Source organism: Vipera berus (assembly GCF_964194415.1).
Source record: "Vipera berus genome assembly, chromosome: 5".
In the NCBI taxonomy this organism is placed as follows: domain Eukaryota; kingdom Metazoa; phylum Chordata; class Lepidosauria; order Squamata; family Viperidae; genus Vipera; species Vipera berus.
This window is the reverse complement of record NC_138207.1, coordinates 87,056,052-87,179,638: the sequence shown is the minus strand read 5'-3', so window position 1 is coordinate 87,179,638 and position 123,587 is coordinate 87,056,052. Positions and strand designations below refer to the sequence as shown.

General features: G+C 41.8%; 1 protein-coding gene and 1 long non-coding RNA gene across 3 annotated transcripts; one reads left to right on the top strand and one right to left on the bottom strand.

Moving 5' to 3' along the window:
- Nucleotides 1-5,342: 5,342 nt before the first annotated feature.
- LOC308668933 lies at nt 5,343-13,762 on the bottom strand. 2 transcript variants are annotated; one of them, XR_014026619.1, is made up of 4 exons: nt 13,644-13,762; nt 11,709-11,820; nt 9,954-10,033; nt 5,343-6,029 (listed from the first exon to the last, which is right to left on the bottom strand). It is a non-coding gene; the product is annotated as an uncharacterized lncRNA (long non-coding RNA). The 2 variants fall into 2 exon arrangements; XR_014026620.1 differs by having other exon boundaries at nt 11,715-11,820.
- Nucleotides 12,501-109,193, top strand: TET1 (tet methylcytosine dioxygenase 1). The gene is made up of 12 exons (XM_081329241.1): nt 12,501-12,752; nt 19,102-21,108; nt 36,688-36,738; nt 56,906-59,423; nt 63,057-63,147; nt 74,749-74,842; nt 89,576-89,784; nt 95,528-95,678; nt 101,000-101,093; nt 102,708-102,841; nt 107,026-107,347; nt 108,025-109,193. Exons 2-12 carry the CDS (start codon nt 19,216-19,218, stop codon nt 109,143-109,145), a joined length of 6,678 nt encoding a protein of 2,225 aa, XP_081185367.1. The 5' UTR covers nt 12,501-12,752; nt 19,102-19,215; the 3' UTR covers nt 109,146-109,193.
- Nucleotides 109,194-123,587: the final 14,394 nt, after the last annotated feature.

Sequence of the window (123,587 nt, the reverse complement as noted above, 5' to 3'; positions counted from 1 at the left end):
TGACCCAAGTGAGCTAATTTACAGAATGTCCCCAAATCCAAGACCCATGACTCCCAAGGGAAGGGAATAAACTTTTGGAAAGTTGTGATTGGATGAGTGTTGCTGGCTGTTTCTGAGCTGCTGCCCTGGTCACTGCTCCTGATACAGTGTTTCCCAGCCAGTCTCCCAATCTCTTGCTCCCTCCCCCACCACTTACCTGCCTGCTGGGGAGGGGAAGGAAGGAAGAAAGCTTTCTGATTCTCCCTGGTAGATTCCCATGAGGAAACTCACTGCAGAGGCTCTTGGGAAATTGAAAGTTATTCCTGCTCCCACTGCTTTTTCCCCACCCTTGGTCATTCTGTTTGTTTAGGTAAGGAAATATGCTACCTCTGAAATGACCCATTGAGACACAGGTTGTCTAATGCTATATTAAATGTATTAGCGTCTTGATTGTTTCCAGTGAAATGAAAATCCCGCAATAATACCATTTATTTTCTCTCTAGCCTTTGGAGATATGCATTAGTTTCCATCTAATGTTAATGAGAATAATTCCCATTTATACTACTTCTAAGTGTGTATTTTGCTTATGGGTTGTTATGGTTTGAGCAATCTTTACTTCATGTTCCACGTGCATGAGAGGAAGAGCTTGCTTTTTAAAAGGAGCATCTTAACTAACTTTTGTCGCTTCTCATGTCTTCATTTTCTTGGCTCTCATGGCATTTCTGTTGTCAGCTATAGTGGCTAATAACAACCTCTGTAAACCAGGGGTCTTCAGACTTGGCCCTTTTATGACTTGTGGACTTCAGCTCCCAGAATTCCTCAGCAAGGCATGCTGGCTGAGGAATTCTGGGAATTGAAGTCCACAAGTCATAAAAAGGGCCAGGTTTGAAGACCCCTGCTGTAAACTCTGTATTGACAGCTGAGACCAGATGGACTGGGAAATACTAGAGTATCCAGGAGTATCGGAAGTCCAAGGCAGCGGCGGTCGTAGTTGTGGAGCAGAGATACTGCCCAGACATAACCAGCAAAACACCCCTAATTGCTGCCCCCCCACACACAGCTGTCAGCCAGTCTCCTGCAAGTGGGGTGGGATCTATCACATTTTGTGTCTGGAGTCTATCACTTTGTGTCTATCGTACTTTGTGGGGTGCTATAGTTTGATGTTTTATCTGTACTAGCTGTTCCCTGTGTTGTGCTGTCTTTCTACAAAGAGAAGGATTTGTGTGGACCTTGAGTCTAAGCTAGAATCGGGGATGCTGCTGACCCAGCAAATGCTCCATAGAAACAGACTGGAGCAAACCTTAAACTCATTTCCAATTGTCAGAGGCTGGCAACAGTAGGAAACTGTTAATATAAATGGCTTCAGGCATTTCAATTGTATTTGATTGCTGGTAGTTTGGACCAGGGGGAAAAAAAAGCATCTTCAGTGTGCCTCCTTTGGCCACGTGCTAGAGACAATTTACAACCCCTTTCAGTTTATAGAAAAGGCAGATCCACAAAAACTGCAAATAATAGTAGAAAAGTGCAATGCATATTTTGTACCTTTGCAGAACATTCCTTGTAAACGCTGTGTGATTTTTCACTAGCAATCATGGAGTAGACGAGAGTGTTGATTCATAGGTAATAGAATTAAAAAGGCTCTTATTAATATGTAAATTTGGGTAAGTGCAGAGACAGCAGGACTTCAGCCTGGATAAAGCAGTAGAAATAGCCAGACCAGAAGAAACTTTGATGCGAATGTTGGGAGCCTCCAGGAGCAAAATCCATGCTTTGTAAATTGATGAATATTCTCAGTAATCCAGGAAGAGTTGTCTGGAAGGTGTATGTTTTGTAAGTTAATTAGGATTTAGGGCTGACGCCTTACCTACAGCCTTTGGGCTATAGAAATCCACTGATGTTTTGGCTAAGACACCAGCTAGTAAGTTTCCAGCAGGAGTAATAGGTACAGCAGGAAGGTCACATATAAGTGTTTTGAAAAAATTTAGCACTAAGAAATTGCCCAGTACTGGGTGGTGTGTATTATAAAAGGCCTTGCACAAATTAGCTGGCAAAAATGTGTGGAACAAAGAAAGTCTCAGAAGATAAAAAGAAATTAATATGTGGGGATATATATATATATATATATATATATATATATATATATATATATATATATATATATATATATATATATATATATATATATATATATATATATATATATATATATATATATATATATATATATATATATATATATATATATATATATATATATTCAGAATGTCAGTATACCAATAAACTGGAACAATCCATGACATATACCAGTGTTTCTCAACCTTGGCAACTTTAAAGTGTGTGTACCTCAATTCCCAGAATTGCCCAGCATCCTGGCTGGGGAATTCTGGGAGTAGAAGTCCACACACTTTAAAGCTCTCAGGGTTGAGAAACACTGATACAAACTACAGCAGTGTCTGGAATACCAGTGCTATTAATGCAACCTAATGTTCTTCCTCAGCAGATAACAAAATTACAACAAAGTTGGTAGCAGGAGGCACTTCCTGGTGAAAATACTTGTGCTTAGGAGGGCATGTTTTAAACTGGAAAGTGTGTTACAACTCATTGCAAGACAGCCACAGGAGAACCTGATTTGTATTTTTAGGTACAAAGAATAAAAGCTTGCAGTTTCTCCAAGGGATTCAACAGGCACATGTTAGATCTGTGAAATATCGGCTTTATATGATCAAGCAATTCATAGTAAGTTTTTCCAATAGAAGAGAATATAGCTCAAGGTTGAACTCAAATGCAGTCTTTGGTGTTCTCTGAGTTTAGTTGCTTGCCTGTAGATGTTTTATTACCTGACTAAGTAACATCATCATTGCTAGTGGTGTAAGGTTTGTTCCCTGTTTCTATATAGTAGCTTGATTTTCTACTGTTTTCTAGTGTAGTTTTCTCCTTGGAAGTTCCTTGATTAGGCTTTTGTTTTCTGCATGATTGTCTGGTTTTAATTCTCTGTTTCCATGGGTTGGAGAAGATATGTTCTGCTCTTTTTGTTACCTTCTTAGCCTTTTTTGTCTCTTTAATGGTGTCTAAATGTGGTTTATTTCTGTGTGGTTGTTGGTGGCCAATTTGTACGATGGTCAAGCTTCTACGAATTTCTCTCCCCCCCCATTTTTTTATTTAGCTTGGTCTAGGACAGGGGTCTTCAAATTTGGCCCTTTTATGACTTGTGGACTTCAACTCCCAGAATTCCTCAGCCAGCATGTCTGGCTGAGGAATTCTGGGAGTTGAAGTCCACAAGTCATAAAAGGGCCAAGTTTGAAGAGCCCTGGTCTAGGATCCTCACAAGTTCCCAGGTAAACTGGTTGAGTCTGTTCTTGTGTTCTGAGATTAAGGAATTTGCATTTATATCTTCTGACTACTAGCTGGTGCTCTGCTAATCTTCTTTGTCTCCTACATAATAGCTGCTACAGCCCTCACACACATTTTGCAGATGACTCGTGTTTTGTTTTGTTTTTTTTCCCTTCTTGGGCTACTGGATGTTTAGCTATAGCAAGCTCCATCAGCTGCTTCAGCATAGCAATATATGTATATAGCCTAGCCCAGGGGTAGGCAACCTTGGCCCCTTTTATGACTCATGGACTTCAACTCCCAGAATTCCTGAGCCAGAATGGCTCAGCTTGGAAACCTCTCCCTTTCCCCTCAACATGGCTCAGGAATTCTGAGTCCATGAGTCATAAAAGAGCCAAAATTCCCTACCCCTGGCCTAGCCTCTACAGCCTAAAATCTAGGCTTCCTCTTGAGATTACTGGGTTACCTTGGATGAAAGGGCTGCAGATATCTTTGAGATAAAGAGAGTGTTTGCTTCTACTTGTGGTATTCCAAATGCCCAGAAATATCAGACTCTGCTGCAACTGTTGCCAAGATAAAATCTTTATTTGCAAACATAGGACTCCAAGTGAGCTTCTTGATGACCTTTGCAAGTCACTGTGTAAGAATTTGCACATAAGTGGGACATAAAAGTCATCTATTTTAACCCTTGCAAAACAGTCTCCTCCTCGTGTTCATATTGGCATCAGCTTTCAAAAAGTTGCCAAAATGAAGCTGTCCTTGTTGCCCAGTGTTGGATTAGCACTGCTACATGGGTGTTATGACTGTTGTTTTTAAATGTTATTTCTATGTTGGCTGTATAGGAACTATGTTGAGTTTTGCCAGCTTTGTTTTCCTGTTTTCATCACAGTAAACTGTTGTGAGATATCTGAACTGAGCGATAATGCAATGAAAAGATCAGTTGATCAGTTAGTAATCATACAAACCCAACAGTCTGCAATTCAGCAAAGCAGCCTAAGTTTTATCAGGCTTCCACAAGAGCCTAAAAATGATGGCACTGCTGGAAAGAATCAACTCATTAATAATCTCTTAAAGCAACAATCCTTTTTTAAACTTGCACAGAAGAAAGTTGGGCATAAATGTATAGTAGTGAATTGCTGTCATATAGGATCAAAAGCACTTCTGAGGGTTTTTTTTAAATGTAAGCTGTTCTGTTGGGTAGTCTGCATAGATTTGTTGTTAGTTGCGAAGTCGTGTCCGACCCATCGCGGTAGTCTGCATAGATACTTGAAAGCAAATTCCACTAACATCAAGAAGTGGGCATGGGACCGTTACCCTCAAAATGGGTAGACATAGCAATTTTAAAAAGTTGGGGGGAAAAGAATAAGGCAATGAGGTTTAAGCAGAACTCTCAAAAATGTTGACTATATTACTCAAAAATTGTGTACACACACATGCATACATATGTATGTGTGTGTCTACTTTTGGTCTCATATATATACATCGTTATAAAAAGACTAATTCAAGAGTTGACCAAGTGTAACTGCAGTATGGTATAGATTCTATCTTCCACCCATCCTCATAGTTGACAAATATTCAGTTCTTGATATTTGATATTTTTATTTATTTGTATCTGATCTTTATTATTTTTACAAATAATTCCAGGCAGCCAACATATCCAAAATTTCTTCCTCCTCCTATTTTCGCTGTAACAGCAATCCTGTAAGGTGGATTGGGCTGAGAGAGGATGACTGGCCCAAAGCCACCCAGCTGGCTTTCATGACTAATGTGGGACTTGAACTCACAGCCTCCTACTTTCTAGCCTGGTGCTCCAACAATATGTACAGAAATTATTTCTAAATCACATTAATCTTTATTCATTTATTTATTAAACCTACTGGTATATGCTACCCATATCACACAAAGGTGATGCTAGGCCAGGGGTAGGCAACCTCGGCTCTTTTATGACTCATGGACTTCAACTCCCAGAATTCCTGAGTCAGCTGACTCAGGAATTCTGGGAGTTGAAGTCCATGAGTCATAAAAGAGCCGAGGTTGCCTACCCCTGCGCTAGGCAGCCTATAATTGTTAAAACACCAATATTATAATAAAACCTTAAATGTTAAAACAATAGTTACATTACATTTGATTAAAATTGACAAAAATGGGGGAGGAAGGTAGGGAGATGTACATGGGGAGGAGGTTAGGTCTTATTTGTATCCCACCTTTGTTATATTTACAAATAATTCAAAGCTGCGAACATATCAACACACTTTCTTCCTCCTGTTCTCCCTCAACAATATCCCTATGAGGTGGGTTGGGCTGAGAGGGAACGACTGGCCCAAGGGCACCCATCTGGCTTTCATAGCTAAGGTGGGGATAGAACTCATGGTCTCTAGCTTCTTTGCTTGCTGCCTTAACCTCTAGAGTCTAAACTCCTTATCTATTAACTACTTCCAGAATGGCATGCCCCCCACTGCGGCTATAGGCCAGTTGGCAGAGCCAGACGTTCAGGTCCTTTTGAAATGCCAAAAAGGGTAGGTGCGGCTCTCACCTTGTGGGACATGATACTCCATAGGGCAGGAGCCACAGCAGAAAAGGCTCTCCTCCTGGACCCTCCAGCCAGAATTCCTTGATGGACAGGGTCTGCAGTATGCCTCGTCTGCCAATGCTGGTGGAGCAGGCCAATCCCATTGGGGTGAGACAGTTCCTCAGATAATCTGGACCCAGGCCATGAAGAGCTTTAAAGGTGATAACTAACACCTTGAATTAGACCTGGAAATAAACTGGCAACCGATGCAACTTGCGGAATAGCGGTGTAACATGGGCCACCCTAGGGCACCAAGAACTGTCCGTGCAGCCAGTCAGCTGTAGCTTCTGAACAGTCTTCAAGGGTAGCCCCCATCACACAATGACAAGAGGACCATATGGATTAACTTGTCAGTTCCTGAGCTCCATCTACAGCAGGGGTGTCAAACTCAATTTCATTGAGGGCCACATCAGCATTGCGGTTGCCCTCAGGGGGCCGAGTGGGGGTGGCCAGGGTGGGTGTGGCCTACTGGGTGGGCGTGGCTAGAGTGTGTATGGCCTACTGGGTGGGCATGGCCAGCTCTACATTGTTCGCATCAAGGGTGCCTATGGGGGCCTGGGCAGGAGTGGGACAGAACTGAGGGTCTCTGGCAGAAGGAGGGTCTCTGGGCCAGGGCCAAGGCAGTGGGGGCCGTTCCCTCACTGTTTCCAGTATGGCTTCGCAGGCCACATGAAACCACTTCGCGGGCCGGATCCGGCCCCCGGGCCTTGTGTTTGACATGTCTGATCTACAGGGTAACCCTCTAACCAATTTTTACTGAATGTTCTCTGATGTGTCTGTTACTGCAGATGCATGACCAATTTTATATTTATTTTAATTTAATTTAATTTAATAATTTGATTTCTATACCGCCCTTCTCCCGAAGGACTCAGGGCGGTGAACAGGGCAATACACAATAAAAATCGAATACAAAAATTAAAAAGTCATTAAACATCATGCCCATAAAATCAATACATATTAAAGTTAAAACTAGTTTTAAAAACCCAACCCCATCCCATCAGACCAGGCCAGCTTGTTCGAAAAAGAATGTTTTGAGATCGCGCCGGAATATTAATATTAATATTAATCCTATATCTGGTAAACCAATTATTTCCTTTAAAATTTGTAGTTTCCTATCTTAAAGGAAATAATTGGTTTACCAGAAAATAAATAATATAAATTTCTTTATTTTCCAGTAAAGAAGGTGGTTTGCGTAGGAGCTACATATAATTCTTCCAAAACCTGTAACTACTGGGGAATTTCAGAAGCAGTAATTAATATGAACCAAAAGAAGGAAATAACAAAATCAAATTGAATAAACTACCAAGAAACATTCTGAAGTAAGTCAAGCTACGTTTTTTTATTCTGTAAAGCCATTTCCTCTAAAGTAGATTTCTTTCTAAGTAATATTGTGAAAGATGCCTCATTTTGGGGGGGCATGTTCTTTTTAAACTGCAACTAGTTTCGTTTGTAACTTTTGGACTTGTGTGAATATTATTTTGTTACTAGTATTTTTCTTTCTTATCCAAGATGTTCTGAATATTAGCAACTAATTTCCTTTTCCAAATGGAAAAGCTTTTGAAGAATATTCCTCGTTTAAGGTATACATTTGATCAAGCCACACTCGGCCCTGCAGGTTATACCTGCTAATTTTTTCCCTAGCCTACTTATGATATTGTCTTATCAGCGACAAACACTATTCTTGACTTAAACACAATCCAGATGCAATGGTTGTCTTTATATCTGAATATAACAAAGTTCTAGACGGAAACTTGTGGCAATCTACTTGATATCTTTTCATTGTGATAATGAACAACTGAATCTCTCTAGTCTGATAATGAACAAGTAATGATCACAATGCCTAAAATACTTAAGTGGTCATTTAATTATTATGACACTGACTACACTCATATCATAAAGGTAAAGGTAAAGGTTCCCCCGCACATGCGTGCTAGTCGTTTCCAACTCTAGGGGCCAGTGCTCATCTCCGTTTCAAAGCCGAAGAGCCAGCACTTGTCCGAGGACGTCTCCGTGGTCATGTGGCCGGCATGACTAGACGCCAAAGGCTCACGGAACACTGTTACCTTCCCAGCGTAGTGGTCTCTATTTTTCTACTTGCATTTTTACGTGCTTTCGAACTGCTAGGTTGGCAGAAGCTGGGACGAGTAACAGGCGCTCACTCTGTTACGCGGCACTCGGGATTCGACCCGCCAAACTGCCGACCTTCTGATCAACAAGCTCAGCGTCCTAACCCACTGAGCCACCGCGTCCCTACTCATATCATACTGCCTTGCTAATCAGAACATCTTGAGGTGCAATGGAAGTTACCCTATAAAAATATGCTAGTATTGGTCTAGCAAGACTTAGTCTTGACAAATCAGTGCTGACTTCTGGTAACCAACAGAAATGATTTCAAAAGCATTTATAAATCAGTGACATAACTATTTGTTCTAGAATCTACCCAGCTACTGTCTTAGGCTAACCTTTCTTAGTTCCCTTAATAGCTCCCCTCTTAAGATTTGTTGAAAATAGGGGCATGTGTTAATTAGCATTGAAAAGAAAGGTCAAAAATGGAAGAAACCACCATATTGATTTCAAACCTTACTTGTAGACACCACTGCATGTACCCTCCAGTCATTTGGCATTTCATTTATTCACCAGGGTGTCACATAAATCAGTGTGTTTCAACCTTGGTGAATTTAAGATGAGTGTGCTTCAACTCTTAGAACTTTGGGAGTTGAAATCCACACATCCTAAAGTTGCTAAGATTGAGAAGCACTGTCATAAATGTTTAGTGAGACTTCCAGATGCTTAGAATTATTAGGGCCTACAGAGTGAAACTCCTTAGAGGGAATAGTCATCATGTTTGCATCCATCTCAGGGTTCACTCCTGCTTCTTCATTCTACTTTAGAATCCTTGGTGGATACATATCCATTTTTCAGAATAAATGAGTCAGTAATGATTTACTGTTAGCTCTGTAGCTTACAATGGCCATATGACAGTAACAATATAGTAAAAATGCAGCAAACCACAGTGGTACCTTGGTACTCATTGTTAATTGGTTCCTGGAGGTGCAATTAGTACCAAAAATTATGAGTACCAAACAAATTTTTCCCATAAAGAATAATGTAGTGCGAGGATCCCAAACCCCTGGTCTGTGGACCAGTACCAGGCCACACAAAGAAGCAAAGCCCCATCCGCGAGATGCAGGCAGCACAAAACCACGCACCCTCCGGTCCGCGGAAAAACCTCTCTCCACAGAACTGGTCCCTGGTGCCCAAAAGGTTATGGACCTCTGATGTAGTGAGTCACAAGGCAGCCAATACCATCAAGTTCTAGCTTGTGAATTGAGTATCAAACAAACGATGAGTACCGGGACAAAATTTTTGAATGAACCTTTATTGTCAAAGTACAACCATGTATACATTAAGATTAGCTGAGCCTCCCTTCGTGCTCCCACCCCCAACTCACAGTGACAACAAACCCTCCATCTTATTACACCATGTGAACTAATTGCACTACACACCGGCCTCGCAAGTCAATTCTGCATAAAGTTTATAAAAATTATTTCCCGTTCAAAAGCCTAACAGCCCACGGATAAAAGCTGTTTTTCAGCCTGTTGGTGCGGCTGGCTATACTCCTATATCTCCTACCTGATGGTAGGAGAGTAAAGAGATACCGTCCAGGGTGTGAGTCATTCCTGAGAATTTTCCTCACTCTTCCAAGGCAACGAGCCCTGGCGATGTCATCCAGTGGTGTCAGGGGACAGCCCACAATGTCTTGTGCTGTACTCACCACCCTCTGTAATACTTTCCTATCCGCGGCTGTCAGACCAGCATACCAAACCACTGGTATGTGTCAAATTGCGTCAAGTACCAAATTCAATGAGTTTCAAAGCAGTTGACTATCAAAGTACCACTGTGCATTAAAAGTCCATAACACATTTTTTTGAAAATGGAAAATAATATATACAATATCTCTATAGGCTCTTTGAAACAACTGCATTGTTGAAAGCTTCTGGAAAGCCCATAGCATAGTTTGATCTAACGGTTAAGGCACCAGGCAAGAAACCAAGCGAAGAAGTTATAGCCCTACCTTGGACAAGAAAGTCATCTAGGACGGTAACTCTGGGCCAGTCACTTTCTCTCAGCCCAACCGACCTCACAGGGATGCTGCTATGGGAAAAACAGAAGGGAGGAATATTAGGTATGGGCGTTGCTTGGAGTTATTTATAAAAATAATAAAGGCAGGATAAAAAAATCTAAAAGAAAATAGAAACCAGCCTAATATCTAAGAGGAATCTGCTTCAGCCCTCTTAGCCCATCCTCCAGGATTGTGGAGAAAAGGAAGAGGAGGAAGAGAAGAAGGGACTGCAGTATACAGTGTGCCTCAGTAAAAAGGTTGGGTAGAAATCTTGTCATGCAACTAACCCCATCAAGGAGAAAATAGGGCTAGTTCCATTTTCCATCACTCTGCTATGTGTCCAATCCTATCTAAAGTTGGGTGTCCTTAAAACTTTATTAGGTTTTATTTATGTTGTCAGATTGCTTCTGCTACTACGTTCCATTTTTATATTTTTTTTGCTTTGTTGGAATTATTTTCAATTATGCTTTTAGCCTCTCCTTTTGGGGAATTTCTTGAACACGTCGTTCCATCATATCATGGCATCTTATTCTAAATTAGTGTTTCTCAACCTTAGCAGTTTTAAGATTTAAGTTCAAGTGTGCCAGCTGGGGAACTCTGGGAGTTGAAGTCTTAAAATTGCTAAGGTTGAAAAACACTTTTCTAAATTATTAAAATATACGTTTTTGCAGTTTAAGATACTATTCAGTTACATTGGGTCTGTTTCTTTTATGAAGAATATCACTATGAAATGTCCACTAAACTGTCATTCAAATGCCACTTGGAATTGGTCAGGGTACAGAAGGAAGTGTGTAGTGGGGTACCCCAGGGCTCTGTTCTGGGCCCAGTGCTCTTCAACATTTTTGTCAACAATTTGGATGAGGGGATAGATGGGGAACTCATCAAATTTGCAGACAACACCAAGCTGGCAGGAATAGCCAACACTCCAGAAGACAGGCTTAAGATACAGGAGGATCTGGACACTATCTAACAAAATGAAATTCAATGGTGAAAAAAGTAAGGTTCTACATTTAGGCAGGAAAAATCAAATGCACAGGTATAGTATAGGTGCTACCTTGCTCAATAGTAGTAACTGTGAGAGGGATCTCGGAGTCCTAGTGGACAATCACTTCAATATGAGCCAGCAGTGTGCTGCAGCTGCCAAAAAACCCAACACAGTGCTAGGCTGCATTAACAGAGGGATAGAATCAAGATCATGTGAAGTACTAATACCACTTTACAATGCCTTGGTAATGCCACACCTGGAATACTGCATCCAGTTTTGGTCACCACTATGTAAAAAAGATGTTGAGACTCTAGAAAGAGTACAGAGAAGAGTAACAAAGATGATTGGGGGACTAGAGGCTAAAACATATATAGGGAATGGTTGCTGGAATTGGGTATGATGCGGTGGCTCAGTGGGTTAGGACGCTGAGCTTGTTGATCAGAAGGTCGGCAGTTTGGCAGGTCGAATCCCGAGTGCCGCTTAGCAGAGTGAGCGCCTGTTACTCATCCCAGCTTCTGCCAACCTAGCAGTTACTAGAAAAATAGGGACCACTACGGTGGGAAGGTAACGGCGTTCCGTGCGCCTTTGGTGTCTAGTCATGCCGGCCACATCACCACGGAGACGTCCTCGGACAAGCGCTGGCTCTTTGGCTTTGAAACGGAGATGAGCACCGGCTCTTAGAGTTGGAAACAACTAGCACGCATGTGCGGGGGAAGCTTTACCTTTACCTTTTTAGTTTAACGAAGAGAAGGGTGAGGGGTGACATGATAGCAGTGTTCCAATATCTCAGGGGCTGCCCCAAAGAAGAGGGAGTCAAGCTATTCTCCAAAGCACCTGAAGGCAGGACAAGAAGCAACAGATGGAAACTAACCATGGAGAGAATCAACCTAGAACTAAAGAGAAACTTCCTGATAGTTAGAACAATTAATCAGCCGAACAACCTGCCTCCAGAAGCTGTGAATGCTCCAACACTGGAAGTTTTTAAGAAGAGACTGGACAGCCATTTGTCTGAAATGGTATAGGGTTTCCTGCCTGAGCAGGGGGTTGGACTAGATGACCTCCAAGGTCCCTTCCAACTTTTTATTATTATTATTTATTTATTTATTTATTATTATTATTATTATTATTATTATTATTATTATTATTATTGTTATTGTTATTGTTATTATTATTATTATTATTATTATCCACACGCTTAATCAAAATTAAATTAATCTTATTTCCTTAGGATTTCTGTTTCCGTTAAGAGGCAGAAATCCAAGCTCAGTTGGGTGCAAGTCTGGGGACTGAAAATAATACACACATTGATAACACGCATCCCCGATTCTGTCACAAGGGAGGCTCTTGACTTTTTAGTGACGAAATCCGTGGCGAGTCCATTTCGGAATCATGCCCCAGGCCTGAGAGAAGTAAGCAATCCCGCTCCGAAGTGGGGATCCAGCTCGCATTTTACTTTCCGCTCCAGGGCTGCGGCCGGCCGGAGAGCGCCGCGCGGCGCGGAGCAGCCTCCCTCCCCAGCGGGTCTGGCCGGGGAAGTTACGAAGTATCCGGGGAGAGCACGTTTTATTTGCCCCTTGCTCGGGGTCCGGGGGGGTGGGGGTGGATGGGTTTCTCTTTACCTTGGAGGGCTTTTTTTTTTCTTCTCCCCCTCTCCTGTCCGCAAACACAAGTCGGCTGGGTGAGCCATGGAAGTTTCCTTGCTTTTCTGCAGTGGCGGATTGCAAAGCCATGCCTGTTAGTCTCTTCCTGAAAACGCAGCAAAACTGGTAGGTATCAGCGGATCGAGCCCCGGAGGAGCCGATCCTGCAGGGGAGGAAGAGGAGGAGGAGGAGGAGGTGTGCCGAAGCCCTTTTCGCCCGTGAAACTTAGCGAGTTTGGGATGGTTGAAACCGACCCTTCTCTCTGCCCCCCCTCCCCAAACTGGATCGCCTTCCCTGCAGCGGAGAAAGGCAATTTAAAAGTTAGCCCAAGCCTCCCACGCTGGCCAAGAATCTTTCGGCCGATGATCCGGGAGAGAAAGAAAGGCGGATCGTTGCTTGGGAAAATGACGGCCCAATTTTAAAACGTGGGTTGTTTTTAAAAGGCTTCCAAGAATCTGCAACGTTTGCCTTTAAAGCGACCGAAGCCGCCGGGCAGACCACCAAATGGTTTGAAATCTCCATTTACAAAGAGAGAACAGTTTAAAAAGGACCGGTCAGCAAAAGCCCCGGATGCCTCTTTTTATTTTTCTGAAGCTTTCCGTTAAAAGAAATTAAACCAGCATCTTCTAAAACTTCGCTTTAAACAGAAAGCGGGGCGGGGGGGGGAGAGAGAGGAAAGGTGTGGGGTTTGAGTTAAATCGCTTGACTGTGTTTGAAGAGCCAGAGAGAGAGAAATAAAAGTCTTGGAAGGTTTGTTTTTTTTTTCTTCACTCCCCATTTTGGCTGATCTCTTGCATTGTCAAGAAGTAAAATGGAATTTAACTTGTTGACTGGCTATTCAGCCCTTCTAGGATGAGGACGTGACTCTAGGCCACTTTGGGCTACTATAGCCTGGAGAAGCGTTCCCCCCCCCCTTTTTTTTTTTTTCTAAGGAGCCATCTGCTTGAAACGAGAATCGAGGCCTGGATTGGTCTTCTCTCCCCGCCACCCCGTTTACCCCCCCCCAATTGCTGATACCTTGCTTGTGGAGGAAGGAGGTTGTATCTCTCTATGAGGTTGCTCAAGGCAGCAGTTTGGAAGTCGAGCCATGGCAACTGGACTTCTTTTGCTTTTTCCTTTGAAACGTTTCGCTGTTTATCCGAAGTAACTGCTTCTCCGAGTAGCTTCTTCAGTCTACAGTCTGGTTAGGAGGATCCCACTTGCTGAGACTTAAAAGAAGCTGCTTGAAATCAATGCTTCAAACCAAAAATAAGAAGGTCAGTTGGCGTGTGACTCAACTTTCAGACCACTTCTACCCAGTGAGAATCTTCACTGACATTCTAGGCAGGGTTTTGGAAGGACAGGCAGCCTTGCCACCCTCGGGACCTGGCCCATCCCTTTGGCCCTTATTCCTTCTGCCCCTGGCAGAGCATATGGCCAAGTCATAAGGTTTTACTGTAATTCTGCTTCCCTAAACGCCTGCCCCGCGTGCTTGGTCCTGCAAGGGGTAGAAAGTGAGTGGAGAAAGGGCTCTTTCTTGATCCTCAGTACTGGGTGGCAAGCAGCTTTCAAGCCATTGGTTTGGGAGAATTGGTTTTGAAGAATCCAGCAGAAATAAAGTCTGCATGGCATGGTGACGCATGCCATCCTGATTTCTCCAGCAGCAGTGATGGGGGAGCGCAACTTTAATTTCCAAAAGTTGACTTTTGAGACCAATGAAGGGGGTTGACTTTGCAAAATGTGAATTCCTTGTTGTAATACACAAGTGTTTCATTAATTGCAACAATTCTTCTGCCACAACTGCATCTTTCAGCGAAGATTCTCAAGAGGAGTGACGGATATACGCACTCAATTGCGCAAATGTGCAGAGGAACAGCTGTTGATCACAGTTCCCGCTAGCGTATGGCTCCCTCTTGTGCATTACAGTTTCAAGAAAAGTTGCCTCCTTTAACATTAAGGGTTGTTACACCAGGGTGAAAATGTCCATACCAGCATTCCTGCGTACAGTGTGCTGTTGCTGGCTGGATTACGTTAGGGATATCCAATCTAGAATAAGTTGTAATTTAGTAATGCCATAAATATTTTGAATGCTTCTGACCTGCTTGAGTGTTGAAATGGATCATCTGGCTGCATGGCCAGTGGCATTTCTGGAGTTTACCCTTCAGATTGCACATTTGACTAAAGTGGGCAACTCGAAAGGTCTCCCTCTTTTATCAGTGCCCCCCCCTTTGGTGCTGGTATTTGGCAAGATGTGTGAAGTTTCTCTAAAGTATTGTGGAACAAATCCATTGTGGAGGGTGGGGAGTGGATTGTTTCAATACAAGTAGTCCTCAACTTACAACAATTGCATTAATAAGCCAAAGAGTGATATTCTGTGACTTTTCACAGAAGTCTGAACTAAAGCCCTTTGGAAGCAACATGAGGGTGCCATCCTTAGTCTTGAAGCAACATATGGTGCATTTGTCATATTTCCCAGAAAAGAATGGTTTTAATAGAAGGTATGGCTCAGGGTTGAACTAGTTCCTGGTGCTCTTTGAGCCTGGTTGTTTGCTTGCAGTCATTCCACTATCCAAGTAGCATTGGTGCATGTAGGGGTGGGCTTTGCTCCCTATTTATATACAGTAGCTTGCCCTCCCAAACCAAGCTCGGAGAGCACCAACAATTTCTCAAAGATGGTTTTATTGGCTGTAGTCCATTCTGTTAGGCTTCACGTACACTTAGGTTTTCCAGCAGAGGTTAACACCTGTTGGAAGTCTACACAGTACTTGAGGAGGCCTCATCAAAGTGCTGAAATATATAAACAACTTGTCTTGGCTGAGTGTGAAGGAAATCTTTCCAGACTTCCTGGGAAAAAATTGAAAGCCCCGAGTCAAGTTGATTCTTGATGGACCCTTGAACATGTGGATGCCTGTTTCTTGAGAACAAAGATAAAGAGGTTTGTTGTCTTTTTCAGGGATGTTGTTTCATGTTCTCTGAGTGGTTCCCAGTTCAGGTATTGATCAGGCCAGTAGAAAAACCACCTTTGCCTCTTCATATGAGTATAGAAGTAGCAATGTAATAATTGCACCAATGATTTCTTTATCTTGTTCTCAGAATCAACTCTCTCCCATTCTTGAGTTGCTTATATCTTTCGCTATCCAATTTTTATTTCTATTCATGCTGTATTTAATTTTCCTAGGTACCACTGGGCAACACAGAAACCATTTCCCCTTAAGCGTTTTTGAAGGCTTGCAAGGAAATTTTAGAAATAGCTCAGGGTCGTGAACTCTTTCTTCCTCCTATTTTCCTCTGTTTTCATGCTTTAGGCAGGACTAGAACTCACAGTCTCCCAGTTTCTAGTCTGGAGTGTTAACCACTGGATCAGACTGCTTCTCTTATGAATAAATATTTTAGTTCCAATTTATTGGAACATGTATGTTATATAACATAGAAATTGTAGCCAATAGGTAGTTTTCAGATCTCTTTGTTGGTAATGCTATGTCTTGTATGAATCATTGCTCCACTTAGCTTAATGCTTAGTAGTGTGGTTTTGACTGGCAGCTGCCCCAAGACCAGAAATATTCCCTAGGCAGCCTTTAGCCCAGTGTTAACCCTGTCTTCCTGAAGACACAGTGTGCTACCAATACAAATCATCCTATCTCATAAGCTGGGTAAAACTGCATTTGCTCCCATGTCAACATATATGAGTAGAGTCTGCACCTCTGTGCCACTGTATAATAGATCCATGCAGAATGGCAGAACAGTTGTGGACCTAGAAGAGAAACTGATTTGTTCTCTAGATATTCTAGGACAGGAGTATCCAAACTTGGCAATTTAACGACTTGTGGACTACAAATCTCAGAATTCCTCTGCCAGAATTCTGAGAATTCTAGCCTGAGGAATTCTGGGAGTTGAAGTCCACAAATATTAAAGTTGCTAACTTTGGAGACCTCTGTTCTAGAAGCACAGATGTAAAGGCAGCCCACACAAACCACAACTTTTCTATAAGCGACTGCCATATTCCAAAACAAATTTAAAACTTTACTCCTGGAACCAGGCCATTCAGGTTAGACAGGAAGCTAGCTTTCATCTTGATAGGTTTATCAGTGGTCAATAGGGCATTTGCTATGGGGCTATACAGTAGCTGCATGATGTTCCTTTGCCATTTCTGGAAATCATAATTCAGGAACGTTTTGAGGTTCTCTTCTGCAACAGATGTCAAGCAATGTAGAAGGTTTTCCTGAATCAAAAGAATGATCATTGTGGGCTACTGACTAGATATGAAATTGCAGGATCCAATCTGGGTTGGTCACCAGAACTTTAGTCTTCCGAGTTTTTGGATTGTTCTGGAGCCCATCCCCAAGGAACTTCTCTCTAGCAGCGTGTGTGCTAGAGAGAAGTGCTATCGCATTCTGCTAAAGAGAAGTTCTTAGAGGATGGGCTCCAGAACGATCCGAAAGCTCAGAAGACTAAATCTCTGGTCCCGGGACTGACCAAGGTTGGATCCTGCAACATTACCCTGGGACACGTGCATTTTCCTTCATTCCTGAGATAGGAGATTGTTGTATGCCAAATTGGGGGCGTTAAGGGAACAACCATCCGATAGGCACTGTGTTGAAGAAGGTGGCTTTTGCTGAATGTATTTATTTGTTTATTAGGGAAATTTATTTGCTGCCCATCTTGTATCCAACGACTCTAAAGGTGAACCCCAGAGCTAACTGCTGGCAAACACAGAGTCTGGTATTTCGGTGTTCTCTGTATTCTCCAGCAGTTAGCTCTGGGGTTCACCTCTAGAATCGTTGGATATGAGATGGGCAGCAAATACATTTCCTTAATAAATAAAGAATGCAGAGAGAGGCAAAAAGGTTCCTCCCCTTGGCAGCTGCATGTCTGGGACCCAACCTGACATTTTAAAACAGGATCAAAATAATGATACAGCAATATGGCACCTGCCAAGCAAAAGACTAGCAACCTTATTTGCAAGAATTCCTCAGGACCTCACATAGACATGACAGGAAGTCTAAAATTGAGGGGGTGGGAATGTGTGACTGCACCCTATAATTTATTGCTGAAAAAAAGAGAAAAGTAAGGGTTAAAAAGCACCATTGGGGCTAAAGGAGAACAATTTTTCACTATTTTGCTTTAGGATTAATTGATGATTTGTGATTGATTGCATTCATAGTGGTGGCCATTTTGTCAGCAGGCAATTCTATCTCCAGCAACCATTTTGTAAAGGAATCCAAAGTGTGCTCTCAATACTTGCAATTTTTTTAAACTGGCCATAAGTTGGCTTAGCCCTCTGCTGCCGAATATTTTTTTTCTTATTAGCACATTATTTTGCATACCTTTCCATCAAGAAAAACATCTTGTTCTTGATGGTTGTTATACAATCAAGAAAAACATCTTGATGAAGGGATTTTCAAAGTTTGGCACTTTTTATCTGACAGTCAGAGATGAGTTTGCACACAAGCAGTATTCTCTGCCCCAGTCAAGAGATCTGATACACATGAATCGATGTCCTGGGTAAAAGAATGAAATTCTGCTCTGCAAGTTCTTAAAATGGAGAAAAGCAGAAGTCTGATGACAGTGAAAACAACAGTCCAAATGTTTTGCCTTAGGGATTTAAATGGTTTGGGGCAGTCCTTGTCACACCCAGTGAGGAAACAAACATTTTGAACAAGCCAAGGGACACTGAACACAGGTGGATGTTTACTAGGAGCAGAGCAGATAGGGAAGAGATAGAAAATTTACTTTGGCAAAGAGGTTCTTCTGGATACCCATTTCTGCAAGTTCTACAGATCTTCTGCATTGCCCTCTTGGCATAACGGGAAAATAAATGGTCCGTATGCCCTTGAGCAAAACATGTGGTGTGTAGTTGGGTGTAGAATAGGGTGCTTCCTATTTCAAAACATTTTGGGGCTTCCAGTTTTGTATCTCTGAAACTTGCCAAGACTGCTTGAAAATCTTAGAGAAAGGGGATGTCGCAACTCTTCATGCTGTTTTCTTCACTATTCAGTGCTTGTCAGTTTAAAGTGGGGAAGGAAGCTTGTCTTTTCCATGTAATTTGGCCTTCAGTGGAATTGGTGCCGATCAACCTTCTGTTTAGTTTCTTCTCCAGCATTACTTAAGATTTGAGGGAAATACAAGCCTTCAAAAAGTAAAGCATTGCATACAATATTACAAAATAATAAAGCACCATCTTCCGATGGAAGAAAATCAACTTCCTCCAAACTTTGCTGCCAAAAAACATGTGTCACTTTTAATATTATTCCATAGCATTGAACTAAACAGATTGAAATATGACCAGGACTGTCTTGCTCTAATTTTTCCCCTGCGCCTTAGGCAAGCTGCTAGCTATATCACTTTTACTCTTAATTCTCAGTCTGCACAGCTTTTGATGTATCTTGCAAATTTGATAAAACTACAGAGATAATAAAAAGTGACATGAATGTTTTAAAGCTTCTATGAGAAACCTAGAATTCCTCACAATACTTTATTGCTCTTTTTTCTGTTTCAGCTCTGTACTACACAGAGAATGTCCTGACAAATGTGCAGGCTTCTCCTGAAATGAAGAACATTTGCAAGACTCCATGAACTCTAATTCCAGTGTCACATCTAGAGTTTGATAGAAATGGCCCGGGATGCCAGATCTTCACGATTAATTAAAAAAGAGGAGATAAGCAAAAAGAAACCGAGTCCTGCTAAAAAGAAATCTTGCCAAGGAATAAAAGATGCCAAGAAAGTGTCCTCAAAGAAAGAATGTTCTACAAGCTGTAGAAAATTAATAGAAGACCAGAACGATGGCAAGAAAAAATCCCAAAGACGTAAACCTCCATTAAGTTCGCCATGCCGATTTCTTCGGAGCAGTGTAACCAAAGCCTTTTCTGGAACATCTTGGATGAACCTGGAATTAACTGATAATGTTCTCTTCCACAACCAGCCTCCTTTGAGCTACGGAGGCTTTTCCATGACTCTTCGCAGGAAAACATTTTCCCATAGGCTGTTTCAAGCATCGACAATCACAAAAGCTAAGAAGAGTGGCCCAAGAAAAAGGGAAAAAGCCAGATCAGGAATTTCCTCTGCACTAGAAAGGAAAGAAGTTGAACAGACTACAAGAGCTTTTGCACGAGATTTAAACTTGAATAGTGAATTACCTTCTCCCAAAGGAGACGTGGCTCCGTGTTCTCAGGAAGCAGGCTGGTCCTCTGGAGATGATAATCAAGCCAAAAAGAGAGAGATAATGCACCCCCCCAAAATTTCTGTTTCTAATAATGGTGTGACGGATAATTCCTATAATCCAGGAATACTAGAAGAAGAACACAGATGTGAAGAATTCGTTTCCAGTGAGCAGGCCCTGGAAGATGTGTTTACTAATACCTCAAATGAAATTTTGTCTGAGCCTCTTCTCCACCAATTACACCTTGACTTTGACACTACTTTAAGGGTACAGGAAGATGAATTGGGAACATCTGTAGAAACATACGCAAAGAGTAACCTGAATTTATCTCCTGTCCCCCCAGAACATTTCTGTTCACATTCCTTTTCCAGGTTGAGCCTTTCCTCAGAACAAGACCTAGCATTGCATAACAAAAGTCCAGAGACTTCTCTGGAATCTCATTCCAAAACTGGACATGATCTGGTGCTACATCCCTGTGAATCTGACGCTGCCGTTTTGATTACCTCTGAACTGATCTCAAAATTGCATCTGGAAGACCCCTGTGCGCTGTCGGAACCCCTGAACAAACCAGATGCTGAGCCTCTCATTGCAGGAGAGAAGTATTTGCCGTGTGCCTCTGGATCAGAAGATTGCTTAAAGGAAGCAGACCTTGTAGGAGACCCACCTATACCAGAGGACTTGGCGCTGGTGCCAAGCAAAGAAACACTTGAATCTTCTTCCTACTATAGCTGTGAGCAACTAAATGAACAGTCAGTCTGTGAACAAATTTCTAGCATTTCTTTGAGTAATTTCATCTTGGATGACATTGAACGGACTCTTGAAAAGATTGCTGCAGAAACATTCACTTTAGATTCAGCCTCGGCACCCTGTAATCTAGAAAGAAACACCACTATCCCGGTCAGCAGGGAGGTGTCTGAAGAAAGTTTTTCACAATCTCCTAACGCAAGGCTGAACTTGGGTACAGGGGAGGGGAAAGAGCAAAGGATAGTGCCACCTAACAACTCCATTTCCAGACATTCGGATCCCTTGCCACAGCTGGGAAGAGATGGAAAAATCACAAACTACCCCCAGGATCCCAAAAAATGTAACACCAACTCAGGGATGGCATCTGAGCCCTTATCTTTTGAATCTATAAACGGGGGGTGCCTTGCCTCTTTGCAACCCGTGCTAGAAAAGAAAAAAAGAAGACGCTGTGGAGTTTGTGAACCTTGCCTGCGGAAAACTAACTGTGAAGAGTGTAGCTGCTGTAGGAAACGCAAAACTAGCCACCGGATTTGTAAGAAGAGAAAATGCGAAGAACTGAAGAAGCCACCACCAACCCATCCACTCTCAAAGCAGCCTACAGAGGTAAACTGATTTGTTTTTGGTAGCGTTTGAATTACTGGAATTGGATCTGTGTCTGGAATCTCATCTGTCTTTAATGAGAGATAATAGTTGGATTTCCAATTGTGTGAGGTACACAGAAATCAATACACCTAAAGCAGGGGTGTCCAACCTTGGGCATATCTAAGGCCTGTGGACCTAACTCCCAGAATTCCCCAGCCAGCACATAGCCAAGGTGGGACACCCTGACCTAAAGTTTTGCATGTGAATTCTGTTGCAGAGCAGGCATTAGGTAGAATGCATTTCACATACCTTTTTGAGCAATTAAGAACAGAAGTTTCAAAAGGGGAGGTCAGTTGAATCCTTGTTAGCAAATGTCATTCGAAATGTATCTTGATATTTAATGTTGATTAATGTTGTGAAGGAGATGGTTAACCCTCCACTCTATCCTGCACTATTCTAATAATTGAATGGTGTTTTTGGATTTATTTCAGGATGGTAGCGCACTTTCAGAAAAACCGATTGCCTGGATTTCAAAACTGCTTTTCTGTTTCCTTTTACGTTTTGTCTTACAACCGTTCTCCTGTAGTCTTTTAGAGCAGGGCTCCATTGTCAAGTCTGTAGCTCCAGAGTAAATGGAAAGAATCGCCCTGTTACCCTTCCTTTTACTATCTATCCCAGGCATGTCAAACCCGCAACGTCACAGGACTTTTTCCCCATTGCCGGCAATGGGGTGGGCGTGGTTTTTGGCGTGACGCATCCGGCCCGCAGGCCAGCAGTTTGACATGCCTGATCTATCCTGTTGGAATTGCAGGTAGTCCTCAACCTACGACCACAATTGAGTCCAAAATTTCTGTTGCTAAGCAACACAGTTAAGAGAATTTTGCCCCTTTTTATGAACTTTCTTGTCGTCGTCGTCATCGTAAGTGAATCATTGTTAAGTTTGTTACAGGATTGTTAAGTGACTCTGGCTTCCCCATTGACTTCGCTTGTCAGAAGGATGCAAAACTTGATGATGTGACCCTTGGACATAAATGCATGCCAAGCATCCAAATTTTGATTGTGTGCCCATGGAGATCATAATGGTTATAAGTATGAATAATAGTTATGTTATTTTTTTTTCAGTGCCTTTGTATTTTCCAATAGTAAATGAATGATTGTAAGGTGACAGCTATTCATACGGTACTTTTTTTCTCCTCTCGCCTTAATCTACATTTTCTGTTATACCCAGAAATGCAACTTTTCTACTGTATTGCTGTAACCAATTCAAGGGTGGGAAATCTAGAGCTTTCCATATGTTGCTGGACTACAAGTTCAGCTTACTGCACCATTGGCTCCCCCCCCCCCCGTGATCAGCAACACCTGGAAAGGCAGATGTTTCCCACCTTTGAATATTACTCTATGCTAAAAAAAAACACCTCCTCCTTGATTATTTCCCTTAATTAACAACCTGGTCATCTGGCATCATGATAATTTAGTCACCAGATTTTAAAAAAATAAAATAAAATAAAGTAAAACAATAAAATACCATATGATTTGTAACCAGAACAGAATGATTTATTTGGTTTTTATGCCATCTTCATTGCTGTTATAACTCTCAAAACAGTGAAATGTATGAAAGACTATAAAAATCCTTAAAAGGGGGAGAAAATATATGTCATTTCTGATTCTTTTTTTCTGAAAAGGAGCAATGTAATGTTGTAGTTTATTACAGTAAAAATAGCTCTCTTCAAACAGGAGGGGTTTAATATACGTTTGGGCTCCTTTAAGAGGGAATCAGATGCGATTCTGTGGCATATTGCAAGCCTGGGACATCTCAAGAGATGTCAAGCAGGGATCCAGGCTGCCTCTGAGTTTAGCCAGATGATGGAGCTATAAGCAAATTGGCCAGACCAGCAGGAAGCATTTAGCCCAGACAATAATTTAGAAGGGAAGCTGGTTTTACTTTCCTTTTCTAATTTATTTTACCTTTGCCAAACAGTACCTTGAATTTTTCTGTTCCCTGAGGGTCAATCCTGTATATCAAAAGAAGTTCCACAGCTGATCTAGGAGCCTGAAAGACTGGGAGCCTCCCTGAACCTTGATTTAATCTGAAGTATTTTGCTGGAAAAAAATATGCTCCTATATTGATATTACTCTTTCTATGTCTCAGCTGAGGAACTATTTTTTTCCTCCTTGCACTTGAGTAGCCTATTTAGCCGATAGGAAATGTAGACTCACTTGATTTTGAGCTTCCTTCAACATGATAGATGCTATTAGTGTCTTGGGCAGTATTCAAAGAAGACTTGTGGTAACGCAAGGCTAGGGGTCTGTCAGATTGAATCCATCAATTCAATCTGAATTGATGGAAAAGAATAATCTTTGCTGTAAAGTGTGGATCAGCTGTAGGACCATTCGTGAACGAGAGTGTTATACCACTTTGCGTGAGTGCATTTGATGTTACGCTAAACCAAAATTCATTCATGCATTCATTCATTCATTCAGCTTACACTGTCACTCACTTAACATATGGCTGAGAGTGCTGTACAATTAAAATAACACATTTATTTACTCTACATAATTTATATAGCCACTCCTCTTAAGTAAGTAACTCTAGAAACGTAAAATAGGGATAGTATCAAGATCACGTGAAGGGTTAATACCCACCTGGAATACTATGTCCAGTTTTGGTCGTGATGATAGGAAAAAAAGATGTTGAGACTCCAGAAAGAGTGCAGAGAAGAGCAGCAAAAATGTTTAGGAGACTGGAGGAGAAAACATACGATTAATGGTTGCATTAACTGGGTGTGTCTAGTCCAGGGTAGGCAACCTCGGCTCTTTTATGACTCATGGACTTCAACTCCCAGAATTCCTGAGCCAGCCAAGCTAGCTCAGGAATTCTGGGAGTTGAAGTCCATGAGTCATAAAAGAGCCGAGGTTGCCTACCCCTGGTCTAGTCGAATGAAGGGAAGGACAAGGTGTGACTTAATAGCAATCTTCCAGTGTTTGAGTGGCTGCCACGGAGAAGATGGGATTGATCTTTTCTCCAAAGCACCTAAGGCAGGCATGTCAAAATGCCGGCCCAGAGGCCGGATGGATCACACCAAAACCGTGCCCATCCCATTGCCGACAATTGACTTGCCTGACCTAAGGGCATGATAAGAAGTAACAGATGGAAACTGATCAAGGACTCATCCAACCTAGAACTAAGGAGAAATTTCCTGATAGTGAGAATAATTGACCAGTGGAACAGCTTGCCTCCAGAAATTGTGGGTGTTCCATCACTGGAGGCTTTTAAGAAGAGACTGGGCAGCCACTTGTCTGGAGTGGTATATAGGATCTCCTGCTTGAGCAGGGGGCTGGACTAGAAGACCTTCAAGGTTCCTTCCAACTCTTATACTGTTACTGTTAAAATATCATAAACTGCAATAAGACATAAAGACAATTTCACCACAGCCAATTCAGCAAACAATCAATCTGGATACAGTAGATTTACAAGACTGTAGGTGCTACCTCCTGTTACATTTTGTTACCATAAGATTATAATTTCAACAATTCTTCCTGACTGGGATTGTAAAGCACAGTTTTTGTGAAATGCAGTATATCCCTGAAGAGTATCAGGGGTCACTTCAAAGATGCCAGTTTGCATCAGGCAAACTAGAAAAAAAACATGGCCAGTGGTCAATACTGTGAAAGTGATTTGAGTCCAAATGCTTATACAGGTAATCCTTGATTTACAACAATTCGTTTAGTGAACCTTCAAAGTTACAACAGGACTGAAAAATGTGACTTATGACCGTTTTTCAGAGTTGCAACCTTTGTAGCATCCCCAGAATCATGTGATCAAAATTCAGATGCTTGGCAACTGGTTCATATTTATGACAGTTTCAGTGTCCCGGGGTCACGTGATCCCCTTTTACGATCTTCTGACAAGCAAAGTCAATGGGGAAGGCAGATTCACTTAACAACCAGGTTACTAACTTATCAACTGCAGTCATTCACTGAACAACTGTGGCAAGAAAAGTTGTTAAATGGGGCAAAACTCATTTAACAAATGTCTCACTTAACAACAGAAATTTGGGCTCAATTGTGCTCGTAAGTCAAGGACTTCCTGTATATGTTGTCTTATTAAAGTCCGTAATGAAAAATACAAATTTAATTCAAATAAAGGTTCCTTATATATGAAGAACATATCTTTTTACTTACAGAAAGGGTTTTGGATTCTTACACTCTTTCAAAGAGAAGGCTTTTTCCTAGCTAATTTTATGAGCTGATATGAATTTAGAATGCATCTTAAAGATTCTGCATCTTCCAGAAATCTTGTCCACGCAAGATTATCCACACTAGTCAGTATGCCTTGTTGCTCACTGACATCTTATTTTCTTGAGGTGCAAAATTTTATTGAAGCCAAGGGAATGAAATAATACAAATTTAGGATTGAACAGTCTGAGAACCAGGGTGTAAGAGTGGCATACACACTATCTGTGGTTCAGGCTTGTCTGTCCTGAATTATATGTGACTCCCTTGAAGTAGTTTGTGAATGGTTGCCCTCATCTTTCCTAATATCCGGAGTGTCATAAACAAGTGGTTTACGGTTACAGTTGTAGAATTGTAGTTGGTGTAGAATTAATGCTAGTGTTATTACCGGTTACAAACTGATAAGTTATAGACATTATAAAATGCAAAGATTCATGCGGTGTTTTCAGCATAGTAAAACTGAATCAAGTCTACCCAATCTCATCCTGCTGAAAACATAGTTTATGTTACCTCATAATATCAGTGTCTGATATTAAGTATATAGGATACCCACTCACATTAGATTGGTATTTTCTCAGGCTTGGCAACTTGAAGATGTGCGGACTTCAACTCCTAGAATTCTGAAGCCAGCATATTGGCTAGGGAATTCTGGGAGTTGATGTCCACACATCTTCAAGTTGTCAAGATTAAGAAGCACTGCATTAGATTGTTTTATCAAATGTGTTAACAAGGTAGAACAAGCCATATATTCTTATAAGACAATATGTCTTATAAGGTAAGACAACTTTCTGGTTTCTTGGGTAACCTCCAGGAGTATGTGATTTTCGTCCTAAATTAAGGGAATGGACGGGGAAAAATACCAAAAGGAAAAATATTAAGATTAAAATTGCAAGAATAGGTGAAAATGGCTTTACTTCAGTCCATACCTCCAGTGTTGTAGATGCTTCCAAAATTGTATTGCCCAGTTTTGGTGATGCCAGATTATGGTATGATAGGATTTTCTGCAAAGTTTTGGTGGAAAATGAAAGAAAATAGGCGTGTTTTTCCTTTGACAGATTTAACACACCTAACAAGCATTAAATTATCCCTTCTCCACATAGGGGTGGGAAGAAATATGCACTGCATCCTTAAACAATATCCTTTAAACAGTGCCATGATTTTGATGGCTCTGATTTGCTTTTCCCATATTTCTTGATTCTCTGAAAATCCCCAAACTATAAATCATCTCCTTCCCCTCTTATTGTTTTCATTATTATAGAGTTTAATTTTGCTTTTCTACATCCTTCACATTCTGTTTATATTATTCACCAACTTTTTGTAACCTATTATCAATAATATATCCCATGAGATGCCGTAACTCTCTATGTTTTGGTGAACTGATCTTCTTCGACTGATTAAAAATTATCCACAGGGATTAAGGATCTCAGACTCTCACGGAAGAACATTAACCAGCATAAAAGCATACACAGCCAGATACTGGTCACTGTAATTTTAGTTGCCTCAAAGTGAAGGATTATATATTGGGCACACTTCACACTATTGAAAAATAATACCTAAAATTCTCAAGAGAGAGAGACAACAGCTGTATGATCCTAAACACCCCTCAAATACTGTAAAAGCTGTGCAACTAAGTCTCTGCCAAGAAAACCTTTTTAAGGACAGCTGGTATAAATAGTGTCTCTCCGGAATAAAGGCAAGATCACAGAGTTATGCCTGATTTGGTGGCATTTTGGACAGTATAATATTAATGGCCCCAACACTTAGGTGTGATATACTATCCCCCAATATTTAGGATTTTAACTTGCTCTATCTATCAGATGTCCCTTGAGCTGCCAAGCAAACAGCAGGATCTTAGTTTTGGAATAATACAATTCGAATGTTTCATCTTGACAGCATTCAACTGATATGTGTGGAGTTCCTTTTAAACCAATGGATGTATAAGAGAACAGTACTGCATTAATCACATACAAAAGTGTCGCAGTGTGTTTATTCACTAGTTTTGGAAAGTGTTATGTGAAGCTGTTTAACCAAGTCACTACAGAATTAATATACAAATTAAACAATGCAACTCCACCTTTTCACAGACATTTCTCTGGTGTAATGTCCCTGCACACTGCAACAAACTTTTAAGCTAGAATTTTTATACAGTTTACTCATCAACAATCGCATGCGTCAATCTCGGTGGATTTTTTTAAGTTTGCACCACATCCTTGATCTAGAGATAAAATCAAATGCAAAATTAAATTCATTGAAAGTAGCACATATAACGTGGATCCACCTTTAAGCAATACTTTTCTACTAGATGCTACAAAATGGAGCATCAACTATAATCAGATGCCTGGCTCTGAAATCAAGCTGCTCTTTGGCAATCATATATTCTGACTCATCCCAATCTACAAGTTTATTGCAAAGATGTTTAGCATAATACTTATATCAATCAATATGAAATTATCTGTGGCCAGAGGTGTAAACAGATTCTGGATTTGGGAATCTTGTTATAAATCAGATTGAGGTGATCTTCTATTTTTTATTTTAAAACTTTGTAGAAGCATTGTTACCAGTAAAGCACTGTGTTTTGATTTCCTGGCAAGATTGTTCCAGAGTTTACTTACTTGTCCATCTTGTCAATTACATTTATGGGGAGGATTAATATTTGTGGAAAAAGAATACTGCACTATAGGTGAAAATAAAACTTAATTGTGCATTATTCTATGTAAATAATCTACTGTGTTTCCCTGAAAATAAGACCTGGTCTTATTTTTATTTTATTTTTTTGCCTCCAAAAGAGGCACTATGTCTTATTTTCAGATGCCCTCGCTTCCCCCAAGCATTTCTTTGCTAACTTGATTTCCAGCTGCCTTCCGTTTCTCCATTGCGTTTCTCCACCTTTTGTAGGAAACAAAAGAACTTTGTGGGGCTAAAAAAAAAAGTTTTAATCAGACCTTCCAACTTTGCAATATCTTTTTTTTTTGCAAGAAGTTGGAAGGTCTGATTGAACTTTTTTTTTTTTAGTCCCATAAACGTCTTTTGTTTCCCTGCAAAAGATGGAGAAATGCGATGGTGAAATGCAGTGGAGAAATGTGACGGAGCTGGAAATCAGGTTAGCAAAGAAATGCTTGGGGTAAGTGAGGGCATCTGGGCAGTGGTGCGGCAAGCTCTCCCGCTCTGTAGAGGCGGAGAAATGCGACAGAGCTGGAACACAGGTGCCAAGGCAAATCCCCTAAAGGCGCCAGGAGCTGAAACGGGCCCGTCTCTCCAGCAGCTGCCCAAGCCCACCGGAGGGAAGGCCAGCAGCTACTGAAATGCAGTGGCATTCCGGCTCTGGTGGGGAAGGTGCAGCTGGCATGGGTGCTGCAGTAGGATGCCCACTCACTTCAGCACCCTCCCCAACCCTCCGGGGTTCTACCTGCTGCTTCGGTGGCTGTGGGCCGAGCTGCAAAGGGGGCCAGGTGGCCGATAGCACCAGCAGTCTGAATCGGAAGGGGAGTGAAAGGGAAGAGGTGGGCGGGTCTTAACTAGGGCTTACTTCTGGGGTAGGGCTTATATTATACCCACCTCCAAAAATCAAGCTGGGGCTTATTTACGGGGTAGGTCTTACTTTCAGGGAAACACGCGGTACTTGGAGGATGAACTTGGATAATGCTAAAACAAGTGGATATCCATTTTTAATTCCTTAATGTCAACTGCTGTATTTATTTTGAAACTTATGAGCTGTCTTTTTATTTCCCTATTTTATATTATTGCTTACATTTTGCCTTATAAAGTGCCTTGAGGTGGCTTGACTTCAAAAGGACATATTCAAACATTTCACATAAATGAGTTTGCAGTGGAAGAGAACATCTGTAGCTCAGGGTTGAACTAAAGGTCCTTGGTACTGTTTGAGCTTGGCTGTTTGCCTGACGATGTTTCATTACCCAACTAATCAGTACACATCAGTTGTTCAGAAAGCAGAAGAACTCCATAGTAAATGAAGTTACAGGTAAAGAAGATTAGGACTCTGTCTTCCCCAATGACTTTGGTGCATTGTAGACCTGGGTCATTCTCTTCCATTCTCAATTTGCCCTAATTTTTGGGGAATACAATTGGGGGTTGTCCATTTGGAGGCCTCAGCGAACGTTTTACAGCCCTTCATGTAAAAACGAGTCTGAGCACATCATTCTAAGCTGTATTGTTCTTTGTACAGTTATGTTGTCTGTGTCCAGTTCAGAGTTGGGTCATAGTAAAGAGTAACGTAGCCACAGTCTGAAACCAAATTTTAGTTTGGATTCAGAAATGGAGACGCTCCGTTTGCCTTCAGTTTCTGTTGACTACATGTAGTTTTTACAGCAGCGTTATGGAAGAATCTGCCACTGTCTTCTGGGATGGTGTTTTGATTTTCCATCCTAGCCTACAGCTCTGGGTTTTTCTTTTTTTTAAAGATTTTTATCCTGACTTTTTTTCCCCAAAACTGAAGGTGGCAAATGTGCTTAAGAGGTCTTCCTCCTTCTGTTTTCCCAATAACTACAACCTTGTGAGTGGAATTGGGCTGAGAGAGAGGAACTGACCCAAAATCACCAGGCTGGTTTTTCATACCTAAAGTGGGACTAGAACTCCTAGTCTCCTGGTTTCTAAGCCAACACCTTAACCCAATCTACCAGATTGGTAGATTCTTCTCCAATTACTCACCAAATCTGGTCCTTCTGGGACTATTTCAAGCTGCAGAGGAAAGGCTGAGTGAGTGGATTGTTGGATGGTCAGGTGTGAAACAACTAAGAGGTGTTCATTCCTGGGGTAATACTGATCTAAGCTTGGTATATTGAACTAATATGCCATTGCATTGAAACTATCTAGAAATGAAGTGGGTGAGGTAAGGAGAAATGTTTAGCTGTTCAAATCGTTCCTTTTTCCTAATGGAGAAGAAGAGAAGAATCTAGAACGGGTGTCAAACTCAATTTCATTGAGGGCCGCATCAGCATTGCGGTTGCCCTCAAGGGGCCAGGTGGGTATGGCCAGGGTGGGCGTGGCCTACTGGGTGGGCGTGGCTAGAGTGCGTATGGCCTACTGGGTGGGCATGGCCAGCTCTACATTGTTTGCATCAAGGGTGCCTATGGGGGCCTGGGCAGGAGTGGGACAGATCTGAGGGTCTGTGGCAGAAGGACGGTCTTTGGGCAAGGCAGTGGGTGCCGTTCCCTCACTGTTTCCAGGATGGCTTCGCGGGCCACATGAAACCACTTCGCGGGCCGGATCCGGCCCCCCGGGCCTTATGTTTGACATGTCTGATCTAGAAGGTCAGCTTCAAAGATCAAAAGCAAACCATAGATGGGGTCCATAAACTAGGGCTCCTCAACCTTGACAAGTTTTTAAGATGGGTGCACTAGAACTCCCAGAATTCCCCAGGCAGTACGAGGTGGGGAATTCTGGGAGTTGAAGTCCATCCATTTAAACTTACTAAGGTTGAGAAACATTGTCATAAAGCATTTACAGTTACATATATTATCTGTTCTTATATGAGCCATGGTGGTGCTGTGGTTAGAATGCAGTATTGCAGGTTAATTCTGCCCACAGCCAGGATCCTGACCAGCTCAAGGTTGACTCAGCCTTCCATCCTTCCGAGGTCGGTAAAATGAGGACTCAGATTGTTGGGGGCAATAGGCTGATTCTCTGTAAATCACTTAGAGAGGGCTGTAAAGCACTGTGAAACGGTATCAAAGTCTAAGTGCTATTGCTTATTTGTTTTGACTATTTAACAAATCTCTACCCAAGTTGCTAAGAATGATGGGAGTTTAAAATGGGAAACAATTAGAACAAGGAATTAAAGCGACTCTAACAGGATCCACTTCCAGAAAAGGAGGAAATTTAGCATTTCTCCCTGTCTTTTTCCGTGTTTCTTTGATTATTATTTTTTTAATCTCATTGCAGAGTGGGGTTTTGGTGCTTCACCCTTTTCTTCATATATTATTTCTTTTCCCTCTAATAAACGGCCTCCTATTCTTTTAACTTCTTTCTAGTTGCTTCGCTTCAAGATTCATTTCCTTTTGATAGGGAGAAAAGAATTTTGCAACTTGAATATACGGTACTGCTTAATTTAATATTGTTTCCATTTCTTTTAAGTGCATCAGGAATGCACTTTGTTCAGTCTAATTATGTTGGTAAAATTATTATCCGTGCATGGCTCTTAAGGCCATTGAAATAAACTGAAAAGGCCCATTCGGCATAAAAATACTCTGGATCCTGATTGTCGGGAATGTGCCACATGTTGTTATGAAATTGTTAATATTTAATTTTCATATGACTGTGTGTTTACTGAGCCAGTTTGGTATAGTGGTTAAGGCATCAGGCTAGAAACCGGGAGATTATAAGTTCTTTTGGCTTAGAGAATTTATAGACTGAAGCAGTTTTTAAAAATTATAAATACATTTTTTAAAAACCTTGAAAGTCACACTTCCATTGCAACCTGGGATAGCCTGACACACTGTGCAGAAAGGTTTGGGCTGCCTTTGGCTGCACTAATATGCACATTATTTGATACTTGACACTTGCATGAACAGCATGTGTCAAAACCTCAAGGCTTTCAGTGTGATTTGTCAAACTAGATTAACCGTGCAGCCTAACACATTTACTTGAAAATAAGTTTCATTGTCTTCAGTGTGGCTTTTGGCTTTTTATAGCGTAAGCGCAGGCATGTCAAACTCGGACGTCAGGCAACTTTTTCCCCCTTGCTGGCAATGGGGTGGGCGCGGTTTTAGTATGATGCCTCCGGGCCAGCAGTTTGACATTACTGGTGTAAGGTTTTTCTAAGATTTTTTTTTTCATGCTAAGAGCAGATTCAAGGGTGATAATTGGAGTCATCTAGTATGACCCTTTACCCTTCTCTCTCCACGCCCAAATATTTTGGTCTCCTAAATGGGCTCCACCTGCATTTGAAGGCTTTGGAGAAAACCATCCTGGTTTTGTTCACCGTCAGATGAAATCCCATCAATGATATTGACTTTCCCCCTAAAGCTGTAATCCTTTACATGGTTGAAAACAAATCCTGTTAAAGAAAGACCTGATGATTAAGAAAGTATGCATAAGATTGGGTTGCATAAATTTTCAATTTACTTATAACAAAAATGAATGAATGATTAATGAATGAATGAATGCTATATTGTGCCTTTTCTTTTTTTTACAAAAAGCTTGTTATTTTTTTGAGGGGCTGGGGCATAAATTTTAAAACAGCCAAGCAGTTTACTACATTTCAGGTCGTAAATCTGAATCAGCAAGTTTGGATCCCAGCAATAATAGATTCTTTGTGGATCATCAGAGAGATTTTGGAATAGGAGGTGCTGTTTTGAAATATAAGGTAGACTTTCGATGATGTCATTTTGAGACAGTTCTTCATGGTATCCCTGAAGGCTCAATTCTGTCTCCAGGAGCTTATAGTGCTTATATAAAATTAGGAAACTATTAAAAGATCTGAAGCTGGGTGATGATAAATTTAATGTTAGTTAAGTCTGGGGCTCTCTTGAATGTGTGCCTGCAGAATAATTTTGTAAATTGAGATTGAATTTAGATAAGACTAGACAACCTGTGACCCATAGGGTCATTATTTCAGAGTTATTTCATTACCAGATTCCTCAATGTCGTCAACAAAGGCAAAGCATCCAGTGTGCTTCCTTCACTGGAAAAGTTTTTAAAAATTAAGGAGATATTCAGAGTAGTATCTGCTTTGAAAATAGTCCATCTTCAACTATAGAGCAAACATCAGCAGTTGACCACAGGAAATGTCTCATAATATTTTGTATAAAAGATTTTAATGATAATTTTATGTCATAAAATATTTCATAAAGTGTCAAATTTCAATTCCACAAGAATCCTGGATTTTTGACGGATTCTGTAAGTTAGCCCATTTGAGGTACCTTGATTCAAAAAATTTAATTAATATAGTCCTCACGTACACACAACATTTATGGAGATAATTTGAGTAGCCTTCTCTGTAGCCTTCCAGTTCTGTGAATGTTCTTTTGGCTCTTTACTACCTTATGAAAAAATATTAAAAAATTTTTGAAAGAGGGTTTTAATATGCCAGTATTTAACTACAGTTCTACAATTTTTATTGTAAACCATTAAGTTATTTTGGTAATTGGGGACTAATAAGCCTAATAACCAATGTGTGCGTGTGAATGTGTGTGTGTGTGTGTGTGTGAGAGAGAGAGAGAGAGAGATGTATATTTATCTGCAGCAAAATGTACTTCAGCACTTCCTTCATGTTCTATGTACATGCTTCCTGCCAACTTGCAAATGGTTTTGGTTTAGGAAGAGCATAATTTATGAAGTGGTTTTTTTTGCTTTATAAGAAATATTCAAGCAATTTACCAGATGTCACAAACTCCCAAGCCTTCTGCAGACAGATTTAAAATGTCTTCTAGACATTCTTCTCCCCAGAATAAGATAATCTTGCAACATGTAGTCGAGATTATGCATCCTTATTCTTTTTGAATAAATATTAGTATTTGATTCTGGGTGTGTAGCTACTGCTATAAACAAACAAAAAATATTTTGAAGTATGTATCAGCTATTTTGGCACTTTTGACCTGGGATTGTGTATCTTAACCTGACCTGTTAGACTTGGTAGGTTTTGTCTTTTGTTGTGCTGCCCAGTATAATGACAGCCATAATTAGTAATGGTTCTTGAGTCACCTTCATTGTCAGCCATTAACTAGCAATCTTTGCCATGATTGGGCAAACCAGATTGGTTTTTTTAGGAGGATGGGAATTTGCCATTAAATATCATGTAGTGGTCAGGTAGTGCCACTCTACAAGCAGGTGGAAGGCTGAATTGCCTCCCACCCCTACTTGGCATGTCTATTTTACCTCTTGCAAGACTACAAGAGTTGAAAAATAAGAACAGTAGTGCAACCCTGTTTTTCAGCCAATACCTTTTTTCAGTGTCTTTATTTAGAATCCCAAAAGAGAGGTTAATCATATGTTTACCTTCCCACTGAGGTTTGCATAATGCATAGAGCCATTGTTCAGGTAGGATAATTTACAATAAACTAGGGATGGAAACCATAATTGAGGGGCTTGCTGTGGTCTTGATTTACACTACTCTTAAGGCTTGGATCTCACACTAGGCACACAGTCTGCCATGATTTAAAGCAGTGGTTAATATGAACCCAATCATAGTATCATAAACCACAGATTATAGTTTAGTGTGGTATATGAATAGAGCCAGTTGTAGTTAATTCAGTGTTGTATTAAACACAGTCCAAGATTGTCATGCTTATGTTTGTCTGATAAGAATACACAGTACCAGAGCTTGAAAAGACCAGATTCTGGGACCTGCAGTTATGGAAGTTGTCTTACAGAATGTATTTTTGAAATGATTTATTTATGAAAGCTTCAGTGCCACTTAGGTAATAGACTGTAAATATTTATGCAATTGGTTTGCACAAAACATTCAAAAAATAACCACCAGATTAGTCCGGACTGCCCAGCACATTAGGCTAAAATGTAAATAGCTGATTTGTGATTGTATGTGAATGCATCTTCTGACCTTGGGTGTGATAAGATTATTCAGTTGCAGTGGATTGCAAAGGGCAGCCTTATTTGAAGGGGGACCACAATGGGAAAAGCTGATGTGTAATGTGACATTTTCTTTAAACCACAAAAGCTTTGGAAGTTAATTGAACTGATGACCGTTCGTCCTTTTTTTTTAGGGCTTGGCTAATAAATCCCACGTTCGGTATTAAGTCTTTATTCCAAGTCTCACTTTTATTCCTTTGCAAGAAGTTTGTCGTAGGCGGAGAATGGTTGCCAATGAAAAGTGTACGGCCGTATCGTTCTCAAACCACAACGTAGCAACTAAATAACAAAGAGGTCTCTTCTCTGGGAGCTCTTCCCGAGCCTGCCCTGACATCGCCGACCCTGTCTTGGATCGCTTTTCGAGGCTGCTGGCTGAGTGACAACACAGTCAGCGAGTCACAAAGTTAGCCGGCGGCAGTTTAGCCTCGCCGGTTAACGCTAACCCAGGCGGTGGGCTCCACTCCCTCTCGGAGTGGGAGAGGCAGCCCGGGGAAGCGAGTTCGTCCATTCAACCCGTATCCAGGTTAGCTGCGGGTAAACGTGTCGTGAGAACCCAGCCGAGGCCCGGGAACCTGTTGAGCCCTCAAGCGGCTTGCTCTCCCCGGGCGCCGCGCTCTTCCGTTAACCTGGAGGCGCGGCTCCGGAGGGAGCGCGTGCTGCCGGCCGGCCGAGGAGGAGCCCCCTCCCCCGGTGCTGTCCTCGCCTCACCCGCGCCGGAAACGTGACGGCGGTGCAGCCCTCGCCTTATAAAGTCAAAATGCTCCCGGGGGGAGGCGGCTTCTGAGGGGGGGGCAATCGGAGCCTCTCCCCGGGCGCCCTTTCGACCTTCGCGTCAGGCGCCGCAGCCGAAGACGGGGGACGGAGGGGGGGGGCTTCTCCTGGTCACCTCGCAACACTTTGCTTTTTATTTATTTTTTTGGAAAAAAAATAAAATTACAACAATAACACTCGGCTTCCGCCTCGGAGTCGCCTTCTGCTTCCACCTCCGCTACTCCCCCCACCCCCGCCTCGATTCCCCTCCTCCGGTCGGATCCGCGGGCGAGGGGAAGAGTCCATGTCGTAGCTTGCGCCCGGCCCTGCCGTCCACTCCCGACTGCGCGCAAAGCCCACATAGGAGCCCCTTTGTTCGGTGGGGGTGGTGGTGGTGGGGTGGAAGCCGAGCCAGCGCTTTGGACAACGGCTCGCCTCGCTTTTTTGTCGTTGGCTCGGCCTTTCCTGGAGGTCCTTTCCCTCCTTCTCCTCCTCCTCCCCCCCCTTCTCTCCCCTCACACCCCACTCCCTTTTTCTTATGGGCGCGCGGGCGCGCGTGCGGGCGCGCGCGCGCGTGTTTGTGCGTGCGTAATAATAATCGCTAGGCATGCCTAGCACGTCCCTAGCGTTGGCAGGCAGGTTTCGCTGCGCTCTCCGAGCGGTCGCCGCCGCCGCCGCCGCCGCTTGTGGGCTGTGAAGCACCATGAGCGTAATTTTGCCAAAGCGCGCTGAAGAAGTGCACACACTGCACGGGGTTTTTCTGCAGGAGGAAGCAAGATGGCTACCCTGTGGCTTTCGCTGTGAAGAATGCCGAGCTTTCCTCAGCCCGACTTTGAGCTGGGGGAAAGGTTGTTTATTTCCCCCCCCCCAAAAAAAACCCCTCTTCCCTGGTTAACCCTCTCTTTTTTTTCCCCCGTGGTGGTGCTCGGTCCCCCCCCCTTTTAAGTCGCGGGGGAAGTCCTTGCGTGGTGGTGTGTGCCCGGGAAGTCTTCCGAGAAAGGGGGAAATTGGTTTGGTTGACTTGACTTGGCTTATTCACCCGGGTTGATTTTGCCATTTGATGTCTTTCTTTAGGTGCTAACTGAAAACAAAAGGCCTCAGAGAAGGAAGCGAAGAGTTCCAAAGGTAAAAAAAACAAACCAAAAAAATAATAATAACCCGAAACAAAACCCTATGGCTTGCTTTTATTAATCGCATTTTTATAGGGAAACGGCTCTGGCTTTTAGCCCGACTTGCCAGATGTTGGTATTTTTAGCTAAATGTAAAAAAAAGCTCACTACATGTCTCTTGTTTCCCTGGGATATGGTGCCCCATCTGACACTGAATGTACAAACTGCCAGTTAAAAATCCAGCTGCTGTTGATATTCCTTATTGTTCCATAAAGGCTGCTGGGCTAAAGATGGGTTACAATGGAGTAAACCCGGCTGAATTCATTCAGAATGACTGCTGAGTATATGTGATTAGGGGCAGCCCTGGAAATGATGCCTCGGTTCTTTAAAAATGAACTTCTTTTCAGGCTGCCCTTATCTTAATACCGAAGGTTGGATAATTGTGTTCATGTTCCTTTTGCTATGTTCAGTAAAAACAATCTACTCTTCCGTAAAGTTGACATGTTTCGGGCGATTGTGGTCTGAAACTGGTAAGTAATCTTAAAAGGCATGTTCATCAGTAAGTGACGGGCCGAACTGAAAATGTTTAAATATTGTGGAGTCATAGACCTAGCAAGTGGGAAAACCCCAAGACATGTTCCATGTTCTTTGCATGCACGTAATTGACCTCTATAAATGGCTACCTTGTTCTCTTCAGTGATTCAGGGAAATCCTGCACACGTGCTGAGGAAATCCCTGTTTACGGTGGGGAATCCCCACCCCATAATAAAGAATTTGGGCCCCTCCCATGCTGCGTGTTATTCTAGCCTTACAAAATTCTCACTCTTGGCCAGGGTGTTTCGTGTAGCGCTTTGACGGTGAAAATATATTGCGTCCAACTGTTGGTACGTTTTTTTTATTGGGGTGTTTGCCTGGGTCTCTAGCGTCATGGTATGGATTGGATTGCTTGGAAGCTTGCATTTGTTAAAGTGGTGGAATACAGTATTTATGAGTAGTTTGCTGCCCATGCCACTTGCAAATCATTGTTTAAAAATTGTGAAAATAATTTGTTGGGCAAAATAGTAACCTATAAAGCTGATACCAGTATAAAATTAAAGCAGATTTTCTTTAAAAATGCTTTAAAATGCATTCACTTAAAATCTTCAGATATGGCTGCAATTTGTGTAGACTTATTTAGGCATACCATCTAATAAGTGCACTTATAGGTAAATGACTTATATATTAGACTATATTGTTAAGTACCAAAACTTTCAGGATTCCATTTTCAATGAGAATTGGTAAATACTGCATGTATATTTCTAATACATCTCGTAGCTTTTACTACAGTCATAACTGCATTCTTTTCCAACCTTGACCATTTACCTGTTGTCTTAGAGCTGTGATTTTTGATTGATTTAATGAACCAAAAGATAGTCTTTGTACTTTGTACAGTCTGTATTCGAACTTGGCCTTTACTTTGTTCATATTTTAATTTGAGAAATTGATTTACAGTTCACTCCTAAATTGAAGTTTCATTAAAATCAGTGGATTTATTTTCAACTAAACATACGTTTAGATATTCTAACATTAACAACAAACTCTAATTTAAGGAAGAAAACAATAGATGACTTGCTGTCATTCATAGTTTGCTATGAAAAAAGAGCAAAGTAACTAGTAATTAAGTGAATTAACTTTGCTTTGTCCTGGTGAGACACCTGGTGAGACACCGTTTGGAATAATGTGCCTGGTTCTTAAGAGAAATTGTAAAATGACCTGGGCATTTTTATTTATAAGATTTTTAATCCTATCCTGATTTTCTTTTACTTCTTCCTACTTTCCCCGTAACAACAACCCTGTGAGGTGGGTTAGACTGAGAGAGAATGAATTGCCCAAAGTCACCCCACTGGCTTTCATGCCTAAGGTGGGATTAGCTCCTGATTTCTAGGCCTTAGGCTCTCTAGGTTCAGAGGCCCCCAACCTTTTGGGCACCAGGGAGCGGGTTCTGTGGAGAGAGGTTTTCCCAAGGACCAGAGGGGCCGTGGTTTCATGTGCTGCCTGCATCCAGCGAATGGGGCTTTGCGTGTTTGCGTGGACCGGTTTCTGGCATGCCGTGGCCTGGTGCCAGTCCACGGACCAGGGGTCGGGGACCCCTGCTCTAGGTATATTTAGCCTGCAGAAGAGAATCTTGAGGAGCTGTGGAAAGTAGTCTCCGGATATCTGAAAAGTTCTCATGTAGAAGAGGAAGTAGACCAGGGGTCTTCAAACTTGGCCCTTTCATGACTTGTGGACTCAACTCCCAGAATTCATCTGCCAGGCATGCTTGGCTGAGGAATTCTGGGAGTTGAAGTCCACAAGTCATAAAAGGGTCAAGTTTGAAGAACCCTGAAAGACATTCTCTGTCCCTTGCCCCTCAGGCAGGACCAGAACCAGTGGGTTAACACTGCAAGAGTTTCCTGAATAGATAAGCTTTCAACCAGTGGAACAGGCAATGCAGGAGGTTCATAAGATTGTAAGGAAACAGAACTTCTCCCTATAGCCCCATTGATACGAATTCTGCTACCTTAGCAGTGTGCCCCTTATTGTTTGCTTGGATCCAACCTAGTAAAATTGCTGCCCTTACATGAAGGGGGTGATCTTCACTTGCTGCTGCTAACTCTTAACTAGGGGTACTAATTCCAGAGTCTTGTGGAGTTGGATGGCCTTCTAGTCCAGTGAATAAATTAATCCCATGCTGCTTGAGAGTTCCTGCTTCTGGTTCCCATGCTTTTGCTTCCTGCATCTGCTTGCTAGTTGGGCCCTGTTTGCAATATTTGACCTCCAGTTGTGGGATTGATGGGCTGATGAGCCTTGCACGATCTTATTAGTGACTGAGGCTTTGTGCATGACAACTGTTATGAAACATTAGACAAATTAATCTCTTTGGTCTCCTTGTTACATAGTAATTGGAGCTGTGAGTAGGTTGCTGAAGTTAATACTTTGCAGTGACTCCACTTTGCTTGTTGACTCCATTCCATTTAGAGCAGGGGTCCTCAAACTTGGCCACTTTAAGACTTGTGGACTTTAACTCCCTGAATTTCCCAGCCAGCTGGCTGGGGAATTCTGGGAGTTGAAGACCACAAGTCTTAAAGTGGCCAAGTTTGAGGACCCCTGATTTAGAGTAAGTGCTTGCAACTACTGGAAAAGCAGGCACTCAAACACAGGCCATGATCTACTCACAGCAGCTTCTCCAGTAGAAATATCAGTCTAATGGAATGTCTTCTGTTAGGCTGACGTTCCCCTGAAAATAAGTAGGGTGTCTTAAAATTAAAATTTGGTCTAGAGATTTAAGACACCAGGCTAGAAATCGGGAAACTGTTGAGTTGTAGTCCCACCTTAGCCCAGTCATTCTCTTTCAGCCCAACTCACCTCACAGGGTGGTTGTTGAGGGAAAATAGGAGAAGGAAGGTGTTTGTTTGTTGACGTGAGTTATTTATGAAATTAATAATGGTAGAATACAAACAAATAACAGGAGAAATGGATGAACCCACAGTTGATGTTGTTGGGTTAGTCTTATTAGGCATAGAGGCTGATAGAATGCAATCCAACGTTTATCCAATAGCCAGGTGGAAAGAAATGTTAATCATTGTCTAATAATTGAGTTGAACCATAACCTTAGCACAAGGTTTGAGTTCTTAGAATGCATTCTACAATATGAGTGTAAACAAATGTCTGGTAATTCCTATTTAGCCTAGCTGGCGGAGAAAACACTAATGCTGTTTTCCAGGAACTCCAGGAGTTCAAACTAGATTTAGGCTCTGTTCCAGTTTGACTGGATGATCCATACTAAGAAAGAGATAGGGGAAATATGATCCTGTTGTCATCTTGGATTTCTTAAATGTTTTTTTTTATTCTGTCAATTATAGTTGTCAACGCTGCAAACGTTGACATGTTTTTTGCAGTGACAATATAAGAGACAGCCTTGCATTTTGTTTGAACTGTCTCATTTATCGGAACCGTGACAATAGTATTTTCTTTAGATGCTTGCAGAAAATAGACATGGCACTGCTTATAGATGCCTTTTTATTCATTTAGATAATGGAGAATTTTGCTTGGCCCTTTGGGAATTATTCTGTGAGGGGCATTATTATTTAGGAAATGAGAAGAATTGTGCATGGATTTTGTACTAAGTGCCATTAGTATTCTGATAATAAAGGTAAAGGTAAAGGTTCCCCCGCACATGCGTGCTAGTCATTTCCAACTCTAGGGGCCGGTGCTCATCTCTGTTTCAAAGCCAAAGAGCCAGCGCTTGTCCGAGGACGTCTCCGTGGTCATGTGGCCGGCATGACTTAGACGCCAAAGGCGCATGGAACGCTGTTACCTTCCCACCGCAGTGGTCCCTATTTTTCTACTTGCATTTTTACGTGCTTTTGAACTGCTAGGTTGGCAGAAGCTGGGACGAGTAACAGGCGCTCACTCTGTTACGCGGCACTCGGGATTCGACCCGCCAAACTGCCGACCTGATCGACAAGCTCAGCGTACTGAGCCACTGCGTCCCTTTTTATTCTGATAATACCCAACCTTTAAATGTAATAGTTAGGACGGGTGGGGAATAGTGCTTGGTAAGATGTCACATCCCTGGATTGATTACACTGGTTACTGGTTACAGTAGTTTCCAGGAACAGTTCACTTATTTTTTTTATTTATTTATAAACCGAACAAACATTAAATCAATAGCAGTCTACATCACAGTGCGAGGAAGAATAATATTGGCCCGTTACATATAAGAAAAAGAACCATAAAGAAAAGAAGAATAGTTCAATTAAAAGCTCTTTTTAACATCCAATTATACCATTGATTCCAAGATAAATAGTAATCTGTGTCCCCTCGTCCCCTCAACATCATAGTAAGCCGATCTGATTCTGCACAGTTCATTATTTTCTGTATTACTATTTGGTCGAGTGTGCTAACATCCATCTTCCAATATTGGGCCTACGCCAATCTTGCAGCAGTGGTTATATGTAGCAACAAGTACCACGCCGTTCTGTTTATATTTTGTGGTCTTATCCCCAATAAGAATACCTCAGGACACAATTGTATATGGTACCCCAACATCTCACTTAGCCATTTCTGAATATTCTTCCAGAATTTCATAGCCTCTCGACAGGTCCACCATTGGTGGAAATATGTGACTTCTTTGACACCACACTTCCAACAAGTTGAGGATGTTCCCGGGAACATTTTGGCTAGCCTGGCCAGCGGCAGATGCCAACGATATGCCATTTTACATATATTTTCTTTATATGCTATTGACCGAGTTAATTTAATGTTCTTAATCCAAATTTCGCTCCACCTCTCGGTATCTATTGAACAACCTAAATCTCTCATCAAGGCATGGACCAAAGTCTTCGCATCTTCTTCATCTTCTTCCATAACCATAAAAAATTTATAACATTTAGATAAGATCATCCGCTCCCAACAAAATCCTATCCAAGGTATGGAGCTCTCGGCAAATTCCGGGCCTCTGTCTGTCCTTCATGTATTTGCTACTAATTTGCATATAAGTCCACCAATCAAAATTTAGCCCTTGTTCCTGAAGTAATAACTTTGTTTTTAAATTCCCATTTGAATCTAATATTTCTTTGTAGGTCAACTTTTTCTCAAAATTGTATAGTGTCGGATAAATCACAGCTTCCAGGGGTGAGGTCCAAAGTGGCACTTTATTATAAGTATTTTCCTAATTCCGGCCCAGGTCTCAATCAAAACTCCACGTAAGTAATGCCTAGTAAAATATTCTGGGAGTCTACCTCGTTCCCACCATAGGTGGGCGTGCCACCCCTGCTGGAGATTGTGACCTTTAATTGCCAACAAACGTTTACGCGCCAATGTGACCCATTCGCGAACCCATACCAGGATCGCTGAATTATAGTAGTATTGCCAATTTGGAACTCCAAATCCACCTTGTTCTTTCGGTTTCTCCATCATTTTTAATCTAATTCGGGGTTTCTTGCCCTGCCAAATGAATCTACTAGTACTCCTATCTAAATTCCTAAAAAGTTTTATCCAGTCTAACCGGGGCCATCTGAAAAAGGAATACTAATCACTTATTATGATGTGGGAAGACTTCTGTAATTTGGGCCTTGTTTTGCAAGAATGTCTACATCCGTGTGATCTGTCCTAACATTTAGTTCTTCAATGGGGCACCACACATCTGCTTAACAGCAGCAGCTAAAATCTGTTTTTCCTCCATGGTGGAATTTGGTGCTGGATTTTGAAGCTAACGCTCAACTGGCTTAAAACTTCCTGTTTTAAAGTTCTTATGAAGTGTTTTTTTAAAAAGTTTTGTTAGTTACATTTTGATAATTATTATTGTATGTGAATAGCTGTTAGCTATGTAAAGCCACTAATGGCAATAGCAAGAAATAAAATTTTAAAAAGCAATAATTTGTTGAAGGTTACTGAAGTAATATATTTATATGTTGTAAAGTACTTTTATGAGGTACAGTAATTTTGAATTTGTAAGCTGGGCAGATTTTATTTAAATAAACTACATTCTCATCTGCATTGTGATGTAAATCAGTAACTAAGAAAATTTAATATATCATAATTCCTCATAGAGTCTTGCTGTCTGATGTAACCAATGTAGCTATTCCTATGTACTGAGATGGATATGCTTTTATAATAAGTTGATACCATATAAAACAGTTATTTAATAAGTTTATTTCAGGTTAATTTTCATTTCATAGTGAATCATGATCATAGTAGGTATTTTGTTATCTTACTGATGAGCATAGGAATATCATTAAAATATTCCCAAATGGGGTGTCTCTTAACAGATTCTGCCTTTATTAGTTTCAATCAACAGAAGATACCTTTTAGATCAGCAATGTTTTCAAAGCCTCAGGACCATATTTTTTTACTTTTGATTGACGTTTGCATTTATATCCATTTTTGCCTAGATAATGCCACCACCTCAAATTCTTTGTTTAATAATACTAATGAGAGCTCAGTTACCCCTTTGGTTAACCTCTCTTACCTCCATATTAATAAGAAGCAGGTGTTTCGTGATGTGTTCTAAGATTTGCCCACACTATAAGGCTTTTAACTTAGTATTTTTAACTTAATTTTCAAGAAAATAGCTATGTTGATCTATTGCAGGAAAAAACAAGATGTATCTAATGAAATGAGCTGCAATTTACAAAAGTATATATTATAATAAGAAACAAAGTTGTCAGAACAGACATTAAAATTAAACAAACAACTGGGCAGATATGAACTTTCAGGGCATTGAAAAGTATGGCTAAAAATCATTGTTTTACAAAAGGTGAGAGAAAAAGCTCTAGGATTTCAACCATAGGTTAGTTAGTCAGTAGCTCTCCCCTTTTTCATACACACACAAACACACATACAGACACAAACCAAGACGCATGCACACATGTCTTGATTCCTGCCAACTGATGTTCTTTGTGTGACTTCTTTCATGTCTGCAATAAAAGCCAGCCGTGAGGCGTTCTTGAAGTCAGCAGTCAGCTTGTTCCAGTTAGTTTGAGTCAGTTTTTGGATTGAGGACTTCATTATTGTGACTGTATGAAGTCCCACAGTCTACTGGTACTTACTTTATATAAGAGGAAAGCTGTGCTCTGACTCCAAGAGTAAATTAAGGCGAAACTTCCTGACAGTGAGGACAATTAACCAGTTTTTAACAGTCTGCCTTCAGAAATTGTGGGTGCTCCGTCACTGGAGATTTTTAAGAAGAGGCTAGCCGCTAGACAGTCACTTGTCTGAGACGGTATAGGTTCTCCTGCTTGAGCAGGGGGCTGGACTAGAAGACCTCCGAGGTCCCTTCCAGCTCTATTCTATTCTATTCTATTCTATTCTATTCTATTCTATTCTATTCTATTCTATTCTATTCTATTCTATTCTATTCTATTCTATTCTATTCTATTCTATTCTATTCTACCACAGATCTGCTTGCAACTGCTTTGTCAATGCATTGAGTCACCAGTGCCTTGCTTCAGTAGTAGAAATCAGCAGTGAGCCGGTTGGACCAGTTAACAGAGATAATAAACTTCTTTGCCCAGCAGTTGGAACAGAATCTGCCACAGCCACTAAACTCTTATATTATCCTGAGCCAAAATTCAGCAATGGTTGCCGCTACCTCAGCAGCTGTTCTGTACTAAGCACAGGCCTCTCTGCTGGACAAATAGGCTGGGAACCTACTAATGTTCCACTTTCGTTGCTCAGTGTCGGTTATCTCCTAAAACAAAAAAAAAATCCCATTGAATAAGATTTATTAGTCCGGCAGAGAGAGCTGCTGTTTGAGGAACCCTTCTCATTTAGAATGGCCCCGATTTTGACAGCTACATCCATTTTTAGTACTTCTGAGAGCTAATCTCAACCACTCCATCCAACTGTAATAATCCCTTCATCTGACTGATTTCTGATAGGGAGAACTAGGAAGGTGGAGGAACTAAGATCAGACCAGAGCAGACAGTTTCAGGAACAGTGTAACATGTCAACCACCTCCTCCTGTTGAAAAATGACTGGCTTCTGTACAACAAAGTCCATGGGTTCGAAAACAATGTAGGATTAGAACTATGGCTCTCTCTCTCTCTCTCTCAAAAATTTTCATTGGCAGTTTTTTATTTTTTATTTATTTTAATTCCATTTATATCCCGCCCTTCTCCGAAGACTCAGGGCGGCTTACAAGCTTAGCAGTAGCCTTCATTCTATGTATATGCCTGCTTATTAGGGCTTTCACACACACACCCCAAGCGGCATTATTACAAAGTCAGCTTAATTGCCCCCAACAATCTGGGTCCTCATTTTACCTACCTCGGAAGGATGGAAGGCTGAGTCAACCTTGAGCCTGGTGGGACTTGAACCTGCACTAATTGCAGGCAGCTGGTGTTACTTAAGGAGGCATTAGCCCACTGCTCCACCAAGGTTGGTTTCCCACTTGAATGACAGTCTTTCAGATCTTCGATAAAACTAGCTTATCAAAAAAACATGTCCTTCACTTTCTGCCTACTATCCTTCAAGCTGGAATAGTGATCTGGATGAACCCACACATGAAGTGCTCTGTGCAAAAAACATCCTTCTGGCTTCAAATGCTAGCACAGCCTATGGAAGGAGCTTAAATGCACTGTTAAGTGAAACATGGGACAGCGTAATTTGACAGGCGTTCCCTTATCTTCTCTTTGCCAGCATCACAACCACTGGCTCTATGCTCTTCCTTCTGTGAGAGGAAAAAAAATAATTCTTCAGTGAGCACAGCAGCCAGCCAGATGTGTTTTGGAGGATCTAAAGTGACAAATTGCCTTCTCTGTGACTCGTGTGGCCTTATGTTAAAGTTGATGTCAAGGCCGGTGTTCCTTCCCTTTGCTAGACCTTGTCAGTTTCATTGGACTTTGTTATGTTTTAAGGGTAAGAACTAGACACTGTGCTGGGGGTAGTTGATTTTCTTTCTGTTTTCGTGCCCCCCTCCCTCCGCCCCAGTAACCCCATCCTGTTGTTGTTGTTGTTGTTAGTTGCGAAGTCGTGTCCGACCCATCGTGACCCCATGGACAACGTTCCTCTAGGCCTTCCTGTCCTCTACCATCTTCTAGAGTCCATTTAAGCTCACGCCTACTGCTTCAGTGACTCCATCCAGCCACCTCATTCTCTGTCGTCCCCTTCTTCTCTTGCCCTCAACCTTTCCCAGCATTAGGCTCTTCTCCAGTGAGTCCCTCCTTCTCATTAGGTGGCCAAAGTATTTGAGTTTTAGCTTCAGGATCTGGCCTTCTAAAGAGCAGTCAGGGTTGATCTCTAGGACTGACCGGTTTGATCGCCTTGCAGTCCAAGGGACTTGCAGGAGTCTTCTCCAGCACCAGAGTTCAAAGGCCTCAATTCTTTGGCGCTCAGCCTTTTTTATGGTCCAGCTTTCACTGCCATACATTGCAACTGGGAAGACCATAGCCTTGACTATATGCACTTTTGTTGACAGGGTGATGTCTCTGCTTTTTAGTGTGCTGTCTAGATTTGCCATTGCTTTCCTCCCCAGGAGCAAGCATCTTTTAATTTCTTGGCTACAGTCCCCATCTGCAGTGATCTTAGAGCCCATCCTAGTGAGAGGTTAAGACAATTTATGAAGGAATGTAATTTGAGCTTCTAATGCAGGAGGAACAGACTGGAATATTTCATTTGTTGGAAGAGTAATCCAGAACCAAGTAGCCCAGGGCATAGATGTCCTCTTTAGTAATCCAGTTGCAATATGCTTAGAACCCTACAATCCCTGGCCAACATTATAAATCACTGGCCCAGCTAGATGGCAATACTCAGCCAATATTAGCTGATCTAAATAGCTAAGTAAACTTGCCCTTTTGAAATACTTGGATAGGACACAAGGAAATCCCAGGAAGGTCAATTAAATTAGGAAGTTGAAAAGGCATCGCAGAAAATAAATAAATGGCAAACTATTTTCTTCACCTGCCAAGAGAATGGCATGAATGAGTCCCCTCAAATTGACCTTGATCTTGTTACACCTCATCTTTCCTTCATAAAATTGCAAGAATAATCTCTAAACTGTTTAAAATGAAACACTGATCAAAGTTCCATTGTCAATAAGGCTTTGCCCCCTGGTGGACAAATGAAATGTAATTCCCTTGGTTTGCCTTTGCAAGAGGGACTGTTTAAAATTGTTGTACATACAGAAATGTCAACATATGTGTGCCAGATTTCTTTGATCAAAAAAAAAATATCTCTGAGCTGGCAAGGAAAGATTAATAGAAATTCCTACAAATCTTAAGCCTAACAAGACAACTATTTTGAATGTATTCATTGGCTGCCAGTTTGCTTCCAGGTTCAATTCAAGGTGCTGCTTCACCTTCAAAGCCCTACATTGCTTGGGACCAGGTTACTTGAAGGACGTAAGCTTAGAGGCGGGGACATTACAGGTACCGTCTCTTAAAGAGGTCCATCTAGCGGGACCAAGAAGTGCCTTCTCTGTGGTGGCTCCCTCCCTGTGGAACATCATCCCCATGGAGATAAGATTGGCCCTCATTTTAATACACTTTCACAAGGCCCTGAAGATGTAGCTTGCAAACAGGATGGAGACCCCAGAGTGGGTTGGAACCCATCAAATGTCTCATTTGATTGTTGTCACCTGGGTGTGGGAGTAGATGGTTATTGCTTTTCATTTTTTTATATTAGGTTTTTATCCTTGTAATGCCACCTGGAGTCACTAAGAGTGAGTTGGGCAGCCATATAAATTTTCTTAAATAAAAAAATAAAAAAAATCAGCCTTCACTGAAATTTGTTAGTATGAGCATAATGCTTTAACTTGTCCAGGTCTTATCACATGATTGGATATGTAGCTTTAGGAATGCAGGATCCCAATTCTCAATGCATTTTTAACAATCCTAATTTTTCTTATTTTAAAAAATGCTTCTCATTGTGACTGATTTGCCTTAGGTTTTCAGGAGTTCTTCAACAGAATTGCTACCCTATCTAATTTTCATTCCTTAAAAAATCCTGATTAGTTATTTAACTCACCAGAGATGATAATCTCTATTTCGGGTCATGTTTCCAAAAAATGTTCAAATCATAATTTATTTTGAATATACTTTCTCTGTGGTGATGTCATCTATTAATGATGTATTTCTAACAAATTTATTTTTGACATGAAGGTACTAGGGACATCCAGTGAAGACTAAAAGCAGAAATAATTTAAACACACCTAAAATGCTGTGTGTGTGTTGAGAGAGAGAGAAAGAGAGAGAGAGCGAGAGAGATATTTTCAGAATTTCTCAGGATAAAAATAGTAAATAATAAATATAAGTTATTTCTTATATATACCGGTAAGTTATATATATAAAACGTGTGTGTGTGTGTATGATATAAATCAAGACATTCTCTTGAGTAGAACTATGAGCAAAGAAATTCTTATTTGTATGCATAAAGGAAGGTTCCCCAAGAGTTGCAGTTATGCCCCTGAATATCTCAAATGATGGATAATTTTTTCTAAGAGGTTTGAACAGATTAAGGATTTGAAACGAAATTGTTTTTATCCTAACATTAGGATCAGAATGTAAGGTAATCAATCAATCAATGTGATTTATCTTTTTGCTAGCTGTTAGTATATTATCATATTTCTTTACTTCAGTTTGTTTTTGTTCTTTTAAATTTTGTTGGTCTTTGACCAAATAAATATGATTGATTGATTGAATGTAAGATGGCCTCTTGTTTTACCCAATTTCTGCCACATTAGTGATGAAAATTACGATAAATTGTTCAAATGAATTTAAAATGTGAAGAGGCATAGGTTTGCATCTCTTTATCTTTCAATATTTTAAAGTTGCATTTTTTGTTTGTGTGCAATTACTTTTTTATATGTTGATTTTGAGCCCAGTGTTTTCAAGTGAAACTTAAGTAGGGGGTCAGATGGAAATATAAAAAGATAGGACCACTTCAGATGAACTTGGACTTGTATCCTAAAATTAACTTTTCTTTCTAGAATACATGGTTATCTTCTGCACCAGACAACCAGTGCAACTGCTTGACAAATATTTAATTATAGGACAATATAAAATGGGTCGATAATTACAATAAAAATTAAATGCTGGCCTGGTGAAGATTATGGCAAAGGGTATCTAAATGGGCTGACTATACATCTTTAAAACCTGCAGAATTAATTATTAGGCCTGTATTATAAAATATATGGAGCATTATACAGCTTCTGCAGTTAGATGTCGCATCATCCACCACTATGAAGATCATAAGTAGGTGTTGTAAATTGGTAATAAACTTGCTAGTAATGACCACCACCTTAAACATAATTGTTTGAATTGCTTTTCCCTTGTATAATGTGACTGTTTTGTGTGCATGCATGCTTGAGAGAGAAAGTTTCCCCAGATTCAAAGAATTCTTCAGACTTATATAAAATAGCTAATGAAATGCAGAAATCAAATGATAGTACTACATAGGGAAGACTTGTTCTTGCAAGTATGTATTCTTTGGAAAAAATGATGAATTAGTGTTGCCCTCCATCTTTCTATTGCTGTTGTTATTTTTAAAAAAATTGGTTGTAGAGCTTAACTGTAGCAATAAAGAAGACCATGAAGGAAAATATAATTTATAACGTTCATAGTATAGTGTTAAATTGATCTTGCAGCTTACGGAGCAGTATGGTCAGAAAAAGAAAATAGGGAAAAAATGTCAGACAAAAAGCAAGATAAAGATACAGAAAAAAAGTAATGAAAGAAAGCATGGCTTTCAGCATTCTTTGGCACAGGTACAGATAAAAAAATACTTACTCTAAAATTGAACAATGGTCTGTTATTTTTACAATCCTGTGTATTTCTAATCATCAAATTTCCAAATCAAGAGTTTCATTTCTCTCCATTTCTCACAAAAATCAAAGAATGGTTTCCAAGTAGAATTAAAATTAGTCAAGTTTTTATTTATTTTTATTAAGCTGTCAATTTTGCCATCTCCATCATTCCCATCAGTTTAATCATCCATTCTCCCATTTAGGTATAGGTACTCCTCAACTTACGACCACAATTGAACCCCAAATTTCTGATGCTAAGTGAGACATTTGTTAAGTGGGTTTTGCCTCATTTTACAACCTTTGTGGCCACAGGTTGTTAAGTGAATCACAACAGTTGTTAAAGTTAGTAACATGGTTGTTAAGTGAATCTGGCTTCCCCATTGACTGTGCTTCTGAGAAGGTCACAAAAGGTGATTACGTGACCCCAAGGCCTTGCAGCCGTCATAAATATGAGTCATTTGCCATGCATCTGAATTTTAATCATATGACCATAGGGATGGTGAAAAACAGACATAAGTCACTTTTTTAGAGCCGTTCTGATTTCAGATGGTTACTAAACAAACTGTTGTAAGTCGAGAATTACCCGTATTTGTAAATCCTACCACCTTTACACATATAAAAGTCTTGCTGCTTTTATTATATATAAAGTTCCATAAGATCTCTCAATTTGCTTGTACATTAATGTCAAAAGAAAAACCTCTGATTTCAATTGCAGATTGATCTTTAAAAAATTCCTGAATCAAAATACATATTTGGTTCCAACATTTTCTAGTTTTATTACATGTCCACCAAAAATGGGAAAAAGGTACCTTCAGATTAGTTACATTTCCAACAAACATTTGAAATTCTGTTATACATTTTTGACAGTACCTGGTGTAAGATGCCAGTGATACATCGTTTTATAAAAAATTATGTTTTTTCAATCCTTCAATTTATTTTTCCACTGATCCAACAAGCTATTGTATCCAAAATAAAATGCTTATCTTATTATACACTTGCATCATTTGTACACAATTCCACATAAAATTCTTACCAATTTCAAAATCATAATTCTTGTCAAGTTTTAAGTGTTCTATTAGCTGGGCGCAGGAGAACCGGTGGCATATATAACCTTCCGATTCCAGATGTTCTCTTGTTTTTAACTTAAATTCTCCAGAGAAAGACAGTACATCCACGTAAGTTAACCACTTCTGTTTAACTATCATTTCTCTTCTAAAAATGCTTTCTGGGGTGGTAACAAAAATATTTTAGGAAAGAAACTTGTCTTATAATTATTCCAAACTCTCAGTATGTCACATGTAATAACATGATTTTTAAAATCTACATTATTCTTAACTTTGTCATACCACAAATAACATTGCCATCCAAATCTTAAGTATGTCCTTCCAATTCTAATAACCTCCTATTCTTCAAAGTCACCCATTCTTTCATCAACACTAAACAACAATCTGTAATATACAATTTCAAATATGGTAATCCTTGCCTTCCTCTTTATTTAGCATCTTGCAATAATTTATATTTAATTCTCCGTTTCTTTCCTTGCCAAACAAATTTGGGGGAAAAATCCTGCATGCCCTATTTTAAGCTGTATAAATACAAGCAATATACAAGCAGAAGCCAGAACTGTTTTAAGTAAATGCTGGGATATTCTGATATTCTGTTTTTCTTTTTGTATTAATGGTATTTTAAAGTATGGGATATGCATTTGTAAACAGAAAGAGAAGAATCAAATAATATGCTATTTGTATTCAGGTCATACTATTTGTGAAATTTAACTCATTGGAAAGACTGGCAAGGGTAAAAATAAAATAAAGATAAGATTTTGTTTTCTTCTTTGCATTTTCCAGCAAGTGCAGAATCCACTTTTTTAAGATCAGCTGAGTATTGTTGCATTGATTGTAACAACCAGCTTGTTGCCTGATACCATCGGTTGAAAGAGAGTGACTGGCCCAAAGACACCCAGCTGGCTGTCATGCCAGTCTCCTGGTTTCTAGCCTGGTGCCTTAACCACTAGAGCAGGGGTCTTCAAACTTGGCAACTTTAAGACTTGTGGACTTCAACTCCCAGAATTCCTCAGCCAGCCCTGAGGAATTCAATTCTGGGAGTTGAAGTCCACAAGTCTTAAAAGTTGTCAAATTTGAAGACCCCTGCACTAGGCCAAACTGACACTCAAGGGTGAAAATAAGAATGCTTTCTTTAAACAAGTATGTGCTAAAATTTACTTTCAGTAGAATATGGGAACAAGGTAATTGTGGCAGAAGACTCACATAAGAGGGTTTTTTTTGTTTTGTTTTTTTAAAAAAGTTTTGTAAGAAATAAGGAGGTACCGTATTTTCCGGCATATAAGACGACTGGGCGTATAAGACGACCCCCCAACTTTTGAGATGATTTTCAGTCTTATACGCCGGAAAATCGCAGGGCAGGCTGGCGGGAGCCGGCAGGGCAGTCCTGCGCACGCGCGCACTCCCCGGCTGCTCCTTAGCAGCTGGGGAGTGCGCGTGTGTGCAGGACTGCCCTGCCGGCTCCCGCCAGACGCTCTTCCCTCTTGAGGCAGCATCACTCCCTGGCTCCTAAGGAGTCCTCGGGGATGCTGCCTCAAGAGGGAAGAGCGTCGGACGGGAGCCGGCAGGGAAGTCCTGCGAGGGTTTGCGAGACAACCAGCAGCTGCCGACCCGAATTATTTCCTGATGAAGACAGAACAAACCCCCGAAGCGGCAACAATGGGCGCTTCTCTTGAAACGACCATAATACAACGGCCAATACCAAGTATGCGCGGGGGGAGGAGAGGAGAGGAGAGATAAAGAACGGAAGCCGAGCGTGGACAGCGAAAACGTGCAAGTCTTCTAAGGGCAGAGAAAAGAAGGCGGTTGCGGTGGAAGCAGAGAAGGACGCAACAACTGTAAACAGAGGCGTTTCCTTGACAAAAAGCCCCGCAGCCTACTTGGCTCCGGCCTTCGGGCGCCTGCGCGAGAAGTCACCAATCAGAGCCTGCACGCGCGTTTGCCTTCGACGCCCCTCTGACTCTTCCCTTTCCAACTGCCGGCGGGCTTACTTGAGCAGGAGCGCTTTCTTTGCTAGCGGGGGAAGAGTAGTCGCGCGTCCGAGGGGAGAGGGAGGGAGGGGTTAATGTTGCTCTCTTCCCTCTTGGAGAGATCTCTATAATCGTTGTTGAATTCCTCCTTTGGGTGCTTGTAACTGCTGTAGGATAAGGTGGGTTTATGTTTATACGCAGATTCGTGTCCAAATAAACCATTGGTGAATGGGATGATCTTTCGATACTTACCCCTCCCCCCAAACAGATTGTTGAAATAAAATGAGGCAGAGACGAGCATCACTCCGGGTGCCTTAATGTGTAATTAATACCGCTTCCCTTCCACGTTGCTTAGCCTTAATTCATGAAGCAAAGGAGGATTTGGAGAATTGGAAAGGAGGACGAATGGGGGCAATGCAGGACAGTTGAGGCAGCATCCCCGAGGACTCCTTAGGAGCCAGGGAGCGATGCTGCCTCAAGAGGGAAGAGCCTCGGGCGGGAGCTGGCAGGGCAGTCCTGCACACGCGCGCACTCCCCAGCTGCTAAGGAGCAGCCGGGGAGTGCGCTCATGCGCAGGACTGCCCTGCCGACTCCCGCCAGACGCCAGACACTGATTTTCCGGCGTATAAGACGACTGGGCGTATAAGACGACCCCCCAACTTTTGAGGTGATTTTCATGGGTTAAAAAGTCGTCTTATACGCCGGAAAATACGGTAGATTTTTTCCAGATATTCTGGGAGAGATTTCCAAACATATAGAACAGTAAAGAGAGGAAAAGGCCGATCAGGGCAAGGACCTGGTGCTGGAGGACAAAAGAACACTGACGGCAAGATAAAGACACAAACATAAACATTCTCCAAGACCATCAGGAGGGTTGATGGTAAGAACAAGGGTGGGTATTGAATCCAGGAGTGGACAGAAAGCTAACTTAGCATTTTTAAAGGGTGTTTGATAAGAAGGGGACCAAGATGACGATAAAGAGAGAAGTTTACAAGTTGTTGTTGTTGTTAGTTGCGAAGTTGTGTCCGACCCATCGCGACCCTATGGACAATGTTCCTCCAGGCCTTCCTGTCCTCTACCATCTTCTGGAGTCCATCTAAGCTCACGCCTACTGCTTCAATGACTCCATCCAGCCACCTCATTCTCTGTCGTCCCCTTCTTCTATTGCCCTCAATCTTTCCCAGCATTAGGCTCTTCTCCAGTGAGTCCTTCCTTCTCATTAGGTGGCCAAAGTATTTGAGTTTTAGCTTCAGGATCTGGCCTTCTAAAGAGCAGTCAGGGTTGATCTCCTCTAGGACTGACCGGTTTGATCGCCTTGCAGTCCAAGGAACTCGCAGGAGTCTTCTCCAGCACCATAGTTCAAAGGCTTCAATTCTTTGGCGCTCAGCCTTTCTTATGATCCAGCTTTCACTGCCATACATTGCAACTGGGAAGACCATAGCCTTGACTATACGCACTTTTGTTGACAGGGTGATGTCTCTGCTTTTTAGTGTGCTGTCTAGATTTGCCATGGCTTTCCTCCCCAGGAGCAAGCGTCTTTTAATTTCTTGGCTACAGTCCCCATCTGCAGTGATCTTGGAGCCCAGGAAAATAAAATCTGTCACTACCTCCATTTCTTCCCCATCTATTTGCCAGGAATTGAGAGGGCCAGATGCCATGATCTTGGTTTTCTTAATGTTTAGTTTCAACCCAAGTTTTGCACACTCCTTCTTCACCCGCAACACGAGGCTCTTTAGTTCTCTTTAGTTTAGCTGGCTCAGGAATTCTGGGAGTTGAAGTCCATGAGTCATAAAAGAGCCGAGGTTGCCTACCTCTGCACTAGACCATAGACTGGAAAGGGTACTTTGATGGGGTCAAATGCGTAGTCTTATATGAGAGAACTGGTATGGTTTCAATGATTATGTACCTGAGTTGCATTAGGAATTTGAGCTGATGAATATAGGGCCATTTTGCACAGTAGTTTTGACACTTGACTCTCCTGTTACATACACATGTTGTGCATGTTGGTCTTCTTGTTGCTTTTGTTCATAGAGTTGGCAGGCTGAGATCCAAATTAGCCTCAGAACTTTCAGTTACCTTTATTTTGATGGCGCTCTTAAACCCGAAGTGCTTGCAAAATAACTTACCCTAACAATCTGCAGAAGTTATATACTCACAACACCCTCTCTTTTTTTTTAACAGCCCATGATAAGAAACAAACCTTGATTTGCTCTGAGACAGTTTCTATGAATTAAATTTTAATATATGGAGACTTTGTTCTTTTTTTTTTCTCTCTCCTTGGAAAAAACCCATCCTTGGAGTTGGCAAGCTGCGCTTCCCTTCCCCTGTGGTGGTTTTGAGGGCACATAAAATGGAAAACCAAAAGGAAAATTCTGTAAACCAATATTTTAATGTTGCCAGGTCATCACCAGTTTATGAAATGGCATTCTTTCCAAGGTTAACAGTCATGTTTGCGTTACTTATAGTTGCAGCTTAACATTGTGGGAATAATATATCCAGTTCTTTCTGACAAATAGCTCATTTGGGGCAGCTGTAATTCTATAATTTTGTTATGTATTCAGGGCAAATGCCTCAATTGTTTGGCTTTGAATTTTTTAAGCTAGAGGAAATGCATAACTTCAATTCCTGTTTATGGATGTCTTCTCATTTTGTAGCCTGGTGTAATATTACAACTAGTTTTTTTCTGTGGCCATCTTACTTAGAAAGAAGCATGATAATTTACAGTGTGCCAAATTTTACTTTGTCCTTGTTTGAAGCCTTAGTTTCAGGGTTTTTCTTTCCATAACAGGCAAAAGTAGCACACAAAAGTAAAAACCCGAAAGCTTCAAACTGCCGGTTGCTGATTCAATGGTTCAATTCAAAAGATTTATTCTTGCTTCTGAAAACATTCCTACAATGTTTTCCGCTTATATAAAGTACTAGTAGTCCATCTCTCTTCTGTGGTGTCTGAGACTGACTTAGTGTCTCTGAATTGTTGTTTTCCTCAGATTGTGGACTACCAGGCTAACCTAAAGATACACATTTAGCTAAGCATTTTCATGAGAAAAGAAAGTAAGGCTAGATGTATATTCGTTCATTCATGCATTCATTCATTCACATCTTACCTTTAACTTTTTTTTAAATAAATAACTCAAAGTGATTAGAATTCACATCTCCAAATTTCTAGCCTAGTGCCTTAACTACTAGACCAGGGGTAGGCAACCTCGGCTCTTTTATGACTCATGGACTTCAACTTCGACCTTCGCTCTTTCCGCCGGGATCTGAAAACCTATTTATTTGAACAGGCCGGCCTGGTTTAAGGGTTTGGGGTATTTTTAATTATTCATTGTTAGGGCTTAATTAATTTAATTTCATTTTAACTTTTGTATGTAAAGCTTTTACTGCCCTGTACACTGCCCTGAGTCCTTCGGGAGAAGGGCGGTATAGAAATTCAATTATAAATAAATAATAAATAAATAAATAAATAAATAAATAAATAAATAAATAAATAAATAACTAAAAACTCCCAGAATTCCTGAGCCAGCTGGAGAGCCAAGGTTGCCTACCCCTGTACTAGACCAAACATCTCTTTCATTTGAAATTGTCGTTATTGTATTGTCTCTTTTTAAATACAAAACAAATCTTTGGTAGTCAATATTGTGGTTGCTTTTTTATGGCCTATTGCTTTTAGTATAAATTACTTATGAGTAAACAGTTTGCACCTTGTTCCGGAATCTGATCTTGGGTGGCACTTGTTTTGAAATACATCTAGTTAGGTAGTAGCATTTGTAAACTTTCATATATGGTGTTGCCACTTTTTCCGCACTGCATTGTTCATGAGAACCACTAGCGTTTATGAAATCCTGCGGTGAACAGCATTTGCTAAAATGTATTTGTACTGTTTTGCAGGGAGATCTAAAAAGCAAACTAGTAAATGGCTGCAGAGCAGAGCTTGTGGAACATATTGCGCATGGCCAGGGTGAAAAATACAAGTTGAAAGCAAACCACTCACTGCCCTGGGAAGATGTGCAGACAAATGAAAAAGGAAGTATGGCCGGCTTAGAAACAGAGAAGTGGGTGCCGAATGAAAATCCGTCACTGAACATCCACCTGAATGGAGATCTCTGTAAAGCTGGAACCAGGAATGAGAACTTGACGCATTTTGAAAAGGATGCAAAACTGCTCTATTCTTCCAGCATTATAGATGAGGCGCCCAGATTATTTGCACATACAGCTAGAAATGGCATTAAAAATATACCACATTCACCAGCGGAATGTGACACATCACTGAAATCAGATGTGAGCACGCTGAAAAAAGCAGATGTGAACACTACTGCAGAGCTGGCCAACAGTTGCGATGACAGTAACTCCAGCGCCTCCTGGAGTGAAGCGGCTCAGCTGAACAACCTCTACCCTTTAGCAACTGGAACCTATGGTGCTATTCCAGAAAAGAAGGACTATGTTGTAGGCCACCAGACAGGAAACCCAAACGCCATTCAGGAAGCCGAAAACTCACTTTTGCAAACCATTTCACTTTTACATTTGCAGGACAAGCCGCCCTGTACTCCTGTGCTTGAAAGGGGTGCTTGTCTTGATGATGGTGCTTCAGATATTCCTAGTAAGGATTCCCAACCTGAAGACTTGCAACTTCAGTCAACTTTTTTATCTCTGATTAAAAATAGAAATTTAACCGTGGAACAGGTGGTAGCTATTGAGGCATTGACACGTTTGTCCGAGGTCCCTTCAGGCCCTCCTTCACCAGCTAAACCAGAGGGTTTAGAGCAGCAAACGTCGCATTTGCTGAACAGTTACAAAAAGGATAACCCATGTCCCTTAAAATCATCTGCACTGAAAGTAATAAAAGGGACTTGCCCGCCAAAAGATCAGCAGCTTTTTTCTCATCCTTCCTCTCAGAGGAGAATCCACCCTAAGGGTCTATTCTACAAAGCTCAAGGTGCTATTTCTGAGTTCCCCAGTAAATCTCCAGGCCCATCTAACTTACTGCGTAGGTTGCATTGCGCCTCAAAAGACACCAGACCTTTCTCTGCTTTAGTGTCTGGTGGAAATTCAGGTATTGCTACCAAGAAATATCCTCTTCATCATAAAACTGCTCTCGGTCCATGTTCCAAGAACTCAAGTGCCGTCAGACAATGGTGGAACAGAGGAGAGACGCTTGGCAAATGGGAAGGAAAGGCTGTTCACAACCTGAATTTAAAAAGTAATTCTGTATTTAAGGGTGGCGTTCACAGCCAAGATGAAGAAGAGGTAGCCACCCAGCTAACTCAACTCGCAGCAATAATTGAATCGAGCAGAACAAGTCCCAGTCCGAAGACGACAACCCTTCTCAGTCTATTACCATCTGATATGCAATCAAAAAATAAGCAGGATCAGTGCCTATTGCAGAAGAAACAATCTGTATTTGGGAGGAACAATTACAGCTCCTTGTTGGTCAAGCAAAGGCAGCCACCCCGGAAGAATGAGAAATCGGTACCAAGGGCCAAAAGATTGAAGAAAAAGCCTCAAGTCGTACCAGACCAACCAAGTCAGCTACAGCAAGAGTGCCAGTACACACCTGAATTGCAGGACGTACAGAAAAAAACTTCTAAACTGCGCAGACTTGGGCGCATTGCATCACAAGATGCAAAGCTGTCAGCCTTGGGGAAAAAATCTTCCAAAACCAAAGGACAGAAGACGCGGAATCGTAATGCTTTGTCATCCCAGCAAAAACCAGCTGTTCTATTTCTTCCCAAAACTCAAATAATATTCCCTCGGCCTTTACCGGCTTCAATACAAGACAAAATAAGAAACAAGCCATTGGGCTGTGAAATGGTGCCGGAGCCCCTCAAAATAACCGGCTTTAGCGATGCACAAGGCGCCAGCAGCCAGAGTGGGATCCCCGGGGCTCTTCAACGTGGAGCCCCGCTTTCTAGTAATCTGTTGGCCGTTCCTCAGTCAAAAACAGACTTTTGCATAAAACAAGGAAGTGAAAACGGGCAGATGTTTACAGAAAAAGACAAGAATTCTCAGGTACAACAAACCACGAATATCCCTCAGCTGCATCCTTTTCCTCGGATCTTCAGTCAGAAAGCTGGTGACATCTGCGAGGAAAACCAAGCTAGACCACAGGACACTGTGGAACAAGAGGATCAAAATCTGATCCCCCGTAACAGTGATGATGCCTTGCCAGGGGATACCATGCATACTGTTAGAAATGTGGAGCATGTAAGTGAAGCTACATTTCCAACATTAAGAACTTTAGAGACTGAAAATCAACAGGGTACTGGGAACTTAAGGTGTTCTCCAACAAAGAATACACTCACTAGTTTCCTTGAATCTCCCATGACATTCTTAGATACCCCTACAAAGAATTTAATTGATACACCTACCAAGAAAGGACAGAGTAATTTTCCAACCTGTGACTGCGTGGGTAAGTGTCTTGTGGTTTATTTTTGCATGGTTGAATTTTGAAAATCTTTCTGTCTTTCTGCACGGATCATGTTGCCTAGTCAGGTAATGAAACGTCTGCAAGCAAAAAAAAAAAAAAGCTGAGAGAGCACCAAGGACTCCACAGTTCAACCCTGAGTTACAGAAATTCCCTTTTGTTAAACTCAGGTCAGAATTCCCCAGAAACTTGCAAATATTTATACGGGCCGAAATTCATGATTTTTACTCCATAACAAGAAGGTCCTCAATGTTTATCCGGATTCTGTGTGGATACCTTCTTTACAATTTGGATTTCTTGAATTTTCTTCAAATTTAAAACTTGTTAATGTTGAACTTGTATCAATTTTGAAATTAGAGCTGATACAATTCCCACCTATCTGTCTGTCTTCTCCACAGCTTACAAGGAAAGGAATTGGTTGTTTTTTTTTGTTCAGGATTATGCAGAAATTGTGACAAACAGCATTTATTAATGCTGAAGTTAAGTCTTAATCCATAGGTTTCTTGCTATATGTTATTGGTCAATACGATGAATTCCAGTGGCAACATAATACTCTGTAATGTCTAATTTTATTTTAATAAAATGTGAAAGGAAGAATCAAAACTAGTTTTCATAAATTAACAAATTCAGCCACCTGCAGAATTTACTCATGTGGCAGTATGACCAGTTTTAAATTAATAACCAATGTTGATAGTACAATCTCTCTTTGTTCATGTTGAAGCGTGACACAGTTGCTAATCCCATTCCGGCATTTGAATGCCGAAATCATATAATAATGAGTTTGATCTAATAGAAGTGTTTTACAGATAGTCCTTGACTTACGACCACAGTTAGGCTGGAACTTCTGTCGCTAAGTGATGCTGTCATTAAGTGAGTCACATCCAGTTTCATGACCTTTTGCCTCCATTGTTAAGCAAATTGCCACTGTTGTTAAGTGAATCGCATAGACAGCAAGTGAATTTGGTTTCCCCCATTGACTTTGCGTGTCAGAAGCCCTCTCGGGAGGTCACAAATGATAATCAGATAAGCACAGGATTCTGCAAGTGCCAAAAATACATGCATGTTGGTTCCGCCCTAGGCGCTTAATGGACCCTGAGCGGTTCCAGGCGGCGCTTGGGTCCCCACCTGCCTCCTTTGCTCACAGCTCGGCCGATGCCCTAGTGGAAGCCTGGGTAAAGGGCAGCCACAGAGGCACTCGACCGAGTTGTACCCATGCGGCCCTTGACCCAGTGCAGATCCCAATGGGCTCCATGGTTCTCCATGGAGCTCCGGGAGGTGAAGCGTTGGAGATGGGGCCTAGAGAGCTGTTGGAGGTCCAGCCGATCTGAATCCGACCAGTTGCGACTAAGGTCGTTCACGAGATCTTATCTCACGGCGATGAGGGTGGCAAGGTCTAACCACTTTGCCACCCTCATCGCGTCCGCAGATAATCGCCCGGCCACCCTGTTCAGGGTAACCCACACCCTCCTTAATCAGGAGGCGAGGGAGGAGCCCTTGAAGGGTCGTGCCGAGGAGTTTAGCCAATATCTGTCGGACAAAATCGCTCGGATTCGGACCAGTTTGGACTCCGACTGGGCAGAGTCTGACGATGAGGACACGGGCAGTCTTGTCGATGTTATCTGGGAGGAGTTTGACCCTGTGACTCCTGAAGACGTGGACAGGATCATGGGGAAGCTGAGCTCCACCACGTGTTTATTGGACCCGTGTCCCTCCTGGCTGGTTTATGCGGCCCGGGATGGGATACAAGGCTGGCTCCAGGCAGTGATAACTGCTTCTTTGAGTGAGGGTAGTTTTCCCGCCGCCTTGAAGGAGGCGGTGGTGAGACCCCTCCTCAAGAAGCCTGCCTTGGACCCAGCAATATTAAACAACTTTCGTCCGGTCTCCAACCTTCGCTTTCTTGCGAAGGTTGTTGAGAGCGTGGTGGCGCATCAGCTCCCTTTGTTCTTGGAGGAAGCTGATTATCTGGACCCATACCAATCGGGTTTCAGGCCCGGGTACAGCACGGAGACGGCATTGGTCGCGCTGGTGAATGATCTCTGGCGGGCTCGGGACAGGGGTTGTTCCTCTGTCCTAGTCCTATTAGACCTCTCAGCGGCTTTCGATACCATCGACCATGGTATCCTGCTGCGGCGTCTCAGGGGGTTGGGAGTGGGAGGCACAGTTTTTCAGTGGTTCTCCTACCTTCTGGGACGTTCACAGTCGGTGTTGGCAGGGGGGCAGAGGTCGACCTTGAGGCCTCTCATTTGTGGAGTTCCCCGGGGGTCGGTCCTCTCGCCTCTCCTGTTCAACATCTATATGAAGCCTCTGGGTGAGATCATTCGTGGTTTTGGAGTTTTTCATTTCAACCCCAAACCACCCCAGTGATGCCCTCGATGTGATGTCCCGTTGCCTGGAGGCGGTCCGGGTCTGGATGGGGAGGAACAGGCTTCGGCTCAACCCTGACAAGACTGAGTGGCTGTTCGTGCCGGCATCCCGGGAAATTCAGATTGCTCCATCTCTTGCTATGGGGGGGTGAGCTATTGCCCCCCGTAGATAGGGCGCGCAACTTGGGGGTCCTCCTAGACTCACAGCTCTCTTTAGAAGATCATATAGGAGCTGTGACTAGGGGGGCCTTTGCCCAGGTTTGCCTGGTGCACCAGTTGCGGCCCTATCTGAACCGGGATGCCTTGCATACAGTCACTCATGTGCTCGTGACCTCTCGTTTGGACTACTGTAATGCTCTCTACATGGGGCTGCCCTTGAAGACCACTCAGAGGCTCCAACTGGTGCAGAATGCAGCCGCGCGAGTTGTGTTGGGAGTCTCCCGATACTCCCATGTTACACCTTTGCTCCGCGAGCTGCATTGGCTGCCGGTTGACCTCCGGGTGATATTCAAGGTGCTGGTAATGACTTACAAAGCCCTTCATGGCATGGGTCCGGATTACCTACGGCAGCACCTGTGGCCGGCGTCAACTTCCCTCCGCCCTGTGCGCTCCCACAGAAAGGGCCTCCTCAGGGTGCCTCCGATCAGAGAATGTCGACTGGTGGCCCCCAGGGGGAGGGCATTCTCTGTGGGCGCGCCAGACCTGTGGAACCGCTTGCCGGTTGAGCTCCGGATGGCCCCCGACCTTCGCTCCTTCCGGCGGGATCTAAAAACCTATTTATTTGAGCAATCTGGCCTGGTCTGATGGGTTTGGGTTTGGGTTTTTAATATGGTTTTAACTATTGTATATATCGGGCATAAATTATTTAATTGTTTTTTAACTTTTGTACTTTGTTTTTTAATATTTATTGCCCTGTACACTGCCCTGAGTCCTTCGGGAGAAGGGTGGTATAAAAATTTAATAAATATAAATATAAATATAAGTGCCTAAATTTGACTACATGACCGCAGGGACGTTGCAGCGGTCATAAGTGTGAGGACTAGTCATAAGTCACTTTTTTCCAGCAGCCTCATAACTCCAAAAGAATGCTCATAAGTCAAGGACTACTTGTTTATTGCTAATAGACTAGTTATGCTGAGTCAAATGAGTCTCGGCTGTATATAGGTAACACAGACTATAATTGGGTAGGAATGTAAGTAGTGTTTCTGAATCTCCATGCAATGTTTTTAACAGCTATTTAAAACTTTTTTTGTAGAACAAATTATAGAGAAGGATGAGGGTCCATATTATACACACCTTGGAACGGGCCCAAATATTGCTGCAGTCAGAGAAATAATGGAGGACAGGTGAGGAAATAAATCTTAATGCTAATGAATGAAAATCAATTTGACACACGTGGGTGGTGATAGTAGCTGTAGTATACCTGGTGTGTTCTTGTTATGCTTTGGTGGGCTTGCTTTGTTATGTTGGATCTTAACAACAGCCCTTGCATATGAACTATACTATCTAGTACAGGGGTGTCATGTGGAAGCCACGCCCACCCCATTGCCGGCAGTGGCAAAACCGTCCCGATACGTAGCGCGACATCACGTGACGTCACAAGTTTGACATGTCTCATCTAGTAGAACACTTCCTCACAGCAAGTATGAATCTGTTTTAGAAAATGAGTTTGAATATTCTCATTTGCCTTTAAGTGATTGTTCACATTGGGTATTGGGTAGGAAGTCATGACGTGCTTTATGGAGATGTGGAGAATTCATCTGTCTTATGTTAATTTCTAAGTGATGTAATCAAGTCGCTAAGGGTAGTTGAAGACTTAACTATAGGAACAACAAGCTGTTCAAATTATAATTTATGTACTCGGCCTTTGCTTTGCACATAGTGCTATAATTGTACTAGAGCATCTAGGCCTGGTGCGTATCTACAGGCTTACATTCCTACACGATGTTGGCTACCCAAATCTCTACCCCATTTTGCTATTATAAGTCTTGGATTTTTTTGTCTGCTCAGTGCTCTGCTTTTGCACTAGTGAGAGAGGAGGCATGGGATGCTTGGAGGTCCCACTCAGCCCCCTTCCCCAAGTTCCCATTGCCCTCCTTTAATATATTGAAATATATTCAAGCCGTGGTGGCAGAGTGGTTAGAATGCAGTATTGCAGGCTGACTCTTCCCATAGCCAGGAGTTCGATCCTGACCGGCTCAAGGTTGACTCAGCCTTCCATCCTTCTGAGATCAGTAAAATGAGGACCCAGATTGTTGGGGGCAAATACGCTGACTCTGCAAACTGCTGAGAGGGCTGTTAAGCACTGCAAAGTGGTATATAAGGCTAAGTGCTATTGCTATTGCTATCTCTATCTCTCATTCAACTAGATTGCTTCAAGTGCCATAGGATAGATTTGGAGGTGGCTGTTCTTTATTCCTTTGTGGTCTTCCTAGAATAAATACCAAATAATCAAAATCAGTTTTTAAATGCCTGTACCCATTATTGCTCAGTAACATCAACCCTCTGTTTGATAAACTGTTGAAATGCGTATCCATACAACTATATACTATCCAGAATTGTTCTGGAGTTAAGTGACTTTAAATCAAATAAGTAGTGAACAAGGACGAATTCCTGATTTTGGGGAATGTGTGTTGGGTGGAAGATATTCAGCAATCCCATATTTCTTTTGTGTGTTAGATATATTTTGAAAGATAGACCTCACAACCTTGATTTAAATTCCAAAAACCTTCAGCTTGTCTTCTGCAATTTGGTTCCTTCCAGAGGAGTTCATTGCTATAATACCAATACCTTCAGAGAGCACCAATTGAGGGAGATTGATTTAACCTTTAAAGTTGATTAGACAACCTGTGATCCATTGGGTCACCATTTCAAGGTGCTGGTGATGACCTATAAAGCCCTAAATGGCATGGGTCTGGACTACCTACGGGAGCACCTCCTGCCGGCGTCAACTTCCCTCCGTCCTGTGCGCTCCCACAGAGAAGGCCTCCTCAGGGTGCCGTCGGTCAGGGATTGCCGGCTGGCGGCCCCCAGGGGGAGAGCATTCTCTGTGGGTGCGCCAGCCCTTTGGAATCAACCGCCTGTTGAGCTCCAGACGGCTCCCGACCTTCGCTCTTTCCGCCGTGACCTGAAGACTTGGTTGTTTGAACAGGCCGGCCTGGACTAAGGGTTTGGGTTTATTTTAATTATTAATTGTTAGGGCTAATTAATTTAATTTTCTTTTTAACTTTTGTATGTTGCATTTTATTGCCCTGTACACCGCCCTGAGTCCTTCGGGAGAAGGGCGGTATAGAAATTTAATAAAATAAAATAAAAAAAATCAGAGATATTTGAACACCTAATGCTTAAGCCAGGGGTAGGCAACCTTGGTTCTTTTATGACTCGTGGACTTCAACTCCCAGAATTCCTGAGCCAGCTCAACCTTGGCTCTTTTATGACTCGTGGACTTCAACTCCCAGAATTCCTGAGCCAGCTCAACCTTGGCTCTTTTATGACTCGTGGACTTCAACTCCCAGAATTCCTGAGCCAGCTCAACCTTGGCTCTTTTATGACTCGTGGACTTCAACTCCCAGAATTCCTGAGCCAGCTCAACCTTGGCTCTTTTATGACTCGTGGACTTCAACTCCCAGAATTCCTGAGCCAGCTCAACCTTGGCTCTTTTATGACTCGTGGACTTCAACTCCCAGAATTCCTGAGCCAGCATAGCTAGCTCAGGAATTCTGGGAGTTGAAGTCCACGAGTCATAAAAGAGACAAGGTTTCCTACCCCTGGCTTAAGCAAAAAAAACACCAGAATGACCAGGTACAGGAGAAAAGCAAGGAGCAATCTCCAACTTCCTGCTAACTTTCCCACAGACTTCCCTTGTAGAAAGCTGGCTGGAAGCCTTGGAAATGATGATCACTTGACTATGGCTGGCTGTGGCAACACTGAAGTGGCCACAGCTTTGCCAGATTTCAGTCCCTCAGGAGTCGCAGTTCCAAATGTACACATTCTGTAAGTCAAGAGTTCCCCAACCTTTTTAGCTTTGCAGACTGGTGTGGGGTAAGGGATGGTTCCATGCTAGCGGCAGGCAAGCCTGCATGCTCGCATGCTGCTCCCACAAATGAGGATGCATATGGGCTTGGTCATCACTTCCATGGCCCGGTTCCAAAAGGCTCAAAGCCCAGTAGTGGGGCGCGGCCTGGGGATTGAGGACCTTTGCTGTGAGCGAGCCCTTTTGAGGTAGGTTTATTCAAATATTGTTACTCTAGGACAGTGATGGCGAACCTTTTAAGAGACCGAGTGCCCAAAGTGCAACTCAAAGCCCACTTATTTATTGCCGGGTGCCGGGTGGGCGTGGCTGTGGTGGTCATGGCAGATTGGGTGGGTGTGGTCACCTCAATGTTGCTCGTGGGGAGGAACGCCTGTGGGGGGGCAGGGTTGGGGGAGATCCAGGGGTTCTCTGGCAGGTGGGGCGGTAGGCTGGAGGCTCCTCCTGTGGGGTGAGGTGAGGCAGGGCAGGGGTGCCATTGCCATGGGGCAAGGCAAGGGCTGGGGCGGCTGCTGCCTGACACCATCAGCCCCCCGCACACAGAGGCCAGCGAGCACATGGGGGCCTACGGTGTCTGTCAGCAGCCACAGCCTGCTGGCCCCTTGAACGGAGCACTCTGGGGCTCCGCAGCCCGCCGCCAGCAGTTCAAAGAAGCCGCCTCTGAGCTGGGTGGCCGGCTGACAGCTGAGGAGGCGATGCAGTGGGTCGTGCCTGGGAAAAGGAGAGCATGCAAGGTCAGGAGGGGGGGAAATCAGCCATGCCAGGATGCATCCGGCCACATGGGGCCTCGGTGAGTTAACAGGCGGCTGGTTGAAGAGGGGCAATTGCCATCTCCGGGGCATGGTGCACGTGCCCACAGAAAGGGCTCTGAGTGCCGCCTCTGGCACGCGTGCCATAGGTTCGCCACCACTGGTCTAGGATGCACCGTTTCATGCAATTGAAGTTTACAAACAATGAGACAACAAGAGTTTTAGTACAGATAATCCTCGAGTTACGACAGTTCAGTTAGCGACCGTTTGAAGCTACGACATCACTTCCCCAAGTACTTATGACACAGTCCCAAGGTTACAAATGTCGCAACACCACGGTAGTCATTCACCCTTACGAATGACCACAGAGGCACTGCAGCATTTGCCCTGCCTATTCTCCACAGGCGCTGGGCCTGTGGAGTCTCACTTGCCTTGCAAAGGTCTAGCAAGGTGCTTCCTCTCTGCCGCGGTTTCTTTGCCCGCTTCAGGCCTTCAGGCGTTCCGTACATTCGCAGAGAATTCGCTACTGATCTCGCGTGATCTCACACTACTTGAGACCTCCCTTCTCGGCAAATGGAGGCCTGAACGAGATCCGCATCAAAAGCCTTTGCAAATGGACAGGAGGCTTCGGTGTTTCAGGCCTTCCGTCAGCTTGCCATTTCCTTGCAGGCGCAAGAGATTGCGTCCCTGCAGCCTCCAGTCGTGTTTGCAAAAAGCTTTTGCCACCAAAAGTAGAGGCAAAGAAACCGTGGCAGGGAAGCTTGGAAGGACACAGGGCCTGTGGAGACCTGGTGGGGCAGGATGGGAGGGGGCAGCATGAAATATCTCAGTGGGTCAGGAGAGGCCTTAGGTCAGGGTGCCCAACTCCTGGTCCATGGACCAATACCGGACTGCAGCATGCCAGCAACCGGTCCGCACAAACAAGCAAAGTCCCATCTGCGAGATGTAGGCAGCACAGAAAACCAGTCCCCCTCCGGTCCACGGAAAAACCTCTCTCCACAGAACCAGTCCCTGGTGCCCAAAAGGTTGGGGACCTCTGCCTTAGGTGGTCAGAAGCACTAGGCCCCCCCCAGGGTCTTCCCCACCCCGAGATACCTCATGGGCACTTAATGACCTGAGCATTCGATTAACGAATGCATTGAGTAAATCAGGGAAGGATCACATTCATTTAACACGATCCCATTAACAAATTCCTTGGGTTACAAGTGTAATTGGCAGCCTCTATTACATCCGTAAGTCGAGGACCACCTGTAGTATGCAGCAAGTGCTCTGCGTACAAATAGGTTATGTGCAGAGCACCTGTTTGTAAGTCGATTTTGTTTGCAAGTATGCATATTTGCAATCAAGGATACATATTTTGTGCATATAAAGTAACCTTTTCCGGGATTCTGGGACCTTCTAAGTTGGAGTTATGGGCAGGTTTGTGTGTATTGGTCAAAGTTTATAACTCAGAAGTTTGTTATACTCTGTACTCTATTTGAGTACAGGTAAAGTTATCCTGGATTCATTCAGCATCTTGTTACCGTATTAACTAATCTGAGACCTTTGGAAGCTGGTGAAATCCCAAATCAGGATGAAATTTTAGATAATTTGACTGATATTGCACCATTACAAGACATTTTCTTGTGGGACGTGCTCAAATTAACATACTTAATATGAACAGAGCAAGTGATATGAAAACTGTAACTTAAGTTGTCAACATCATAAACTATTTTTAGCAATACTTAACATCAGATACATTTGACTTACATAAAGATCTGTTTCACATAAGGCAATCTGCACTGCAATTTCCTCATTCATTTTCTTGCTGATTTGTTTTTCTTGCAATTTGTTTTTCTTCCCTCCAGTTCCTTAGCTTCTGTAATTCTTACTTTGACTGTGATGACAAAATAACTTCTGTTTGCTTCTCTGCAACTTGTGTTAAAAGATTCCAGTGTTTGTTTGTTTGTTTCAGTATAGTAGAACAAATGCCATTCTTTTCTGCCATCCTGCCTGGGTCCAGCCCACCTGCTTTGGCACGCTCCCCAACATTTAGGATTGCTTTAGTACCATGTTGCATATTTCTTACCTGGAACTGGGAAATGATGGAGAAATTGGACACAGCAAGGCATGAAAGGAGAGCCTCACCGTTTTGATTCTCTCCCGGGCCTTACGGTCAGCCAAAGGATCCTCAAACCGTCGCCTCAAAGATGACATGAATCGGTTGAAGTCGTTGAGTTCTGGGGCGTTGGAGTCATGCAAGTTCACCACCCAGTCTGCAGCCGTCCCGTCCAGGGCAGATTGCACAATTCGGATGCGTGTTTTGTCACTGGGGATGTCCCGTCCGTACTCTTCCATGTAGCTGAGGACTTGGGTTAGGAAAAATCCCAGTCGTGATGGCTCCCCCTTGAATTTGACTTCCAGGGGCGGGAGTCTTTGGCTGGAGCGTTGTCTGCGCCGTGGCCGGTATCGCTCCTCATCCTGGTCCCCATCTGTGGTTCTGGGGGGGGGGTACTGCTGAGGCAGCAATTCCTGTTCCATTGGACGGCCCCGGGGTTTCAGGTGTTGGATCCCCTCCGTTACCTTTCCAGTTGCGTCCCCAGGTGCTGCCTCGGTTGCGATTTTCAGCTCTCTCCTCCCTCAGTGAACTCAGGGTTGCTTTCATCAGATCAATGGCCTTTTCCAGGATCCGCTCCTCCTCGCTGGCGTGCAGGGAACTCTCCATCTCTTGCCTCCATTCCGGTTGGTGGTTACTACGCCTCAGGGTCGTTTCTCCCGAAGCCTTTTCCCACTCACTTTTCCTTCCTTTTTTTTTTTTTATTGAAAAGTTTTAACATACAATTTTTCTTTAAAACCCCCCCTTCCCCTCCCATCACCCTCCCCCCCTACCCACTCTCCCCCACCCTTCTCCCTCCCCCCCTTCCTCCCCCCCTCCCCCCCTCCCCCCCCCGACTTCCCAGAGCTAAATACAAGGTATATATAAAAAAAAACAATCATAAACAACCATATATTAACAACCATAAACTCTAAAATCTATCACTCTCTAGCTTATATAGGATAAAACAAACCTTAATGATATCAAATATATACATATAAAAAAAACTAATATAGAAAAAAGAGACAAAAAAAAGCCTTATTCAAATATAAAACTTCTTAACCCTATCCTTATTCTGGATAAACTCAAACCATTCTCTTCCTTCCATAATATAGCGTTCCTGCAAGTAATCTTACAAATAGGCCAAAATCTTCAGCATTTCAACCAAATCAAAAACCTCTAAAGCCCACTCTTCTATAGTCACTTTTCCTTCCAACGCCCATCGACCACCGGGGTTTTCGGTCGTACTGCTCCACCGCTTCTTCCCCGGGGGAATATGCTGCTTCAGCTTCCCATTGTCTCTGGGATTCCATTTGGGGGGAAGACTCCCCCTCCATGGGGCTTCCCTCCTCTCTTGCTTCGTCGCCAGACATTTTATTTGTTGCAAAGTCCCCCGGTAAGGTTTTCCCTTCCAGGTTGACTCTTAAAGCAGATTCCGTCTACTGTCAGGACCCACCTCAATCCACATCTTAGGAAATAAGAACTCTTGGATGCAAGTTTAGTCCAAAAGGAAAATGTTTACTAGGATGGAATCGATTGTGGGAATACAAGACGGAATCTGAGAAAAGTTACATTTCAATCCTATATAAACCATTCCCATTCCAGCCCCTCCCCTCATCCATTTGGTCAGGCTGTCGTCAGTTGCTAGGTGTCAGGTCCTTCCATGGGAAAGGGAACTCTCCTTGGTTTTATGGTTATTGCTTTCCTTTTCAGTTGTAAATGAAGATACAATCCAGACCTGTCTGTCCCCCCTCCCTTCCCCAGTAAAACATCCCCTGTTGTTTGAAAATCGCTTTAGTAACCATCCTCTCCCCCCCCCTCGGAGAGATGGCAGAATCCCCAGAAATAGCACGTTGTTCTACCTATACAATTATGAAATGTGATATAAATGGATTCTGACAGATATTAGAATAGAATAGAGCTGGAAGGGACCTTGGAGGTCTTCTAGTCCAGCCCCCTAATCTATACCGTCTCAAGACAGGTGAATGTCCAGTCTCTTCTTAAAAATCTCCAGTGATGGAGTGCCCACGATTTCTGGGGGCAAGCTGTTCCACTGGTTAATTGTCCTCACTGTTAGGAAGTTTCTCCTTAATTCCAGGATGTTTCTCTCTTTGGTCAGTTTCCAACCATTGTTTCTTGTCCTGCCCTCAGGAGCTTTGGTGAGTAGCGTGACCCCCTCTTCTTTGTGGCAGCTCCTCAAATCATGTCTCCCCTATTTCTTCTTTTCTTTAGACTAGCCCAGGGGTAGGCAACCTCGGCTCTTTTATGACTCGTGGACTTCAATTCCCAGAATTCCTGAGTCAGCATGTCTGACTCAGGAATTCTGGGAGTTGAAGTCCAAGAGTCATCAAAGAGCCGAGGTTGCCTACCCGTGGACTAGCCAAACCCAAGTCCTGCAGCCGTTCTGAAGAAGCATGGCATTTAAATGCACCCAGTGGCTAGATGGTAATTCTGTGTGAACTTAAAAAAGGGGGGAAAAACTGAATTGCACTCCTTGCAATTATATGCCTGCATTTACAAATCCATGTTGCCTATTTGCTCTTAGCTGGCATTGCCTGTTCCTGTCTAGCAGGATTTCTACTGCTTTCTCATCTCTTCAGCTTTACTAACTACTTGCAAAGATGGTAGAGAGGGAGGAGAAAACGTTGTTTTTCTTTGGGTTGCAAGGTTAAAGGGGAGGAAGCGATTCTTCGCATTGTTTCTTGTACAAAAAGATTTTGCCTAAAAGCAACATTTGGTCAGGAGCCTGTTTTGAAAATACATGCCCATAATTTGAAGTGGTACCATCAGGAATTCTTGGTAGTAGCATCAAACTAAAGATACAGAGAAACGAAGCAAGAGGATTCAGCGTAATTTATGGTATGTAGATCTGAAAGAACAGCTTCTCCCCAAAATAGACCAGTGAGGAATGAAAGGAGCCACTAAAAACACTGCAGGTAGCCCTCGACACACGGCCACAACTGGGACAAAGAATTTCTGTTCTTAAGTGAGTCATGTCTAATTTGACAACTTTTTTTTGCCATGCTTGTTTAGTGAATCACTCCGGTCATTAAGTGACTCACAGGATGGTTAGTGTACCCAGCCTTCCCCCGTTGGAAGTCACCTCGGAAGATCACAAATGGTGATCCTATGACACACACACCCCGAACGTTACAATTGTTTTAAGTGTGATGACTGCTCACAAGTCACTTTTCCCGGTGCCATTGTAACTGTGAATGCTTGCTAAACGAGTGGTTGAAAGTTGAGAACTACCAGTATTTGAAATTGGGATCAGGGGTATCCCACAAGTCCTAACTGTAAGCATTTAGTTATGATGAGATGATCAAAGAGCAGGAGCTAACACCAAGGCTGTTTCTGGAACCATTCAGTTGAGACATTTTCTCTTTACTAAAATGGTTATCATCAAAGACAGGTGGTAATCTTGCCCATCTTTATTTTATTTATTTATTTTAATTCCATTTATATCCCACCCTTCTCCGAAGACTCAGGGCGGCTTACAAGCTTAGCAGTAGCTTTCATTCTATGTATATGCCTGCTTATTAGGGCTTTCACACACACACCCCAAGCGGCATTATTACAAAGTCAGCTTAATTGCCCCCAACAATCTGGGTCCTCATTTTACCTACCTCGGAAGGATGGAAGGCTGAGTCAACCTTGAGCCTGGTGGGATGCGAACCTGCAATAATTGCAGTCAGCTGGTGTTACTTAAGGAGGCATTAGCCCACTGCTCCACCAAGCTCTTCCGTGCTCTGTGTTTATCTTTGGGGATGCTTGCGATTTTCTTTGTGTTTTGTATTTTTCCTGGATTTGTTTTCCCATTGTCCCCCTTTTTTATTGTCAGCCCCCTAGAAATTAATTAAGGACCTGAATTAATAAAATTCATCTATCTATACCAGAGGTCCCCAACCTTTTGGGCTCCAGGGACCGGTTCTGTGGAGAGAGGTTTTTCCGTGGACCGGAGGGGGTGTGGTTTCGTGTGCTGCCTGCATCCAGTGGATGGGCCTTCACTTGTTTGCATGGCCCGATTGCTGACATGCCGCGGCCTGGTACTGGTCCACAGACCGGGGGTTGGGAGACCTCTGATCTATACTGCCCATTAGAGAGTCGAGTACCGTAGCTTAGATATTGTACAAAGATTTTTTTTAAGGGGGTGATTAAAGGAAGGAAGTTTCTCTTAATTTTTAGCTAAAGTCTAGTTCCCTCCATGTTGGACTGGGCTTGTACTCCTAATTACAGAGAATAAATCTGAAAACTGAAGATTGCCTGGGTTCATGAAACATTTTGACTGGAACCCCACTGTTTTGATAAACTACGGTAATTGCTTTAACTAATAGTTTTATTAACTGACTTAAAAGTGGGCATTGTTCGTTGGATAGCAGCTCTTGCACACACATTGTACAGGTGTTTGCACAAATTGTAAATGGCAAACTCGTAGAAAAAGTTGTCTTTTCTTAAAGAAGGAATGCCTCCTCTTGCTGACCACTACTTGACCATTATTTGAAAAATTATTGCATTTGCATGGTGCAGTGTACTTTTGGGGGCAGAGTGCCTTTGAGTCAGACTCCTAGTGTCGGTCTGGAAAAGTTCCTGCAGCTTTCTTGTCAGGATTGCAGAGGTGGTTTGCCATTCTCTGCTTCTTAGAGGTAAGAAAGAGTGAGCGATGTCCAAGGGGAAACGGATTTAGTCCCACCCCCACACACCTCTTAAATCAGGGGCAGGCAACCTTGGCTCTTTTATGACTCGTGGACTTCAACTCCCAGAATTCCTGAGCCAGCCCTGTCTTAAACCAACAATAAAAGGAAACCTCTTGAGCATTATTGCAAACCTCAGATACCACAGTAGCACTCTGAGTACTGCAGGATACTTACTTATTTGATTAACTTGTATCCCCACTCTTATTATTTTTTTACAAATAACTCTAAGCAGCAAACATAATCCAATGCACCTTCTTCCTCCTGTTTTCCCCACAACAACAACCCTGTGAGGTGAGTTGGGCTGGGAGTGAATGACTGGCCTAAAGTCAGCCAGCTGGCTTTCATGGCTAAGGCGGGACTTGAACTGTTGATCTCCTGCTTTCTAGCCTGGTGCCTTAACCACTAGACCAAACTGTCCCTTTTACCTGCAGTAAAATGAGGATTTGTAACATGACCGGCCATTTTTGCATGTTGGGATGGATCTTGGAAATCATCTAGTTTGGCCTTGCTCAATTTAGGCATCCTTCCAGATGGCGTGGACGTCATCCTAATTTTCCAGCCAAGTTGGGGAAAGCTGATCTAGTCCATAACCCTGTTCGTACTATTAAGCATGTAATGACAATGTCTTGGATAGTACTTTCCAGGCTGGAGAGCTACACCTAAGGACTAAGTAAGGTGATCTTGACAGAGATATGCAGGATCTGTTGCCTAGGCAAAAGGGGTTGAAGCATTACTAAGTCACAAGGAGACAGCATTTGGAAGTGGCTCAGGCCTCCTTAATTCATTGCAATATAAAAAGGAGGAAAGAATAATCAGAGTTGCAAGATTTTGTTATTCTAGCTAATCCCTATAAAAGACTTACTGTGGAGTTGCTTTCCCCGTTTAGTTTACCTAGTGGAGCTGATATCATTAGGTAAGAAGTATTCATGTTTCCTGTTGATGAACAGCTCTTACTGTTAAGAAATTTCTTCAGATGTACAGATGAAATTTAATTCCTTGCAATTTCTACCCTTTCATTTTAGCCCTCTGTTTGAAAGTGTACTTAGCATGCTCTCTTACAGCACTGTGCGTCCCTGGGAAGGTATGTTGGTGACTGCCCTTAAATCTTGAGGTTTTTTGAGGATCTTCAAAAACAGAGAATCTTATCATTTTTAGAAGCAACATCAGGCCTTTCTCTTTATGCTAACATGTGTTGCCTCAAATTTAAAGCTTTGTTATTTAAAAAAATTAATCTGTATTTATATTATGTTATGCTCCTTTGGTAGGGATTAGATGAGTCTGTTTCAGAGAACGTTGACTTCAAAAATGTCGTAGATTCAGTTCAGAATGGATCTCACAGTAACTGTTGCTGTCTTTTGATCATCTGTTAATTGGTGATTTTTCTGTTTTCCTTTGTGCAGGTATGGAGCAAAAGGAAGCGCTATAAGAATAGAGGTAGTGGTGTATACAGGCAGAGAAGGAAAAAGTTCCCAGGGGTGTCCAATTGCCAAGTGGGTGAGTTTTTATTTTTTTAGTAATGTAAGACACATTTGTGTTTACTTTACTTCCACTATATTTTCCTATAATATTGATGATGCTTCATGTTCATAAAACATTTTTCCTTGGTGCTCAGAGACATTTATCTTACTAATATATCCCACTCTAAATTAAAAAGCACTTTTCTATTGAACAGGAAGATCAACATGTATTAAAAAGAATACAATTACTGTCCAGGTAGTCAACAATTACTGTCCAGGTAGTCCTCACTTACCAACTGCATCATTGAGCGACTTTTCAAAGTTACAACAGTGTTGAAAAATAACTTTGTAAGCAATACCTGCCTTTATGACCTTAGCAGTGTCTTTGTCTTGTGATTGCCAGACAGTCAATATCTGTTGTACTATGCTGACCTGTTCTTTGTCTTTGTTCCCCCCTTTGCAAACCAGGGAGATTAGAGAGGAAGGATTACAAGAGAGTAAGCAGGCAGACAGTGGGGAATATACTGTACATCAAAAGCAATGCACCAACAGCTGCAAGCGCACTATGCAGACGTTCCTCATTGTGTGCCTTCTTACTTTCTTGTAATCCCCTCCTCTCCAACAAATGTAAATAGAAACATTTTTTCTTAATTTTCCCAACTGAGCATTCCAAGGGGTGGGGGGATGATTACGAGGCAAACAAAAGTTGAAGATGTGAAACTGCAAACTCTTGTCAATGTTGAACAAGGAAGCACAGCCTGGGTCACATGATTTTGCACTTTGTGGTCCCTTCCTTTAGTGTTGGGATTGCCAGTTCCAATTGTAATTGCTAAATGAGGACTAACTTACATAGTCAGTAATGAAAGGAATTGAATTGGCAATAAAATGAAAACCAGGAAGAGAATTCCAGCGTCTGTTGATGAAACGCCAAGAGGCAGAAATCCATTACAGCCTAACAAATGCCCAAAAGAAAGAGAAGAACATGGCATCAATGTCAGGAGAGGGATCAGAATGAACTCCACAACCTTTTATCTCAATGAGCAAAGGTTATTTCTCAAACCAGTAGGGAGAGCTGTCAATAATCAGAGCAGGGAACAGATGAGGACTGTCTTGCTTCTAGCCCTGGACGAAAAAGTGCAAGGAAATGGACACGGCTTTTCTTGCTCTAAATTGGCTACATAGGGATCTCATTGGAAAGAAGATATCGCTGGGATTCTTGATTGGAACCTTAACTTTTTTTTCTAATCAGTGCCATTGATCTAAGCCCGTGGTGGCGAACCTATGGCACGTGTGGGGCATGTGTGCCGTCGCCCCAGTACTGTGTCTTCAGCTGGGTTTTAGAAAGCATTTTTGCTTTAGGCCTTTACCGCTGTGTGCAAAAAAAAAGGTTCAATCAATCAATTTCAACTTCTTGTGGGGAAAAAAAAGATCTCGCAAAGTTGGAATTGATTGATCGAACTTTTTAGTCCCACCCAGTCTGCCATTACCACTGCATCCACGCCCACCCAATGGGCCATGCCCACCCAATGGGTCACGGCCACCCGGCACCCGATGATACATAAGTGGGTTTTGGGTTGCAGTTTAGGCACTCGGTCTCTAAAAGGTTCGCCATCACTGATCTAAGCAGTTGCATAAATCTTTTTAACAATTTCCAGTCTAGACTGTAAGGAGTCTGGCACTTTATTTTGAAAACCTCCCTGTCCAGAGAGGGCCCTCAGATGTCAAGGGAGCTTAACAGCATGGACTCCAAGGGGGCTCTTGTAAGTACAGCTAGACTCATAGCGGGAGAAGAGGGTGCAGGCCACAGGAAGCCTTTCTGTAACTTTGATGCAACTATCATCACTCATTCAGTAACTGTTCAAGGTTCTGTGGTGATGAATGAGAGGGACTTAAAAGGGGTCCTTGGAGTTTCAGCCATCGTAGCATCCCCACAAAGTCATTGGGGAAGCTGGCAGGAAGTTAGGTCAGGTGAAGTTTTCGCTTAATGACCCACATCGTCCTCACTTAACAGTGGCAATCGAGACTGCCAGAACTGCTGTCAATGAAGCTACATTGCGCTTTATGACTGCAATCCTTGACGATAGCAATTCCAGGCCCAAATATCGTTATAACCTCATGACCTATATTGGAACCTCTCATATTATGGATCACAAAATATGGACGCAAGTTGTGATTGAATTTTGGCAGTAAACCACATTTCTAAATTTCCTTGGCAACTGCTCAGTCTCTCAAATGCTTAACTCTAAACATCTACACAAAGGATTTGGTGAAATGAACCCTGACAAATTAAAAATATTTAGAAGGGTATGATAAGTCTTAGGTTATATACAATTATTTCTGAAATATTTTGGAACTGACCTGCTTGATTTGTAGATTGCACTTTCAAATCTTGACAGTGCTCTACCTGCAAAATACGCTTTGTGTCTGTATGTAGTTTAAGACCTGGTTCAGACAGTTTAAGTTTATTTTTAACAATAATGTAATTGGGCAATGATGGCAAACATATGTATATGAGTAAGCTATTATGTTGTGGTTTTCATGCTTTTCCTTTGGCCCTTTAAAAGCATTTAACTGGCTACTGAGTGCAGTAGAATATTCATTTTACTCATATATAGTTAGCCCTCGTATATAGTTAACAACCAGGTTGGGGCTGGCAACTTGGCCATTAAGTGGAGTAGTCACTAAGTGGAACCATATGCGCTTATAGTCTTCAGAGTGTACGATCTGTGAAGGGAACAAAGTTACTTTTTTGTCACTGTTGTAACTGCGATTAGTCACTCTATGAGATGCCTGCTAAATAAGAAGTACCTGCATTGAATTGATTATAGATTAATGCCAAATTGGGTAAGGCTAAATTAATATAATTAATTAATTAATTTTTCCTCCCCTGTTCTTTTTTTTGGAGCCAATTAAGCTTGTTTCATAAATATATTGGTCAGTGAGGCTAGCTGATTGTAACTGTTGTTATGAACTGTCAGTGGGAATAGGAATAGAAGTAGCAATTCTCTCATAGCTGTTCCCTCTTTTTATACAGCTGATGGGGAGAATTATATTAGGACAACAAAAGGATGGATTGCAATTCAGATGTCTCTACAGGCTGGTGGATTCTCAATACTGTTTCAATTCTTAGAAAACATTGCCTGCAGTCCATGACATTGTTACAGTTTCCTGATTTATGCTAGAATTGTGTGTCAGGCCTACTCCAGCTTGGTCTTCTAGGAAAGAAATGCTCTCAATTCCATGTCTAGCAAAAAGAATTTTTACTAAAAAAAAAAAAAGCCAAGCGGTTACAATAAAGCAAAGCCAGAACTGAGGTTTTGCACAGGGAAGTCTCCCGGTTAACTTTCCCCTTTTCGTTCCTCTCTCCCCCACCCCACCCCTTATCTCCCAATTGTCCAGTTACATTTGAAGGAGGTGTTTTGGTGGCTGTCTCTGCAAAGGCAGGCTGGATCACGAACCATTCCACTCCATTTTCCAGCCTGTGGCCTCGGAGTGGTGAGCCGACGTCTTGGCACGACGTCTTGGGACGGCATGGTGCTTCGTTTCACTTCCCCCCTTTTCCCCCAGCTCTCTCTCTCTCCTCCCCCCCCCTAGTTTGTGGCAGACTGGCATCTGAAAAGATAGCAGTCCTGACCTTGTGCTGGGAATTTAACACTGGAAAAAAATAGTGGCGCCCTATTTGTCCTTGAAATAAACAATGCTCTTTGTTCTCAGTAAGAGTGTAAGGCAATTCTTTAAGAAAAGTTGACTTTTAAATAGGTTTGATTTGTTGTTTTTTTTAAAAAAAGTGTACATTTCAATAAAACACAGGCACAGCATCTGCGTTGCTTTTAGAGTTACCCGTGTGTTTCTTATTGCCAGCTCTGCAGAGAGAGAGAGAGAGAGTGTGTGCTTTATTTAGTCTGTGTTAATGTTGGCTTGTTCCGTGAATTGTACAGCTCTCTGTTCTGCCTAGATAACTGGTGCTAGCTGTGCCAGCATAGAACCGTTTACTCTTAAATCGTCATCACAGTTGTGAAGAAACTTTTCTTGGTTGGATCGGGAATCGTTGGACTTAGCTTTAAATCTTAAATGAGTCTTAAATGAAACAGAGATGTGTTAAGAAAGAACTTAATCCTGAGGCAGGAAGGCAGCCAGTTTTTATTGTACTGAGAAGTTGGCCCTTCAGCTACGCTCCCTCCTCATTTCTCAGATTAAGAGCTCCATGGTTAGTCTTGAACGAATACCAACATGTGGCTTCATTGCTCCTGAAATCATGGCCATCTGTAATGGAGTAGGCCCAAAGATTTTAATATGTATGTTTGTGCAACAGAACATACCCTGAGAAACTTGGTTCTGTTTAGTGTTCCAATATGTTCGTTAACATATATGGGGAATTTTATACAACATTGCTTTCTGTCCCAGATTGGGGTAATGTTAATGGAGAAATTCTGCTTAGTACAACTATTAAGGAAATGAAGGAGGGAATGTTAAGTCATCCTGAGTTTCCTTTATGAGCCTGACTATGACTTTTATGATCATGCACTCATTCATTCAATCAATCAATCAATCAATCTATTTGTATGGTAGTCCAGCTTGCATTTGTGATTCTGAATACCTCACAATAATTTTAATTAATTAAAAACAACAGCAAGGAGAGTAAAAATATGGGAATAAAATCAGTAAATACATAACTGTGTTAAAACCACTAATTAAAATACAAAACACAATCAGCAGCTGTACAGCAACCATATATCCTATTCCGTATAACCACTGAAAAAGCTCACCACTACCACTAGACCTCCCCAATCATGCTGGCATAACCGTGTCTTCAGGCACTTCCTAAAGACCAAAAAGGGAGGGGCCAGTCTGAATTTGGGGGGTACTAATGTTCCAAATGGCAGGTGCCACAGCAGAAAAGGCGGTCTTTCTAGGTCCTGGCAAGGTGACATTCCTTAGTAGATGGGACTCTAAGCATGGCTGTCTTGCCAGATCTGATAGGATGGGTAGAATAACCATGGAGAAAGTGCTCCTTCAATATTCCAGTCCTTGTCTTAGTACTTTATAGGTTATTAACACCACCTTGAATTGCGCCTGGAAGCCAGTGCAGCTCAAAGAGTAGAAGTGTAACGTGTTGTTCTAGGGGTGCAAATAACTACACTCCACTCGCACTATACAGCAATAGCACTTAGACTTATATAACACTCCATAGTGCTTTGCAGCACTCTCTGTTTACAAATGTCACCATATTGCCCCCCCCCCCCAAAAAAAATCTGGGTCCTCCTTTTACTGACTTTGGAAGGATGAGTCAACCTTGAGCTGGTGAGGACTGTACTCCTGGTTGTGGGCAGAGTTAGCCTGCAATACTACATTGTAACCATACTATATGTTACGTCATTATGCTTTGCACCGGCTGCAACTTCTGAATGCTCTTCAAAGGCAGCCCTGTGCAGAGTAATCCATTCAACGGAAAACCTGGGCATGAGTAATTAAGAACATGGTGACCCGATCCAGGAAAGGGCGCAATTGATGCACAAGAAGAAGCTGTGCAAAGGCTTCCCTAGCCACAACCAACAGCTGCTCTTTGAGGACCCCTGCGTGGAGGGTCCCTTTGAGGTAACGACACCAACAATGGTAAATCCCTGGAACCAGATGCCTAGAAGCCATTCAGTCCTGCTAGGGTTGGGCTGAATCCGCTGGTTCCCCCTTCAAAGCCCCACAGTCTCCAGACGCCAAGACAGAACATTGACAGCATTACTTAGTTCAGTGGCCCCCAACTGTGGAGAGAAGTTTTTCTGCGGACTGGAGGGGCTGTGGTTTTGTGTGCTGCCTGCCTCCTGTGGATGGGGTTGTCGGTTGTTTGCATGGCCTGGTTCCTGGCATGCTGTGGCCCGGTGCCGGTCCATGGACCGGGGGTTGGGGTCCCCTGACTTAGTTCACTAGGGGCAGAGATGGAAAACTAGGTATCCATCAGAAGACTGCTAATACCTCACCCATGCAATGGATTATCTCACCAGCAGCTTCATTGTAGGTGTTACATGAGGAGTGGAGAAAATAGTAAATCTTGAGGAACCCCGTAAGACAGGGCCCAAGAATAAATGGTGACGAGAAATTTGTAACATATAGTTTGTGTTGGTGAATCTGAAAAAAGATTGGTTGAAAACAGGTGCCTGGAGTGTCAGTAGTTATGCTGTTGCTCTGAAAATATAGATATTAATTATGCACAGCTTATTAATTGCATCGGAATCTAGCAGCTGTCTGGTTAAAGAAGAAAGTTAAACTGCAGAATGCTGTATTTGACATTGTAAAATCTCATTTTCCTTGTCTTGTGAAAGTGAACGTGAGATATATCACACAACACTTATATATCACAGAGTTAGATAATATAATTTAATATAATTTATTAATCCTTAATAAAGCTTACCTACCTTTATTTAATAAACCTTTAAAAATGCAGGGGTTTGTTGCTCATGTAATTCCAACCTTTTCCTTTCTGCAATCTAGAGCTGATCTTAAAGATATTTTGGTTGCAAGAATGAAAATGCACTGAATTGCTACAAGATACAGTTAAGGCCAGGGACGCGGTGGCTCAGTGGGTTAGGACGCTGAGCTTGTCGATCAGAAGGTCGGCAGTTTGGCGGGTCAAATCCCGAGTGCTGCATAGCAGAGTGAGCGCCTGTTACTCGTCCCAGCTTCTGCCAACCTAGCAGTTCGAAAGCACGTAAAAAATGCAAGTAGAAAAACAGGGACCACTACGGTGGGGAGGAAACAGCGTTCCGTGCGCCTTTGGCGTCTAGTCATGCTGGCCACATGACCACGGAGACGTCCTCGGACAAGCGCTGGCTCTTCGGCTTTGAAATGGAGATGAGCACCGGCCCCTAGAGTTGGAAACGACTAGCACGCAAAACCTTTACCTTTACCTTACAGTTAAGGCCAGTGTTACTTAATCTTGGCAATTTTAAGATTTCAGCTCAAAACTCCCCAGCCAGCAGTTCCACGAAAATTTAGCATAGAAGATTTCAGAGTTCCATGTTTTGGGGATTTCAAGACAAGGATGTCTGCTATAAACGTGTGCGTGGGCATGGAAATAAAGAGCTAATTTACCTGATTTAGATATTGAAATCAGTAGGATCCGTGAGCAATGACAAAGCTGCAATTCTTAAATCTACTGAGGGGCATTATTTGGGACTGCTTCCTTTGGGTTATATGTTTCATTAGAAACCTGCGGGGGGAAAGACAACATTGCAAAAAAAATCATCTGAAATTGAAGGATGAGGCTTAGTATATTAGAAATTACTATAGATATCAGATTATTCTCCAGAAGGTAGATATTTGAGATCCCCAGGAAACCAGACTGAGGCCAGACATATGTTTTAGCATGTAAAGCAAAGACGTTACCCAACACTTTGAAGACAACAGTAGAAATAAGGAATTTGAGAGCAGATTCCTTTTAATGCCTAAACGCTAACGAAATTCCTTTTTGACAAGTGCTTCTCAGTCTGTGATAATATAATATAAGGGCTGAAGCAAAAGTGATAGGATTTGGATCTTGATATTGCTGTATAAAGGGTTTAGAAACTCTTTAGATTTTATCATAGCTGGATTCTTCGTTATCAAGAGTTTTTCTAGAATTAAGAGTATCCTATCAGAGCTGTGTCCTTCAGTGTCTGACTGTAAGACTTGGACTGGATGATGCTAACCACTCTCTCCCTTGACTACTCTGCATATACCCTCTGCTTGGGCTATTTTAGCCTTATGACTAAATGCATTCATCAGGGGAAATCATGGGTTTCCAAGTGCACTTCTAAAAGAACAACCAGGATGGCTTGTATGTTGTTGTTGTTGTTAGCTGCGAAGTCGTGTCCGACTCATCGCGACCCTATGGACAACATTCCTCCAGGCCTTCCTGTCTTCTACCATCTTCTGGAGTCCATTTAAGCTCACGCCTACTGCTTCAGTGACTCCATCCAGCCACCTCATTCTCTGTCGTCCCCTTCTTCTATTGCCCTCAATCTTTCCCAGCATTAGGCTCTTCTCCAGTGAGTCCTTCCTTCTCATTAGGTGGCCAAAGTATCTGAGTTTCAACTTCAGGATCTGGCCTTCTAAAGAGCAGTCAGGATTGATCTCCTCTAGGACTGACCGGTTTGATCGCCTTGCAGTCCAAGGGACTCGCAGGAGTCTTCTCCAGCACCAGAGTTCAAAGGCCTCAATTCTTTGGCGCTCAGCCTTTCTTATGGTCCAACTTTCACTGCCATACATTGCAACTGGGAAGACCATAGCCTTGACTATAGGCACTTTTGTTGACAGGGTGATGTCTCTGCTTTTTAGTGTGCTGTCTAGATTTGCCATGGCTTTCCTCCCCAGGAGCAAGCGTCTTTTAATTTCTTGGCTACAGTCCCCATCTGCAGTGATCTTGGATCCCAGGAAAACAAAATCTGTCACTACCTCCATTGGCTTGTATAGATGGCTTGTATAGACGAGGGCTTTTCAACCTTTTCACCCATTGTACCACTTTTAGGATATGGCAACATCCGAGTACCACCAGTCACCTAGCAAGGTGTCAAAAACTTGATGACCCCCCCTCCCCCCAAAAAAGGAAAAAAAGTGATGAAGTACAGATAGTCCTCGACTTACAACAGTTCTCTTAGTGACTGTTCGAAGTTACAATGGCACTGAAAAAAGTGCCCCCCAAGCCACAGCCGAGCAAGACGCCTGCCTGCCCGCCCGCCCGGCGGCGCTCTTACTCCTGTCCGAGGTTTTCATTGTTGTGAGCATTTCTGTTGAGGATTGGCAGCGGGGGTGGGGTGGGGGGTATTTGGTTTCCCCCCCCCTCTGCTGGGTAGTTGCAGCAGGTTTTGGTCACTTCACATGACCCTGGGACACTGTGACGGTCATAACTATGAATCAGTTGCTAAGCATCTGAATGTAAATCTCAAGACCCTGGAGATGCTGCAACATTCCAGCTGATTGGCGCTTCTTCTGGGCTCAGCAGAAGCGCCAGGATCAGCACTGAGTTCCAGCTGGAGCCTGGCGCTGATCCTGGCGCTTCCGCTGAGCCCTGACAGCCCTGCAGCTCCAGCCGTCTCTCGCTCAGGCTTGTGCGGTGCTGTCACCGGTTCAGCTCATTCCCCTCCCCCGCTACCACTTTTCTAGGATGGTCGTGTACCACCTGCCAGGTGCCAATGTACCACAGGTGATACCTGTACCACTGATTGAAAAGCCCTGGTATAGACTACCTTCCTTTAAGCTCTCAGAGCAGGGAGATCACGGTACAGATTTAGATTGTGCTCTCATATTTGGGTTTGACTCATATTTGGGTTTGACATGATCCTCTCCTCTTAAAGAGGGGCAAATTATTTTTATACTATGTATATATCCTCTATGGTGCTTTGAGTTACAGTGACTAGCGGGAGGCACCTCTACATTCACACACATCTCAGTATAACAAGCAAAGGGAAGGAGAGAAAAAAATGGATCTTACACATTTAAGACTTATTGCTTGGCAATTTCTGATCATCATCTGAACTGATGTTATTACCTAGCATGACCATGAAAGGTATGCAAGAAAACCACCAAGCTCAGGAGCACCAAGGACCCCTCATTTCAACCCTGAGCTACAAATATTCTATCAATTGCTGGTCATTTGAATTGAATGGGGTGATCCAGAGAGCATGTCCTGTTGTTTAGTAGAGGAAGGTTAGGATAGTCCACGGGTAGACAACCTTGGCTCTTTTATGACTGGTGGACTTCAACTCCCAGAATTCCTGAGCCAGGCATGCTGAGGGGAAAGGGAGAGGTTTCCAAGCTGAGCCATGCTGGCTCAGGAATTCTGGGAGTTGAAGTCCACGAGTCATAGAAGAGCCAAGGTTGCCTACCCCTGGGATAGGCCAGGACACCTATGCACAGAAAGATACAGATTTGCACACAGAACCATGCCGAAGAGAATTCCCTTCGCGTTATTTGTATCAGCATCTGGTGTTGAATGCAGTGGTGGCTGAGCCAGAAATACAGAAAAGTTACATTTGTTATTGTAGTTTTCTTTGTTAATTCAAGAAAAGCAGGTTAGATATAATCTAACCTATAATCTTTGGTTTATTCTTGATGTTTTGCAGAGCAGGCTTTCTTTACTGGTTTCATTTGTGGTTCCTTCCACATTGCGTTTGTGCTGCAAATTTCTGCAATTTTAGCTCAAGTTGGCCTTGTACCTGGGCTGACAATTGTGGTCACCTAAAGTCTTCGTTCTTTTGTTTTCTCTAATTTAAACAAATTTAAAGAGAAATTCATTTTTCATTTAATTCCTGAGCTTATTTACTTACTATAGTGCAAGGTCATTTCTGCATTTTTAAGTGTATTAATCCAAAAACATGCATACTAGTTAGTTTGGCTAATTTTGAAGGGACACTCTACCTCAAGTAATCTTTATTCACGGAGAACTTGTTCCTTATTCCAGAGATCCTGCCAAGGGTTGAGACAGTTGCTTCACCAATCTAAGAGAAATATTTCAAGTAAGTAGAATCCAAGCAATTAAGTTGCTCTAGGAAATATGGTCGCCCATGACACTAACTCTCAAAAAACATTTTAGAGATTAGATTACCTTCTTTTGCGTAATTGGAAACATTTATTTTCAGTAGAATTTTACCTATATATTAACGAAGGTATTAAATATGTACATCCTACATGATTATACAACATAAAAATATTCTGGAATAATCACTGTTGATCAAATCAGCAGCACAGTGCAAAAGTATCTGAACTTGGGAAGATTTTTTTAAATACAATCTTCTCTCTGCTCATTTCAAATTGAAGAAATTTAGGGTAGAGGAGTGATGCAAATGTGCCATTATCCTCAAGATAAATTTGGGCCAAAGGCTGATCCTATATAATATATCAGAGCATGCAGCTGAGCAGGAATGTGGTAACCAAAGAAGGTCAAGTGAGGTACACACAAACAGCACATGGTCTGTGTCAGTTTAGGCTCCAGATGTACCTGTGGGATCCCATTAGAAACAAAGTAGGTCTGTGTCTGTGAAACATTTTGTAGGCCAGCAAATGCTTCAGTAGGCCTTTTCTCATGAATTTCTGACACATACAAATATGTAATTTCTTTTTCCTCCTTGTCCCTACTCACCCTCAGATGGATTGTAGTAAAGACTATGCCACCCACACATCTGAATCGGCCCGTGACTTTCCTCTCTAATGCTCTTCACAGTGGTAAAAGGGGTTGTGTGTTGACTACGGCGTACAATATTATTGAATGAGTATGATGATGCAATATTAACATAGCTGAACAGAAAAAAGAGGTACAAACAGACCATAATGCTGGAAGATAAAAATATGTGATAGAGGTTAGTTTAGTCTTTTATTTCTGTTTGTATATTAAAAACAATTTTTATAACAAGGACAGTAATTGAGTGTGTACTGATAGTGATAGCATGTATTCAAACCTCGTGGTTATCTAAGCTTGTGGTAAGGCATTAAATGTATTCCGTTGATGCCTTGTAGCTCCTTGTGTGACATAGGAGTGAAATGTCTAGGGGAAAGCGAAGAAAAGCAGATCAGGATTGGTGTTGATTACAAGGGAGGCTCTCTGTGAATTTCACGTAGCCTCTTGAGTACTATGAATGAAAAGCTGGACTAAGAATGAATTTTTTTTAAGTAACCTGACCCGAAGTTTAACTATTTGATGCTACTCTCTAGTCATATTGGACTTTAATTTCCATCAGCTACAGGGGGCAAGAGTATGTGAGAATTACAGTTAGGAAAAAAAAATCCTGCAGTACACTAGTCTACCATAATCTAATCTGTATTTCTACTTTTTAAATGATAATGTTAAATAATTAGCCTTCCTCCCCAAAGAGTGAGTTAGGAATAAACATCCTACTGCTGCCCTGTCTACATAATTATTTTCCAAACAAGAAGTTTTGAAAATATAATGATGATAAGGCAGCAATTGCTTTTTGTTCCAAAAGGAGTATGTTGTATTCAGCTTTGGGATAGAAGTGTGCCGGTGAGTGCTGTACTCTTAGATCTAAGGCATGATTAGTGGTGCTCTATAGCAAGGGTCTTCAAACTTGGCAACTTTAAGACTTGTGGACTTCAACTCCCAGAATTCCCCAGCCAGCCAGGGCTGGCTGAGGAATTCTGGGAGTTGAAGTCCACAAGTCTTAAAGTTGCCAAGTTTGAAGACCCCTGCTCTATAGGGATCCACTGAGACCTATTATTTCATATGCCTTCCTTGTAAAGTTCTTTGCTCTGCATAATTGTTATCTGAATATGAATAGGTTTTTTCAGTCACATCTATTGGAAAATTAAGAGGTATTAGATTACTGGGAAAACTGCACTATATTGTTAGAAATATAACATTAGAGATGAGAAGAGCAGCCAAAAATTGATTCCGCAATTTGAATCAGAATCAGAATCAGAATAGAGCTGGAAGGGACCTTGGAGGTCTTGTAGTCCAGCCCCTGCTCAAGCAAGCGATCCCGTACCATTTCGGAAAAGTGTCCAGTCTCTTCTTAAAAACCTCCAGTGATGGAGTGCCCACAAGGTCTGTAATGTCTTCCTATATTAAGGTCTTAGGAATGCCGATGGTTCATAAAAAAGTTCATTCGCAATGTTGAGAAAAACGATAGCTTAACATTTTCCATCGTTTAGTAAGATGGGTAGTCCTTGACTTACAACAGTTCACTTCGTGACTGTTCAAAGTTACAATGGCACTGGAAAAAGTGACTTATGCCCGTTTTTCACTGTTACAACCTTGGCAGCATCCCCAGGGTCACGTCATCAGAATCCAGACGCCTGGCAGCTGACTCGCATTTGTGACAGTTGCCGTGTCCATTGGTCATCCGATTTCCCTTTTGCGACCTTCTGACCGGCAAAGTCAATGGGGAAGCTAGATTCCTTATCAACTGCAGTGATTCGCTTAATAACTGTGATGAGAAAGGTCATAACATGGGGCAAAACTCAATGTCTCACTTAACAAGATGAAAAACAGGCTCAGTTTGTGGTCATAAGTCGAAGATACCTGTAATAATATCCATAATAATATCCATTCTAGACAGCTATGGAAAATGTAGTTAGACACTTCTGAAACAACATTATGGGGAAATATAGGTAGTCCTCAACTTAGTGACCACAGTTGAGCCTAAAATTTCAGTTGTCTAGCGAGTTTTGTCCTATTTTTATTACCTTTCCTACCACAATTTTTATAGGTGAATCACGGCAGCTGTTTATTTTTATTTTTTATTTATTTTAATTCCATTTATATCCCGCCCTTCTCCGAAGACTCAGGGCGGCTTACAAGCTTAGCAGTAGCCTTCATTCTATGTATATGCCTGCTTATTAGGGCTTTCACACCCCCCCCCAAGCGGCATTATTACAAAGTCAGCTTAATTGCCCCCAACAATCTGGGTCCTCATTTTACCTACCTCGGAAGGATGGAAGGCTGAGTCAACCTTGAGCCTGGTGGGATGCGAACCTGCACTAATTGCAGGCAGCTGGTGTTACTTAAGGAGGCATTAGCCCACTGCTCCACCAAGGCTCTAACACCAAGGCTGTTAAGTCAGCCATACAGTTGTTAAATGAATCTGGCTTCCCCACTGACTTTGCTTGTCACGTAAATATGCCCTTTATTGAGGCATCCATGGCTATTGTAACGTGCAAAAGTATCAGGCTGTCGAAGAGATGCCAAATGGAAAAAAAGCTGCCCCAATTCTGCACATGCTCGCTAAAGACTGTCAGTGTGAAAAACTGAAGAAATTGCCATCCCTTTAGGCAAGTCTCATTTTGATTCATTGCAATTCGGATGATTCCAGCATTGTAATCCAGCAGCACTGAATACTTCCGTGACCTTTGTCTTAAAATGTGATTTATCCTCCCAGGCCTGTCTGGTTTAATTGCAAACCTTTTGTTACTGACTTGGTTTAATGGGCAGCATTTTGCAAATGGTTGAATGGTAATATGATTTTCTCGAAGGCAAATGAAATATGCGTAGGTGAAGTGGCCTTTCTCCAGGGTCACATCTTTTTAAAAATATGTCTTGTTTCTAAGTTTTAATGTTTATTTTCTAATAAGCAATTAGATAACTGCAATATACAAATGGGGTTGAATAAATACTTGGATACATTTACTAAACCAAAATTTTGTCTACAGAGAAAAGAGGTTTGTTAAGTCCGTAGGTTACGTTGCGGTTTTCTGTTTCTTGGTGTGTTTTGACCTTATTTTAGGAAAAAGCATATAAATTGGAATTTCAGAAATAAGAACTGTCTTTAAGGGCTTTCAAGCTATGATGTCTTCGGATTCATTAACCAGGGTGAAATCCATAAGAGGAAGGGAAAAAAACCTTGTGATACAGAAAATTACAGCAATAATATTATCTGCAAAATAAATCTAGTGACTCAACAAGGACCTTCCTTGGGGGTGGAGGAGGTGGGTGTCAAAAATATAAAAGTAGCAAGTGTGACAATGTGATAAAAGTCCTGCTTTTGAATGGGCACTGTGGGACTTGGTGCTCACATCTTCTATTTTGAACTTGCTGATCCTTGTATCACAGCTCTTTCTAGAGAGCCAATAGCTCTAGAACAGGGGTAGGCAACCTCGGCTCTTTTATGACTCATGGACTTCAACTCCCAGAATTCCTGAGCCAGCCAAGCTGGCTCAGGAATTCTGGGAGTTGAGGTCCATGAGTCATAAAAGAGCCGAGGTTGCCTACCCCTGCTCTAGAAGATAATAGCCAGCTCTCCAGTCTGGGATGTTCCATGATTAAGTGGCAAACTATTCCTTTGCCTTCCAGGTGATACGGAGAAGTAGTGATGAAGAAAAACTGCTGTGCTTAGTCCGTCAGCGTGCAGGACATCACTGCCAAACTGCTGTGATTGTGATACTTATTTTGGCTTGGGAAGGGATTCCTCACCTTCTTGCTGACACGTTGTACAAGGAACTGACTCAGAGTCTCAGAAAATATGGCTGCCCAACTAGCCGTAGGTGTGCGTTAAATGAAGAGTAAGTATGCTTTAAAATATTTTCAAGTATGAAGAGTATTTTAAAATATAAAGGATGTATGAGAGATTAGTAATCTTACTTGATCGACAGTCTTCTGCACTATGGATGTTACACTTGAAAAAGATACATGAATTTTTTAGTAGAGTGCAGATAGCATTCTGAGTATGATGTGTTTAGAGGACCAGAATGAACTTTCTCATTTTTCATTTTTTTATCCTGGCAAAAGCAGATTATATGAAAATTGAATTTTTCTTCCATTTTTTAAGAATGTGCTCTGTTGTTACCCAAAACTTTCTATCTTGCTTTTGATATCTTCTAGAGCAGGGGTCTTCAAACTTGGTCCTTTCATGACTTGTGGACTTCAACTCCCAGAATTCCTTAGCCAGCTTGCCTGGCTGAGAAATTCTGGGAGTTGAAGTCCACAAGTCACGAAAGGGCCAAGTTTGAAGACCCCTGTTGTAGAGGTAATAGAATAAAGCACATTTTTCCTACATTTTCTTGTAGATGACAAAATACAGACTCATTATAGTTGAAATTCTTTCTTAATGTGAAAAAACAGTGTGCTGGTGTACCACTGCTTCATCATTCTGAATTGCCTTTTACTGACAGCTGCTGCAGTTAAATCTTACAAATTCCCTTTCAGACTTATTTAATATGATGCCTGAAATCAGGCTTGTACCTTATTCCTAACAAAACTTCAGTAGTTTCTTCTTGGCACGCAAATCTGATTTGAGCTGGAAACCAAGCTTTTAAGAAACCTAATTATCTGACTGGAATGCAACATTTATGTGAATTTATGTTATTCACATAACATAATGTTATTCTAAATAACTCTCATAAATGTATGTTATTTTGGCAGTTGTTTGCTCTCCAAGCTTGTTTCAATTTAGTTTCTGAACGTTTAATTACCAGACTGGGTAACATCACCAGCAGGATTTTCTTGTCCTATTTTCCTTAGCTTGTTATTATGTTATTTATGTAGTAACTTCTACTGACTGGAGCAGCCAAATTAAAGTATATAGTGTGCCGACTTTAATCCTGGAAAGATTGGTGCAAAATTTTGCATTTTGCATATGATCTAAAATGAAAAAAAAATGTTGTTGTTAGTTGCGAAGTCATGTCCGACCTATCGCGACCCCATGGACAACGTTCCTCCAGGCCTTCCTGTCCTCTACCATCTTCTGGAGTCCATTTAGGCTCACGCCTACTGCTTCAGTGACTCCATCCAGCCACCTCATTCTCTGTCGTCCCCTTCTTCTCTTGCCCTCAACCTTTCCCAGCATTAGGCTCTTCTCCAGTGAGTCCTTCCTTCTCATTAGGTGACCAAAGTATTTGAGCTTCAGCTTCAGGATCTGACCTTCTAAAGAGCAGTCAGGGTTGATCTCCTCTAGGACTGACCAGTTTGATCACCCTGCAGTCCATGGGACTCACAGGAGTTTTCTCCAGCACTATAGTTCAAAGGCTTCAATACTTTGGCGCTCAGCCTTTCTTATGGTCCCGCTTTCACTGCCATACATTGCAACTGGGAAGACCATAGCCTTGACTATATGCACTTTGGTTGACAGGGTGATGTCTCTGCTTTTTAGTGTGCTGTCTAGATTTGCCTTGGCTTTCCTCCCCAGGAGCAAGCATCTTAATTTCTTGGCTGCAGTCCCCATCTGCGGTGATCTTGGGGCCCAGGAAAATAAAATCTGTCACTACCTCCATTTCTTTCCCATCTATTTGCCAGGAATTGAGAGGGCTGGATGCCATGATCTTGGTTTTCTTAATCTTTAGTTTCAACCCAACCTTTGCACTCTCCTTCACTCGCAACAAGAGGCTCTTTAGTTCCTCTTCACTTTCTGCCATTAGAGTGGTATCATCTGCATATCTTAGGTTGTTGATATTTCTCCCAGCAATTTTAATTCCAACTTTTGATTCATCTAGCCCTGCCTTTCTCATGATGTGCTCTGTATATAAGTTAAACAGGCAGGGTGACAGTATACAGCCTTGCCAGACTCCTTTCCCAATTTTGAACCAATCAGTGGTTCCGTGTCCAGTTCTCACTGTTGCTTCTGGACCCGCATATAGGTTTCTCAAGAGACAAATAAGAAGGTCTGGTACTCCCATCTCTTTAAGAACTTGCCACAGTTTGTTGTGATCCACACAATCAAAGGCTTTAGCGTAGTCAATGAAGCAGAAGTAGATGTTTTTCTGGAACTCCCTAGCTTTCTCCATGATCCAGCGTATGTTGGCAATTTGATCTCTAGTTCCTTTGCCTCTTCGAAATCCTGCCTGTACTTCTGGTAGTTCTCGATCCACATACTGCTGGAGTCTAGCTTGTAGGATTTTAAGCATAACTTTACTAGCATGTGAAATGAGTGCAATGGTGCAATAGTTTGAACATTCTGTGGCGCTGCCTTTCTTTGGAATTGGAATGTAAACTGATCTTTTCCAATCCTGTGGCCACTGTTGAGTTTTCCAAATTTGCTGGCAAATTGAGTGTAGCACTTCTACTGCATCGTCTTTTAAGATTTTGAATAGCTCAGCTGGAATACTGTCACCTCCACTAGCTTTGTTGTTGCTCAGCTTTCCTAAGGCCCATTTCACTTCACATTCTAGGATGTCTGGCTCGAAGTCAGTGACCACCTCATCGTGGTTATCAGGGACATTAAGCTCGTTCTTGTATAGTTTTTCTGTGTAATTTTTCCACCTCTTCTTAATCTCTTCTGCCTCTGTTAGGTCCCTGCCATTTTGGTCCTTTATCATGCCCATTTTTGCATGAAACGTTCCCTTCATCTCTCCAATTTTTTTTGAAGAGATCTCTGGTCCTCCCCATTATATTGTTTTCTTCTATTTCTTTGCACTGTTCATTTAAGAAGGCATTCTTATCTCTTCTAGCTATTCTCTGGAATTCTGCATTCAATTGGGTGTATCTTTCTTTTTCTCCCACAGCCACAAAGAAGTGCACTATTTATTTCTAATAAACACAGATAATAGTATCTAATAAATCTGATACTGTAGCTCTACCTTCATGCCTCTTTGTCTGAAGATAGTCCTTGACTTACGATAGTTTATATAGTGACCTTTCAAAGTTCCATCGACACTGAAAAAGTGACCTATGACCATTTTTCATTCACACTTTCGACCGTTGTAGCATCCCCATGGTCACGTGATCAGAATCCAGACACTTGGCAACTGACTCGTATTGATGACAATTGCAGTGTTCCAGGGCCATGTGATCCTTTTTGTGACCTGCCAAGCAAAGACAACGGGGAAACCATATTCACTTAACAACTGTGTTACTAACTTAACAACTGCAGTTTTTCACTAAACAACCACGGCAAGAAATGTCGTAAAATAGGGCAAAACTCTCATAACAACTGTCTCAGCAACAGAAATTTGAGGCTCAATTGCGGTTGTAAGTCAAGGACTACCTCTATTTGTGTAATGATAGCAACATTCAAGCTACAGAAAGATGTGTTAAAGTTGCTTATAGACATTTTTATTGTTGTTGCTTGCACTAATGATTGGGGAGCTATTCTTGTATGGCTGAGGAATCTGATGTGACAGCAACAAGGTATCTGGCAAAGCCCTAGAGCAGGGATGTCAAAGTCAATTTCCCTTGAGGGCCACATCAGCATTGTGGTTGCCCTCAGTGGGGTGTGTGTGGCTAAGATGGGTGTGGCCTACTGGGTGGGCGTGGCCAGCTCGACATCACTTGCTTCAGGGGTTCCTGGGTAGGACTGGGGCAGATCTGAGAGTCTCCGGCAGAGGAGGATGGGACCGGGGCGAGTGCCGGGACATGGTCCCTCCCACCCTTCCATCCTCTGTTCTTTCGTTCCTCCCTTCCACCCTCCATTCCTTCCTTTGCCTTCTCATCTCTTTCCTTCCCCCGCACTCAGGAAGGGGTGATGGGAGGGGGAGGGATTGCCAGCACTAATATGCTGCTGCTGGCCATTCCTATACTATGTGGGTGGGTGGGGGTGGTCCCATTGAAAGGGATGCCTCTTGGCTGCAAGGCTGGAGGTGCTGGTGGGGGGGTTGCTGATCTACAACCTGGTTGCGTCCATCAAAGCCAGAACACACTCAGCCTAAGATCCACTGGAACCAGCAAGGAGCTGCCCCGCCACTTCTGTCCTGCCCCCCCCCCTCCCGGATGTGCACACAGGAGACAGCCAGTGCCGCCATCCTGGCTGAAGTCAGCCTGCAGGGCAAGACAGCCAGCAGGGATGCCGGACTCTACTTGTGTGCACACCCAGGGGGTGGGGTGGGGCTGCCCCGTGGATTTAAGGCTGAGTGTGTTCTGGTTTTGATGGATGCAATCAAGTTGTAGATCAGTGCCAACCCCCCCCAGCACCTCCACCCTCGCAGCCACAAGGCATCACTTTCATTGGCACAGACCCCCCTCCCCACACAGGATAGCAAGACCGGCAGCAACCTTGCCAGAGCGAGGTAGGAAGTTTATTCTCTGGAGAGAGAATAAAAAACCTTTTTGCCTTCCTACCTCGTTCTCCCTCCTTCTGGCTTGTCTGTTCGGAAAAGAGAAACTAAAATCTTCTTCCCCCAGTCAATCTTCTCTTCCCCTTTAAAAATCCCTCCCCAAGAGCCCCGCCCCACCCCCAGCCTCCCCAGAGGCCTCTGGAGCTCCCAACCTCTCTGCCGAAACATCAGAGCTCTGGCAAAGCCTCCCAGCCAGCGCTGATCCCCCCCAATTCCCCTCTCCGTTACACTTCCTTCCTTCTCATCTCTTTCCTTCCTCCACGCTCAGGAAGGGGTGATGGGAGGGGGAGGGATTGCCAGCGCTGCCATGTTGCTGCCAGTCTTGCTATCCCGCATGGGGGGTGGGTCTGTCCCAGTGAAAGGAAAGCTTCATGGCTGCAAGGCTGGAAGTGCTGGAGGGGGTGGGGGTTGGCGCTGATCTACAACCTGGTTGCGTCCATCAAAGCCAGAACGCGCTCAACCTAAGATCCACTGGAATCAGCAAGGAGCTGCCTTGCCACCTCTGCCCCACCCCCCGAGTGAGCGCATAGGAGAGGGCCAGCGCCGGCGTCCTGGGTGAAGCCAGCTTGCGTGACAAGACAGCCAGCAGGGACACCGGACTCTGCTTGCGCGTGCACGCAGGGGGCGGGGCAGGACTGCCCCGTGGATTTAATGCTGAGCGCATTCTGGCTTTGATGGATGCAACCAGGTTGTAGATCAGCACCCGGTCGGCCTGGGCCGGGCCGAGGTGCAGCGGGCCAGTCCTTCGCTCTTTTCAGAGCAGGTCCCCGGGCCGGATGGAACCACATGTCGGGCCACATCCGGCCCGCAGGCCTTGTGTTTGACATGTCTGCCCTAGAGTCTTACATGTTTAATGACTGCCTTCTCTGTGGTGCAGAGAAAAAAATTAAAACACTTTTGGTCCTGCAGCATGAGATTCATCAGATCTGATTGATTCTTACAATGGTCATAATCAGAAGCAGCCAGTGACTAGTCCAGGGGTGTCAAACTGCTGGCTTGTGGGCCGGTTGCATCATGTGGAGGCCGCACCCACCCCAACTCTGGTAATGTGAAAAAAGTCAACAATATGTCGCGACACGTCGCATGATGTAGCAAGTTTGACACCCGTGCTCTAGTCTATTCCATTTGGAATAACGTAGGTTCTATGTTGGCTTTCAATGTGTGTGTTAGGCTGACAGAGATTTGGGGCATCAAAGTGCCCCAATAAGGTGAGGATCTTGCCCAACTAGCTAATTACCTACCTTTTGGTTTATTTTTCTAGTCGTACTTGTGCCTGTCAAGGTCTCGATCCAGAGACATGTGGGGCATCCTTCTCATTTGGCTGTTCTTGGAGCATGTATTACAATGGCTGTAAGTTTGCCAGAAGCAAAATCCCCAGAAAGTTTAGACTTCTTACAGATGATCACACCCAAGTAAGTATTGTCCTTTTCTTCTTCCATAATACAATTTTTAAGGCTACGGTTTAAGTGCACAGGTGTCATAAATGTTTAAGGCTGTTCAGAATGAGTGGAATCACATGAGATTACATCCTTTCTGTGTGGCTTAGATGTGCAAGCTAAGCGTTACTATGAGCAAATTCTGTTCATACACAGTAAATCGCTTGTACTGACTTGTCTTATAGCACATAAAGTCTCACTTCCTGTTACCTCCAAAATGCTATGCTTTCATGCCTCTGATAACTCATAGCCATCCCCCATAATTTACCAATTTGTATGCATTGAATTGAATGCTTTATTTGGCCAAGTGTGATTAGACACAAAAGGAATTTGCCTCCAGTGCAAGAAGCTCTCAGTGTACATGCAAAGCAACAGAATAATCATAATCATAATAAAAATACCAGTAAGAATATCAGTACGGGGGGAGTATGAAGGATAAGAAGTCTAAATAATAATGCTACAGCCATACTACGTGGATAAATACATACTGACATTAGACAGTAGCGTGAGAATTACCGTATTTTTCGGACCATAAGACGCACCGGACCATAAGACGCACCCAGTTTTTAGAGCAGGAAAACAAGAAAAAAAATTCTTTCTCCTTCTCTCTCTCTCCCTCTCTCTTTCTCTCCCTCCCTTTCCCATTGTCCCTTCCTTCCTTCCTTCCTTCCTTCTTTCCTTCCTTCCTTCCTTCCTTCCTTCCTTCCTTCCTTCCTCCCTCCCTCCCTCCCTCTTTTTCCTTCCCTCTCTGCATTAGAGCAGTACCCGCGGAGGCGGCCCTGTAGCCCGGCTTTCTCTTGCAGAAAGCAAGCTGAAACGGAGCGAGGGAGATTGCCAGAAATGCGAATCGGCCGATCTCGCGCTCCTGCAAACTCCCTCGCTCGGTTTCAGCTTCCCTTGCTACAAGAGAAAGCAAGCTGAAACGAGGGAGATTGCAGCAGCGCGAGATCAGCCGATTCGCATTCCTGGCAATCTCCTCACTCCGTTTCAGCCTGCTTTCTCTTGTAGCAAGGGAAGCTGAAACTGAGCGAGGGAGAGTGCAGGAGCGTGAGATCGGCGTTTCTCAGCACGTGCCGATTCGTGCTCCACTTGCAGAGGTTGGGGCTGGCCATACGGATCACCTTCGGACCATAAGACGCACCCTCGTTTTCCCCCCCACACACTTTTGGGGAAAAAAGTGCGTCTTATGGTCCGAAAAATACGGTAGTTGTTCAGGAGAGTGATGGGCCGAGGGGAGAAACTGTCCCTGTTTCTAGTTGTTTTGCCCTGCAATGCCCAAGGAAAGAAGGTGAAACAGTTTGTGTTCAGGATGTGAAGAGTCTGCAGATATTTTCTCAACCCTCCTTCTGACCTGCAGAGTATAAAGGTCTTTTATGGAAAGCAGGCTGGTTGCAATTGTTCTTTCTGCAATCTTAACTATCAGTTGGTGTCTGTACCTGTCTGTTTGGTTGCTGTACCAAACCAGACAGTTATAGAAGTACATACAGTATGATAGACTCAGTAATTCCTCTGTAAAAGTGTGCTCATTGCCTGGGTACTACATGCGTACAGTCAAGGCTATGGTCTTCCCAATTGCAATGTATGGCAGTGAAAGCGGGACCATAAAAAAGGCTGAGCGCCAAAGAATTGAGGCCTTTGAGCTCTGGTGCTGGAGAAGACTCCTGCGAGTCCCTTGGACTGCAAGGCGATCAAACCGGTCAGTCCTAGAGGAGATCAACCCTGACTGCTCTTTAGAAGGCCAGATCCTGAAGCTAAAACTCAAATACTTTGGCCACCTAATGAGAAGGAAGGACTCACTGGAGAAGAGCCTAATGCTGGGAAAGGTTGAGGGCAATAGAAGAAGGGGACGACAGAGAATGAGGTGGCTGGATGGAGTCACTGAAGCAGTAGGCCTGAGCTTAAATGGACTCCAGAAGATGGTAGAGGACAGGAAGGAAGGCCTGGAGGAATGTTGTCCATAGGGTCGCGATGGGTCGGACACGGCTTCGCAGCTAACAACAACAAAAACATGTAATTTCCCCTAACCTCACCTGTTGCTTATCTGTCAAAAAAATGAACATGTCTGAGTAGGTAAAGTAAGCTGAATCAATTTAGAGTTTGTTTTTATTTTCCTAAAGACTAAATGTGCATGTTCACAGTGACTAACGTATACACGCAATCCCTTTTATAAAATGTTCCCTTATTTTAAAAATAGGAAATATTTCACAAGTGTGCATGTACACAGGTTTGCTGAACTCTAGCATAGTACATGCTCCTGAAGCAGGCACTTGGTTGTACAGTTATTTGGGGTGGCCGAAAAGTTCATAGAACAAACAAATGAAAGTGCTTTTTGTCATTGTTTTTATTAGAACCTTCTATTTTAGCTAAATATTAAATATTGATCATTTTGCAGATGACATAAAGCTAGGAGGTATAGCAATGCAAATGCAGAAGAAGATAGATTGAAAGTAAAGACAGATATGGATCATTTGAACCACTGGACGGAGTGAGATGAGGTTAAATGTAAAGAAGTATAAAATTATGCGCTTTAGGTAAGAATAGCTTGTAGTATAGAGTTAAAACTAGAAAAATCTGTTATCTAGAAAGTAGTCCAGAAGAATTTTTGGACAAGTAACAAACTTACATGTGTTTGTGCTATTGTGATTTACTTATTCTGCTCAATAGTGTTCAACAATGAGAGATACAAGGAGCAGTTGCCCCCTTGCTTTGCCCTCTTCCAGCTGCACCAAGAAGAATTTAAAGCTACCCTTTCATTTCTGTTCTGGTTAATTATGACCTGTTCTGCTTTTCTAGCACAACAAGTGAGTTAGCTTTGACCGTGACTTGCTTATAGCATGCCAGGCTCAGAGCTTCTTATAGGATTGTGGTGAGATATTTTATAGAATGAATGAAACAAATCATTCTGTAAACTGCAGATTATGGGTGGTTATGATTCAACAACCCATATTTATTCACAGCACAGGATGTGGATGAGAGACCCCAAGCTGTCAGGTATTTTCGTTCATTTGTTTTTTATAGTAAAAGCGTAACCTTCTCATGAAACATATGTATGTGTGAGTTGTTCAAGGGTTATAGCCAAAACTGATAGTAAGTTATATCAGCTTGGGAAATAGGACTACTTTGAGCACTGTGCATAAGTTAAGGAGAAAAACCCACCTGTGATTTTCTTTTCTGTCATTTTTTTATTGCCTCATGATTATTGTTTTTTTTATATGGTAGCTGTTTGGTGTCTGAATGGGTTTTAGAGGAATGTTATTTATTATAGTATTAATGGATATACTCTGTTTTTAAATAATGGATTGTTTTCCAAACCTAAATATTTATAATGTAAAAGTTTTGTTGAGTCATTCATTTCTGCGGTTGACTTTATGGATGCATTTCTAGAGTTCTCTTGGTAATAATAGAGGAACAGTTTATCCTTCTTTTAATATGTGTTTTTAATTTCCCAATCAATTTTACAGCTCAGGGACTTCCTGATATTCTCACATCCAAATACTAGCCAGGTCCAATTCTACTTAGGCTGTGAGATTAGCCATGTCAGCTACCCGGGCACCTGTGTGTATTGTCTGAATCTCATACTTTCTAAGTCTATTATATTGGTCTGCTAAACTGATATGTTGGCTTTAACAACTACAAAATGGGCCACCTTACATGCTGTTCTGTTGTTAAGCAGAACCTCAACTTAACATTACATTTAAAGCATTTATTGCAGGGGTGTCCAATCTTGGCAGCTTTGAGGCTTGTGTATTTCAATTCCTAGCTGGCTATGCTGACCGGGTAATTCTGGGAGTTGAAGCCCACAAGTCTTAAAGTTGCCATGGTTGGACACTCCTGAATTATTGTTTGTTTTGTGGGTTTTTTTTCTTTTTGCCTTTCTTGAAAACTTATGACGGTGCTGAACGAATGATGGTTATGACTGATCCTCAGAGCATTTCTGACCTGCTGCAGCACCCCATGATCACACACACATATCTGAGGCAAACCTCCCACACCTGCACACCCTCCTACAGCCTTTCTGCACTGCCACTCACATATCCTCCCTGACCTTTAACCCTTGTGCATCCTGTCCAAGCCTCACAGCCACCCTGGACTCACACCACAAACCCGAACAGCTGCTCTGACCCATGCCACACTCCCATGCACCCTCCCTCACCTGTTCCTCTCACACAACACTCAAGCTACCACACACTCATCTTAACCTTCACTACGCATCACCACGCCCTGGTCCCACATATACTCTTCCCCTGCCCATACACACAACTCACACTGCACCTACACACACTTCCCAAGCCATACTGTGCCTCTCACATACACCCTCACATCCTCCGTGAACTGCATCACGCCCCCCACTGCATGCTCTCCCAAATGCATGCCTCCCCCTTGAGCACCGTCCCTGACCTTCATGTACTTTTCCCGAGCCACACTGTGGCACTCAGGCACCCCCTTGCTCCTCCTCCCCCACCTGTCCTTCACACTTGCACTCTCTCCAAGCCACACCTGCGCCTCCAGCACACCCCCTCACAGCCTCATACATTCTCCCCAACCCATGCTGCACCTTCCCACACCACACGTCACACACATACCCTCGCACCCTTACGCCTTCTCCTGACCCATGCCACAGTCTCAAGCGCATTCCCAGATCCAAGCTACAATCCCTCCACGCGCTCTCTCTGATCTGCATGCCTTTCGTGCATCCTCTCGTACGTGGCACCCTCTCCCCAAACCTCGCCATGGCTGTTCCCCCCCCCCCCCGTCCTCTCTTCCCCACCCAGCAGAAGTCACTCAACTGCCTGCTGGTCTGAGACTTGCAACTTCCTGCCATCTTCTTCACTGACTGTGGTTGTGGGATCTCAGCAGGAAGGTGCCTCATCGAACAACCATGGGATTTAGTTAACCATGGTAATGGTAATTAGGACTTCAGGGATGGTTGTTGCTAAGCAATGTGGTCACACTTTATGACCACATCCCTTAGCGATGGAAAATCCAGTCCCAACTCTTGTCCTAAGTGAAGGATTACCTGTACTCAGTATATTGAAGGAAGAAAAGTCTCTTCTTTCATTGCCAGTCTGATAGGCTTTCTAACATTGTTAATAGCTGTTGGGCTAAGTAATGGTTTCCTTGCAAAGGAGAAAGAAATATTTCCCCCTTTGTCTGACCAACTGTTAAATATTTTGATAGTTTTACTATTATAGCCGGAAACCTAGGTCTCAAATATAAGCAGCAATCAATGTTGCTTTCACTAATTGTTTTGTTTATAAACAATACAATTAGGGCATAATTGCTTTCTCTGTTTCCAGGAAGAAAATCTGGAAAACAATCTGCAGACTTTAGCTACTGATGTGGCTCCGTTATATCAGAAACTTGCCCCCGATGCTTTCCAGAACCAGGTAGGTTGATGAATATTTCATGATGCCTCATCACATCCTTTTAATAATGTGATAGATCAGTGACATTTCCCCTAGGGACATTTACTTACTAGCTGAGTCCACAGATTGAACTAAGCCCCAGCATTGTTTCTTGGATTTTAAGCTAGTACAATGTGTGGATTCTTCTCTTATGGTTTATAAACAATGATTAATGGCTTTGTGCAGGAATGGGCAACGTATGGCCCCACATCTTTGTTTCTTTTTGCTGCTCTTATAAACCCTATCATATTTCTCTCTTTCCATGTTTGTTGAAAACCAACAGCACCTATTGAGGTGGAAAACAGATCATCCCAAAATGAAATATCTGAAAGTAATCATAGTTAAAGCACAAAAATCAATCCCAAACCTCCCTTGCAAGGCCAGCTTTGCCCACATGCCTGTAATGCCCCTCCCTTTGTGACCCTTTTCAAATGTTGTATCTCACCTCCGGCTTCAAGCTTAGTGTAGTATTATGTGTAAGTCCTTTGGTTTTGGTATATGCAATATCATAGTGAAATTGAATTACAATTAGTCCTCACTTACCAACCATTTGTTCAAAATTACAATGGTGTTACAAAAGATGACCTGTCTTTGAAGTTTCATCCATTCCAGCACCTTGCTGTCATGTGATCACGATCTGGTCACAACCAGCTCATGCTTAACAGTGGTTGCAACATCCTACAGTTATGTGATCGTGCTTTGCAGCCTTCACTGTTGTCTTCCCACAAGCAAAGTCAATGGGGAAGCAAGCAGGAAAATCACTCACACCAGCCCCAGCTTGGCAGCAGTCACCTAATCACACCATCCATGTACTGTCCCTTACCTGTCTGCCGGCCTGTTTGCAAGCCACAATTCTTTATTATTATTATTATTATTATTATTATTATTATTATTATTATTATTATTATTATTATTATTATTATTATTAATTTTATTTGTATACCGCCCTTCTCCCGGAGGACTCAGGGCGGTGAACAGGGCAATACATATTAAAAAACAAGATACAAAAATTAAAAACGATTAAACAAATGCCTGTTCCTAATTACATCATTAAGCAAGGATTACCTACATGGCTTAGTGCAGGGGTCTTCAAACTTGGCCCTTTTATGACTTGTGGACTTCAACTCCCAGAATTCCTCGGCCAGCGTGCCTGGCTGAGGAATTCTGGGAGTTGAAGTTCACAAGTCATAAAAGGGCCAGGTTTGAAGATCCCTGGCTTAGTGTATGTGAACCCATTTGCTTCCTGGTGAAAGCAAATATTAAATATGAGAAAGCGAACTGCTTTGAGGATCCTTTCTGGGTTTTTTAAAATATAATAAATCTGATCATGATCACATTTCACACTCATCAAGCTGGAGGGCAGCAAATGCTCCCTGGATTTGGCTATTGCACCATCCCTGCTATATGTAGCAATTAAAATGCATAAATAAAATAACAATCAGCACAAAAGCCATATGTTTTGTAAGCAACAATACATAGGTCAAGTGTAAGTCTGTGTTTCCTCCAATTTTTTATTGTAAATGAAATGTTGCTCTGAAGCTGGCAACACACTTCACTGTGTTCCTGAAATAAGACCCCATTGCCTTGTTTTCTAAGGTAGAGAATGAGCATCTCGGTCCTGACTGTCGTCTTGGGATCAAAAAAGGCCGGCCTTTCTCTGGTGTGACAGCTTGCATTGATTTCTGTGCCCATGCACACAAGGATACTCACAACATGCACAATGGAAGCACTGTGGTAAGTAAAATTTGGGATGATGTTTCCTCTTTGTCATTTAGCTGTGTCGTGGTTGCATGCTTTCTTTTTACCTCGTTTCCTTTTTTTCCCAGTTTGGGTCTCCAAACTTGGCAATTTTAAGACTTTTGGAATTCTTCAGCCAACATGATTTGGTGACCCCTGCCATAAATGACACAAAATGTAATGAATGTATAATTATAATTTTCTTGGTTAAAGGTAAAGTTTCCCCCGCACATGCGTGCTAGTCATTTTATTCAGTATAAGCTAAATATATCTATTTCATGCATTCATTATTCAATAGCATATAAAGATAAAGGTAAAGGTTCCCCCGCACATGTGTGCTAGTCGTTTCCAACTCTAGGGGCCGGTGCTCATCTCCATTTCAAAGCTGAAGACCCAGTGCTTGTCTGAGGACGTCTCCGTGGTCATGTGGCCGGCATGACTAGACGCCAAAGGCGCAAAGAACGCTGTTACCTTCCCACCGGAGTGGTCCCTATTTTTCTGCTTGCATTTTTACGTGCTCTCGAACTGCTAGGTTGGCAGAAGCTGGGATGAGTAACAGGCGCTCACTCTGTTACGCTGCACTCGGGATTCGACCCGCCAAACTGCCGACCTTCTGATCGACAAGCTCAGCTTCCTAGCCCACTGAGCCACCACGTCCCTTAATAATTTTCTTGGTTACTGAGGTTAAATATTGCTTGAGTATTAGTGTCTGCAGCCTCCTACAAAATGCACTTTTGAATCTTTAGTTTACAATGCCATATTTTTTTTTGTAATAATGTTCTTGTTGTTTTTATTTAAAACTTCTTTAATAAAATATATTTATAAAAAAATGCCATATGTTGTGAGAAATAATTTCCCAGGGCAGAGATGTCAGTCCCCTGAGCTTCAAGGCCAGAAAGTGCAGGACAGAAAGACCAATTTCTCACAACATATGGCATTGTAAACAAGGGGAAATGGATGGGTGGGAAAAAGAAGAAGCAGCTGGGTCAGAATGCAGTGGGAATAAAAAAGGAATTGCACTTTCATGTTGACAGAGGAAATCGATTATTTTGCGGCTTCTTCCTAGCAAGCAATAAGCCTTCTTACATAACTTATTGTATGAGTTCTGAGGTCCTTAGGTTGGCTACAGCTTAGAGCTTAGTCAAGCTGTGCCAAGTCAAGTATCCCGGAAATTCCTCAAGGCCTTCACAGTTGAGCCTTGACATTCAGCTCCCAGCCCAGAGCTGCAGGAATGTTGCCCACCTTATCTGATGGGATGGTTAGCAATTGCCGATCAATCTATTTCTTAGGGGTCTTTCCTGTCATTATGGTCAAGACCTGAAATGCAGGCCACAGTCGTGGAAGCAAGAGTCAAACAGCCTTCAGCCTTCAATGAAGAATTTAAATTGCAAGGATTAGGGGCAAAATACACAGTCTTGAGGACTGTAGTAGAAACCTCCAGCCCTCTTTTATAAATGAATGCATTAAAAAAAACAGCTCTTTGAATGTTTGAATCTCCTGTCCTTCCCTGAGCTTTTGTGCAGCCTGGACTGAGCTGCTCTTCATGAGATAAGCTACTTAGCAGTGCTGATCCGGTTGTCCTTGCAGGCTTGTGATCTGAAGAATGGAGGAATGTTGGGGAGGAAGAAATGACACATCCAGCCTTTCTTTTGTCTACCCTTATAATAAATAACAGATTTGGCCTAGGATCAAGTCCCAGATGTCTTGCCTACTTCTCCACCCCTCCCCGAAGCCCGCCTTTGCCTTTTCTCCTTAGCATGCCATCACTTCCTCTTTAAGGATTGGGCTACTCCAGGCAGCACCAATGCCTTCTTAATTGCCATTCATGGCACAGAATTCAGAACGTGTCAGCCCAAGAGGAGCTTGTGATGCACCAAATTCTTGTGTGTATATTCCATACAGGGACTACCAGGTTTGGTCAGCTAGGTTTCCATTGGGCCACCAAACCAACTTGAAGCATTATTCGTTAGTTTTAAGAAGGGGGACTCTAATCCTTTGCCTTTTCAGAATTGCCATGACAATTATTTGCTTTTGAGCCAAGAGTTCGGTGGCATAAGGGAGCCCAGTCAAGACAAGGCATGCTGGATAAGTTAGCTCTCACCATTGTTCTCACAATTGTGTGTTTTTAGTCACCATTCAGCAGGAAATCTTACATTAAATGACCTTCGTCAGGGGTCTTCAAACTTGGCCCTTTTACGACTTGTGGAGTTCAACTCCCAGAATTCCTCAGCCAGGCATGCTGGCTGAGGAATTCTGGGAGTTGAAATCCACAAGTTGTAAAAGGGCCAAGTTTGAAGACCCCTGGCCTTCGTTATCTGAGCTTCTGTAGATGAGGAACTTTTCTTTTATAGTATAGGCTGGTTCAAGACAATACAATCTTCCTCAGCTCTTCAAATGTGTTAGACAGTGTTCCAGAACTGTCACGCAGCACAGGATTTGGGGAATTGTAGTCCAATATTTGAAGAGTGCCAGGTAAAAGGATAACTGGCTTTTGGTGATCCAGTTGAGGCATGTTCCTTCTTTGTGATCAAACCGATCCCCCTTTATAGTGTTTCCTAAAAAAACAGAACTCTGTTCTGCAATTTAGGTTGAAGAAATGTTCTGCCGAAGTTAGCAAATATATTTTTCATGAGATCTATCATCATTGTCATGCTACATAAATTATAACCTATTGTTCATGTATAGGAAACAAATGATATATAAATAGCCCTCAACAACCACAGTTGAGCCCCAAATTTCTGTTGCTAAGCAAGACAGTTATTGTTTTGCCCCAATTTACGTCTTTTCATGCCACGCTTGCTAAGTCAATCACTGAAATTGTTAAGTTGGTAACATGGTTGCCAAGTGAATCTGGCTTTCCCCATTGACTATGCTTCTCAGAAGATCGCAAAAGACCCCAGGAGACTGCAATCATTAGTTGCCAAGCATCCAAATTTTGATCACTTGACCAATGGGATGCTGCAAGAGTCGTAGGTTTGAAAAATGATCACTAGTCACTTTTTTCAGTGCTGTGGTAACTTTGGTCACTAAATGAATGACTGTAAGTCGAGGACTATCTCTGTGTTAGTTTAGTTGTGTTTTATGTGTGACATATATAAAACCATCATAAGAAGGGTGAAATAGATTAGTCTTTCAGGTTAAAGTACATTCACATAATATACTTTACTTACTTTTACTTTTATTAAATTTGTATACCGCCCTTCTCCCGAAGGACTCAGGGCGGTGAACAGGGCATATATAAATAACAATACAAAAATTAAAAAGGAATTAAACAAGCGCCCGGTTAAAAAAAAATACAATAACAATAAAAGACCCATTAAAAACCCTAACGTTCCCCATCAGGCCAGACCAGCTAGTTCAAATAAATGGGTCTTCAGACCGCGCCGGAAGGAGTGAAGGTCCGATGCCATCCGGAGCTCAACCGGCAGTTGGTTCCATAGCGCCGGAGCGCCCACAGAGGAGGCCCTCCCCCTGGGGGTCACCAGTCGACATTCCCTGACCGGAGGCACCCTGAGGAGGCCCTCTCTGTGGGAACGCACAGGGCGGAGGGGAGTTGACGCCGGCAGCAGGTGGTCCTCGAGGTACCCCAGACCCATGCCATGTAAGGACTTGAAGATCATAACCAAAACCTTGAATCTCACCCGGAAGACAACTGGTAACCAATGTAGCTCGCGGAGCAAAGGTGTAACATGGGAGTACCGGGAAACTCCCAAGACAACTCTCGCGGCCGCATTCTGTACCAGTTGGAGCCTCCGTGTGGTCTTCAAGGGAAGCCCCATGTAAAGAGCATTGCAGTAGTCCAGGCGAGAGGTCACGAGCGCATGAGTGACCGTACACAGGGCATCCCGGTCCAGATAGGGCCGCAACTGGCGCACCAGGCGAACCTGGGCGAAAGCCCCCCTAGTCACAGCTACTATATGGTCTTCCAGAGTAAGCCGTGAGTCTAGGAGGACCCCCAAGTTGCGAGCCCTATCCACGGGGGGTAAGGACTCACCGCCCATAAGAAGAGATGGAATATTTTGAATGTCCCGGGATGCCGGAATGCACAGCCACTCAGTCTTGTCAGGGTTGAGCTGAAGTCTGTTCCTCCCCATCCCCACCCATACTTTTCACTGAAGTTGATTAAGTGTGTTTGCGTATTTCTATGTAAATGTAATTATAATTTTTCCCTTTTTGGCTAGGTTTGTACTTTAACAAAAGAAGACAACCGTACAGTAGGTGTGATACCAAATGATGAGCAGCTTCATGTGTTGCCTCTTTACAAAATATCACAAACAGATGAATTTGGCACAGAAGAGGGGCTGGAAGCCAAGATTAAAACTGGGGCAATCCAAGTGCTAACGGCTTTCCCCCGAGAAGTGAGGATGTTAGCTGAGCCACGTAGAGCAACCAAGAAAAAGCCAGACGCAAAAAAGCAAAGCATAGCTGAAAAAAAGCATTCTGCGCCCGTAAGGGGGAAAAACGGACTGCCAGAAAACAGCAAGAGAGCATCACAAAGTTTAGGTAGGTACAACAGAGCTTCAAATAATAGCTGATAGTGATAGATATGAGCACGTTACAGAAGTTTGCATTTGTGTGTCTAAAATGCAAAGTATCAAGATGGAACAAAGTGAAATATTGTGAGCAAAGGCATTTCAGCACTATATATACAGGTAGTCCTCAACTTACGACCACAATTGGTCTGTTGCTTCACAAGGCAGTTAAGTCAGTTTTGCCCCACTTTATGATCTTTTTTGCCACAGTTGTGAAGCAGATCACCACAGTTGTTAAGTGAATCGTGTCATTAAGAGCGTAGGAGTGCCGTTATAACTTTGAACAGTCACTAACTGAACTGTTGTAAGTCGAGGACTACCTGTATCTAGTTGAAGACTTATCTGTATTGTACCTAGTATAAAAGTACATTTGGCTTAAATATGTGGTGGCAAAGCCCTACAGCTGATACCTCTGTATAATGTGCAAGATATTGAAGTTTTGAGCATCTTCATTTTCCTGAAAAGGATTTGTAACTTGGATAAAAATATACTTGAAAATGTGATGGCAAAGGTGTCGCCAAACTGCAACATGTCTGTATTGAGGAGGAATTGGAATGGATGAAACGTGTTTGTATTTATCAAACATCTGTGGGCGAAAAATACAGAACTTTATATTTGAAATCAGCTTTTTCTTTTTTCTCTCCTTAGGGAGCAAACTAACTATAGTGCAACCTGAGAGAAAAATGGAGACAGCTGAATGCTTTTCTACCATGAAACCTAATTTAGGCATTACTACCGATTGCTCTCCATTGAAGCAACGTGCTCCATCCTCTCCTTTAAAACTGGATAGTTTATCCTCTTGCTCTCCATTAAGTGGTGGTCTAATGCCAGTAACAGATAGCCAAGAAGATGTTCCTACTCCGTACGGGTATTTACAATGCAGTAGTAATAAACCTCACGTGAAATCCAAAGGTAATAATAATGTTGAGATGTCCACTCGTGATTATACTGGAATTGTGATGGATGAGAAGAGAAATGGTGTGCCTCTGCTTCTTCAAGACCTGACTATGTCGAGGTCGGCAGTCAACAGAGAGAATCTGCCCCTGACCGCTGAACACGAACTAGTTAACAAGCAAAATTGTGAAGTTAACTTAAAGTCCGCTTCTGCCTCCCAGCTCGCTAGCTCTTGTGAGTCCATGTTGCAACTGGACGCCCCAGAGGTTGTCTCTAGCAATGTTTCTTCCCAAGAGCACCCAGTGCAAAAGAGTGGATTGCGACAAAGCCTAAGCTGTGATTCTACCACCGCAGAGAACAGGCCTGGCAGCCAGCTCTTAAAACACGCTGGCTCTGAAGAAAAAGCAGAAGAAATGTGGTCCGACAGCGAGCATAACTTTTTGGATAATGACATTGGGGGGGTAGCTGTAGCGCCATCCCATGGTTCCATCTTAATTGAATGTGCACGGCGCGAACTGCACGCCACCACACCTCTTAAAAAGCCCAACAGGAATCACCCCACGCGGATCTCTTTAGTCTTTTACCAACACAAAAACTTAAATGAGCCAAAACATGGGATAGCCCTGTGGGAGGCCAAAATGGCAGAGAGAGCAAAAGAGAAAGAGGCTGGAAAATCAGGAAGCGAAACTACTGGTCTGCCGGCCACCGACAAGAATGCAAATCAGACCAATGCAACCCAAGAGATTTTCTACAAAGAAAGCGAATTCAACCAAATTCCATCTCGCAGAGCGTTAACCGTAACTCATGATAATATTCTAACGGTGTCTACTTATGCCCTCACACGAGTTGCAGGGCCCTACAACCATTGGGCATAAGCTCTTATAGCAATGACACAACTTTTGCTTGGAGCAGTGTTATACAATAAGGTGCTGTTAAAGAACAAAGTCTCACATGGTTTACTCTTTGTTCATCTCAACCATTTTGAAGGCTGAGGTAAAAATTATTTTGTTTTTAAACTGTGACTTTATATATTTTAACATCTGGTGATTCTCAAGTGTGTGTGTATATGTGCATGTGTATTCACATGCATGCACTCGCGCGCACACCTTTTAAGAAAAATTGGCTAGGTGATTAACTGATTGAATTACTTGGTTTATTACCTTTTTGGAATTTATACTTTGGTGCTTTGAATTGTCTGTTTATTATAAATGGGCTTTTCATAAAGATTTTAACTGATTTCATCTTTTATTATGTAAAATCAAGTTAAACAGTATTAGCTATACACAGCTCTTGGTGCTTAATCACATTGAACAGTTAAAAATAAGCTGATTTTATTTCTTCATGGTGCCATTGCTCTTACAGCTTCCAATCACTTGCTGTGGATCCTAGATTAAGGAGAAAGAACCAATGATGATTTATTTGTATATAGATTTTTCTCATGTATGTATAGTTTGTGTGTGCATGTATGATCCACATGCAAACAAATATCACAAGTAATGGTTGGAGGTTATAAATGTAAATATATATAAATATATATATTTAAAAGCACTTTCTATTTTTAAAGTTAACTTGAAATAGTATAAGGATCACATCTGGTTTGCGCATTCTCTACCAAGGAATTTATTTTTTTCTTACTATATAAAGTTCCATATTGCTACACCAATTCATAGATGTTGAAAATACTTGCGTTTTAGATTCTTCCCTTCTCTTTTTTTCCATTGCTTTTTTCTAAATAAAAAGGCTGATAAAGTCCAGAAAATTCATTATTTGCAAATATAAATTAAGTCATTTAGCTATACTTGTATTTCTAGGGTCTTTTTTAAAAAAAGAGTTTATAATTTGAGCAATAAGGGCAAATGTTATCTCATAGGGGGCATTCCAAGTTTTATGGGACAATACAATCAGGCATCATCCAAGGTGTAGTTCCATACATCTTGAAGTCACCCTGTTAGGAAAGAAGTTTTCTAGGACCTCAATATGTAAATTGCAATGCCTTGTTAACATGTTGGATTTTAAGAGATATGCCCTATCAGTAGTGTAGTGATACATCTAAATTTATTATGCATCCAAAATGTTCTTCAGTGGTGGGTTGCCCATCAGCCTGATCTAGACAGGTTTACTAGAAGCTCAGTCCCATTGTGTTCAGTGGGCTTTCTGCCAGGTAAGTGAACATCTGATTATTATATGCAGTTTTCTCCTCTCTTCCACCTCCTAATAAGACACACTGATATTCAAGTGATTAATTCCACAAAACATGCATAGTTCCACATCCCACTTGGTATCTCCAGTCAGGAAATAAAGTTTGTGATGGGCATTGGTCTGTGTTGGAGACCCATCCAGAGTACAATGGCCGACTTCTTGGTGGCAAAATTACCACGTAACATGCCATTTCTTCTTTGTATCATACCCTTTTCTGAATGGTAACCCGTGCAGCATTACACGCTGAGAGCTTGAAGATATTTTCCAACCTGGGAACACTGTTCAGTGTTCCAGCATGCACTTCATGCGCCAGTTGAACTACCTAAGTGTAATGGCTGGATTGATCAACTCAAGTTTTTGTTTCAGTCAAGAACCAGGAAAGGCAACTGCCAAGATGCAGTCAGTCTAAATGGGGATTTGCTGAAGAGATTGAGTTGTGCAAGGTAGAGTTCCATTTTGTAGACAGAACTTAACTAGATTGAAGCTCCCAGCTCAAAACTAGAGGCAGAGTGATGTCTTCCAGCAGACCTGAAAGTTGCTAACTAGCTTAACAGATATAACATAGGCTCTTATGTGGATGACCCATGCCCAGGTTTTCCCAATATCTTGCTAACGCTTCTCATTTCTTAGCACCTGTTATTTGGAGTGGCCACATCCTTTGTTTAACAGGAACAGCATTAAATGATCGAATACTCACAGAGTTCTAATATTAAATAGTGAAAATCTCAAGTGTGATATAATGACATCTGTGTGATCAACACTGCTTTTGTCAGTTCTATTGAGAAACAGAACTATTAAAATAGAGGTCAGTACTCCGGGTAGCTAGAATCAAGAGAATTTGGTGTATTTGGAATGAAGAAAAGGGAAGAAGAAATTAAGTAACAAGATCATATTTTTAGACAACTGGATGCCAGGGATTTTATCAGTCTTAAAATTATTTCCATGCCATGGTCTAAATTATATACGTAATAATATTGAAGCTAAATCAGTGAGTTTGACCAGTCCCAATTTGATAGGGCTGTATGTGTGTGGGAACCAGACCTTGATTCCAAATAATAAATTAATTAAATCACCTAGCATCCATTTGTCCTAATGACAACATCTTAATTTTAAACATTGCAGGACTATCTCAGCCTTTTTTTTGTATGGTTTAGTAATTTGAATTAGCCAATTGTTATCAGATTATGAGCCTTTGTGATTAAATGCACCCTGTAGTTTATATAAAAGAATGAAGCTATTTACGAATAATACAACTTAAATCAGGGCAGTCATGAGATTAACTCTTGATTTTACATCTCTCCCTCTCCTTTTCCCGCTCCATGATGTACATAAGTGCCACCAGAATAACCAGAAATAAAATATTTGTGATAACATACCTGATAATATCTTGCAGTGGTGCTGTAACAAATAAACGTCTAGATCTGCTTTTTTAAAAACAAAATCTAGACATGGTGCTTTTATTATTAAATGTCTGCTCTTGTGTATTTAATCTGAAAAAAATAATTCAAAAAATAAAGAAATAGTTGATACATGTAGCTTGTCCCAGCCTTTTCCAAAGTATTCGCTGACTATTGGAATGGAAGTAAAAAACACATTAAAGGCAGTAGGTTTGGGAAAACTGGTTAACTCTTTGTCACCTATGATTCTGAAGGTCAGAAAGTGGAATTTATTTCCGTTACTCACATAGCCCAGTTGTGTAATATTAGACATTCACACTTGTGTAAGGCTTCAAGACCACCATCTTCCCCAGCACTCCCATGCTGGTCCTTCTCCACTTCCTCCATCCAAATGGGCAGTTTCCCATATTTTTATCTAGCAGTACAAATACATTTTAGGTAAAGTGAAGATTAAAACAGCATGTTTGAATGCTGCTTGAAGTCTGTCCCTTCCCTGTCTCTGATTTAATAGGTGATTGATGCCATTATTGGTAATGTTGTTCATGTTAAATGATATGTACGAATATCAGGCAAGACTGGTGCTAGATATCTTTTATGTTTGCCCATTGCATTTCCACTTTTGACAGCTGAATACACACAGACATAGGCAAATTTCAGCTTCTCAATACTGTAGATATTAGAGAAATTTTCCTAAGTTACTGAAAATATTCAGATTTAGAGATATTTTACTAAAATCAGGAGTGGGCAATCCAGCAAATTTCACTGATTTTGGTGAAGGCTGAGAAAGCTCAAACTGATCTATAATTTTACAAAGAGGTACCCTCTGAATACCATCAAACATGGCTTTCAAACTTAATTTTGGATCAGATCTCCATACTTCTTAGTCACAATACCATTAGCAATCTTTATGCAACAGCTTATCGAACAACCTGAGTCAGAACACTTTAGAAAAGTATATAAAGAGAAAAACAACCCAATCTTTCTATTTTTAAAACAAACTTTGTAAAAAAAACAACAACCCATATGCTGCATTTTTCTTAGTTCAAAAGATTATGATTAGTTCAAATACAGAATATGTAACAATTGTAAATAATAAAAGTCAATATTATATCATTTTCTACCAGCAGTTTTCTGCTTCTCGGATATATAAATATATTAATTGGTATGGTAATTTTGTGTGCCTTAGATTTACATTTTAAGAACTGTATATTTTTTGTGAACCTAAAATTTATTAAACATAATAGCTGTCATTACAATCAGTATGGTGAAATCATCCAGCAACTCATCTGTACAGTTTTTTTTATTTAATCATCCTTTCTAGTAATTCTGAGGGGAAACTCCTGGGATAATCCTTCACTGTGTATGTGGAAAACTTCTACTTCATCTTAGTTTTGCTCAACCCCTCTCCGTTATAATTTCTAGTTGTATGCTTTTTAGTTTGCCAATCTGTTTATGTTTATAAGCCCCATTGAACATAATGGGTTCATTTCTGAAAGAATGTATGCAGGACGGTATTATTACCACTTGATACACTACTAATAAATTGTTTAGGATTAAATTTCTTTTGATTCCTTTTCTATAGGTACTGCAGCAGAAAATTCAAATTGAGGCAATAGTAGAAAAATAAAAGTTGACTCAGACTATGAAGATTTGGCATTCCTAAGTAGAAGATCTCTAATTAGTATGCTTGAGTAGTTTAGTGTTTTCCCCTGTATACCTATAGAAAATGTACTGCTATACTTGCTAGCAGATACCAGCTCTTAAACGACAATGCTTAATAGGGGAACCACATGTCCACCTAACCCAGGGGTCGGCAACCTCGGCTCTTTTATGACTCGTGGACTTCAACTCCCAGAATTCCTGAGCCAGCTATGCTGGCTCAGGAATTCTGGGAGTTGAAGTCCACGAGTCATAAAAGAGCCGAGGTTGCCGACCCCTGACCTAACCAGACATCAAGGAATATGATCTATTACTTGGAAGTCCACAGAGCAGGGGTAGGCAACCTCAGCTCTTTTATGACTCATTCCTGGCTCAGGAATTCTGGCAGTTGAAGTCCATGAGTCATAAAAGAGCCGAGGTTGCCTACCCCTGCCATAGAGTGTATTTGCATAGAATGAATTAAAGATGGAAATGTATGATTTTTTTTAACAGCTAGTAAATGTTTCATCAGATACATCAGGTTACCCAAACATTGGAAACTTACTGCTGAAATTAAGAAATATTGTTAAAGTTTTCTCTGGGTTCAGCCATATATTTTAATTATCACAAATTTGTAAAAAAAACAAAACAAAACAATACTGTTCATAAAATGATGGCTGCATCTAAAAGGTAATGTTTCTCATTGTATTATCTCACTTAATTGCTGTTTTACAAGCCCAAAATCCATCAAGCATGTATGCAGAGTGAGAATATACTGTATATACAGTTGTAAGTTATTTATTGTAGCATTTCAAATATTTATCATAGATACTGATGTACTTTGTGAATTAGCTTGTAGCAGCGAAGATTTATGACAGGGGTCTTCAAACTTGGCCCTTTTATGACTTGTGGACTTCAACTCCCAGAATTCCTCAGCCACCTGGCTGAGGAATTCTGGGAGCTGAAGTCCACAAGTCATAAAAGGGCCAAGTTTGAAGACCCCTGATTTATGATAACTTTACCTACTTTGTAAGAGCAATTCTTTGGGCAGTTGCAAGCAGCAAAACTTCCAGGCACCTGCAGTAGCTTGAAGACCAGTATGGTCTAAGGTTCAATGTGGCTGTCTGGAGTTGCCAGAGACCCAGAAAGGAAATCAAATGCATAGTTTTCAAGATTTATTGAAACAAGACTCTATTGATGAAATTTTCTGTAAAGAATACACTTGAGGCATCTAATGATTTTGGTCCTGTGATGAATGCAGGAGTGTTACTTAAATTTGACAACAACCATTTCAAACATTCAATGTGTGAGCCCTTCAGAATGAGAAATATCAAAGCAGTTAATTGTCAGAACATACTAACATGTCTTTAAAAATGCTGTATGAATGAGAAATATCAAAGCAGTTAATTGTCAGAACATACTAACATGTCTTTAAAAATGCTGTATTTTTTTAAAAAAAAAAGTATTTTAAAAACCCAGGAGTTACAACGTCTCTAAAGCATGAATTTTCAAACTTTGAAGTGCCATATATTCATAATCTGCATTAAATAACACAAATTAACTGGACTGAAACCCTTGAAAAATGTAGTGATTGTAACTGACAGAGAAATATCTCCCACATAAAAAAGTCCTTTGAACAGAATGAATTTCTTGATAATAAGATGCTCCAAGTTGCTTTAATGAAGAGGCAAGTGGTTTGAGATCCTTGAGCAAGCATGATGGAAATACCAATGCTTAAAAGCATCTCCCTTTTTTAATTTCCTATATACTACATAGACAGTTGAAGCAACTAGCTTTGCTAGTTAACAGCCATCAACTGCAATCCTAAATTCACTAGCCACACTTAATGCAATATTATACATAGAAATATCAGTTACATGTACATAAATAGGAAACCGTAGAAGGTAAAATTTTCATTAGGAGCTTAAACATTCTTTGCAGTCAGATAGAACATTGTGTAGATGACTTGTTTGTTCCAAATATATTGGGGTGAGCCTCACAGTCATAGAGTCTATTGTATCCTTTACAGACTGGCACTAAGGTATTTTTAACCTTGGTTTGGTACACTCAGATGAATGTGACAGCTGATATTGTTAAGTCTCTCCATTGAAATAGTGTTTTGTTCTTACTGTTTTTTGACATTTCCACCTGCCCTACTGCATCTTTTCCATTCTGCTTAGAAGTATCCCTGCAACAGGCAGAACGTTCGCTAGGATAGCGTTTCCTGAAATCATCAGATATAGTCATATAGTTGCATCTCCTATGTATTAAACACCTGTCCTTCTTTAACTTCACTTTGGTACATTATTTCTAAAGAAACAAACTTAAAAAGATGCCATGTCGTGCAAAAGCATTATAAACTTACAGATTATTATCTAAATTCAGCCATGCATCAGGAGTTTTAGTTCTCTACAATTACTGTGCATTATCTATTTTTCACATTGATCTTGACCTTCATGATCTCAGTCTAATAAAAGTGACCACACTAGTTAAAAACTTAGAGGATCAATGGAATTTCAGCTAACCCTGGCATTGACTCCACTGAGAGGAAAACATAATTTGGATTTAGCTCTGGATCGGGTCTACAGTGATATGCTATTTGTTTTGAGCAGCCTCCATTGTTTGAAGACCTCAACTTTTCTCTCTTTATTAGGGAAATAGTAGTTTTTTGGCCCTTCAAATGTTAATTTCAGTTTTCATCACTAAGTCAAACTTAGAATGTAGTCAAGGAGGATAGAAAAGCTGCTTCTACCACATCAATACATTGTTTAAGAGCACACTGTGATATTATTAATTAACATTCAGATGCAGTCATTTCCTCTGAGTCTTGTCATTCAGTTATACAATGTGTTTCTTATGGCCCTGGTTAAAAAGCACAGTGACATTTATTGAGTTCACATTCATAACTGTAGTGACAAGTCCATTGTCATATGTACATTTACTCACAGAATGGGACTTTGCACTTCACTATTTTCCTGAATTTATGTTAGGTGGTCCTCTAACCCCCTGAGCAGATTTGAGGCTCGGGAAAGGTCAGAGTGAAGGGGAACAAATTGTTCTCTTCACTTTACTGACATTTGAAGAGATTAAATGGTTAGGACAGATGAAATACTGACTCTGTGAGTATACAAACTCTCTGCTTGTTTTGAAAGGAGAGCATTTGGAGTGCTTGGAAAGTATTATTTCATCCTCTTTCTTCAAATTAAAGGCTATGCACCTGGATTCTCTTATTTTTCAAATATGCCTTAACTGCATGAGCAGTAAAATATTTGTCTTATTAATGTTTTACATCCAAGGTTGAAGAAAAATCTATTCATGTTAAAACTGGATAAATGTGTACCAGGGAAGATAAAGTTCTATACATTTCTTATGGTATTCTACAAATAAAAGCATAATAGAATAGCAAAGCTCCATTACTTCTAACTGCATAGGGGTACGCACTGAAAGGATGAGAGTGAGCTAAACCAGGGTAGAAATTTGAAATTGAAAAGCTAACAGAAAGGCCATCCCATATTTCATGAAGAAAGATGGGTTGTTAAAAAGTTAGTGTATCTGCTTTTTCTCAGTAGCACTGGGGCAACTATCCAGAAATATTTCTCAGAAAAGTCCAGAATAAAAAGAAGCTGAATTTAAGGGTATACTGTATTTTACTCTTAGTGAAGTTGGCAGTTCAGGAACATTTTAAACAGCAAGGGAAACTTTTTTCCCATCCCAAAAATTGAATGAAAGTAGATTATTAGCTAATAAAAGTACTCTACATGCCAAAACAAATAAGGTTTTATCCTTTCGTTGGACGTAAGTTCATAGGGGGTGACTCTTCCAAATTACCTGTACAGTTAGAGATAATTGTAATTTTAAAACTGTTTTATCTATAGATAAACCTCCATTATGCTACTGACATACTTGTAAATCATCAAATATCAAAAAAAGTATAGCTGCAAATCAATTTAGAACAGCATGATCATAATTCCATATTACTGTAGCATGAAAAGCAATTTGCATATACAGTAATTTACAATTCATGTAAGCCTAAGAAAATGTGGAATTTTCATGAATGAGCATCAGTGCTCTTTACCAAATTTCCATGTCACTGTAATAGGTACCTATAACATTTTCATCTTACATCCAGTTTGAAGGCTTTTGGCATAAATGCAATGCTGAAATAATATAATAAAAAGAAGTCAAATGTGCAATCCATAAGAAATTACTTTCCTTGGTGGTTTTTGTTCCCATCTCTTATCGTATACTAGATAGATTTCTCTCTCCTTGTGAAAATTAAAGTGATTAAAAACAGCTCAAAATGTATGTTTATTGCTACAGACATATCATAGCCTGCTTTGCCGACAGAACGAATGTGACAATTGATTTGTATACAAGATTGTTAATGAAATCATACCAATAGAATGTGAAATTTTGCTGAAATTTTAATGTTTGGGCAATGTTGAAAAGATATGCTGCCAAAAATGTCTTCTTTGGCTTATATTTCCCTTTAAAAAATGATTTATATTACTTAATTCATGCCCTATTGGTTAAAAGATTAAAAAGAAAAGTAACTCATCTTCCATGCTATTCACCCACCAATTTCATATGAGGGTAATAACAATACACACACACACACACACACACACACACACACACACAAAATACATGTATATGTATATATATTCCTTCTATCCCTCCAGACAGCAAATCATGAAATGACTATGTTCTGTCCTAAAAAGCAAAATATTGCTGATGAAGGATTGCTCCAAAATTTTTGTATATTCAGGTATAAGCCTCTTGCATGAAGCTTGTTTATGTACTCCATGGCTCAATTCTGGGGAATTTCTATGTTACACGATTAATAATGGGCACAACTCTCACTTTGCCTTTTGCATAACTGGTTCTGCATGTAACCCATCATATGTAATGTTCCAAGTATACAAAATAAAGCAGAATCCTACTCTTGTTAACAGGAGTTTCATCCTAGTAAATATATTCTTGCTGAAAGTAGAATTAAAACTTGTGGAGTAGTGGCCTAGATTTGCAAGTACAAGCTCATTTAATTGAATGGTTTCTGGGACAACTGAAATCTTTCACTGGTCAAAGTTCATTTGAAAAAGGAATACAAGATTAGAGTGTTATTTAGTTATAAAAGTACATGCTTTATAATGAGGTAGTGCATATAATTAGGTTCCTGCTATAATTCCCATATGTCAAAAGCTTTACATGACAAAAATGCAAAATTAGAATAAAGTGTGAATGTCATTTAATTGTTTTAGCAAAAGATGGCAAATCTAAGGCTTTGTATTTTATGTCCCTTAATGCTGAATGTATTTGTTGCCTAAGACTCTAAAACAGGATATGTTGGTCATATTTTGTAATATATGCATTATCATTACAAGGAAATACTTTGTTATTAGATTTTTTTAAAAAAATCATTTACTTCAAGATATTGGAAAACATTTTTTTAAAAAACATCAAATGGTGGTGTATTTCAGAAGTAAGGCTATTATGTAGAGCAGTGTTTCCCAGCCTTGGCTTTTAAGATGTAAAAGCTGCTAAGGTTGAGAAACAGTGATCTAGAGAGGTAAGGGGAGCAAAGCTGCTCAAGTTTCAGAAGCTGTTGAGCATAAAAAGAGGTTCACTGGATTGTATTTCAAATAATCTGAACTAAATGTGCAGTCCGGAAACACAAGTAGTGACAAACAGCCAAATTACAAGCATGTTTAAGCAAAATGTGCTGCTGAATTCAGTGGGGCTTAGTAATACCCAAGGGAGCATGCTTAAGAATGCAGCTATGCAATTGGAGTTGCTACATCAGGGGTCCCCAATCCCCACACCACGGATTGGTACCAGGTCCATGGCCTGTTAGGAACTGGGTCGCACAGCTGGAGGTGAATAGAGGGCGAGCGAGCGAAACCGAAAGCATTCCCCCCCTCCCCCGGTCCGTGGAAAAATTGTCTTCCACGAAACCAGTTCCTGGTGCCAAAAAGGCTAGGGACTGCTGTGCTACGTTTACACGTAGCTAAATCCCCACAAATTCAGTGGGACTCACACTGGAGTAATTGTCCATAGGATTCCACTTTGTATCTGTAAATGAAGATGGGCTTACATATTTCTCCTTAAGAGGTATTCCGCACTAAGATATGTGAAGGGGAATCTTAAAAAGTGTTTGATGAAGGATATAGTTTGACTCACTTTCTAGTTGTGTTGGAGAAATGTTCTCTTAATAAAAGTGCATAGGATCAAGGTGTGTGTCCCCTTGATTTCAACTGAATTTAGCTGTGACTAATCTTTGCTAGACTGTCTCTGAAATGTAAATCGGTATCAACGGCACCAGCAGTAACTTCAGTTTTAATAATGTTTAGAAAATTAAATTGGAAAGTATTATGCTAAATAAGAAAAAAAAACTTGAGCTCTGTTGTTGAGTAATATTTCTTGTATTTGTGTGTGTGGTATATCTGTTTAATAAAACTGAGGTGCATATTTATTTTTTATCATTTAACTTAGACTTTGATTTTTTTCCCCTTTAAACAATCTACTATATTAAGAAAATCTAATGGTGGAAAAAAGAAAAGGCATACGCATTTTTACCATTTACCATTGTATTTAGTTAATAATGGAAGAAAAGCACTTCGCTATTTCATAATACCTACAGGGAAACAAACTATTTCATTACTTGGGGAGAGAAATACATTTTCAGACAAAGGAACATTTACCAGCAGTACTTGAAAAGTGTGAGTTATGACTGCATGTTACTTGAAAGATCATACTAAGCTACTCTTTGGTGCACAGCAGTTGTATATGATTTCTTGTTTATGTAGCAAGATGCATTGAAATTGTATTGAAACATACATGTAAGAATTGTTATTGTGGAGATGGTTTGTTCTGTTTTTTTATTCTTGTGTATGTCCTATCTGTTTAAACCTTAAAATGTTTCTTTATCCTGCCTTCTGAATGGCAGGATAAAGTTGCTGTCATTGCAAAATGTATTTTAATTTTTTGTCATGGCTTTTTCCAAAAACAAAATTACAAACTGTATCATTCCTGATAATACAGAACATTGTGGATGGTTTCAAATAAATTTTATACTTCTATTTTGCATGTGGTTTTTAATTTTTCCTTCATTTAAGCTCACTTCTTTCCACTACTAGAGGACTATTATCTAAAAGCATATCCATATCAGTGAAACAAATGAAACCTAGCAATAGCAATACATTCTCTTTGATTCATTATTACTGTTCTTTGAGCAGTGATCTAGAGGAATTAAATAGTACAAGTGGTTATCTCTGTATGTAACTCTTAATTATGATTTCTCTGGCTCAGCTCTCTGTTTAAAGAATGGGCCAGCTAGGTTTGGTCAGCTGGGAACACTGGTACTAAGGATCTTACTTGTATCTAGCCAAACTACCCACAAATTCTATATAGTAACATGAATCTCAGTTACTTTCAAATACCAATTATGCCAGAGCAAGAATATAATGGAGCTGTGTCCTAGGAAAGATATGAACATGTAGTTTTGCTGGCAACTATAGGAAACTCATGATTTTGAAGAAGGAAGTTGCTGCCTTCAAATAGATGTTTATATATGGCCAAATGGAGAGAAACGTGCACATATACACATGTGTGAGGGCAAACATCTATTTCCTTGGTGGGTCCCATCTAGATTTGCTTGCCCCCCAGAAATCGTGGGTGCTTCATCATTGGAGATTTTTAAAAAAGGCTAGACAGTCACTTGTCTGAGATGGTATAGGTCAGGGGTAGGCAACCTTGGCTCTTTTATGACTCGTGGACTTCAACTCCCAGAATTCCTGAGCCAGCAGGAGCCAGTTCTCCTGCATGAGCAGGGGGCTGGACTAGAAGACCTCCAAGGTCCCAATTCTATTCTAGACCCAACCTTGCTTAGCTTTTTGGGATCAGCACATACAGATAGTCCTTGGCTTACAATCACAACTGAGTCCAAAATTGCCATGAAATTGCTAATTGCAATAAGACAGTTACTAAATGAGTTTTGCCCCATTTTAATGACCTTGCTTGCTTGTCATAGTTGTTAAGAATCATAACACAGTTGTTAAGCGAATCTGACTTCCCCATTGATTTAGCTTGTCAGAAGTTTGCAAAAAGTGATCATGTGACCCCAGGGTACTGCAATCGTTATACATATGACTCAGTTGCCAAGTGTCTGAATTTTGATCACATGACTATGGAGATGCTGCAAATAAGTGTCTGAATTTTGATCACATGACTGGAGATGCTGCAATGATCGTTAAGTGTGAAAAACTCATGTCACTTTTTTCACTGCCGCTGTAACTTCGAACGGTCACTAAACAAACTTGTAAGTCGAGGACTACCTATACTAGTGTTTTGTACTGAAGACAACAGAGCTTTTACAGGACTATTAAAACAGTCTATCATCTTTATGCCTATAAGGATGGAAAATGAGAAGCAAATTTAAGTGCTGTAAAAGATGCAACCCGCTGGAAAGTGCAATAGCCCTACTTTTTCAGAAAACCATAGAGGACAAGTACAGTAAACAGCAAATGTGAGTGAAAATGTCAGCACTTCTTCCTCAACCAACTTTATAACAAAAATGCATTTGTTGCAGCCTTCAGAAAGTGATTTTTAATCAGGTATGAACCTTGGATTAACCCAATGGAAAGTAGCCTTTCTTCAGCCTATTGACTTGTCAGTGACAGCAGGGTCTCTTAATGTTTTGAGATCCATGGGTGTTTTGAAATTAAGAACTCTGCCATCGGTGAGCATCACAAAATGGTTGCAAGGGGAATGAAAAGTCAGCATCCTAAAATACTGCTGAAAAGACAAAACGGTAAAAGTTGGACATAAGTAAAAAAAAACCCATTAATGTGCACACTCTTCATCCCAGGAAACGCCATCTAGTTAAAGTTACATTGATGGTACTTCATGTGATGCACAACTTGAATAATGCACAGCAACATGAATGGATGTAAAGCAGTCCCTGCAATTTTTCTGAAATACAAGCAATGATGAACGTGAACTTTACACTGAAATGATTGATATGCATAATGAGGATGTCCTTGAAAAATGTATAAAAATTGCAGTTTCAGTACAAAAGCACTATGGAACTACATAGCATATCTTGTAAGAATTTAGTACAATACTAGTCAAATAGTTTGGGATGGAAGTATCTGAAAGAACATAAACTTAGAGAGGGCTTGGATAAACATAGAGAGGGCTTGGGAAGGATTCCATGGATGAGAATACTCAAGGGGAAAACAACTGAAGAAGCTTGGGAAATTTTGAAAAGTGAGATAATAAAAGCCCAGTCTAGCACAATACCAACAAAGAGGAAAAATAACAGCTCTCAAAAGAAACCAGCGTGGCTGCATAAAGAACTCTCTGACAAATTGAATGATAAAAAGGACAAGTACAGAAAGTGGAAAGAGGGGCACATAACTAAGTCAGAATATCAGCAAATAGCCCAAGCCTGCAAAGGTGAAGTGAGGAAAGCTAAGGCTCAAAATGAACTAAGGCTTGTGACCAAAGTCAACAATAACAAAAAAGCTTCTTTCAACATGTGAAAAACAAGAAAAAAGTTAAGAAAATGATTGGTCCATTAGTGGGTGAAAGTGGCAAGAAGGTGACAAACAACAGGGAGAAAGCAGAACTATTTAACTCATTTTTTGCATCTGTCTTTACACAAAGGGAAAAAACAGACCAACCTATCAAAAATAGTGCCATAAAAAACAGAATAGAAACACAAGTTAAGATAGGCAAGAAAATGATAAGTGAGCACCTGTCCAGTCTAGACGAGTTCTAATCAACAGGACCAGATGGATTACACCCCAAGGTTCTCAAGAAACTGGCAGATGTGATCTCAGAACCACTGAACTATATTTTTCAAAGATCCTGGAGCACTGGGGAACTACCAGAGGATTGGAAAAGAGCTGATGTAGTTCCCATCTTCAAAAAAGGGGAAAAAATGGATCCAGGAAATTACAGACCTATCAGCCTGACCTCAATACCTGGGAAGATTGTGGAAAAGATAATCAAACAACGAATCAGCGAGCACCTAGAGGCAAACAAAGTCATTACTAAAAGCCAACATGGGTTTGTCAAAAA

Excerpts from the sequence above, each read along its gene's own strand:
- TET1 (XM_081329241.1), top strand. The coding sequence starts at position 19,216 with ATGGCCCGGGATGCCAGATCTTCACGATTAATTAAAAAAGAGGAGATA. Across the intron at positions 102,842-107,025 it reads TGCACAATGGAAGCACTGTG|GTTTGTACTTTAACAAAAGA; the intron begins GTAAGTAAAATT and ends CTTTTTGGCTAG. Across the intron at positions 107,348-108,024 it reads GAGAGCATCACAAAGTTTAG|GGAGCAAACTAACTATAGTG; the intron begins GTAGGTACAACA and ends TTCTCTCCTTAG.